Source organism: Beta vulgaris, chromosome 9, assembly GCF_026745355.1.
Source record: "Beta vulgaris subsp. vulgaris cultivar EL10 chromosome 9, EL10.2, whole genome shotgun sequence".
NCBI classification, from domain to species: Eukaryota; Viridiplantae; Streptophyta; class Magnoliopsida; order Caryophyllales; family Amaranthaceae; genus Beta; species Beta vulgaris.
In genome coordinates, this window is record NC_079210.1 from 16,246,889 (window position 1) to 16,387,929 (window position 141,041).

At 38.0% G+C, this 141,041-nt stretch overlaps 9 protein-coding genes, 2 long non-coding RNA genes and 2 pseudogenes across 19 annotated transcripts; 11 read left to right on the forward strand and 2 right to left on the reverse strand.

Annotated features, from left to right (window-relative positions):
* Nucleotides 1–6,217: 6,217 nt before the first annotated feature.
* On the forward strand, nucleotides 6,218–6,772 carry LOC104903164 (uncharacterized). Its single transcript, XM_010691162.1, has one exon. It carries the CDS (start codon nucleotides 6,218–6,220, stop codon nucleotides 6,770–6,772), a length of 555 nt encoding a protein of 184 aa, XP_010689464.1.
* A 1,737-nt stretch (nucleotides 6,773–8,509) lies between these two features.
* LOC104903116 (uncharacterized) lies at nucleotides 8,510–24,848 on the forward strand. Of its 5 annotated transcripts, none has more exons than XM_010691104.3 (8): nucleotides 8,510–8,766; nucleotides 8,914–8,973; nucleotides 12,080–12,250; nucleotides 12,391–12,573; nucleotides 21,615–21,757; nucleotides 23,395–23,563; nucleotides 23,697–23,829; nucleotides 24,110–24,848. In XM_010691104.3, the coding sequence occupies exons 1-8, from the start codon at nucleotides 8,572–8,574 to the stop codon at nucleotides 24,373–24,375; spliced, it is 1,320 nt and encodes a 439-aa protein (XP_010689406.1). In that variant the 5' UTR covers nucleotides 8,510–8,571; the 3' UTR covers nucleotides 24,376–24,848. The 5 variants fall into 5 exon arrangements, with proteins under 5 accessions (XP_010689406.1, XP_010689407.1, XP_010689408.1 ...); XM_010691105.4 differs by having other exon boundaries at nucleotides 23,697–23,826; XM_010691106.4 differs by having other exon boundaries at nucleotides 8,511–8,766; nucleotides 21,615–21,745.
* A 683-nt stretch (nucleotides 24,849–25,531) lies between these two features.
* Nucleotides 25,532–27,937, reverse strand: LOC125493516 (uncharacterized). Its single transcript, XR_007270128.1, has 2 exons — nucleotides 27,659–27,937; nucleotides 25,532–26,570 (listed from the first exon to the last, which is right to left on the reverse strand). It is a non-coding gene; the product is annotated as an uncharacterized LOC125493516 (long non-coding RNA).
* Nucleotides 27,938–33,292: 5,355 nt separating this feature from the next.
* LOC125493517 (uncharacterized) lies at nucleotides 33,293–36,288 on the forward strand. The gene is made up of 2 exons (XR_007270129.2): nucleotides 33,293–35,201; nucleotides 35,797–36,288. It is a non-coding gene; the product is annotated as an uncharacterized LOC125493517 (long non-coding RNA).
* Nucleotides 36,289–48,299: 12,011 nt separating this feature from the next.
* On the reverse strand, nucleotides 48,300–48,414 carry LOC125493892 (small nucleolar RNA R71; annotated as a pseudogene).
* Nucleotides 48,415–55,317: 6,903 nt separating this feature from the next.
* Nucleotides 55,318–59,071, forward strand: LOC104903162 (uncharacterized). Its single transcript, XM_057392178.1, has 11 exons — nucleotides 55,318–55,470; nucleotides 55,582–55,846; nucleotides 55,936–56,020; nucleotides 56,111–56,238; nucleotides 56,438–56,522; nucleotides 57,710–57,830; nucleotides 57,927–58,087; nucleotides 58,177–58,297; nucleotides 58,452–58,625; nucleotides 58,722–58,784; nucleotides 58,913–59,071. Exons 1-11 carry the CDS (start codon nucleotides 55,318–55,320, stop codon nucleotides 59,069–59,071), a joined length of 1,515 nt encoding a protein of 504 aa, XP_057248161.1.
* Nucleotides 59,072–61,954: 2,883 nt separating this feature from the next.
* On the forward strand, nucleotides 61,955–63,016 carry LOC104903161 (uncharacterized). The gene has a single exon (XM_010691159.1). The coding sequence runs from the start codon at nucleotides 61,955–61,957 to the stop codon at nucleotides 63,014–63,016; it is 1,062 nt and encodes a 353-aa protein (XP_010689461.1).
* A 1,018-nt stretch (nucleotides 63,017–64,034) lies between these two features.
* On the forward strand, nucleotides 64,035–65,138 carry LOC104903160 (uncharacterized). The gene is made up of 2 exons (XM_010691158.1): nucleotides 64,035–64,385; nucleotides 64,509–65,138. Exons 1-2 carry the CDS (start codon nucleotides 64,035–64,037, stop codon nucleotides 65,136–65,138), a joined length of 981 nt encoding a protein of 326 aa, XP_010689460.1.
* Nucleotides 65,139–65,159: 21 nt separating this feature from the next.
* Nucleotides 65,160–71,880, forward strand: LOC130590164 (uncharacterized). Its single transcript, XM_057392179.1, has 5 exons — nucleotides 65,160–67,890; nucleotides 70,490–70,624; nucleotides 70,719–70,849; nucleotides 71,069–71,127; nucleotides 71,604–71,880. Exons 1-5 carry the CDS (start codon nucleotides 65,160–65,162, stop codon nucleotides 71,878–71,880), a joined length of 3,333 nt encoding a protein of 1,110 aa, XP_057248162.1.
* Nucleotides 71,881–72,024: 144 nt separating this feature from the next.
* LOC104903158 (uncharacterized) lies at nucleotides 72,025–74,221 on the forward strand. Its single transcript, XM_057392180.1, has 6 exons — nucleotides 72,025–72,121; nucleotides 72,217–72,334; nucleotides 72,893–73,372; nucleotides 73,510–73,699; nucleotides 73,793–73,856; nucleotides 73,953–74,221. Exons 1-6 carry the CDS (start codon nucleotides 72,025–72,027, stop codon nucleotides 74,219–74,221), a joined length of 1,218 nt encoding a protein of 405 aa, XP_057248163.1.
* Nucleotides 74,222–74,431: 210 nt separating this feature from the next.
* LOC125493513 (uncharacterized) lies at nucleotides 74,432–75,616 on the forward strand (annotated as a pseudogene).
* Nucleotides 75,617–77,225: 1,609 nt separating this feature from the next.
* Nucleotides 77,226–110,866, forward strand: LOC104903114 (6-phosphofructo-2-kinase/fructose-2,6-bisphosphatase). Of its 5 annotated transcripts, XM_010691103.4 has the most exons (23): nucleotides 77,229–77,622; nucleotides 77,712–77,775; nucleotides 78,360–78,655; nucleotides 79,317–79,517; nucleotides 86,677–86,883; nucleotides 86,974–87,069; nucleotides 87,208–87,306; nucleotides 87,401–87,430; nucleotides 87,646–87,699; nucleotides 88,822–88,875; nucleotides 88,991–89,068; nucleotides 91,396–91,487; nucleotides 91,565–91,622; nucleotides 91,702–91,776; nucleotides 98,032–98,079; nucleotides 98,804–98,901; nucleotides 100,907–100,982; nucleotides 104,142–104,204; nucleotides 104,327–104,418; nucleotides 106,122–106,190; nucleotides 106,360–106,423; nucleotides 106,513–106,578; nucleotides 110,534–110,866. In XM_010691103.4, the coding sequence occupies exons 1-23, from the start codon at nucleotides 77,428–77,430 to the stop codon at nucleotides 110,609–110,611; spliced, it is 2,253 nt and encodes a 750-aa protein (XP_010689405.1). In that variant the 5' UTR covers nucleotides 77,229–77,427; the 3' UTR covers nucleotides 110,612–110,866. The 5 variants fall into 5 exon arrangements, 2 of the variants coding, with proteins under 2 accessions (XP_048492894.1, XP_010689405.1); XR_007270119.2 differs by lacking the exons at nucleotides 106,513–106,578; nucleotides 110,534–110,866 and adding an exon at nucleotides 105,833–105,983 and having other exon boundaries at nucleotides 77,226–77,622; nucleotides 106,360–106,424; XR_007270121.2 differs by lacking the exons at nucleotides 106,513–106,578; nucleotides 110,534–110,866 and adding an exon at nucleotides 105,833–105,940 and having other exon boundaries at nucleotides 77,226–77,622; nucleotides 106,360–106,424.
* Nucleotides 110,867–113,757: 2,891 nt separating this feature from the next.
* On the forward strand, nucleotides 113,758–114,210 carry LOC104903156 (RING-H2 finger protein ATL2). Its single transcript, XM_010691155.1, has one exon. It carries the CDS (start codon nucleotides 113,758–113,760, stop codon nucleotides 114,208–114,210), a length of 453 nt encoding a protein of 150 aa, XP_010689457.1.
* Nucleotides 114,211–141,041: the final 26,831 nt, after the last annotated feature.

Sequence of the window (141,041 nt, forward strand, 5' to 3'; positions counted from 1 at the left end):
TCAAATTGCCATGGTCTCCCTAGTAAAACATGACAAGCACTCATAGGAAGTACATCACACCATAATTCATCTTTGTAGCTTCCAAATGAGAAAGAAAGTAGTGCTTGTTTCTTCACCTTTATCCCTGTGTCATCAATCCAACTTAGTTTGTAAGGGTGTGGGTGTTCCCTCACATTAAGGCTCAATTTCTTCACCACATCTGCTGCCACTACATTGGTGCAAGAACCACTATTAATGATCATATGTCAAGTGTGTTCTCCCACTTTGCAATGTGTATGAAACAAGTTCTCCCTTTGTTCTTTGCTTGGAAGGCAATCAGCATGTAAAACCCTCCTAACAACGTAACACCAATGAGCTTGCCATCATCTTCGGCATAGGCATCCTCCTCAACATACTGACCATCTTCTTATTCTTGGGGCACGAATTCATACATCTCCTCTTCTTCATTCAAGGTCATATATTGCCTCATGGTGAGAGCTAATTTCTTGGTTGGACAATTACTAGCAATATGTCCTCTTCCTTGGCACTTGAAACACTTTCTATTTTCTTCAAATTTTTCTTTAGGCACGAACACCTTTTGTTTTTCCACCCTTTTATCATCTTTAGGTGTGTTATTTTTTTTAAAACCCTCATAATTCTTATTATAAGATGAATAAGAATGATAAGATGAAGAAGGTTTAAAAGAATTACCAGTTTTTGCATAGGAAACTCTCGGCCTTTCCTCCTTCTCATGAGCTTCAAACTTGAGAGCCAATCTACATACATCCTCGAAAGTGTGATAGCTAGACACCTCTATTTTCCTTGCTATTGCACGGTTCAACCCCTTGATGTAACGAGCAATCTTGAGAGCTTCCTTTTCGTCCAAGTCACAAACAAGACATAACTTATCAAACTCCATAGTGTACTCATGCACACTCAACGTGTCTTGGCACAAAGCTGTCAATTTGATGTATTGCTTTTGCTCGAAATCACTAGGTAAGAACTTCTCCTTGAGTTTCTCTTTTAGCTTAGTCCAACTACTAAGCTTCTCCTGTCCTCTTCTAGCACGTTTAGCTTTCAAGTTTTCAAGCCAAATTCCAGCATACTAGGTTAACCTAACTGAAGCAATCTTGAATCTCCTTTGATCATCAAATCCCCTATAGTCACATACCTTCTCCAATTGTCTAATCCATTCAAGTAAATCTTCTGGATTAGTATCACTCGTAAAATCCTCTAATTTCAACCCTCTATCATCATTGAAATTAGGTTTTACAACCTTTACTTCCTCTACATCTTCATCATCCGAGTTCCCTATGTATCCAATGCTATTTTTATCTAACTTCTTTGTGATTATAGAAGCTATAGCATCCATTCTAGTTTCAAGTCTACTAACATTACTAGAATCCGCATTATACTTAATTTGAAAATCAAATTATTGCTTAGTTAAATCAGCAAGAGCTTTTGTGATTTTCTCCAACTCACGTTCCATATCAATACAGTGCTACCAACAGTACGCCACACAAGAAGAACAACAACCCTAACCCTACGTAAGATTGAAACTTTAAAGAGTGAAAGTATCAACTTACTTGGATCTTGAGAGAGTAGAAACCCTTCTATCCTCACCCTCCTGGAAGCTCTGATACCACTTGATATGAATGCACAACTAGGATAGTTAACACTCAAGGACTTCGAACAAACACAAAGAATTTCGGATATGAAAACTAAAATAAACACTCCTGAATATTTTAGTTAACTCTTAATCTCACTCAAACCACTCCTGGACTTAAGTAGATTAAACACTACTTAATTAACAATCCTGAGAATTAAGTAGTGGTCGAAAATAATTGCAAGGCACAATTAAAATTAATAACAAAGTTTTTGTCTAAATCATTCATGCTCTTGTAGTGTAGCATGACATGTTTATTTGTAATGACAAGAATCAACTTGCCCTCCAATCAACCTAGCGATTCGGCCACCATAGAGTAATTTAGGAAAGTATTCTCCCTTAATTCTAGCCTAGAATCTAGCTAGAACTTAAGGAAACAAAAGCTTAAAGAAAGATAGCAAATCTTTCCTTAATTACATGGATATCACACGCCTAACTAGTCATCTAAGTTAAGGCAACTCTTTCCTAAAATACAACCATGATATTAAAACTAAATGATCCGAAATCATCCTAGTATTTTCGGACTTATTGAAGTTTCAAACAACTCAACTACTTTAACTAACATTTTAACTAATAATAAGCTAAAATGTTAACTAGCTTCTTCTTCGAGCCAAGTAACACATGACACAAATGCATTGTTGTAGGTCTTTAAATGAACCCCATGTGTTCCATAAGAAGTGAGATTGGCTCTACTTGACTTGATGCCTTTGGATCCACATCACATTTTTAAGCTTCTCCACTACCCTGTACATGGGGCATCCTCCTACAGTCTTACTCCATTCCAGTTGCATAACCACCAATAGTGCTGGATAGGAACACCATGCATTACAAAATCTGAACGGTTTCTTTCGTTGTATATCAGAGTAAACACACAACAGAATGGGAGTGTGATTAAAGTTGCCTTCTGGCAAGAAAGCAGCAGCCAGTTCAAACTTATCCACCTAATTGTTGTTGACTAGGACTCGGTCAATTCTGGAAAATACTCGAGCATCACCCTCCTGTTTATTTGTCGAGGTATAATATCTTCCACTTGCCTTGATATCCACCAACTTACAAGCATTCATACATTCTAATATAGGCCCTATTTCGGCCAATCTCACAGGACTCCCTAGTCTGTCTTTAACACAAGAAATAGCATTAAAATCTCCAAGAACAACCCAAGGCCCTTGACACGTACTAGCAATGTCTTCAAGTCCTGTCCAAAGGTCATTCCTACTATGACAATCATTGTATCCATATAAAAATGTACACCAAAATTCAGTTATGCGTTGACTTGGCTTAACAATACAATGAATATACTGACGTATCATACCAACTATATTCACCTGAAAAGCCCCAGGCCACCATCCAACCATGATTCTTCCATTTTCATGATGAGCATTGTTGTGAGTGAAACACCACCCTGGACATAAGTTTAAGTAAACTTTCCCCATGTTGTGAGTCTTCACTCTTGTTTCAAAAAGGCTGAATAGGTTAATATTATGAGAGAGAATAAACTTTCTCACTTCTTGCTGCTTCAAATGGCTATTCAACCCTCTTGTGCTCCATGTTAGTATATTATCCATTTGGCAAAGGGGTTGCCACCCCCTGCCCATCCCATGTGTCATTCACCATCACATTATCATCCTTCTCCCTTCCACTGGAATCATCAAGCTCTATAACTTCTGCCACCTGTATCTCCCTTTCCTTACTAGTATCTTATTCTACTTCCAGTAAGGCATTAAAAGGATTATGCACTGGTACTACATTATCCTCAGTTTGTTGTACCATTATCCTATTTCCAACTTGATGAAACCCCTCTTGATCTACAACCCTTCTTTGTTTTAGCACCCACACCTTCCTCCCTTCACCTCGCCTACATTCCACCTCACTATGCCCAATCCCAGAACACTTCCTACACACTATTGGCCTCCACTCATAATCAATTCTTTGCTCCACCTCAGCCTCATGTTCATTACAGAACTTGATCGTCTCAGGCAACTCCTATTTCATCTGAACCTCTACCATTACCCTAGCATAATTCAACTTGTCACAACCTTTTATAGCTCAATCCACCTTCACAGGTTTACCCATAATACTAGCAATCTTAAAAAGACTCCTCCCCCCCCCCCAATATTTGATTGCTAAACCAGGCAATTTAATCCAAATAGGCACTGTCTCAACTTTCGTTTTCTCCATGGGCATATCAGGGTCCCAAATTCCAGTGATAAGCGGCTTTTGATCAAAAAACTGCATTCCCTCATTAGTTACCTTTAAACTCGCTTCTACATTGTCAATTCTAACCAAAAAAATACCTCCCCCAACCATTCTTATTTTGTCAATTCCCAATTTTCCCCAAATTCTTCTAAAATATCCATCCATGACATTCAATGGTGGGTTGGCTCCTAATACATAACAAATGATTGTCGAAGACCAATATTCTACTTCCTCATGTATGTCATCAGTGTCAATTGTAATTACAGAGGATGTTTTGGTTACCTGCACATTTTCGACCTCATCAGCCCACAACATCCTTCTTGTTGTAGCCGGCTCCTTTGAACCACTCTTCATGACATTCAACGATTTTGAAAAGATTGCCTTCTCCGCTGTTTGCTGCACCCTCTCCTCCAATGTCGAGGATTGTGGAACCATAATCATCTCATCGATTACTTCCTTCATAAGTCCTCCTGCGCTCTAGGATCTTCTATTGGCGCTACTCCTGTAACTTCATCGACCGATTTCATTTTCTTCCCCGGAGAAGATAACGGACCATTGTTCTTGCCTTTACCTTTCTAAGCACTCTTCCTTGCTCTCCCTCTTACCATGGCGTCAGCGCAAGATCCAAACTTATCGTGCGCCGAGAGAGAAAACAAAAAAACGTGGCTCATTTTTCTCTATATTTTCGATATTGTCACTTTTGGATAGTGTAAATTTTCACTAGCTTTATGAACTTCAAGTTCCTTAGGAGAAGTGTTCATAGTATACTTAATTAGATTTACTTAGGAATCATGTGCATACTTTATAGAGAAGATGAGCAATATCACCACTAAACATACAATTAATGTACTTCACAAGTAGTAATGTAATCCATTAGTGTGATATGGACAATTGAAGTTTTAATTTTCTAACCATCCAAGTCTTAGGGACTTGATTATGATGAGAACTGCGCAAACCAAACTTTTCCTTGAAGTTTAAGTTCCTATGACAACAATTAAGAAAACGATGCTTAGTAGTAAATTTTACGTTTTTCTTTTTGTAAGTTACCCAATTCCACATGATCTCAGTGTTTGTTTGCCATGATTTTAACCCCCTGTACTTATTATTGGAGTTGCCTCTTCATTATATGGTTTCTTACACCGATAATTGGAGCCTTAAGTAGTAGATATATCTCTTGGCCAATATTATCTTCTATCCTTTAATTTGGCTAATAATATATTCTATCCTTGCTACAAAACCAGAGAGGAGCAAGTTCAATATTATGTAAGTTTTGACTTTCAGATGATATGTACTTGATGATTTAGCTCTTGAGTTTTGTGTGGTAGTACTCCATTAGTCAAAAGTGGTATATGAGTTCATTATTTACGAGCACTTACACATCTTTCTATGTTTTTTCCCCTCCTCTCTCTTGCTCTTTTTTGTTGGTTTTCATTTGGCACTAGAAGAATATCAAGCTAACATACTATTATTTAAAAGTAACACTAATGCAGATTCATATTTCATGATATTATTTTGATTTCCTAAAATATTTACTTTCTTTGTTTATGAAGAGATAATATCATTGTTGAAAATTTCATCTTTAATATTTTTTATTATAGGATCAAGAAAATTAAAATGACAAATTGGAGTAGCAACTTATGATATGGAAGTCGTTAGGAAAACGGCATGCATATGGCGAGATGACTGAAGATGCAGAAGAGATATATGACTATTAGGTCTAGTTTTAGATTATCATACCATTATATTTCTTGTTGGATGATTTTGATTTTATATTGAACATTATACGGTCACTTATGATTTTATTAGCACTAATATGTGTATAAAATTGTACTTATTATAATGTAATTCGATGTCAAAAAAAATATTATAATGTAATTGCCAATTTATATGTCAATTTCGTATATATATGTATGTGTGTATACACACACACACACACACACACACACACACACACACACACACACACACACACACACACACACACACATACACGCGCGCGCGCATGTGCAATGAATTATGTTTCACCAGCTATATATATTTATCCCACTGAAGAGCTTAAATTCTCAAACCAAAACACCTACAAAGTCTCTTACACTTAAAAAAAACGAGAATGTCAAACTCCAACCCCCTACCACATTTAATGGTTTGTACAATCAAATGTGTGATTCATCTATGGAGGGTGACACTTCCACGGATGGAGTAGATAATATCCTAAATGATATCATTCAAGATACTTCACCTTAAAATAATATAAAAGTAAGAAAGAAGCGATGTTACACGGAAAGAAAACGGGAAGAAGGGCACGAGCGCATATGTAATGATTATTTCTCAAGCAACCCAGTATACAACGCACGACAATTTCGCGAAAGGTTCAGGATGAGAAAAGAGTTATTTATTCGCATCGTCAATGCTCTAGAAAATCATTATGACTATTTTACACAAAGAGTTGATGCGCTTGGTAGAAGCTCTCTCACTCCACTTCAAAAATGTGTTGCTATCATTCGATTGTTGGCTTATGGAGTGGCTAGTGACGCTGTGGATGAATATGTGCGCATTGGTGGAAATACAACGATACAATGCTTAAAGAAATTTTGTAAGTGTGTCATCGAGATATTTGAACCTGAATACTTGAGAAGGCCAACTGTGGATGACATCCAACATTTGCTTCAAATAGAGGAAGCTCGTGGATTCCGAGGTATGCTAGGTAGTATTGATTGTATGCATTGGCGATGGGATAAATGTCCTACAACATGGCAAGGTCAATACATTAGAGGTCATCAAGGTGTACCAACTATGGTATTGGAAGCTGTTGCTTCATCTGATTTATGGATTTGGCATGCATATTTTGGTGTTGCATGTTCTAAAAATGACATTAATGTACTAGATCGATCCTCGATATTCGATGAGTTACTTGAAGGTCGAGGCCCATAAATCCAATACACTGTAAATGGAAGCATGTATAATATAGGATATTATTTTGCAGATGGTATATATCCTGAGTGGCCAGTTTTCGTCAATTCCATCCCTCGAGCGAATATGCTATCCGAGAAAAGGAAACTATTTTCTCAATATCAAGAAGGTGCAAGGAAGGATATAGAACGGACATTTGGGGTGCTCCAAAAGAGATTCGCAATTGTTTGCAATCTGGTACGTTTATGGGATAAAAGTGAAGTTGTGGATACCATGAAAGCATGTATAGAGGGATAGGAGTTAGCTCAAGTGGGTAGAGCACTCCCCCTTGGCCCCTGAGGTCAGGGGTTCGATCCTTACCCCCAGCATTATGCTGGGGTATTTCCTTAGCATGCTATGCATGCCTTACCAGCCAATGTGTTGGTGTTTCCTACATGCTAGTTGCCTTGTAGGGGTTATCCCTTGGGTTGACTTAAATTCCTAATCAAAAAATAAAATAAAATGAAAACATGTATAATATTTCATAATATGATTATTGAGGATGAAAGAGATGATAATAGAATCACCCGTACTGTTGAATATACGGTATCAAGAAATCAAAATGAGAGCCTGCAACTTTGTACTGGTCTGCTTAGAAGTTATTATACAAATCGAAGCATATACTTTGAAAATCATACGCGAATAACCGAACTCGATGTCACCAATTGCAACATGACTTTTTTTTTTTGAAGGGAACATGACTTGATGGAACACATTTGGTCACGTTTTGGAGAAAACGCTAACTAAATTTCATGTGTATGTCTAAATTTCGTGTGTATCTTTTGTCATATGTTGTAGAAATTATTATGCATTTAGTTATGTTTTTAAATGATTTTTAAATTGCTCATCATGTACTCCATTAGTGTTATGTAAATTTTATAATATTAACGTCAATTTAAAATCATAAATAATTAATTAATTTTTTTCATTTAACTAATCGTTTATTGGTAATTATTCTAATTTATTATATTTTTATAATATAATGGTATTCAAAATAAAAAAATAATGATAATGCATTAAATAAACTGAAGTGAGCCTGAAGATAATATCAAGAATAGAGTATAAAATTAAAATGAGTCTTACAGTGTGTTTGGTTCATTTTTAGTAACAGTTTGTTTGGTAGAAGGAATTTGGAAGGAAAGGAAAGGAAATGGAAGGAAATTTATTACTTTCCAATGTTTGGTTCATTAAAAAAAAATTAAGTGAAAGGAAATGGGAGGAATTGGAAGGAAAGACTCTTTGATAAAATTTCACTTTCCTTTCCTCCCAAAAGCGGGGGAATTCGGAAAGAAAGAGAAAATTTATACCAAACATGGGAAATTAAGGTTTTTTTCCTTTCTCTTCCATTCTTTTCCTTTCTCTTCCCTTCCTTTCTCTTCCCTTTCTTTCCTTTACTAAAAATGAACCAAACACACTGTAAAGGAAATAAAGGGAAGAGAAAGGAAGGAAAGAGAAAAGAAAAGAATGGAAGAGAAAGGAAAAAAACCTTAATTTACCATGTTTGGTATAAATTTTCTCTTTCCTTCCAATTCCTCTCATTTCCTTTCACTTGATTTCTTTTTTATGAACCAAACATTGGAAAGTAATAAATTTCCTTTCAATTCCTTTCTTTTCCTTTCAAATTCTTTCTATCCAACAAACTGTTAAGTGAGTCTGTAAAATTAAAAAATAGTGAAAAATTAATATATCACACTACAACGTTTAGAGTTGAGTGTTGAAAAGTGAAAACGGTCGTCCAACCAAGTGCTATCAATATCAGAATATCATAGTTTAAAGAGTAAATGGCGGAGGAGCTAGAAGTGGTGAAATTCGTAAGAGAACAAGTTCCAGATTGGGACGATGATGTCAAGTCTACTGCTCGATTTAAGGCTTTTAGCGGCCAAAAGTCTGATTGGGAGCCTCAATTTCATTTCTGGAGAGAATTGATTATCAAAATTGCTCGTCAATTCAACCTTATTTTTCTCTCCCCTTCTCAGGTTTATTATGTTCTTCCTTTTTTTTTTCCCAATTTTTATGTTTTTCGGTTTTCTTTTTGTTAATCATTCCCTTTAATTGCTTTATATTACTACAATTGCGTTCATGATACTAACATCTTCTCTCTTTTTAAAAATATGGTGTGGAAGATGAAAAATTGCTGGTTTAATAGGGGAGGCCTGTCACCGTTATGCCTAGATGATGTTCTGGTGAGTTTCATAGAAGCCTTTATGCGGTAATTTCTTGAGTTATATCATGATATTTTTATTATAATGTTCTGGATTAGTTTTTGGGTCGTTTAGTGTAATTTCTTGTAATGGAATGGAACATGGTACTAAGATGGAATGGATTGAGAAACCCTTACTTGCCTAAGCAAATAAGTACATGCACCCAAGTGCATGTAGAGCATGGTACACCCTTTTCTAAACTATGTCGTTTTATCATATTTAGAGTCTATAGTTTAAAAAATTATTGTTATTTTTTTCCTTAAATTTTGCAACTAAAGATTCTTTTTTCAAATTTAAATTTAAAAGGTATATGTTCTTTTACCTTAAGTGTAGATGTTCATTTACTATATGTTCTTTTCATTACAACCTTTGTTCTTTTATAAATATAAAGTTACATGTTCTTTAATTTTAAGTCGGTCTTCTTTTTTAAAGTAGAAAAATTATTGAAAAAAGTTCATGTTCTTTTATATAAATGGTATGTTCTTTGCTCATTGTGCACCCTAGTGCATAATTCACGCTTTGCCTTACTATCTGAGACATAGGGTTCACGTGAAAATAGCGTAAGCAAATTAAATGTCCCCATAAACATTGAGACGGCTCATTAGATAATATGCTGGATATGTTTGGTTATTTTAGTTGATCCTTGAAATGGATTCCATGCCCATTTTTACTTAGTTATAGTTACACCTTATATTGTATTTATTTATTTTTATATAAAAATATTCGAGTAACAAGTAAGAGAAAACATGCAATAGAAGTAACATAATAATGAAAGAGAGCTACCAAACCCGAAATAAAAATATCCTTGTACTGGATGTCTTTATTGAAATTCTTATTGGGACAAAAGAGATAGAGATCACTTGGATTAGGTGGCTGCCTTTTGAAGCTAATATTGCTTCGAATCTTGTCATCCCTTTATTTTGAGGACTTCATGTATCAAAGTCTTCTTGATCCTCAACTTTTTGTTCACGAGCCATGATGTTTGTTCATGTTGTTACGTAGTAGACAAGGTACTTGCACTTTGTTAACATATGAGTGATCACTTATTGAATTAGATGAGTTAGAAGACCTTGTTTCTATAATAAATTAAATCCACAACCTTTGATAACATCCTCTTGTCTTTTCCTTTCTCAGTTGTTAAACACCGCCCTTGATTTTTCTAGGTAACGCCCTAAATACATTAAGACCCCACCAATGTATGCACCTCATTCCCCCTCTCATTTCCAGTCCCATTCCTTTCACTCTGTCTTCTCTCATTTCATTCATCTTACCACCAACCTCCCTTCTACCACCATTATGGTTGCCGTCAACACTCGCCTATTATCGGAGCTCGCTAGAATTTAGAATTCGCCGGAAAAAGGTGTGAACTTTTTTTAATCATTTCAAAACACCCCAGTAGCCCGAAATTTCCGCTCTCACCTACTGTGGGGAGGAAAATTAAGACGCCTGACCATAGGTTAGAGGTCCTGAAATTTCTGCCCGAACCTGTGGTTGGCCGAAAATCGCAGACATCCTAACCTATGGTCAGGGGTCGTAATTTATCGCCCAACCGTGGCTGAGAGCGGAAATTTTAGGCGCCTATGGTTTTTAGTCGAATTAGGCCATCATATCTTGCTAAAAATCTTGAAGATGTGCTGTGGTGAAATTTTCTGGTTTGAATTGCTTTTATTCAAGTTGGTTTTTTGGTTTTTGAAGTTTTCAATTCTGGAGTATATGGGTGTTCTTGAAAATGTGCTCTTGTGAAGTTTTCAAGTTGTTTTTTCCTTGTTTTTGGCGGTGTTCGGTGGCGGCTGTGCTGGCAGTGGAGCGCGGTGATGCTGGTTTTTGTGTTTGGTGGTATTGAAGGATGCAAGTGAAGGGTCATAGTGTGGGCGGGGTAGGAGGGATAGAGTGAAGAAAGGAAAAGGAAAGGGGGGAATGGAGGAAAGAGATGGTGTATAATGTAAAAAATACAGGGCGTAACTAGGAAAAAAATAGGGTGTTATTTAGCAAAACCCTTTCCAGTTGGAGTCGTCTTCTTTGTTTCTTTATAGAAGGTTTGTTCCGAGTTCAATTGATTTACTGACTCATTATCTGCAATACCACCAGCTTTATCACATTCTCATCCCTATCTAAGTAACTCGCCTCCTTTTGCTGATTATCCAGAGCTTGTATGTATGAGTGTCGAATTCCATTTCACTCCATGAGTCCCGACGAAACACCCCTCCCCCCTTTATAATATTGTACTTGTAAAAGATGCCTTGAATTGTTGTGCTTAGAAGGTGTTCGTCAAAATGCACAAGAGAAAAGTTGTGAGAGTGCAGCTCGAAAACCCGCGGGCGCAGGCTTGACCCCGCGGGCAAAGGTTTCGTAGGATATGCACAGCAGCCCGAAATCCCGTGGGCGCAGGCTCGACCCCATGGGCGGGCAGAACTTTCGTGTGAATGGGGATGGCTGGCTGCGGGCGCGGGTCGGGCGAACGGGAAATAACGCGGAAACGCGTTTTCTGTTGTGGGTATAAATAGGTTATTTAGATCTTAGGGTTTTAGACTACGGATTAGCCTATTTTCTCTCTGTAATCTGGTTTTTCTCACATAATAAAATATTCTCCCTCTCTCTGCTGTGGATGTAGCCAAATTGGTGAACCACGTAAATCTGTTGTCTGTTTTTTATCGTTTTTGCATTCATAATTTGTTTCTCTCTCACGTCCGTTATAACAGTACTGTTGATTGTCAAAGGAGTTCAAGGATTGACTAAAATCAACAAGAACAATTACTAACTAAATGCCACCATTGGCAATATAATATCATGATGAATTGACTGTGGTGGAATCTTCAAAGGTTACTTTTTCGTATACTTAGAAATTGAAACTACACTAATGGCATTTCATCATGTACAATGTTTATACAATTACAACATTTTATTACATCAAATGATGCAAACTGTTTGTATGACTGTGGCAGACTCCCACCTCAAGGCTAGACCAAGACTATTCTCCCATATGCTAGATGTTTTCCGAAACTTCTATTATCTACTGCAATCATTTCATTGCAACTTTTTTCTTTCATTTCTGGCCTTACATCAATTTTATTGTTTGAATGTTTTTCAGCTTGAAATGTACAAAGCTGGTTATTTTTTACGGATGAGTGATCTTGCAGATCCAACTAGTGGAAGATTTTCTCAGCTTCTCAAGAAAATTATACATTTCCCCATTACCTTTAGATCATCAGCTTCAAATGATATTCTCAAAGATCGTCTCATTCTTCTAGTGATGCTGGAGGTTCATAAGTTTATTGGTCTTCTTTTACTTCTATTTACATTTCCATGAGTACTTACAACCAATTCAAATGCATATACTCTCTTTGTTTTATTAGGAGTGGGAAATTGTTTTCTGGAATCTTTCTGGGTTTTACTTGTTAGGATAAAATTGCCGATATCGTTAAAGCATTAGCAGAAACCCACTGGACATCGTCATGTATCATAACAGTGAGGAAGTTTGAAAGTCTATTCAGGGAGCGCAATGAAGCATATGCAGTGTTGAGTTACCTGTCAGGACAAGGGAGAGCAAGATACCTTTCACTTAAAAGAAAAGAACTGATAGAGGTATGTTTCTCACAGGTGCCTCAAAGTTTGCAGATTACATCTGAATCTCATATGTTGCATTTCCTTATATATTGATATTTGACAAAATTGGTAATCCTTATTAATTGATAATGCCACGAGAAATGATATGCTTGATTGGTAACTATAAAATTCTTAACGACTTTTTGGCAAGCAGTGATTGATGATGATATTGTGAATGAATCTATGTGTTATTTTAGAAAATTCTCATGCACATGGTAATTGAAACCATCTTCAAACATGTGTTTTTCTTGACATTTTCCATTACTACTAAATGCCTGATCTGATTAGTGGAGGATGGAGAAGCATTAACATGGACAGTACGATGAGACTTACAAAATTACCTATAACTTCATTATTTATACCATAATTTATTATTGTCTATTTGACAGCCCGTAAAAGAAAAGTTTCAGCAAGTAGTGCAGGGTTCTATATTCTAGATGAGGTATGGTCTAGCTGGCAGGTCTCATGTCATTCTTTATACTATTTCAGAAATATGGAAATGTATTACCGCCATATTGTCCTTTATTGCTCCCCCCTCTTCCCAGAAAAGGTCTGCAATCAGCATTCCCTCTTTGTTTCTCTCAGTCTAACCGAAGGGGGCGTTTGGTTGGCATGGGGTATAAGGAATGGAATCAAGAAAGGGGTAGAGAGGGAAATGAAAGCAAAACCCTTAGATTTTAATTGTTGTTTGGTTGGTTTATTGTCAATCTCCTTCTTCCTCTTTTTTCCATTCTTCCACCCTAGCACCACCATTTCCTCCCTCCCTTGGGTGGGCACGTGGTCGTGGTTGGATAGGCACGTGGTGGTTGAGTGGGAGGGCTGGTAGTTGAGTGGTTTGGTTAAGTGGTGTTTGAGTCGTTAAGGAGATGCCTAATGTGAGTAAAAGAAAGGGTAAGTGAGACCTTAGGGGAGGGGGGGTGGGGTATGAGAGTAAAGGACTTTGGGGGTAAGGAGGGGGTGAAGGGGTTCATTAAATGGAGCAAACAAACAAGTAAGGAAATCAAGTTACTTAATTCCCTTACCTTTTCCAGATTACCCCCAGCCAAATGCCCCCTATGTCCTAAGTCCTATCAGCTCTCCCTCTTCCCCCCTCGCAAAAGGAATACTCATCATTGTGCAATTGTTGTGTAGTTGTAGGCAGAATTTTCAAGTTGTGATGTGGATTTAGATCCGGAGAAGAGTTCTTTTGTAAATTTATGTTTTTTGCTCGAATATTCACTAAAGAAACGATGGATAGGTCTTTGAGGGTTTTTTACGAGTCACAGCTCCAGGAGCTCGCACTAGTCTTCGCTTGTGCATGTTAGAATACTCTAAATACATAAGCAAAAAGCTCATTGTTTACTCAAAACAATCTGATTTTATCAATGAGATTAGAAACATATCAATAGAAGTACATTCCTAAAGGCTAAAGCAAATAGAAAATTGAACATATTAAAACTCTAATTAACACACTCCTAACCGGGCTAACCCTATTCCTAATAGAAATAGGAAATTAGAAATTAATCTCCTAATCCAACTAAAATTTAACTAAAAGTATCTTAATAAGCTTAATTTAAGTAAAACCTTTCCTAAGTAGGAAAGTAAAACATGCAAGCAAAAGACATAACAAAACAGAACATTAGAATCCTAACACCATAGGACTTTTAACACCATTAGAGTTCTAACAAGGTTAGACTTCTAACATGGTTAGATTCTAATATAATTACTTTTCATAAGATTAGAATGCTAACAAGATTAGTGTATTAATCATACTAGACTTCTATGACTAAGAGTTCCATTATAACTTGGACTCTTTACAAAAGATATAATTTATATAAAAATTCTAGGATATGTAGAATCCTAACAGAATTAGGATACTATTAGGAGTCCTAACATAATTAAAACTCGGCAAAAAGGTTGAGTCATGCTTGATTCACATCAAGTAGAAATCACTAAACAAGTGCTGTAATAAGGAATTATTTAAATTCTTAAAATTCTTTACTTTCTAATGCAAGCAACTAAAAGAGTGAAGCAATCTCCTTTCTGAAGTTTTCCCTTTCAACTTTTTCACTTCCCGAATTTCCTTGCTTATGTCACCTTTTGTTCTCTTCTAAGGTCTCATATCCGCCTTATGGCGTCTGCCCAATTTCTATACCAATCATGGTCCCTTATCTCCTCTTTCTCTTATTCATATCCTCACTTTCTTGCTCTCCTTGTCCCTCAATTTCCCTCTACTTTGGCTAGTTTAAATCAATGATCTCTTGGCCTTTGTTATTTTGGCTTGATTTAGATAACATTATTGGAGTAATGGTTATAATTTTGGTTACTGAGAAAAATTATGTGCATTAACTAATGGTTATAATTGAGGGACTCACGTGAGTATGTAGTGATGTGGAAGATGATAGTTAATTGTAGTGGTGATGATGGTTAATTTTAGTCAAGATGCCATCGCTGTTTGCTTTGCTTTGCTTTGCAGTACGTCTAATTTATACAAAAAACAAATCAATAAAATTAGGTATAAGAGTGTCATCGCTTGTAAGTTGTAAGTAGTTAACATAAGGTTTTTTTTTGGCTGGTCTCACATGATAGGGATATGTGCAAGTGACTTGTAAAGTCAACTATTTTGGAATATTTTGCATGCCAGATATGGTAAGCAGAGGAGGTTTAGATCATGTGTTCTCTTGCATGGTAGTTATAAGTGCATAACACTATGAGCGTAGATAAAGAAATGGTGGTAAAGGGAGAGAATAATGATATGAGAAGGGAAGTATGATAAGAAATCTATGGGTTGGATTAGACGATAAGAAATCTTTGAGTTGGATTAGATCATAATTGCAAAACCCTATAGCATTTATTATTTTTTTGAATCTAATCCAATACAGATCCAATCACTTCACTTATTAAGCTTTTTTCATGAATTCTTTTCCCATGAAAAGCAAATGTTGCTTTGAAGTAATGTGGTAGAAACCAAGAAGATCCAGCAAGAATAATATAGAGAAAATCAAATAGGATGAAGGGGGGATATTTGTTGTATTGATAAACACCAAATTAGCAAATATCAATTACAACCCTCACTCTTCAAGAGGCAAGGACTCTCTAACTTTCTCTTACTTTCTATTACAAATTTCAGATAAAAATCTCATTTGTCAGCTCAGCTCTTATTTATAGCTCTCAGCTCAGAGATATGTACAATCATTAATCTGCCAGTGGTGACAGAAATTCACCGCACTACCCAGTAGGATATTCCTGACCCATAACTAATTGTGATGTTGCAATAGGTGAGGTGGCTGAGCCTTGACCTTTTTACCCCTTCTTACGTAGGTGATTAACGGCTTAGTGGAGATTCCATTTTGATTGCTTGCACTACCCCGCTCCCAAAGAGCCACCTTGTCCTCAAGGTGGAAGGAAGGAAATATGAAATTAACGGTGGCGAAATTCTCCCAGGTGGCTTCATATGCTGGTAAATGCTGCCACTTAATGAGCACTTGAGGGACTAGTGTATTGGGGTCACGTGCAGTCCTGAAATCCAAGAGAGATTCAGGTTGTACTTCCAACAACAGGTCTGGAGTGAGCTGTGGAAGAATAATAGGCGAACTAGGAAGTGGACCAACAGACTGTTTGAGTTGGGAGACATGAAAGACCGGGTGGATCCGCAACTCTGGAGGCAATTGAAGTTTATAAGCCACTGACCTGACTCCTTGTATGATCTCGAAAGGCCCATAATAGCGGGGAGAGAGTTTCCCATTGCTGTGCTGAGATAAAGAGCGCTATCTATAAGGCTGGAGCTTAAGGTAGACATGATCCCCTACTATAAACTCCAATTCACGCCGTTTACCATCTGCATACACCTTCATTTTGTGTTAGCTCGAAGTAAGTGAGTTTTGAGATCATCTAACATGACATCTCTTTCGATCATTTGCTCTTCCAGGGTTGAAATTGCTGTTGCACAAATCTGATGATGGAGGGAGGGTCCCGACCATATAAAGCCTTGAAGGGTGTGCATTGTGTGGAGGAATGGAAGCTCGTATTATATCAATACTCGGCCCAATGGAGCCATTGTGACCAATAGCTAGGTCGGCCGTTCACATAGCATCGCAAGTAAGACTCCACACTCTTGTTCACTACTTCGGTTTGACCATCCGATTCTGGATGATAGGCTGTGCTACGCTGTAGTGATGTAACCTGAATATTTCTTTCCAAAAGGAACTCATGTCTCATTGAGGTGGGCATACCATGTAGTCTGACTATCTCTTTGACAAAGAGAGCTGCCACAGATGGAGCCGAGAACGGGTGCTTGAGGCATAAGAAGTGGCCATATGTTGTGAGACGGTCAACCAAGATGGTATCATATCCTCCAAACAGCCCTGCACGAAGTCAAGGCTGATATCTTCCCCCACCTTGTCGGGAATGGGTAGGGGTTGGGGCAAGCCCATGGGTTGGGTTCAGTGAAGAATGCTTGTTTTGTTGGCATGTGTGGCAAGCTAAAACATATCGGACTACATCACATCTCATCTCAAGCCAATACCATTCACTAGCAAGTCTCTGATATGTTTTTAATTCCAATGGCCTCCTACTAGGGAGTTATGGTATTCCTGCAGCAATGCATTAACCAGGGAGGATCCTTTGGGGTTCACGAGCCTTCCCTTATAGAAAAGAGTCCCGCGGAGGAGAGTATACCCCTTAGGAACCGATTTTCCATCTTATATGTCCTGGTTTTGGCTTGGCAATAAATGGGTCTTGCTTAATTTGTGATTGAAGCTTATCCCAAGGAACATGGCAAGTAGTAAGGAGGGCTCCCAATTCTGCAGCAGAGTGGTCCTGCCTTGATAAGGTGTCGGCCACTATGTTAGTAGACCCCGACCTCTAGATAATATCGAAGGTGAATCCCATAAGCTTGCGCACCCATCTTTGGTACTCCGGTCCAATTTCGCGTTGCTTCATCAAAAATTTCAAGCTTTGTTGGTCGGTTTTAATTAGAAACCGTCGCCCAAGGAGGTAGTGCCTCCATTTCAACACCGCTAGCACAATTGCCAGTAACTCCTTTTCATAAATTGACTTGAGCTTAGCCCGTTGCCCCAAAGTTTGGCTAAAGAACGCCACACGATGATTGTTTTGGGAAAGGACAACCCCTATCCCAAAACTCGAAGCATCCTTTTCCACAGTGAATATCTTTGTGAAATCCGGAAGCACCAAGGTGGGGACTGTAGTCATGGCAAGCTTGAGTGCTTCAAAGGCAGCAATCGCCTTGTCGCTCCACAAGAAATTATCCTTCTTCAATTGTTGAGTAAGAGGGGCAGCTATTTTTGGCATAGCTTGCAACAAATTATCGGTAATACCCGGTAAGCCCCAAAAAGTCCCTAAGAGACTTGAGATTCCGTGGAACCGGCCATGATAACATGGCCTTGACTTTGTCTTGGCCTACTGAGACCCCGACTGCTGTTATAACGTGACCTAAGTAGGCGATCTCTGTCTTGCCAAATTCGCACTTACTCGGGTTAGCAAAGAGGTGGTGTTGGTTGAGTTGGTTATGAACTAGGGAAAGTTGTTTTTTGTGGAGGTTAGTGTTTGGGCTGTAGATTAGAATATCGTAAAAAAACACCAATACGAATTTGCGGCGGAATGGCTTGAAAACTTCATTCCTCAAGGATTGGAAGGTAGCGGGGGCATTAGTAAGCCCGAAAGGCATTACTAAGAACCGGTAATGACCTTGATGTGTACGAAAAGTCGTCTTAGGCTCATCCCCGACCCTCATTCCAATTTGATGGTAACCGGACTTGAGGTCTAGTTTAGTGAAAACCAAGGCACCCCTGAGTTCATCAAGTAGTTCATCGATTATGGGGATTGGGTATTTATCGGGGATGGTGGCTTTCTTCAAGGCTCGGTAATCGACGCACAAGTGCCACGAACCATCCTTTTTTTTCACTAACAACACAGGGCTTGAGAATGAGCTAGTGGATGGCCTAATTATACCGGCTTGGAGCATATCATCAATTAGGCGTTCAATCTCATCCTTTTGTATCTGGGGTTAACGGTAAGGGCGGACACTTACGGGATCAATACCCTCTTTGAAGATTATAGGATGTTCGTGGCCACGGATAGGAGGTAAACCGGTGGGTAGTGAGAAAAGGTGGTGGTAATTTGAGAGGGTGGTCTGAAGGTAATGAGGGGCGTGGGAGCGAGGTTCTGGGTTTTTTTGTGGGTGAAAATTTTCCATTCGATTCAACTCGACCAAAATGCCTCCACCTTCCTTTGACTAGAGTTCGCATCATAGCTTTCAAAGAGATTAAGACCTGCCTAGAGATAGGTCAACCTTCAAGGTGGCTGACTCACTGCCAACAATGAATTTTAACACTTGTGTTTTCCAGTTAGGAGACATGGTACCTAGTTTAGCCAGCAATTCAATACGAAGTATGAGATCAGAGTTATCTAAACTGAGTGGCAAGTAATCCTCGATGACATCGAGACCTCGCAACCGAAGGAGCACTGATATACACTCTCCCTAGCCCATGACAACCTCACCTGTCCGGAGAGTTACACCAAACCCCTGGGTGGGAGTGATCCGAATCTCCAACTTTTGTATTGTAGAGAGGGAGATGGAGTTATGGGTGGCCCCCGAGTCTACCATAACCACCACATCCTGGTTGTGAACTCGCCCCCAAGCTTCAAAGTTTGTGGAGTGTCGAAGCCTATAACCGAATTAAGAGAGATCTCCGTTTAGAGATGAGCCGGCGGGGCCTCCTTTACTTCGTGAGCTGGATAAGCGTCGCCTTAGCTTTCCCCTCCTCGGGACACACTGAGCTCCTTCTTCCGGCAACGATAACAGGGATGCCACTTGTCAGGCCACTGGAAGCACAGGCCTTTTTCATTCTTATGTTGGAGTTTGGTCTCATTGAGCCGCCTTAGTTCCCCTGCTATGGGAAGTGTTTGAGATACTGGGTTTGGGTACTACGAGGTGGGAAAGTGTTTCAAGGTTGGGCCGTGGAATTGGGTAGAGGAGAGAGATGGGTGGGTGTTTTTTGTGTTTTGGTTAGTGAGAGGGCTGTTTTGGAGTAGTAACGGGTGTGATGGGTTTTTTTTGGGTAGGGTAAGTGTTTGGGTTATTGGGTTTGAAGGGACTAAAAATTGGCCCAAGGGCTCTAAGTTGACCCATCTTTTCTTCGGCGCTAAGGGATATTTCCATTGCAGCCATGTAAGCAGTCCTCAGCTTGTAATTCTTCCTTAAGCCAATTAGAATTTACGACCTTGCAATTTCTTCTAGAATGCTCATTAGTGGCGCCATCAACTAGATGAAGTTTCTACGAAAATCCACCATGCTATCATTCCCTTGTTTGAGAGCGAGCCATCGTTCATGGGGGTGCCATGACCTGACAACCGGAATTGGTGGAGGAGCAACCCTTTCAACTCCTCCCACCGCGCACTGGTCTTCGCCCATGTTTCAACAATTCTCGTTCTTTACAGCAAGGCATCTCCATCAAAAGCCACCACCGCCGCCTCTAACTTCTCGGCAGCCTCCAACCGATAAAACGCAAAGAAGTGTTCCGCCCTCAAGATCCAACCATCTGGGTTGGTACCATCAAAAGTCGGTAAGTCAAGCCTTTTGTGCCGCCACTTAACGGTGGTTCTTCCTCCCCTTAGAGAGTCGTCCTCCGTCTCCTCGCCGTGTATTTCCGCATCTCCGTTCCTTCTCGGAATTCCTGAATGGATTGGTGACGAGCTGCAAGTATTTTTCAAAATGCAAGCAGGGTCTCTCTCATCTCCGCCTGGAATGTCCGTTGATCCTCCCTTATTTGGGCGATCAATGCATCCTGGGACTCACGCGCACGGTTCACCCTTCCTTCGAGCCTTTGAGAGGCCTCCTCCAAGTTGGTGGTCAACTTCTCCACCAAAACCTGTTGGGATAACTTCAGCTCATTCACCGAAGTTTGGATTCCGGCAAGTCCTTCTTCCAAGTATTCTATGTGTTGCTGGTGAGTAGGTGCCATTCCCTTTTCTTGCTGTCCTTAACCTTGCTCTGATACCAAGTTGGTAGAAACCAAGAAGATCCAGCCAGAATAATACAGAAAATCAAATAGGATGAAGGGGGGATATTAGTTGTATTGATGAACACCAAATTAGCAAATAGCAATTACAACCCTCACTCTTCGAGAGGCAAGCACTCTCCAACTTTCTCTCACTTCCTATTACAAATTTCAGATAAAAATCTCATTTCTCACCTCAGCTCTTATTTATAGCTCTCAGCTCAGAGATGTACAATCATTAATCTGCCAGTGGTGACAGAAATTCACCGCACTACACAGCAGGATGTTCCTGACCCATAACTAATTGTGACGTTGCAATAGGTGAGGTGGCTGATTGCTGTGCCTTGACCTTTTTACCCCTTCTTCCGTAGGTAATTAACGGCTTAGTGGAGATTCTATTTTGATTCCTTGCATAATGAGATATGAAAGAGGAGAAGAGAAAAAGAAATTATGGAAACGGGATTGTTGGTCACAAGGTTGTAATGATGGACGTTTAAGTAGAGAGGTGGACCGTTGATCCTTAGTGGTTGGCATATCAATAGTTTGTCCTTGCTTTAATCAGTAGGCCCCTAGCAACAATTGAGCCATTGCCTTAGGAAAAGGGGATGAGGAGACAAGGGGAGGGATGTATTGGTAGCTTGGACTTCCCTATTGTTTTTTTCACCCGGGATTTGTCCTTGAGACAATCAAGTTATATATGTTGGGATATTGACCTTTTTTAATGTGTAAATTTGAATTTTTATATTCAGTTACCCAGAAAATTGGTATACCTTAATTGTCATTAATGGAATAGTCAGTTTAGGTCTCTGTAATTTTAACACACCTAATGTATATTTCACCTAAGGGTTACGATTTCTTGTTGAAAGTTTTCTTTTAAATGCACTATATGCTCTTACATCAAGGATCATGAACCTGCTGTTCTGACGTTTATTCTGCATTGATAATTTTTTTTCCTTGTTTGCTGTTGAACAAGTTGGTTTATGTCATGGAGATTGAAACTTGAGGCTCTCGTACCTATTACAGGGTGTAAAATTGTCTCTCTTGCCTGCTGCCGTGTCTAGTACTCCAAGTATAGATTCTGTTAAATTGCAATTGGTTTGGACTCTAGAGGAGCTTCAGCAGCAGCTTGTTGTTGTCGACGAACAATATAAAAGGTGTTATTTCAGGTTCTGATTTACTATATATACATGAAGTTGATGAATATCAGTTTGTTTCATGCTAGCCTCTTGTGAGTGTTGGTGATAATCTGTGAACGTGACTTGAATGGATCATTACATAGTTATCTCATCACTTTGTTTGGCATATTTCTCATTTCTGTGATGTTAATTGTCTTCATTTGTAACAAGTGATTGATTCTAATTCCTGTGCTTGCTTAGTGTTCCTGATTGTATCCTGTGGATGTAATTCTTATTCAATGCCTTTTGAAATTGTAAATAGTTACAAAGGTTAATTCTCTATTCTTGTTTTGCTTCATTCTTTGCTAATATTTTTATCTGGATGTTTTGAAGTGATTAGCCAATATTCTCTCTGGTTCAAAATGATAGGCTGTTCCGTTGTGGCATCTTCCTGGAAAATATATTACTCTGCAAGTTTATGCTATCTAAGTATCTATACTAATATATTAGAAGGCGTGCATAAATCCCAGGAACGGTGCCACGTGGCGCTCTCCCTAAGGAGTTTTTAGTTTATGTAATCCATGTACAATAAAAAAAATTAAAAATTGCATAGTATAGGTTTCGATCCCGTGACCTCAAGTTCATGTACTAAAGTTTTAACCACTAGACCAAGTTGTATTTAGTGTTATCATATCAAAGTACAATATTAATAAATGAAATTTTTTCTTACCCGGGGCATGGCCCGAGCCTAATAACTAGTTTCTACTAAAAAACTGTATAGGTTTATCTAGTCATGACATTCCCTTCACACATTTGTTTGTTATAACTTATATGTTGGTCTTGCTCATTATTGTTTTTTAGTGAGTTACTTTCATGAGAACATTTTAGGGGATGTTGGGTAACATTTAAGGGCAGAAAATGAAACAAGGCAGATAAGGGAAAAGGAACATTTCAAGGGAACTTTTTTTTTATATCTTTATGTATAATTCGAAGGTTTTTAAGATGCTAGTCTTTGTTAGGGCATACTTGGATGGGGTAATGTATTAAGGGGGTAATGAAAAAAAAATTAAAGAGAATCTAGGTTGCACAAAGATGGATACGGGAACGGGTTCGGATTCGGGTTTGGGGATGGAAAACGACAAGATTTTGAAATTTTAAGAATGGGCACCCGTACACGTAGAGGATACGTATATCGTATCAAGGCACGGGTAGGGGTACGAGTACGTGACCTAAAAGAAGTACCCGTGCTACACGTAAGAGAATAAAGGTGGATTGATGTTGGTAGATGGAAAGATGTATCGATTGTGTCTAGAGGGGAATTATTACCCTCGTTTTGGGGAAAATTGTTAAACCATCCCCCCCCCCGGCGGTAATACTTTACCCTGTGCTTATGTTAACTCCCCTTAATCTCTTTGGTTGTCGAATTAGATTGGACGAATTTAGCTTGGATGAGCTACAATTGCAAATTATGCAGAAATGAATGATATAAGCATGTGCAAACAATATGTAATTAGAAATAATAATTTAGTTTGCAAAACATTGAAGCCAAAAGGGTCGTGTCTTTATCTTTTTGGATTGGAGAGAGGGTCGTTTTCACTTTGTTCTGGATATTCTCTTGCCTTTATCAAATGCGTTTGTTATTCAGGCCACACTTCCAATTTCAACCATAAAATGTTAATCTTTCACAGATCAAGAATATCTGCTTTAGCTGCATTACAATCTGGAGACAAGAAATTAGCTCTAAGGAACGCAAGGCAGTTGAAGTTAGCTTCAGAGAGTAGAGAGAAACTAACATCACTCTTCAACCGAGTGGATGAAGTACTTCGTGTTATTACAGAAGCAGAATCAGCAAAGAAGGTCTGCAATCTTTTTCTACTTCTTTCTGGGTAACTGAAGCTTGGAACCTATTTTGACAATATAAGTAAATTGACTGCTAAAATTCCTGTATGTTAGAGGATGTCGAAGATGACAATACCTAATGTGCTTTCAGGTGTCTGAAGCTATCCAGCTTGGTGCTCGGGCTATCAAGGAAAATCACATGAATGTCAAAGAAGTTGAATTGTGTCTGCAAGAGCTTGATGAGTTTATGGATTCCCAGAAAATCATCCACAATGCCTTAGGTGGTTTGTATTACTTGCTGACTGCACTTTATTCGGATAGCAATAGTGTTTATTAAAGAGGGAGGGAAAACGGACCCTTCCCTCTGCATCCCCTTCCTTCCCCAAATCCCTTATCCAAATAAGGGAACTTCTTCCCTTCCCCTCCCTTTCCTTTCCTTCAATTTCTCTACATTTCCTCCTACATAAACAAAGTGTAAATGATAATGGTCTTTATGTGTAACTAATTGCGAAGTTATCAGTAATCTCTTTGACTTGACTTCTAAAGTTGATGTCCTCTTTTCAGAATCAGCATCGTATACAACTGTGGATGATGAAGATGTGGAGGAGGAGCTAAAGAACCTAGAATCACAAATTAGAGATGAAAATCTCGTGGTTTTAACGCCCAAAAATGAGGAAGATGTGACAAGAAATGCAAAGGCTTCGGTTAATTTGGATCCTCTTTGCGCTGCCATCACAGATCTTAAGCTTGAAAGCAAGACTGAAGACCCCTGTATTCAAGGTTCAAGCACTTCAAGAAGGAACACAAGTCTTAAGCTTGAAGCTGCATAGCTGGAGTTGGTTTCAGCTTATTTAAGCTGTTGTTGTCTGTTGATGTGACTTACTTCAAGTTGTATATACATTGTGTATACAACTCTGGATTAGTCACTCTCCACCATCAGAAACAGGATGCATCCCCCTGTCACCGAGTATCTGAACTCGTCTGGTAGGACTAACAAGACTGCCTCAGCTGATCTTATCATGGAACAATTTAGCAACTCATCGACATGAGAGTGGGGATACACTTGACTACCTGAGAACCTTTGCATGTAAGCTGAACAACACTCTTTAACAGGTCTCTGTATATTATATTTTCTTACATAGCATGCACGAGGATTATATGATAAATCCCCATATGGCCTAGAACTTTGTTGAGCTATAGTGTTTCTATCTTTGTTACTGGTTAGTGCAGTATGAGATAGACATTCAGAAGTTAAGATTGTAAAATGACTAATGATATAAGACATTTGGTTTTCATTGCTGTATGAATTTTGGTCCTAACTTAGGTGCATTATCTTCAATTTTCACCAAGAAAAACTTTGACAAGTCCCAATCAGTCACAAAAATAACTTATGATACATTCAGTTCGGATAGATTTAGCAAAATTCAAGTGAGGAGAATGTATCCTTTCCTTTTCTTTTTCTGGTAAAAAGGGACTTTCATTGCAAGCCACGTCAAGTTGGTTTATACAATAACTAGGGAGGGACACGGGATCTTAGTTCTGTTTCTACTAATATCTGAAGTCCTACAAACATTGGACAATGCATTAGCAGGTTTGTTCAATGACATGTTGCAATGCTTAATCATCGACATTGGGAGCTTTGCACACATTTGCATGTAAGCATTTAATATATCTGAATATCTATTTGAGTTATTTATAATGTTGGCAGGAAGGTTTTTCGCAATTGGGTAGTATGAATAGATGACTGAGTACTTGAAATAGGTGGAGCTTGCTATGTAAAGACCTTCAAGAATACTCAACATTTTAGATGCAAGCAGTTACATGGTATAACTATGTTAATCAAACTCGAGATCCATTCCACTAGATGTTTTTTAACTATACCACCTAAGCTTACAAGACCTAGAACTTGTATGGAAAGAGGGCTTATTGACAAGTATTATAAGGGAATTAGGGGGAAGCTGGTTTAGTGATGCTAGGCTGTGAGAGTTTTTTTTTTTTTTTTTTTTTTTTACTTTTCAGTGGCTTTAGCAAACTCTCTTACAATAACGATCGTTTTAAGGACTGGACAGGAGAGAGTAAGGGGGTTCAATTAGCAGGCTATACGTCTTACAACAGGAGTCAGAATCACCACCAACCCTTGAACAGTGTATCCACAATTCAAGAGATTCAAGAGGCTTAGTTTATGTCATTTTAATGCACCACGCTTAACTTAGGTTGAGTCGAAAACTCCTTACCCTAGCCATCTATGTCATTTTTTGTCGGGTCTATATTACTCTAAGACTTTCATTTATTATAGCCTCAACATTTATAAATTTCATTTGCTTTTTCTTTTTAATTTCATTAATCTTTAGCATCATTCATGCTTCACATTCAATGATGAAACTCAAATCAATCTGTTTATAGTGACCTCTGATTAAATTAAAAAAAAATTAAAAAATAAATAATAAATAAATAGACATACTTTCTGTTAAGGAATTCCTTCCCTTTCCATCCATCATTTCAAAATGTCATCACATCCATGAACCATCTTCAAACAACAACAACAAAAAAAAAAATCATCTCAACTCAAAACTCCACAAAAAATCTTTCAAACATGTCAATACTCTAAACCACAAATACTATGTGCAATCCTCGATACATAAAAAGGTCAATGCCTGGCAAAATAAAATTCAAAAGCAAAAGCGAGAGCGAAAAAAATCAATGCAAAAGTAAAGAGCCAAAAGCAAAAAGTAAAAGTCAAGCTAAGCTAAGCTAGGGGGCTTGCAATATGTCCCTCATTTCAAACCCTTCAATTCATTAAACCTTTAAAACACATAAAACACATAAACTTTACCTTGGTATCCAGATAAAGAGAAGACATATAACCCCTTACCTGGTCCCGTATAATCCAAAGCCATAATCCTTATCTGGGCCAATCCAATGAAACACTCATCCAAATACCTAAGCCTCAAACCTTTCATATCAATTCTAATTCATTCTCCAAGGTATGTCCAAGCCCACTAGGTTGAAAATTGAAAAGGGCAGCCTAGGAAAAAGTTGGGGAACAAAAGAAAATCATATCAAAAACTATGATCAATCTCAATTCACAAGGATACATAGAAATCTTCATCTTGTGGTACGACCGCTTAAGCAAAACAAATTAATCAATGTCACATGATTTGACTTCCTAGAATTCAAAACCATCTTTCTAGATCCTAACATAGACTTGAGTTTCACTAGTGGAAAAAAGCCTATCGGATGCGGTCAAAATCGGGTTTATTGGTGCAGTTTTGGTCCGCATCAGATAGACCCGCAGCAGATTAGAAAATTAATCTGATGTGGTCCATGACCGCATCAGATTATAACATTTATATATTAAAAAAAAAAGGTCTGCAACTCTACACCGAGTTGCAAGCCTATGCGATGTACCAACATCACACAAGGTACACATCTTTAATTTTCGTATAATACAAGCATCTAATGTACTAGGATTTGCAACTCAGTGTACACTCAGTACAAAGCAAATCTATTACAGCGCATAGGCTTGTACAATACTCAGTGTACAAGGATTTTCGTATAATACAAGCATCTAGTACAAAACCCAACAAAATCTAAAAAAACAGAAGTAAAACCAACATATTTTCGTATTATTTACAGCATCAATTATATAATAAACTGAAAAAAAAAACTAGTATAGTACATTGAATTCATGCATTAATTATAAAATTAAAAATGATGAATATTCACAAGTTACAATATCTGAATGATGAAATAATAAAATTAGATAACCTGAAATGAAAAAATTGAAACTAATTATAGCATAAAAAAATGAAACTAATTACATTGAAAATTAACGAAAACAAAACAAAAACAAACCTAGATCTAAAAATTGAAAAAAAGGAAAAAAAAAAAACTGAAATGAAAATTAACGAAAACAAACTTAGATCTAACAAAAATGGAAAAAAAAGGGAAAAAATGTGGATGTAATCGTGAAATCAAATAAAAAGCGAAAATAAAAAAAAAGTGGATGTAATCGTGAAATCAATTAACAAAAACAAAACAAAAACAAACCTAGATCTAAAAAATGAAAAAATGGGAAAAAAAAAACCAATTTCTTCGATTCTTCGTCTCTACCTTTCTTCGTTTCACTCTTAATTCCCCAATTTCGCTTTTCGTTCTTTGTGTAGGTTTCTTCGATTTTCGTTCTTCATTTTCATTTCTTTGTGTGGGATCCTTCGATTATTCAGTGCATGAGGGAGGATTAGGGAGGAGAAGGGAGGAGAGAAAGAGGGGAAGTGAGGGAGTTAGGGTTTGAGAGGCGTTGAGAGGAGAGAGAGAGGCGTGAGGCGTTGAGAGGAGAGTGAGATGAGGGAGTTAAGGTTTGGGTGGGAGTGGAGGACAGGTAGAGCAATTGAGTGGGCTGCGTGTTATTAATATGGAGCTGATGGGCCGCATCATATTAGGGCCTAAAAAGATAGAAAATCTGATGCGGTCCTAGAAACCGCATCAGATTTTTTAAAAATCGCATCTGTTTTCTAATCTGATGTGGTTCACAAGAGGACCGCATCAGATTTTCCTCCTAGCTTTTGTTCTCATTTTTTTAATTAATTTTATGATGCGGTTTTGTAAAAACCGCATCTGTTACTAAGTGACAAATAAGGTTTTTTCCACTAGTGTTTGAACCTAGCTACATCGAAGACTTTTCCCACTTAAATTTATACGGTCTAGTCTATCCGGTCTGGTCGATATATTCGATTCATTTTTTCGGATATCCTATCCGATTGTTTAGTTTTCGGATCGGATATCCATAAAAATTCTGGATCAGATACGGATAAGAAATTTTCATTTTCAGATATCCAATCCGAAATAGACGAAAATATCTATTTTCAAGGTCGAATATCCGAAATATCCAATTCTCTGATCCAATCAAAATTTTATAAACTTTTCATTCGGAAAATTCAATTTTTTAGTTTTTTGATATCCAATTCGAAATTTCAGATATCCGATTTTTTCGGATCGGATTCGGATCACATTAAAATTTCGAATCGGGTTATCCGAAATGAACACCCCTAATCCAAACTATCCTTTTTCCTAAAGTACTGTCTGATACTTCCATGGTCTCTACGCGATATTTGCCTTTGCTTACGTTAAGTCGCCACTGAAGAAACTCTGAATGCTCCTGAGTGTCAATATAGTTGATAATTTTGAATGTTCGAATCAAGTCCAGTTTCTTTTAATCTACACTCAGAGTGTAAAATTAAAGTTATATTTTTCCAAAGTGAGGGCTTCCTATATTTGTGGTGGTTCTACAAAAAATCAAACTCATGAAGAGTTGTAATCTACAGATCTCACTTGTAATTTGCGGATCTCACTTGTAGACCACAATGATTATCAAAACAGATTTTGAAAATCAAACTATGTACTAACACCTTAATTTCTAAGCATCGTTATTAGGTCAATTAATCGTTCATAAGCAGCGGATCGGAAGACCTAGCATAGTTGGAATGTCACTATCGTACCTCCCATCTGGAAGGTATAAGGAAACTTACTTTCATAATACTAAACATACTATATTAATAATATATAATCTTGGAACATATGAATAAGTTAAACAAAACTAAAGTTTCATAATTTAGTGTGAATGAACTTATAATACATAACCGTCATAGTTGCAAAATTTATAGTTAACTACTCTTCATTACTACGTCATTCCGTATTTCTTGTCCATACCTAAAATAAATAACAAAATGTCATGAGTCGAAACTCAATAACATATTACTCTAACATCGTAAATTTCTTTAATATCTTAAAACATTCATAAAACTTATGTGTAAACATAATATTATCAATATAGCATCATCATGTATATCTTGTAATATCAATTATTAGCATTATTATTATTCTGTAACTTAGCAACTGGCATATATAGTTTTGTGGGACACCTCCCACCAATGTGGTACCCCTTTCGGGTGTATGAGGTTTTAGGTACTCTTAAGCAAAATAAGGCCATTGTTTGTGCCACTAGTCATTTGTTTGATTGTGTTTCGTGTTGTTTAGGCAAGTCTCATCGCTTAACTTTCAAGGATGTAATACACTCTTTTGATAAACCATTGGCATTAGTTCATTCTGATTTATGGCACTCAAATATTTTATCTAATCTTGGTTTCAAATATTATGTCTGTTTTGTTGATGATTTATCCCGCTATACTTGGTTGTATCCTTTAAAACGCAAATCTGAAGCGCCTGATCGTTTTTTAGATTTTCAAGCTTTGGTTGAAAATTTATTTGACTGCAAAAACAAATATTTTCAAAGTGATGGGGGCCGGGAATTTGATAACCAACCTTTACTTGCTCATTTTCGAAAATGTGGTATTGCTTTTCGCAAGTCGATCTTGCCCTAAGAATCAACAATAAAATGGGGTTGCTGAACGCAAACATCGACATGTAATTGAGCTAGCCCGCACGATGCTCATTGAACCATCGCTTCTTGGCCAATGATGGGTTGATGCTGCTTACACTGCCGCTTTCCTCATAAATCATTTGCCCAATCCCGTTTTGCATGGTTTGTCTCCTTTTGAAATTTTTTTCGAAGTCGCCTGATTACTCGTTATACGTGTTTTTGGTAGTGCGTGTTTTCTCAATTTTTCTGCAAAACCGTCAAACAAGTTGATTACCCGGTCCGTCCAATGTGTTTTCCTTGGTTATGCTCCGTGTTACAAGAGATATCGTTGTATGTTATGAGCCCAGGTCAGGTCGTGTCTATGTGAGTCGTCCTGTGAAATTTATTGAATCGATGTTTCCCTATCGTGAGTTAGTGTCGTGTCGACTCTCGTCTACTCTTACCTCTAGCGATACGGATCCATCCCTTCTCCAATTACCTTTAGTGGTCCACGCCTCCCCTTGCGACTCTGTCGCATCTGTCCAGCTCCTAGGGTCCCCCTCCCTTGCTCGGTCTTCCTCGCAACCCTCTAGCCGCCTTCTGGTTCGCACGCTAGGCAACCGTTGGCCAATGGGTCGCCCATTTCCTCGCCACTGGCTCCTAGTCCAATCGCTGGCCAGCCAGCGCCAGATGCCCCCCCCCCCCCGCGTCGAGTGTTGCTGGTCCAGTCGCTGACCAGCCACCGCCCAACCCTTTACCTGCCCTGCGTCGCGTGCTGCTGGTCCAGTCGCTGGCCAGCCACCGTCCAATGCCTTTACCTCCCCTGCGCGTGTGCTGCTGGTCCAGTTGTTGGCTAGCCAGCACCCTACGAGCTGGCCCCATCCCCCGCGCGTGCTGCCCCTTTGTCGTATTGTGGCCTTCTCGCATCCGTCCACTCTTCCTCTCATCCTTTGTCTTCCAAGTCCTTGCCTATATCTCCTCCGCATGGTGTTTTTGTTGTTCCGTCGTCACACAATAGTCATGACATGAAAACTTTTGCTAAAGACGACATTTTTAAACCCAAAACAATAATAAGTTTGATAACTCTTGAACAAGAACAAGCTTCGACTAGTTTCTCTAAGGCAAATAAAATTCCAAAATAGCGTCAAGCCATGCCGGAAAAGATTAATGCTATGTTGGTCAACAAAGCATGGGATTTGGTACCGTTTGATGCTACAAAGAATTTGGTTAGTACTAAATGGATTTGTACGATAAAAACTGATGAAGAGGGTCATGTGATTAGGCCTAAGGCTCGTCTGGTTGCTCGCTGGTTTGGTCTGCAAGAAGGTATTGATTATTCTGAGACTTATAGCCCTGTTGTTAGATTCACTATTGTTCGATTGGTTTTGTCTTTCGCTATTTCCTATTAGTGGGTCATTAGTCAAGATGTTAAAAATGCATTCTTACATTGTGATCTTATTGAGGAGGTTCACATGAAATAACCTGTATGTTTTATTGATCCTGATTTTCCTGATCACATTTGTCGCCTCTGGAAAGCCATCTATGGTTTAAAACAAGCTCCTCGCGCTTGGTATCTTTGCTTTAGTAGTTTTTTGCTTCATCAGGGCTTCTTTTGTTCTCAATATGATACTTCTATGTTTCTCTTTCGTCGTGGCAAATATATTCTATATCTTCTTCTATATGTTGACAATATCATTGTCACTGGCAACTCTGCTCCTTTGATCACCAAATTCATCTCTCTTTTGTCTGCGGAGTTTGCTATGAAAGATTTGGGTGATCTTCACTATTTCTTAGGTGTTCAGACTATCCGCTCTCCCAAAGCTTTAATTCTGTGTCAAAAGAAGTATGTTCATGATCTTCTTCTAAAATTTAATTTGCACACTGTCAAACCTGTTCGCACCCCTCTACCTAGTCGGACTACTCTCTCGCTTACAGATGGTTATCTCTTATCCCATCCTACTGAATATCACAGTATGGCTGGGGCTTTACAGTACTTGTCTATGACTAGACCTGATATTACATATGATGTACATTTAGTTTCCCAATTTATGCATGCCCCCCGCACTCCTCATTTGTTGGTTGTTAAGCGTATTTACAGGTATTTGCAGGGTACATCTAACTATGGTCTCTTGCTTTTCCCCTCTAAGACCATGTCCATCATGATTGCATATTTTGATGCTGATTGGGCAGGTTGTCCGGATAGTTGTCGTTCTACCACTGGTTATGCCATCTTTCTAGGTGGTAACCTTATCTCCTGACGCTCGAAAAAGCAACACACTGTTTCCAAATCCTCCACTGAGGCTGAATATCGTGATGTTGCTTATACGGTTCAGGACACCCTCTCGCTTCGTTCTTTACTCGTTGAGTTGGGCATCATCATCTGTGCTCCCATAAAACTATTTTGTGATAATGCTCTGCTTCTTATCTTGTTGTAAATCTGGTTCATCATGATAGTAGCAAGCATATTAAAATTGATTATCATTTTGTTCGGGAGCGTGTTGCTCATGGTGACTTAGTTGCTCGTTACGTACCTACTGAGTTACAAATTGCCGTCATTTTCACCAAAGGTTTGTCTGGTCAGCATTTTGAGTTCTTAAGGTCCGACACTCTTCACACTTTCCCCACTCTCTCTATCCTCTCTCGCGAATCATTTGTAATCCCTTGAAAATTTATGAAATTTATAAATGCATTTTTATGTATATTATATATATTTTAATGTTTAAATGATTTATCTCTTAAAAGGTTGACGATTTGAAAGTCAAAAGAATTATATAATGACTTTAGGTAATCAAATATTTTATTTAGTCATACTTTAAAAATTATTTAAATATTTTTGGGTTTAGTGAAAATGATTATAAATTGGATTAGAGGAACCCAACTATGCGCCAGTACTCAATCATTAAATATATTAAAGCCCAAACACAATTTTCTAAGCCCAAAAAGGGTTAACTATATAAACCCCAACACCCCCCAAAATCCCCCCACACTTATTTTATCTCTCTTCCTTCTCCCTCTCTTTTTCGGCCTCCTCCTTTTTCTTTCTCTCGGTTCCTCCTCCGTCCGACAGCCAGCCCGACCGTTGTTGCCGACCACCATCCGCAGTAGCCCGACGACAACCGCCTCCCTTATGTCGTCGTCCTCCCTCCCTCCTTCCTCTCTTTGTTTTATTTATTCCTCCTCTATTTTTATTTAATGTTAAAGTTTATGTTTTTAAGGATTGGTTTAATATTTTTATGATTAAAGTTTATCGTTTGAGGATTTAAATATAAATTTCACATTATGTAATTTATATAGTGAAGTAATTAAATTTTAGATTTATTTATTATGTTTAAATTGAGATTTTAAGTTCAAAGCATGAATTTTTAGGATTTCATGAGCTGGAAAATCATAATATTATATTATAGTTTATGGAATTGAGTAGTCTTATGATTAGGGTTATGTTTAAGTATGTTTTATAGGGTTTTAAATACATCATAAGTTGCTAAAAATTTATTAGTACGCTTATGATGGAGTTTTAATTATCAAAGTATGAGTTTTTGAGGGTTTTAATGACTAGCATAGTAGTACTATAGTAGGAAGTATTAATGATTGAAGTTTTAGTGATGAGAAAGGTTTTTTAACACTTTTAAGGAGGTTTTAAAGTATTTTAAAGTTGTTAAAAATTTATTAGAGGATTGATTTGTGGTTATGTTGATATTTGGTAGGCAAAGAATTCTCTTTTAGGCGACATTTAAGCTTGTTAAGGTGGCCTCACATTTTTTTCTTACGCAAGGTTCGTACATACCTATGTGTGGGTTGGATTAGTATCGTGTCCTAAGGATGAGATTTATGTAGTATATTGTATAGGGAACTATTTATAGTTCATATGTGATTTATATTCAAGTGAAATTGCATGTTTTATGTCATTGTGTGAAGCATGTTGATTATGATAATTATATTATGTTTGTATCAATGATTGATGCAAGCATATAGGATTGGAAACTTTATTTTATTAATTCACATGAGGGATTAATAATTATGTTGGTATTGGATTATGAATTGTATCATGTTGTTCCTTTGGATTGTTTAATACTTTATGAGGACCGAGAGCCTTATTTGGTAGGTTGGTTATTCACCGATGAAAAGTTGGTTGGTTGTGACTTGGATCGAAAAATCAAATAATGGTTATGGAATTAGTATTAGAATTATTCTTGTATTGTTAAGTTGATGATCACCTTATCTAATCCTAAGACAAAAATGGAAGTTTATGTATCTTTGATGATTATATTGTTTGTCTTACTTTGTGAGTCATAACAAGTAAATAATTTATCAATCACTTAAAGTGGAAAATGAATATCAATAGCTTTAGACTTGTGCACTTCTGAAGTGTTGGACTAGTATGAGTTCGAGTACATGGTGGTAGCCTATGACTTTTCTTGGGACCAAATTCCAAATTCATCATTGTGTCCTATTTTTATTTAAAAGGTTCCTCGATATCGTAGGGCAGGAGAGTACGAAGTCGCGCTCGTACTTTTTCTTTTGACTTGAAGACATGGTTTGGTTTGGACAACTCTTTTCATTTCCTATTCCAACTAAATTAATTAACTATTAGTTGTGGAGTCAAGCTCAGTAAAAGTAGTTTGCTATGTTATTATATTATTACTTATCCTTGCATAATGTTTGTTAGTATCATATTATGTTCTATATTTATTTATCATATAGGACTCAGCTTTACTGATTCCGTGCTTTGTATGTATGTGTTGATCATGACTATGTATGTCTTATTGATCCTGTGATGACCCATTTAGTGAGCAGTCTCTCGGATCAGAGTATCGTCCATTTCAGGTTTGAGATGATGCACCATGGAGAGCTTGTGCAGACTTTATTATATTATAGTTGACTTTTACTTTTATGGTTAAATTTTGACTTTGTGTTTCTTTGACTTTGGTTTGACCTTTGGAGTTCACTTATGATTGACTTATTTTTTATTTGCAAATTTATTTATTATTATTATTTACGCTGCAAAATTCTGAATAAGTCGATACATTATTACACGACCGATAATGCTTTGATGATTCTCTAAGTTTTATATTGAAAAGGTATTTCTGAAAAATAGAGAATTGTCGGGGTGTAACATCATCACGCACCACCACCACCACGTCTGCACTGTCGTTCCATCACTACCCTCAGTCGGCCGTAAATTGTTGCCTCGTTGCCAACCCTGCCGCCGAATGCTAGTTTGCCACCCCAGTTTAATTTCCTCCTCCATCCTTTCCTGCGCGTGCCGATGAAGACTGGTGTTGAGCTTTCTTTGCTTGGGTAAGTTTTACAATTTTAAAATGTGAGGTTATAACTTATAATCTATTACTCGTGACTTATAATATTATATGGTTTTGGTTACTAAACTTTCCTACATCCCAATAATTAGGTTTATGACATACTCCTAAATTAATAAATGTTTATAGCTAGTTTATAATAATAACATATGCTATCAAGATTCAAATTATTTAAGTTAAAACATGTTTAACATATATTCCTAAACTAATTCATAAGTTATAACTATTAATAATCTTAGAAACTAGCTCATTTATTATAAACTAAATTATGGTTTCATTGATGATTCTAAGCTATAATATGATAATATCACTAAATTATGGTTAGTACTTGTAATTTGATTTCTAAGTAATATCTATGAATTTTCAAGAGATAAGTATTAAAAGGTGTTGTATAAACTATTATAGTATTAAAATGTTAAATATAAACTATTTGCCACATAAATGCTGATTAATTCAAACTTTATTCCAACTTAATACTTTCTTAAAGTATTTTATAACTAAAAACGTACTTTGGAAAGGGATTAAGATACTTTTCTAATTATTCACGTACTAATTTAATACTATATGCTTGTGTTAAGATAATACTCTCCGAGCCCTTGGACAAAAGGAGAAGTGAAGACTCGGCGTTTGAAGCCAAGGAATGAAGAAACGGAGTCTCGCCCAATCCCATCGGGCTGCCATATTGTCACAAGTGAGATTTGCTGCGGGCCCGATGGGGTAGGTCGGCCCGATTCCATCGGGAGTGCTTGTGTGTGCTGATGTGCGCGCTGATGAAAGAAATTGCTCGCCCGATGTACTGGCCCGATACCACTGGGCGTGTTGCATTCTTGGGCTGAGATAAATTGTTTAATCTGATTCCATCGGGCATGTGTGGCCGATCGGGCGGTTGGCTCGACACGCTTGTTTTATTGATTTTCGAGCTATTTTCGTATTAGTTTTCCTTTATGTTTTAGGTTTAGTATAAATAGAAGAATTAGAACATTACTAAGACATCTTTATTCATCTTTTGTTTAGCTCTTTCTTTTCACAGTTTTCTCTATAGAGTAATTCAAGAACCCTAGTTTATTGCTTTTCGCTTTGGATTCAAGATCAAATCTTTGGATTATTTGCAAGTTCAATATAGTTCTTCAGTTTGGCAATCTTATTTATTGCTTCATCGATTATTGATTAGATTCATCTTTTAGTTATTTGCAACTATTCCAAGTATGAATTATTATATTGATTTTATTATTGTTTTCATAACCATTAGTGAGTAGTTGTATTTCTAAGATTATGGGTATCTGTGTATGCAATGAGGGATTGATGGATTAGTCTAAATACTTTATATTTCAATTGTTTCCTTTGGCTGAATCGTTCATGCTAGATTTATGATTAGGCCTGATTTGTATTTCTACTATCGCAATACTAAATCTGCTTCGAGAGGAGAGATTTCATATAGGCTCTTAATCGTTAGGCAGAGTGGTCCTTGACCATGCAAGAGCGTCTAGGTGATTTTTGAGGGAGGTGATGTTCGAGAGAAATCACATGTGCCCTAGATAAATTGACTTATCAGGTAGTTGTATTCGTCCCTTATTTCCCGAATTGTATGCATAGTGATCCATAGTCCTAGTTCTTTATTAATTGATCCATTCCCTCATATTTAATTCGGATATTCGCTTACTTCAATAAATCTACCATTTTCATCTGATTTAGTTAGTATAATATTAGAGTTCAGATACATTAGTATAAGTTTCTCCCTATGGATTCGATCCTGACTTCCCTGATTACTAGTTAGTGGACTTTAGGTTATCCTTCATTAGGTGATACGACTTTAGCCTGTCAAATTTTATACGTGATTGTCGGGGAGATGGTTTATTTTCATTTTATCTGAATTATAGTATTACATTAACACCTATTTTACTCTAAAGAACAACTGTTCTTTGGAGTATCTCACGTTTGCTTTAGTGTTTTTGGTGTATGAGCAAGGACACCTTCCCAAAAGGCACATTCTCCACCATCCTCACCGTAACAACAATTCTCCATCACACCTATTTCTCTTAAAATGGGTGAGAAACTTACACGAACCTTCAGAGACTATGCACAACCATCTCCTGATAATGTACCCACTAGGGCATGGATGCCTACTATTGCTGCTATGAATTTTGAAATCAAGTCTCATGTTTTGAATATAGTTCAAAATAATCAGTTCGCTGAGTTACCATCTAAAGACCCAAATCAGCACCTACAACGGTTTTTACAATGTTGTGCTACTCAGAAACAAGCTAGTGTTACTACAGATGAGATGAAATTGATTTTGTTTGGCTTTTCTTTGCGAGACAAAGCTCTGTTTAGTGTTATAAGTTACCTTCCACCATCACCACTTATGCAGAACTATCAAAGATCTTTCTCATCAAGTGGTATCCTTACCAAAAGACTACAGATATGTGTCATGCGATAGTGACCTTCACCCAAGATCCTGGCGAATCATTGTATGAAGCTTGGGAAAGATTGAAGGATCTATAATGCCTTTGTCCTCGTCATTGTTAGACCAGTGGTATTTGTGTCAGATTTTCTACTATAGAGTTAATGTAGATACACGACGGGTAATTGATGGACCCTCCGATGGGTTTTCATGGATAAAGCCATTGATGAAGGGTATGAAGTTTTAGAGAAACTAGCCTCTAACCAAGCCTCCACTGCTCATTCTTCTCTGAAAAAAGGAGGCAAACATGAGGTTGAGGCTTATTCTTTACTGTCCGGGCAACTAGCTGCTTTAAACCAGAAGATTGATTCTTTGAAGCTAGGTAATGATACGTCCTCCCATAGGAGTGTTAATGTGATGGTTAATGCTTCTAGTTACAATGCTCTCAATTATGATGCTTGTCGGATACTCGGACACCAATCTCAAGAGTTCCTTGGTCTCTCCTATCTTCTAATGTAGGGGGAAACTATGAGACAGTTAATGCTTTTCAGTCACAACCCATGAGTCAGTTCAATCCCTATTCTAACACTTATTATAACCGAGGGTTTCGAAATCATCAAAACCTCTCGTATAGGAGCAACAATGTGTTAAATCCTCAACCTCAACAACAATATGTGCCCCTAAATCAAGTTCAACAATATCAACCTCAACAACAAGCTCCTCCTGGCTCTCAGAGAAACCAAGCTCCACAATAACCTACCTCCTGCTGACCCAGCCATGATAGAGTTAAAAAATATGATGTTTCAAATGCAAAAAGGTATTAATTCTTTTCAAGCAGATACAAAAGCTCAGCTGGAAAATTTAGGAACACATAACAAGATATTGGAGACTCAACTAGCTCAGCTGGCTAGTTCTTCTACTAGTAAGCCACCCGGTTCATTACCTTCACAACCATTGTAACTAAGAGACACTGCCTATGCCATCACTTTTAGGAGTGGAATGCAGTATGATGGTCCAGATCTGCCTAATAATGTTCAGGTTAAACCGAAAAAGGATGAAGTTGTCCCTGAAAATTCAATAACTCCTAAGGAGGCCAGCAATGCAAAGAAGCAGACAATAGTTGAAAATGTTCCACCTACCACTCTTATGATCAAGGTACTGTTCCCCAATTGCCTATTGAAGAATAAGCTTGATCATGTACTGATAAATTTTTGGAGGTAGTAAAGAATCTTCAGGTAAACGTCCCTTTTACTGAACTTATTACTCAAGTTCCTGCATATACTAAATTTTTGAAGGGAATTATGACTAGAAAGAGACCTTTAATGAAGTTGAGATTGTTGCCTTCACTGAAGAATGTAGTGCTCTTTTGCAAAATCAGTCCCCACCTAAATTGAAATACTCGTGGAGTTTCTTTATTCCTTTTAACATTGACACCATTTTTATCGATAAGGCCTTATGTGATTTAGGTGCTAGTGTTAGTGTCATACCCCTTGTTGTTTGCAAAAAGTTTGACATGGGTGATTTAAAATGTACCAATATTAGTCTGTAAATTGTTGATCGTTCTGTCAAATACCCCTATCTTAGAGGACGTTCTTGTGAGAGTTGGTAATTTTTTATTCCTGTGGATTTTGGTGTACTTGACATAGAAGAGGATACTTAAATCTCAATCATTTTAGGGTGACCATTCCTTCATATTGTTGGAGCTATTATAAATGTTAAGAATGACAAGTTAACTTTGATTGTGAGAGATGATAAGGTGACTTTTAGTTTGACCAATGCTTTGAAAAGTTCCATGCTAGAAGAAAGATGTTACAAGATTCATGTTATTGATGTGCTGGTTAATGATGATATGCCTCAATCCCTTCTACGAGATCCTTTGGAGGCTTTGATTTGTTTTTGCGTCTTCTACAGGTGATGTTAGCTCCGTGAGTGGTGAAGTGGATGACTTGGAAGTACCTCTTATAGGTGCAGTGCTTGATAGTATCACCAGTCACGAGAGGGAATGGTTAGTACATGATATTTAATCGGTAGAGGTAAAGAAACCTGAACTAAAACCGCTTCCCCCTTCTCTCAGATATGCTTTTCTGGATGAATCTGAATATTATCATGTGATTGTTAGTGCTTCACTGAATGATGGTCAAATGTCTCAACTTCTGTCTGTTTAGAGAAAACATAAAAAGGATATTGGAAATAGTATTGATGATTTGAAAGGTATAAGCCTTGAATTTTGCATGCGTAAAATTCACTTAGAGGATGATCATCGTCCTAGTATACAAGGTCAACGTCGTTGATCCCCAATATACAGGAAGTGGTCAAGAAAGAGGTTATGAAGTTCCTTGATGCTAAATCATCTATCCATCTCTGATTCTAAGTGGGTGAGTCTAGTTCAAGTGGCCTGGTTCCTGAAAAAGGAGGTGCTACTGTGGTAAAAAATGAGAAAAATGAATTTATTGCTACAAGAGTAGTAACTGGTTAGCGTATGTGTATTGGCTATAGGAAAATAAATGTTACCATCGAGAAAGATCACTTTTCCCTCCCCTTCATTGATCAAATGTTGGAAAGACAAGCTTGTCACTCTTACTTCTGTTATTTAGATGGCTATTCAGGTTTCTTCCAAATACCTAGCCATCTATAAGACCAGGACAAAACCACCTTTACATACCCTCATGGTACATTTTCCTATCGAAGGATGGCATTTGGACTATGCAATGCCCCCGCCACCTTACAACGTTGTATGATGGCCATCTTTTTTGAATTCATTGAGTCCATTATGGAAGTGTTTATGGATGACTTTAGCGTGTATGGATTTGATTTTAATGCATGTTTGATTAATTTGGCTAAAGTTTTGAAAATATGTGCAGATGTTAATCTTGTTCTGAACTAGGAGAAGTGCCACTTCATGGTTACTAACGGAGTGGTACTTGGTCATATTATTTACGAACAAGGCATCCAGGTGAATAAAGCAAAAATTCAAGTGATTGAACAATTATTCCCTCTTGTGAATGTCAAAGGAGTGTGAAGCTTTCTTGGTCATGCGGGGTTTTATCGCCGCTTTATCAAAGATTTTCCTAAAATTTCTAAACCACTTACTCAGTTTCTCCTTAAGGATGCCCCGTTCATATTTACTGATGAGTGTCTTGCGTCTTTCAATAGGATTAAGCAAGCTTTGATTACTGCTCTTATCACTCGATCCCCAGATTGGACCCTTCCGTTCGAGATCATTTGTATGCTAGTGACTATGTTGTGGGAATTGTGCTTGGTCAGAGGAAGGACAATGTCCTGCATGCAAAATACTATATTAACAAGACACTGGATGAAGCTCAAGTTAACTATGCCACCATTGAGAAAGAGCTTCTAGCTGTGGTTTATACATTGGAAAAATTCATGACATATCTACTAGGGTCGAAAGTAATTGTTTATACAAACCATGATGCACTAAAGTACCTCCTAGCCAAAAAGGAGACAAAACCTAGACTCATTCGGTGGATTTTGCTGCTCCAAGAATTCGACTTTGAGATTAGAGATAAAATGGGAGCAGAAAATGTAGTAGATGATCACTTGTCCAGATTGCAGTATGAGGATATGGATGAGGGTCTGCCCATTGATGACTCGTTTCCTGATGATAAGCTCCTTGCAGTCACTTCAGCCACCCCGTGGTATGCAGACGTTGCCAACTTCTGTGTGAGTGGGCAGACTCCCCCGGAGTTGAGTTACCAACAGAGGAAGAAGTTCCTTCACAATGCTAAAAATTACATTTGGGATGACCCTCTACCTTACAAGCTTTGCGCTGACATCGTCTACAGGCTTTGTATCCCAGAATGGGTAGTGTGTGGCACTCTAAAGCACTGCCACTCCCTTTTGTGTGGAGGCCATGTTGGGCCTTCCAAAACAGTCGCTAAGGTACTTTAGTCTGGTTTTTACTGGCCTAGTACCTTTGTTAAGTCTTGTGATGCATGCTAACGAACGGAAAATATTTCCCCTAGACATGAGATGCCGCAAACCCCCATTTTGAAAGTTGAATTATTCGATGTATTGGGTAATGATTTTATGGGTCATTTTCCCTCTTCCTCAAGCAATAATTCATACTTGTTGATGTTGATTATGTGTTTAAGTGGGTAGAAGCCATTGCATCACCAACTAAGGACTCTAAAGTTGTTATGAAAATGTTCAAAAAGATTATCTTCCCAAGGTTTGGGGTACCAAGAGTTGTCATTAGTGATGGTGGATCTCATATTCATAAAAGGACTTTTGAGGCACTACTTAAAAGATATGGTATCTACCATAGGACTAGCCTAGCATATCACCCTTGGACAAGTGGGCAACTAGAAGTGTCTAATCGTGAGATAAAGACTATCTTAGAGAAGGTGGTAGCCAAATCTAGGAAGGCTTGGAGTGACAAGTTAGATGACACCTTATGGGCTTACAAAATTGCTTTTGAGACCCCTATTGGCACCACCCCTTATAGATTAGTCTATGGAAAAGCTTGCCACTTACCTGTTGAGCTCGAATATAAGGCTTTTTGGGTTGTTAAGGAGCTAAACCTTGATACTAAATTAGCTGGAGAAACACGCCTATTGAAGATTAATGCATGAGCTTGATGAACTCCGTTTGAATGCTTATGATAGTTCACGTCTCTACAAAGAGCGCACTAAGAGATGGCATGACAAGAAAATTTTGAGGAGAGAGTTCTCTATTGCTGACAAGGTTTTATTGTACAACTCTAACTAAAACTTTTTCCTGGTATGTTGAGGTCTTGGTGGTCTGGTCCCTTTTTTGTCACTGATGTTAACAAGTCTGGTCCTATTGAGGTGATGAATGCAACAAGTGAAAAGTTCAAAGTTAATGGTCAATGTTTAAAGTTGTATCATACAGTGGCTCCTATTGGATCTGTGGAGGATTTATACCTCCAACCCCGTTCTTCTTCTGCTTGAGGGATGAGGCATTATGGTCGTGCGGGACCTTTATAAACCAGCGTTGATTGGGAGGCAACACGATTTCCCTTTTCCTTTCCTTTTTTTAATTTTTAGATTTGCTAATTATTTGTAGTTTTGGTGAGAGAGTACTAATCATCATTATGAGGCCATATGTGTGTAAGAATTTTAGGCATAACACATTAGGTGGTTGTCCAGTTGCACATATCGCAAAGAAAAAAACCAAGGAATTAACCTGTTTGGGCAGTCGCCCGATCCTGTTGGAGAACCCCGCCCGATCGGGCCTGCAACAAACCCAGGGATACATGAAAAAATCAACCGCCCGATTCCATCGGGCCATTTCGCCCGATCGGGCGTGCCTTCCGTCAAATTTCAGAACGACAAAAAAAAAACAGGCCGCCCGATCTGGACCGCGACCATAAATGGCGTTCAAAACAATGAAAAACTACACCCGATCGAGTGGTCGCCCAGTGGGCTACTTTAAACCACCCGATCCTCTCTTTCCCTCATTTCTCCACAATCCCTCTCTCTCTCCTTCAAACCCTAACCCCAAATTCTTTCATCTTCTTCCCCAACTTCCACCTCCACCATTGAAGACCTCCATTGAAGCTCCTTCAATCTTCACAAAAAAAAACCTCCTCTAATCATCTTCTACAAATTTCTTACTCTATCCTCTTCACTTACTTTCACTCCATCTCTTCCATCTATCTTCTTCCTCCTTCTGTCCACCATAAAGTAAGTGAAAAACCTTGGAATTCTCATACACTTCCTTCCACCATTCAAGTGAGTTAGTAAACTTGATATTATCATATTCTTATCCCCACCATGAAGTTGAGGAGGCATACTCGCGAATCTAGCTCCGGGTCTCAACCAAAACAAGCACCACCACCACCGGCCATCTCCCGAGACGATACATTTTCGGATGTCATCTTCAAGTTAGAAGAATAGAGCAAAAAATTTTAGCGCCTAAAAGGGTGCGAGGTAACTCCTACCCATTTTCTTGATATTGAATTTCTTAATAAGTTAGGTATAACATCTGAGAATCAACACTTCATTAAAATCATAGGGATGTAAACGTTCTTTTCTATGCATTTTAATACCTACCTTGTGATTATTTACGAATTCTACAGTAGTCTAAAGATCACTAAATCCCACATTGGACCCGTCTCCTATGTGTCTTATCGATTACTTAATCAAAACTTTTGCCTATCCCTCTCGGAATTTGCTAGCATCCTTCGAGTCTAGTGCCGAAGGTAGATTGGGCATCCTCCTAACTACTACCATCATGAGGCATACTATGCCATCACGGGTGATGATAACGACTTCACCCTACAACACTGTAATGCCAAATTCATCCACCAACCCATCTTCAAACTTTGGGTACGGTTTATGTCCCAGACATTGTTTATCCGAGTGGAAGGGTGATTGATCTAGGGGGCGAATTGTACTTGATAGGGAGTTATATGCTCTGAGGGACCCATCACCAGTTTCAATATAATATCCCTCACCATGTTGCGCTCTAAGTGGAGCATATTGCGACCACATTTCCTAGGAGGCGAGTCGACGGTTCGCTGACCTCTCATGCCATTGTGAATGAGGGGTTGTGGCTCTTTTTACTCGGCAAGTCCCAGGTTTTGATGAGACCCATTACCAACTGACCATAGGACCTACCCTCATGGACTATGCGTACCTTGATCGCCTCCACTAGTTAGAGAGGGCTGGGCATAAATACCAGTGGCGCATAAAAGGTTTGCGCTCTATTGAGTTGCCTAACCCTTTAGCTAAAATTCGACTTGGCAAACCAAACTTTGACCTCCCTATTGCCGGCACTGATTTTCCCACCCCTACCCTTGAGATACCCCAGTGCACCGTTCACCGCTGTCCACACCATTCTGATGATATTGGTGCCTCTACTTCTGATGCTCTCTCTCCTATATATTCTGCTCCTCCTTGTTTTGATTTTCAGGCAATGATGAGCATGCTTCAGCAGATGGAGTCTGGCATTACTGCCAACACCGCAACTATCCAGAGTATTAGCCAACGTGTTGATTCATTGGCCACCAATCAATATATGGCTATGTACCGCATGTACGACGACTACTGCAGACTTCATCGGATTGCTGAAACAGATCTGCACCTATGTTGGTACACTTGGAACCCGAGTTACAGCCAGTCGGGATCTAGTAGTGGGGTGGCATGGAAGAGAAGGATGATGATGGTGATGACACTCACATGGATGACTGATATCCATTCCTCTCTTCTCCCTTGTTGCAATGAGGCCATTGCCACGTTCGGCTTGGGGGAGGATTTTTGTAAGTAATGCTCTCTATTTTATTGCTTTTTAGGTTAGTTAAGTTGGTTTAATTACTTTCAAAAAAAATGAAATATTGCTGGAAAAAACACCAAAAATATGAGTTGAATATGAATGGATTAGTTGCTTCCTTGTGGCCCGAATTGTGCTTTGGAAAATGATTTAACTCATTATATTGGATAGTTGGGCATTTGTGATTGTGATGTTGTAATGTGATCTCTGATTGCCTTGATCTTGAGTGGATTTTAATGATGAAGCGCCTACTTTGACTGCATGGTTGAACTGGTTAGACTGTAAGGATTCATTCTAGCCTTTGAATTCATATCTATATATAGTCTATTCTTGTGTGCTAGTTCCTCGTAGCATTGTACTTGTTGATTTATGATGACTTTGGACATGTGCTGTGATAGAGGTGTTCATTTGTTTAATTTTTAAGCCTCAAAGTTGTTAAATGAATTATTTTCCGCCCTAGCCTCGCTGAGCCTAATGACTTTTTGTCTCAAAATTAAGCCACATTGCACACCTTGAGCCTTTACAATGATTATTGTCACAAGCCTAGCTTGGGGAAGCATTTGTTAGGTTGTTAATATATTGTGGTTGATTTCGTGAGTTGGTTGAAAAATAATATCATGTTGGTACAAAGAAAAGAGTAAAAGTAGAGTGAAAAAGAAAGAAAAAAAAGTAATAATACATGAAAATAAAGTCTCCATGACCTTCAATCATTAAGTTTCAAGAAAAATTTTACAGAGATGATTATTAGTTGGTTCGTGAAATTTCAAAGATGGATGTTATCTTGGGCATGTTGTTGAGGTCATTGGAGTTGTTTCGACCACATCTAGTCTTACTAGTATTTTTGCTCCCCTTTTCTTGGCTTTCCACCACATTCCTTATAAAATTTCCTTACCTTTACCCCGCCCCATAACAACCCTGATAAAGACCTCTTGAACACGTGTCTGATTATTTATTGGAATAATATTGAGTCAATATGCCAATGTTGAAGATTAAAATTGTTATCTGAGTCAACCTACTTAGGATGACCGATATTATACCTTTCTAAACACATGAGAGTGTGAGCAGGAAGGGATATTATGGTTAGGTTGATGAGCAATCGGACACATATTTTGCTCGCCATAAAATTAAAAAGAGTAACACCCCGGTGAGCAGCTTTGCATGTTATGTAGGGCAGCTGCATTTGATGATTTGCTTAGGTGATTGGTGGTTAGGGTGATATGAGCAACTGAACTTGAATTCTGCTTGCTTGAACGATTTTGACTTTGAAAATGTTTGAGCTTGAATTTCTAATCTGAGGGGTGATGCAATTATATTCATTTTCATGTTGCGCTTTACTTAGGGACAAGCAAAGGTTTGGTTTTATATAGAGTTTTCCCCCCTAAGTATAAAAACATGTGTGTCAATGGTGCTCTTAGGATCCCTATTTTCTACTGCTTTACGTTTACCACAATTGAATGCAAAGGTTTGGAGGCATACATGATGAGTTCTAGGGTCTTGAGAATACTCTCCGAGGCCTTGGACAAAAGGAGAAGTGAAGATTTGGCATCTAAAGCCAAGGAATGAAGAAACAACGTTCGCCCAATCTCATCGGGTGCCTCAAGCCCGATCGGGTGCCCATATTGTCAAAAGTGAGATTTGATGCGGGCACGATCGGGCCCCCTTCGCCCGTTCGTAATTCGTTGTTCAAGCCCGATCGGGCGAGTCGGCCCGATTCCATCGGGTGTGGTTGTGTACCGTCGGGCGTGTTGTATTATTGAGCTGAGATTAGTTGTATACCCCGATTCCATCGGCATGTGTGGCCCGATCAGGCGGTTGACCCGACACGCGTGTTTTAATGAATTTTGAGCTATTTTCGTATTACTTTTCCTTTGTGTTTTAGGTTTAATATTATTAGGAGAATTAGAACATTACTAAGACATCTTTTGTTCATCTTTTGTTTAGCCCTTGCTTTTCATAGTTTTCTCTATAGAGTAATTCAAGAACCCTAGTTCATTGCTTTTTGCTTTGGATTCAAGATCAAACCTTTGGATTATTCGCAAGTTCAATATAATTCTTCAGTTTGGTAATCTTCTTTATTGTTTCCTCTATTATTGGTTATATTCATCTCTTAGTTTTTTGCAACTATTCTAATTATGAATTATTATATAGATTTTATTATTTTTTTCATAAACATGAGTGAGTAGTTCTATTTTTAGGATTGTAGGGATCTGTGTATGCAATGAGGGACTGCTGGATTAGTCTAATTACTTATATTTCAATTGTTTCCTGTGGTTGAATCGTTCATGCTAGATTTATAAATTAGGCCTGATTTGTATTTCTACTATCGCAATATTGAATCTGCTTCGAGAGGAGAGATTTCATATAGGCTCTTAATCGTTAGGCAGAGTGATCCTTGACCATGCGAGAGCGGCTAGGTGATCTTTAAGGGAGGTAATGTTCGAGAAAAATCACATGTGCCCTAGATAAATTGACTTATCAGGTAGTTGTCAGTCATCCCTGATTTCCTGAATTGTATGTATAGTGATCCATAATCCTAGTTCTTTATTAATTGATTTATTCCCTCGTATTTAATTCTATCATTCGCTTAGTTCAATAAATCAAGTGTTTTCATGTGATTTAGTTAGTATAATATTAGAGTTAAGATATAATAATATAAGTTTCTCCATGTGGATTCGATCCTGACCTCCCTGACTAATAGTTAGTGGACTTTACGTTATTTTTGATTAAGTGATATGATTTTAGCCTGTCAAATTTAGGCGTCGTTGCTGGGGAGAGGGTTTAATTTATTTTATCTGAATTATAGTATTACATTAACTTACTCTGAAGAACCTATGTTCTTTGGAGCATCTCACGTTTGCTTTAGTGTTTTAGTGTATAAGCAGGAAATGAAAATCCCCAAATCTCATTCCATTTGATCCGGAGATTGAAAAGACCGCTCGTAGACTCGGAAAGAAAAGTAAGCAAGCGAAGTTGTGAGCAAGGACACCTTCCCAAAAGGCACATTCTCCACCATCCTCACCGCAACAACAATTCTCCATCACACCTATTTCTCTTAAAATGGGTGAGAAACTTACACGAACCTTCAGAGACTATGCACAACCATCTCCTGATAATGTACCCACTAGGGCATGGATGCCTACTATTGCTGCTATGGATTTTGAAATCAAGTCTTATGTTCTGAATATGGTTCAAAATAATCAGTTCGCTAAGTTACCATCTAAAGACCCAAATCAGCACCTACAACGGTTTTTACAATGTTGTACTATCCAGAAACAAGTTAGTGTTACTACCGATGAGATGAAATTGATTTTGTTTGGCTTTTCTTTGCGAGACAAAGCTCTGTTTAGTGTTATAAGTTACCTTTTACCATCACCACTTATGCAGAACTATCAAAGATCTTTCTCATCAAGTGGTATCCTTACCAAAAGACTACAGATATGTGTCATGCGATAGTGACCTTCACCCAAGATCCTGGCGAATCATTCTATGAAGCTTGGGAAGGATTCAAGGATCTACATCGCCTTTGTCCTCATCATGGTTTATACATGATCTATTTGTGTCAGATTTTCTACTCTAGAGTTGATGCAGATACATAGCGGGTAATTGATAGAGCCTCCGGTGGGTTTTTCATGGATAAAGCCATTGATGAAGGGTATGAGCAATAGTGAAAAAAAAGCCCATCTAATGCGGTCAAAATTGGGCTTGTTGATGCGGTTTTGGTCCGCATCAGATGGGCTCGCAACATTATTGAGATAAATACGGATCCGGTCCAAAACCGCATCAGATTCGTTAAAATCTGATGCGGTTTTCAATAGGACTGCATTAGAAAGTGGTGTGGAAGGGTCTTAAACCTAGCAACATGTACAACTGTACAACGTCATGAGTTCATGATAGAATTTCAGTTTGAGAGTTGAGTCTCAATATTTCAGTGACACAATTTTATAAAAAAAATTTCATTTATAATATTTTCAACAATTTTACATATACAAAATACAACAAAAAAAAACTAATCCGGCCATAAAACTGAAAAATAAAATATTATACTAAAAAATAATAAAAACTGAAAAACATATACATAAAATTTAAAAAATACAAAATGAAACTTATATCTTCACATTCATTCAACCAAAACATTCAGTGAAATATTTCACAACAAAAGAATCCCTAAATTTTTATACTAACAAATCTAAAATACAGAAAATTAAACAAAAAAAACTGAAAAAAAGAACAAATCTAAAATATAGAAAGAAAAGAAACTAAAATACTGAAAAATAATAAAACAAACAAATCTTAGAATAAAAGACTTCAGATCCCTAAATTAATTCCTAAAAATAAAACGAACAAATTAATCACGAGTTTCTTCATACGAACAAATCAGGGTTCCTCATACGAGTGTTCTTCACTTTGTTTCTTCGTTTCTTTGTTTTTTCTTTGTTTAGGGTTTTCATTCTTCACACGAAGGGCTGCGTTTTAGGCCCAAATATTGGAAGGGCTGCGGTTTTGGGCCTAAAACGCAACCCTTCTTTGTACAAAGGGCTGCGGTTTTGACCATAACCGTAGTCCTTTTGACCCAAAAAAAATTGGCAATTTTTTACTCCTGATTATATCAAGAAATTTACAACAGGAAAAATCAAAAAACGAATCAACAAACAAACAAAACGAAATTATTTATCAACAATCAACAAGAACATCAAATTATAATTTACTATTAAAAAAAAAAGAACAATTAAAGGCACTAAGAAAAATTATCACGAAGAGGAAGAGATGAGCGGAGTTCGACCGACGGCAAGGAAACCCCATCGAAGTAGTAGCATCCACGAAGCACCGGTGGTAGCAGGAGCACGATAAAGTCGTCGGTAACAGAAAAAAAACGGCAGTACCTGAAAATCAATATGATTGGCTGTTGAAATGAAATTCAACTTAAGATTGTGATGTATGGTGAAAAATTCATAGAAATATGAATTAGAGAAGAAGAAGTTAGAGAGTACCTGAAGAAGAAGGGCGGACAATTTCGACGACGTTTCGGTGAAGCGGCTGAAGTAGAAGAGAGAGAATGAAGAATGAAGAACAGCCGACAAACCACCAGAAACAGAATCCTGACAACAATTCCTAAAGACTCAGGTCTGCAAATCAAGAGCATTAACACTTTGATGTTTCCCTGAGGAGTTGCGACGAATTGTGTAACGACAAGCGACGAGAATAAATCTTAGGGCTAGGAAAAAGTCGGCGAAGCTAAGTGAATGGCTGGGCTGCTGGTGAGGCGGTCAGGAGGTGGCAGGCGTGGCGAATGGTGGTTGCTGCACAGCTGTAGTGTCGGCGGCGTGGTGTTGTAGTAGTGGACAAGGGATGGTGAGAGAGAAGGGAGGATGGTGAGAGAGAAGAGGGAGAACGTGAGATTGAGTTTTTTGTGAGAAACCCTTAAAGCCCTAGCAATTTCTTTTAAATTAAAGTTATTTTAAAAAAAAACCATAAAGGGCTGCGTTTTTAAAAAACCACAGCCCTTTATTACTTATAGGGCCGCGGTTTTTGGCTAACCGCAACCCTTCAGTAAAAGGACTGCGGTTTTTGCATTGACCGCAACCCTTCGTAAACAAAGGGCTGCGGTTTTTGGGCTAACGCAACCTTTCACTATTAAAGGCTGCATTTTTGAAAAAATGCAGCCCTTGCCCCGCAGCCCTTGCACCGCAGCCCTTGCATTTTTATCCACTAGTGGTAGTCAAATACGCGCTCACACCACGGTAGGTGGAAATAAAATCACCGCTACACCTTATTATCCCCATATTCTAAGTGCAACTTATATAATTGCCAAAACTTTTAAGACCCAATTTACTGACCTTTATTTTTAACAACTCCATACTAAAAAATATATCAATTCCTTAATTTTCAAATCCTACTCAAGTCTTTAAGCTTATAATTCAAAGGCAATTCATATATTCTTTAACTCTTAACTAACCCTACTAACCTATCCTAAACTCAAGAGCACAAGAGCGTTTGACATATCATACATAAATATTAACAGTCACCTGTAAACGATAATCAGCTGCCCCGACACTAGTGGAAAAAAGCGCATCTGATCTGATCAAAATTGAACTTACAGATTCGATTTTGGTCCGAATCGGGTGGATATGCAGCTGTCAGGCAAACTCGACTTATTCGGTTCAAAATCGGGTCAGTTAAGAATTAATTGGGTCTTACGTATTGGTGTGGGCTATTACATATTGGGTCACATACAACATTATTGAATTAAGCAAAAGTCAATCATGATAAGAGGATCAAGGTTAGATGTCGAAAGATAGCATTTGAAATGGCCAACGGTGCAAACCCATTCAACCCACCCAACCAGCCTGTCTCATGGACCTTGTAGGGCGAGTATGTGAAAAGTCCAGTCCAGATCATCAAAACCATAAAGATAATGGGTGGGTCACATGCCGACTTTTTTGAGCCAAACCCATGAAAGTCCCTTGAGAAATAAAAACTAAACTTGTTAAAATTAAAGAACACCATTCTATTATATGGTGGAGAAGTTAAACAAACCATTTTTGGATTATAAATGTCAACCTTAATCTGAACAGTTTGTTCAAAAATTTAATTTTATCAAGCCAATCATATATAATATTAAAGCAAGAAAACTTCCACCTACGTGGCAAGACATGAAGCTTCCTCTGCTCTCCTTCATTCTAATTCTTCCGGCCACCTCTTTGCTTATGCCACATGTCATCTTAAAATTGCCACATGTCATCTTCTAATTTCAACCAATGCTTTGTGTAGAAATTGACGTCCTTATTATGTAAATGTAAGAACAGTATTTAAGGAAAGAATATGATGATTGAATGACTTTAGGAAAAAATATCATTTCGGCTATACACTATGTAGAATATAATATAATACAAGTAAAAACTAGAATCTTTACTTTAGTAAAGAATATGATGATGATGCAATATTTTGTGCAAGCAAATCCCGTGAGGTTTTCTTACATATAATCTTTACTTTAGCATAATCGTTTTTTTACATATAATATTATAATATAATACAAGCAAATCGGTTTTTTTAATATTATTCTAAAAAACACACAATCGATTATAGGTCCTATATAATACCGATATCAATTTTTTAACGGTCACTACAATACAATACATAAATCATCTCATTACTTAATAAGATACACGTGGACTATGGAAGCAACTATCAAATTCACAAAGCTATGCAAACTCCAAACACTTCAAGCAACTGACAACATTGAAATAGGTATTTATTGACATGGTCCAATACAATATATATTATTATTTTTAAATCATACAACCTGAATATTCAACCAATTGTTTTTGTAGGTGTATTAGCAATAGTTATATATTTAGGTGCCGTGGAATTAGATACTACTCAAAACATCAATAAGCAACATATTATCATTATAGATAAAAGGTAAATTTAAAGTTTTTGTCATCACATTTTATATGTTGACCATGATACCATATATATCCTTTTGATTCTAATTTACTTATTTTATTAATATGATTAGTTGTACTGCAACTATATTGTGCCTTTTGAGCAATTACATTCATGGAACTATACAAAAGAATAGTTGGGATATTGTCTCACAACACATCACACTTTTCGCAAAAGGTTTGATCATTCACAATTATCAAAATGGTAAACGTTTTAATCCAAACATTTATTTTAAAGAGATATATAATTATCAAAATGGTAAACGTTTTAATCCAAACATTTATTTTAAAGAGATATATGATCTACGTGGGTTATTCTTTTCTAATTGAACAATATATCATGATTTTGTAGGTTTGTTTTTACAATCACAAAGTACTACAATAATGATGGTCAACCCTAAAATGAAGCGTGCATACAAATTACGAAAATGGTGAGACATTTATTATAATAAAAAATAATTAAATTCAATTATGTACTAACTTGAAATACGTATTTGTAATGTTGTCAATTTAATAGGTTCATCAATGATAAATTTGTTCAACAAAAGGTTCGAAAGATACACAGTAGTTCCCTTCCACTAAGTAGATTGTTGCTCATATCAAATGTAAAACGGTTGACGATACGCGAATTTCTAAAATACAAAAGGGTATGAAAGATCTTCATGCTAACCTATTGACAAAATTGCATTTAAAATTTTACGCCATTGGACGGTTGTTTATTTTTATGTCTTATTCATTGCAGGAAAAGTATTGTAGAATTATTGGCAGAGTTACCAACATCAATGTTGATCAATATAGGCTATCCGTAACTATTCAAATAAAAGACATGAGTGGAACAATGAATGTTACATTGCGTGACAACCAAATTGCATATATATTACAAACATCAAAGTATCATTTACGAAATGAACTTAATGAGGTACGTATTTATATATAAGAAGTGTATGTAGTTGAATTCATATATGTTATATTGTTTACGCATATAATTCATTGTCACTAACATATTTTTTGGTTTAGGTCAACTACAAGAACATTTTACGCACTAAACTTTACGCACATATAGGAGATGCCTATATTTTTCTACTAAAATCAACACTCCAGAATTCACTTTATCCTTCTTTTGACGTCGTTGACTTGACATGCGTGGATTGGGCTGAAGAGTGTGCTTATCTCTTTAAGTATTATATCTTAATTTCATACTTCCTTTTTCAAAAAAAAAAAAAAAACATATTTTATATTCATTTTTTTGGTTTAAAACCACTACTATTAATTTTTACAGGATTCGCATGGAGGAGAAACAGAAGATGCTTGCATTACTAGAAGACGTTTGATGGGATATCGAATTTAATGTCTTACACATTCTTCATGTATGAGATTAATAAGAGTGTACTTTGTCTTAGAATACAATTGATAATAGACTTTGTTAATTTCTTGCAATTTTACAGGTGTTTTAATATGAAAGCTTATGAATAAAAGTCAATTTGTACTATTATTTGTTTTAGAAATGTATTTTATATATGATTTGATTTAATGATATGCACTACTTTATGATAACAATATATAGTTTTTGCTATAAAAAATATTCCTAACCACTTATGATCAATCTTATCATGATATTATTTGCAATCTTATGAATACTAAAAGATGACAATTTATAATATGATTTATATATATACATCATGATTCAGCTGCCCAACCAAAAAGAAGGAAAAAAAATCAGTAACTTAAACGCAAATATGTTCCTGCATGATATACAAGCACTATTCTAAGAAATTAAATTGATGACTTAGCACATGTTATCAATTCTAAGTAATAAATATATAAAACTTAGCATATTTTATGTTGATGATATAAAAAAATAAATTCCCTCCCTTCAAAAAAATAAAAATAAATTCCCATGTTCTCAATCTATGGGATTAATAGCATTGAAAATCAAATTTGGAAAAAAGGGGAATCTTATGCCTATTATTTAGATTTTTAAAAAATAAAAGAATGCCATCAAGGCTATTTGACGAAACATGTGAGCATATAACAATTTTATTCCTATAAATTAGCCTCAATTCTAGGTCGAATTGCTTAAAATACCAATTTTATCAATTAACTTGAACATCACCAATTAATATATTTTTGATTTATAACATTAACAAATTTACACTTTTCCTACAGTTTAGCCGTAAGTTTTGGTAACATCAATATTTTAAAATATTTTGCACGCTAACATTAAATATTTTATTTAAAAAAAATACCCAAGTAATTTCCTCTTTTTCCTTTACTATTTTCCCTATTTTGTTATTCTTCACAAAATGATCTTTTATACTATGGAAACACAAATTGTAAATTTTTTAAACTTAGATTTATTAGTAAATCTTTTTATTCGGTAGAATATAAATCAATCAAGTCATTCAATCAAGATATCAAACAATAACCTAATTTATTTCAAAGATTATTTCCTACTTTAAGTGATTAAAGTAGCAAAAATTTATACCATACAAAAAATCAATTAATTCACCATAAAATTGAAGAATGAATAATTGAACGACATGTGACATTCTAATATTACAATGACAAGTAGCATCACCAATCTTCTTAATTCAAGTAATAAAATCAACAAATTAACATGTACATAATTCTTCACACACAAATTTGAGAGGACTATATATACATCCATATATCAATTAACTGTTGTACTTACCTCCATGCACATGATACCTATATCCTTTAAATATTGAGATTGAGATAATCTAAGATTGTGATTGCAATATTTGAGGGTAAATTTCCTAATAATACGTGGCAATTAAAAACTTCCTCTTCTTATCAAGATAGTGATTGTCATATTCTGTGAAGTCTTGCCTAATAATACGTTTAGGTTATTACCCCCTTTTCTTATCTTCCATTATAAATACCAAGTTACTGTTGACAATAAAAGACCACAACACCATTTCGCATTAGAAGAGATTAAGTTAGCAATCTCTACTTTTCAAATGAGATCATGTGATTTAGTTATGATAAAAGATCTGACTAAAGGTTCAAAATATGTTTTCGTCAAGGGTCGAATCATTCGCACTTGGGTTAAACCAGAGCACAAAAAGAAAAAAGATGAAAATAACAAAGAGGAAAAAATTAGTAGCATAGAACTAATTTTGATGGACGAACAGGTTTGTAACTATAGTCATTTTTTTCATCTTTAATATTGTCTTAATCTATCCTATATTACAATTGTTCATTTATAATAATTGTTTTCTTCAATTTTTGTATGGTTAAATAAGGGAGACAAGATTGAAATATCTTGCCGAAAGAATCTAATTGATACATTCAAAAATCTCATAAAGCAAGGCGCGTTTAAAGAGTTCCACACTTTTGGCGTGAATGAGAATTCAGGATCGGCAAGACTTCAAAATGACTTCATAATTACACTTAACTACTGTTCTCAAATTAGTGACTCCGATGAGTCGGCTATACCTGAGCACGGACTGAATTTGGTTTCATTTGATGATATTTTATCAAAAAAGATTCCAATTGTCTACTACATTGGTATTTTACACTTAACTTTTCTTCAACTACTAAACGGTTATTCTAAATATGTGTGTTAATTAACTATTTCAATAATCTTTTTTTTGCAGATTTTATTGGAGAAGTAACAAGTTACAATCCTTTTACTATAAATGATAATTCGAGATTTATGACTTTGGAATTGATTGATTTAGAGTAAGAACTAACAAATTTGTTTTCTTCAACATTTCTTTAACCATGCAAAAAGGAGGATTTCAACCCGCATTTTGTTTCAAATTTTGACAGGCATAGGACTATAACGTGTGTAATATGGGACATGTATGCGGATCACTTTCCAGCTTATGCATCTATTAATGGAGAAAAGGGTCCAATCATAATTGTGGTTCAGTTAGGACAAAGAATTAGTTATCAAGGTATGTTATTCCTCTACTCTAAGTAAACCCTTTTTTTCTAGAATGATTAACAAATATTCCGTGGAACTTTCCTTTTTTAAATTAATTTCGATTTACATTAAAAACAAAAAAAAATAGATGAGTCCATTAATCTAAATATACATATATACATATATATTACATATCAATACACACAATTAAATTATATGATGTGGTGCAGGGGTGGTTCGAGTTTCTATCTCTCGATATGCAACAAGACTATTCATTAATGAGGATATTCCAGAGATAAAATACTTCAAGCAAAGGTACTTCCAGATAAACCGTGTTAGTATGTTATTTTTTTCAAAAAATAAAGGGATCGCTAAGATATTAGTAAAGAAAACGGTGAATCTCATAGGATAATGTTAAGCTTTTACCATAAAAAAATTTATCTCATATGGTACAGTATAATATAATGTGATGTATAGTGGATTTTGGGTTCCTTTTAAACAATATATGTATAGTCAACCATATATATTTGAACATAATTTTTTGCAATAAAAAAAATTCCTAACAACTTATGATCAATCTTATCATGATATTATTTGCAATCTTATGAATACTAAAAGATGACAATTTATAATATGATTTATATATACACCATCATTCAGCTGTCCAGCCAAAAAGAAGAAAAAAAAAGTAACTTAAAGGCAAATATGTTACTGCACTATATACAAGCACTATTCTAAGAAATTAAATTGATGACTTAGCACATGTTCTCAATTCTAACTAATAAATATACAAAACTTAGCACATTTTATGTTGATGATATAAAAAAAAATTCCCTCCCTTCAAAAAAATAAAAATAAATTCCCATGTTCTCAATTTATGGGAGTAATAGCACTGAAAATCAAATTTGATAAAAAGAGGAATCTTATGCCTATTATTTAGATTTTTAAAAAATAAAAAATGTCATCAAGGCTATTTGACGAAACATTTGAGTACTATAACAATTTTATTCCTATAAGTTAGCCTCAATTCTAGGTCTAATTGCTTAAGATACCAATTTTATCAATTAACTTGAACATCGCCAATTAATATATTTTTTAATTTATAACATTAATAAATTTACACTTAGCCGTAAGTTTTGGTAACATCAATATTTTAAAATATTTTGCACGCTAACATTAAACATTTAAAAAAAACACACCCAAGTAATTTCCTCTTTTTCCTTTACTGTTTTTCCTATTTTGTTATTCTCTACAAAATGATCTTTTATACTATGGAAACACAAATTGAAAATTTCTTAAACTTAGATTTATTAGTAAATAGGCTCAACACAACAATTCGGTCAACTATAAGTTAACAAAATGCAAGTGCTTTGTTTTGTTTATGCATATGCAAACATGATATGTAATCATGCAAACATGATATTATAAGTCCAAAATTTACACGTCTATGTTGTATATTCGATTGCGCTTAGATAACGATTAATTTTTTATTTAACAAACAGGAGGGCTGCTTTAGGAGAACCATCACTTTCTAAAAAGTTGTCAAATGTCTCAACAGAGACAAATGAATTTCTCAAGGAAGAGTATATTATTGACATGTGTGATCTTGTGGAGTCTAGGAAGGTATGACACTATGACAAATGTTCATTAGATTAATTATGATAATAGACACTCAAATTCTAACTTTCTATCAATCTTAAATTTATATTCTTGGTGTAGCCTGGTCTTTATGTTTGCTATGGCACAATCGAAGATATAGATGTTGAATTAGGATGGTACTACGAGACATGTAAGATATGCTTTAGTGGAATTAATAAAAAGCAAGATGGTGGTATGAGGTGCAAGAAGGAAAATCATATTGTCAAATATCCTGTCCCAAGGTACATTTTACTAGTGTACATAATTATAGAATATACTACGCTCAACAAAAAATCCTAAATTATTATTTCTATTAATTTTATGGTCATAGGTATAGAGTTAAGATAATTGTGACAGATGGTACGGGAGATGCAACTTTCGTTCTTTTTGACAAGGAAGTTCGAAAATTTGTTGATAAATCTGCTACAGAACTATTAAAGTTGCATAAAAAGGTACTTATCATTTAGTTATTTTTTGCTTTGTCAAATAAGAACCTCTCTGTTTTGAACATATATAAATCGTTAAAAATCTAAGAAAAATTATTACATTAAAAATCTTATGAATATTGATTGCGTGTTATAAAATAATATTGTCTACTATGTAAAGGACGATGAAAGCTTCCCAGAGGAATTTTTGGTATTCTTGGGAAAAAAGTTGCTTTTTAAAGTTGATCTTCAGTACTACTATAACTACAATCAAAGCCTTACATTTACTGTCGTCAACACAACTGATGATCAAGATGTCATTGGCAAGTGGATGGGAATGTATATCAGAATGGAGGTCAGTGTCGGTTTTTTTTTTTTCAAAGTACTTCAAATTTGTTAATTTATATGATGATAAAATATTAATATTGTGTTAATGAATTTTCTATACAAGGATGATCGGACAGTGAAAAAACAAATCGAGGCTGAAAGTGTCAAGGAAATAGATGGGGCTCAAGTAAGATAATTCAAAAGATTTTTTACTTCTTACATAATACAGCTAAAATGTTTTAGAACTTTTCTTATATAAATATAATTATATTATGTGATAAATAACACAAACGACTTTTATTATTACTCATGTAGGCCACAAGTACGCGTGATAATGAATCTACCCCAACATCTAAAACACCCTTGAAGCGTGGTTTAGAAGACCCGAATTTGCTTGACTTAAGTTGTGAAGACTCAAAGGTGGATGCACAATGTTCAACCTCCAAAAAGCTAAAGGAAGTGGAGACGAACTAACTATTCGAGGAATGTTTAGTTTAGTTAACATATTGTTGTTATGAACAACCAATAATGTGTCAACAATTTTTTTAGTATTTTGAGATACTCTTGGCTTTATGATTTTTGAAATAATGTAACTGTTCAGATTTGTTTGGCCAGAATTTTTACTTTATCTATTATGAGGAATTTTGTTTCAAGTTTTTAAATGTTCAACATGAACGTCATAGTCATTTTGATATGATCCTTTTATTTTACATATTTTCCATTAATGGTACATTTTGAACCACTTAAAAAATAAAAACTTAGCACATTTTATATTGATGACATAAGAAATTAAATTCCCATGTTCTCAATTTAACTGATTAATAGTCACATGTATATGTTGCTAATTTTATAAAAAAAATTGAAAATGAAGTTTTTATATATGATTATCGCGAAATGGAAGTTTTAGAATTTACCATCATTCATTTGTAACATAATAGTTATAATAGTTTAAAGTATGGTCAAACCCATTATTTAACTCTCACATATTTTAATAAAAAATAATGAAAATAACATATTTGTTATCTAGATTTTCAAAGAAAATCAAATTTGACCCGTGAAGCATCTTAGATTTTTAAAATATTAAAAAAAAAATGCCATCCAAACTATTTGACGAACCGAGTGAGCATTATTTTAGTCTTATTCCTATAAGTTAGCCTCAATTGTAGGTCTAATTTCTTAACATACCAATTTTATTAATTAATTAACTTAAAGCACCACCAATTAATATATTTTTTAATTTATAATATTATCAAATTTAAACTTTTCCTATAGTTTAGCCGTAAGTTAAGGTAACATCAACATTTTAAAATATTTTGCACGCTAACATTAAATTTTTTTTAAAAAAATCACATCCAAATAAAAACCTCTTTTTCCTTTACTGTTTTCTCTCTTTTGTTATTCTCTTTTTCAATCTTTTTATATATGGAGACACAATTTGTAAATTCCATAAAATTAGATTTATTAGTAAATCTTTTTATTCGGAGAAAAAAAAATCTATCAAGTCATTCAATCAACATATCAAACAATAACATAATTGATTACAAAGATTATTTCCTACTTTAAATGATTAAATCACTCAAACATATACCATATATAAAAACGAATCAATTAATTCACCACAACCTAATTCATTACACCAGAATTTTAAAGTATCGAAATATATAAGGCAATTGCCATAAACATATTATTAGCAAACATTATATATAGTGCATATTCAATAAATCATCTGTTTCGCCATTCATTACATAAATACTAACCATATAAACAAAACTATAGAGATTACTTTGTTTATTGAAACTCAAAAAGATGGATGATCAAGATGGCGCACAAGATAAGAGGAAATTTAATACGCGACTTAAAGATAATAAGAAACAAGTATGTATTATCTAAAATATTTACATCGAACTATACAATTACTATGCAAGGAAGTCGAATCGAATAATAGTAATAAAGAAACAATTGAATTCCCAAATTATTTTACATATTGAGTTTGCTTACTTTTTGCAAAAAGTTAAAATAATCATGATATTAGCAAATTTGACTACTTGAAATATGCATTGCTTTCTAAAAAATCATATTTTACTTAATCGGATTTATTTTTATGAAGATTATGTAACAATTACCAATAACTTTAAAATAAAAGTAAGATTCTTTGATTTGTGAAGTATATGCATGCAAGTTATTTACAGTATTTTTTATATTGTTTATTTAAGTGCACGACCACAATTAAAATAAAATTAAAATTTTGATCCTAAGAAAATATGATTTTTTGGATGAAAAAAGCAATAAAATCCTATACTCATAATTAATACAATCTGATTTCACGAATGCATGTATCTCCAAAATTAAAATTATATACAATCCTAAAAAATAGCCTTTTATTAAACTTACTTGCATTAGGGTTAGAATTCACGAATGCATGTAGCATCTAGTATGTATCTCCAAAATTGATAATTTTTCTCATCAAAACAAGTAAAAGAATAAATTGGAATATATAGATACGAAAATGCAAACAATAATAAAATCATCAATTATATTAGTTTATAAGATTTTTTTTCGTTGTTTTATTTAATTTTTTATCATTAACTATTACTTTAAAACAAAACTAATCTTTTTTAATTTGTCAATTATGCACATCATACTACATTTCATCCCCAAATTAAAGTTTTGATCTTAGGAAAAAATAACAAAATTAATCAAGATGGATATATAAACATGCAATCAAATATTATGGTTCTTTTCAAAAAGTAACAATTATTTTCAAAAAGACTCATAATAAACAAAATCAGATTTATTTTTATAGTGTTTACCAATCATTTCGGAAAATAAGTATACTTACTTGCATTATCATATACACGATTGCATGACGAATTCTTTCCCAAGACTTATACTTTTGATCCTCGAAATAAAAAAACGAAAATAATCATCAGTTTGGAGACACATTAATTCAATCGAACTTTAGAAAACATGACCACTAACCTTTCTTTTTTTTTGTTGGATGAATTTGTTAGTAGCTTGCATGCATTTCATTTTCCCACAATTTTAACTTTGATATAACCCATGATGAGCAATTCCAATTCTTCATGTCAAAAAAACGTCTTCAATATATTCGGCCATATGTCCGAAATTTTTGCATTTTGTTGTGAGATTATGTGAATTGCTTGTGATTGAATTTTACTTTTATTGGAGAGAAGAAAGAGAAGAGACAAAAATGATGAGATAGAAAATGGTGAGATCGAAACTAAGGAGATAGAAAATGATGAGATAGAAAATGAGGAGATAGAAAATAAGGAGGTTATTTACCACCATGATAGAAGGAGTTCAATGATAATGTTATAACAAAAAGTGGAATAAAAAATGATCTCTCTCGAAAGCGAGAGCGAAAGACCGGTAGTGCGAACGAGTGAGGAGAATGATATTCTTCAACGATCAAAGAAAAAATTTAAACGAGCGCTCTCTCCATCTCAGTTGGAGGGGGGTTCTGATGTGAGTATGAGTCCAAGTCGTGTTGAGTCCAATGAAGGGAACATTCCCCAGAGATCCTACAGTCAGGCTACCAGAGGTTTCGAACAAACTCGAAACCCATTATTTGAAGGGCTCAATGAAGGCGGCGACTTTAGTTCCGATGAAGAAGTGGTGTCCGATGAAGAAGAAGAGGATTCTAACTGTCCAACAATTCATCTAACACGTGAGGAAAAACGACGAATCCGGTCCCCGTGGAGAAATGCTCTAATTATAAAATTGTTTGATAAACGATTGGGATACGAAGTCTTGATGCGTAGACTGAACCAAAAATGGAGCCTAAAGGGACAAATTGCGCTAACAGATGTTGGCTATGCGTATTATGTGGTTAGGTTTTCCAACAATGAAGACTACAATTTTGTACTGACTCAAGGGCCTTGGATGATAGGAGATAGCTATCTCACTATTCGAAAATGGACACCTAATTTTGTTTCAGATGAAGCTCCTATTAAAACCCTGACTGCGTGGGTTCGGATTCCACATCTTTCAGTGGAATACTTTGACAAACATGTGCTGCATAAAATTGGGTCAAAAATAGGCAGAGTCATAAAAATTGATAGGAATACGGAATCAATGGATAGGGGCCAATATGTGAGGTTCTGCGTCGAGGTAGATCTCACTAAACCTCTTTTGTCCAAATTTAAACTGAATAAGAGAGTGTGGATGATTCAGTACGAGGGGTTGAAAATGATCTGTTTTAAGTGTGGCCATTTAGGTCATAAAGAAGATGGTTGTCCAGTATTTAGAGAACCTCAGTCGGAAGAGCGTGTGGTTCAGGATACAGCAGGGCGGTCAAATTTGGGAGCTTATGAGACACAGGACTCAGGTTGGCAATCCGAGGTGCAAGACAAATCTTATGGAGCATGGATGATTGTCCAACGTCAAGTAAGGCGATAGCCTCCCAGAGGGAAGGGTAGTTTAGTTCAGAATCAAGATGGACAAGTTAGAACTCAGGAAGCTCCCCAGAAACAGATACGCATTCAAAATAAAGCATCCACTAGTGCAAGAACGACGTCGGGATCGAGGTTTGAAACACTCGCCCAAGTAGAAAATGGAGGAGACGACAAAAGGGAAGAGATTATTGAATCAGGGAGTGGGATAGATCAAACCGTGACGGACAAATTCAAGAAAATGGAGGTGGATCAAGTGATGGAAGCTCAGCAGGAGTCCGAGAAAGACCATTCGGGTCTGGGTTGTCAGCTGGAGTCAAATCAGGCGGGAAATACTGTTGCAAAAGAGGGGGGGGATTCTAGTAATCCGGTAATTTTGAATCGAATTTGGAATGTGGAGGAAAAATCTCTACCGGATCCGAGTTTTAAGGAAGGCGAAGTTAGGCTCCCGAAAAGTAAGGAAAATATCTTGGGAAAAGATAAGTTTCTTTATTTTGAAAAACCGAATCCTAATTTGCGTCCAAAATTAATGTTGACTAAGGAACGTATCCCGCTTTCTTCGAATGCTAAAATTACGAACTTGCGAAATTCTAAATTCAAAAAAGAATTTCAGAAGAAAATCTCTCGTGCACCACCCAGTGGTAAAGAGAACAGTGAGAGACAAAAGGCTCTTTCGAGTAAAGGCACTGTGAAGGATGTCCCTAATGAACCCATCGCAAATTCCGATATCATTAGAGATGACGATCCCGCCGGCGGTCGAAGTTTTTGTGGAGGACCCAATGGAAGGTCCTTATGTGATAGTGGTTCATCCCTTAGCGAATCGAGCGTCGCTCGAGTTCACTTCGTTGCTACCACCGGGCAACCCGAACCCTCTGTTGATGATGAGGGCGGCAATCCCATATGTCACGGACGGGCTAATGAGGGCGTTGAGAGAACTCTACCTGTCAATGCTCCCCAGAATACGATCTTGAGTATAACCGTTACCCCGTATGCCAGCAGTTTAATATGTCGATAAAAATCTTAGTATGGAATGTGCAAGGGGGGGAAACAAGGTTCCTGTAATTCGTGAATTGATCAGAATAAACAGACCTAATATTGTTGTGTTAGTAGAGACTCACTTGAGTGGTGCTCAGGCGGATAAAGTCTGTGAAAGGATTGGTTTCAAGGACCGAATGCGAGTTGAAGCCCAAGGATTTTCGGGTGGCATCTGGCTCTTGTGGAATTCAAATGAGGTGGGAGTTACGTCGTTTGGCAACCACTCTCAGCATTTGAGTGTCGAGATTAGGAAAATTGGAGACAACCCATGGTTATTCTCCGCCATCTATGCAAGCCCGGATAGTGCGGTTCGCAAAGAGTTATGGAAGGAGCTTGAAAAAGTAAAGACGAATTACAATGGACCTTGGCTACTAGCGGGGGGACTTTAACGAGACATACTTGGTTTGGGATGCTCGGGGCCGGCACATACTTGGTTTAGAGGGAATTCAAGTGAAACTTTCAAGTCGGCTAGACTCGATAGAGGTTTAGCAAATGGGGATTGGAGGCTCCTTTTCGCTGAAGGAGCTGTGCGGAATCTTCCTAAGGCTAGCTCAGATCATTGTCCCATTCTTATCAGTACTACGGGTTTCGCCCCAGTCACGAAGGCTATAAGACCATTTAGATTCCAGGCCGCTTGGTTAAATCATGGGTCATTTAGCGAGTACGTCCATAGCAAGTGGAAGTCTTCTGCTCCAATTGTGCCTTTCTTGCGAGAATTTGCGGATAACCTCCAAGCGTGGAATAAATCCCAGTTCTACAATATTTTCCGTAAAAAATCAGAATTATGGGCTCGGCTTGAAGGGATCCAAAAACTTCTGGCCGAAGGTCGTCAACAGCATCTCATTAAACTTGAATCGAAGTTGAGAAGAGAAATGGATGAGGTGCTGAATGCTGAGGAATTACTATGGTTTCAAAAATCTCGGATGGAAGCCATATGCAATGGAGATAGGAACACCAAGTATTTTCACTTGGCTACGGTCATCAGAAGACGTAGAAATAGTGTGAATGCTTTGATGGATAATAATGACAATTGGGTGACGCAGACCGATCAAGTCAAGGACTTGGTTTTCCAATATTGGAGCTCTCTATTCTGAGAGGAAAACTCGTCGCGCAGCATGGGTGAAATGCTGAGGGATTATTTCCCCGAAATCAGTGCCTCTGACAGAGAAGTTTTAGCTCGAGAGGTGGCTGATTGTGAAATATGGGCAACTGTTAAGGAGATGAAACCATACAAGGCCCCCGACCCGGATGGATTTCAACCTCTCTTCTTTCAAAATTTTTGGAGCCTTGTGAAACCTAATGTTTCCCAGTTGGTTCGAGATGTGCTTGGAGGTCGGGACTTTCCAGATGGGTTAAATGATGCATTCTTAGTCCTCATTCCAAAGGTAGAGTTCCCCATGAAAGCTAATCAATTCAGGCCAATTGGACTTTGTAACATAGTTTACAAGATTGTCACAAAGATTATTGTGAATAGATTGAAGCCAATCCTTCCTTCTATTATCTCCCCCACACAATGTTCCTTTGTGCCGCAAAGGCAAATCACTGATAATATCATTATTGTGCAAGAAATGTTGCATACGATGCGCAATAAACAAGGAAAAATGGGCTATATGGCGGTGAAAATAGATTTTGAAAAAGCTTATGACCGCTTGAGTTGGGCGTTTATTCGCGACACTCTTCTGGAACTTTCTCTCCCTCAGCTGATGATTGATATTATCATGAATTGCCTATCATCTGCAAAATTGCAAATTCTGTGGAATGGTGAACCAATGCCCGCCTTCCAACCTTCTCGTGGTATAAGGCAGGGGGACCCATTATCCCCCTACTTATACGTCATTTGTATGGAGCGGTTGACTCATCTAATTGAACGAGAAGTGAAATTAGGAGCGTGGAAACCGGTCAGGGCTAGTCGGAATGGACCGCCTCTGTCATATCTCGCCTTTGCCGACGACCTAATATTGTTCGGGGAAGCCTCCGAGTCTCAAGCTGAGTTGATGGGGCAGTGCCTACGTAAGTTTTGTGACGCTTCTGGTAGCAAGGTAAGTTTCGCGAAATCTCGGGTTTACTTCTCTCCAAATACCCACCTAGACATTAGAGATGCAGTATGTTCAAAGCTGGGGATGGAAGCCACAGAGGACTTTGGTAAATATCTTGGAGTTCCCACAATCAATGGTAGATCATCGAAAAAGGATTACCAATATCTGATTGAGCAGATTAATGGAAAAATTGCAGGTTGGAAAACTAAGACCCTTTCTATGGCGGGCCGAGCTACTCTTTTGCAATCGACATTAAGCTCTATTCCAATGTACACTATGCAGTCCACAAAGATACCCAGAATTACGTGTGATGAGTTGGATAGGAAGTCGCGACACTTCCTATGGGGAGCAGGTGATGGTGAGCGTAAGGTTCACATGGTTTCTTGGGCTAATATCTCGAAAACAAGGAAGGAGGGAGGGCTCGGTATTTGCGCTATGAGGCAGACTAATACAGCATTCTTAGCCAAATTGGGTTGGAGGCTATTGACTGAGCCTATGTCCCTGTGGTCTCGGGTCGTGCGTGCAAAATATTGCGAAAATAAATGCGACTTGGAAATGTTTAAGGAGAAAAAGAATGCGTCGAATGCGTGGAGGGGCATTATGAGTAGTGTGGATATAATTAGGAAAGGGGTGAATATGGCGGTTGGGAATGGTCAGAAAACTTTATTTTGGCAACACAATTGGGTAAATAATAAGCCACTTTTGGAGACGGCGTTAGTCGAACCACCTCTACAGCTTCAAAGCATGTCAGTTAATGAGATGTGGGATAACCAGGGAGGGTGGAAGTGGGATATTTTCGCAAACTTCTTATCTCGGGAAGATCTAGGGAAAATAGCTGCTCATGAATTAGTAGAAGATGATGATTGTGTGGATGAGTTATATTGGAATGGTTCACCTTTTGGTGGGTTTACTTTGGCTTCAGCTTTAAAGATTATTCGCAACGAAGCGGAACCTGATATTGAGGAAGTGACGGGGTGGAAGATTATGTGGCGGGTGGAGGTCCCTCAGAGGATTAAATTTTTCTTATGGCTGGCTATCCAAGATCGTCTCATGACGAACAGCAATAGGTTTATTCGAAGAATCACTAGTGACCCCCGTTGCTTGGTTTGCGGAGAAGTTGAGGAGAATACTTTACATATCCTTCGCGATTGTCCGGCTGCCAGAGTAGTATGGAGGAAAATGGGAATGGCTTCGATGAATCCGAGCTGGAATAGCGGTCTGAAAGATTGGATGATGTATAATATTGAGGCTGGGAATCATGGTAATATCGAGGGATGGCCCCAGGTATTTAGTGTTGCGGTATGGTGGTTGTGGAAGTGGCGCAACGAGCGCATTTTTAATGAGAGTCCTCGTATTCCGCTAGACCAGGTATGCTTCATTATGGCCCGTGTTCACCAAGTGAAATTCGCTTTAACGTCGAGAATGATAGGTGGTGTTCATATAAATAATGCGCGCGAGGAAAGGCATATTCGTTGGTGCTACCCATGCTTAGGGTGGGTGAGATTGAATACAGACGGGGCTTCGAAAGGGAACCCGGGAAGAGCTGGAGCAGGAGGCCTAATCAGAGGGCATAGAGGTGAATTATTTGAGGTTTTCGCGATAAATTGCGGTGTGTGTTCTTCCACGAAAGTGGAACTTCTAGGCGTGTTACGTGGCTTATGTGTGGCTTGGAATGGTGGCCATCGGCAAGTAGTGGTGTCGGTTGACTCTGAGATCGTTGTTAATATGTTGGGTGGAAGCTCCATCCAACTCTCCATATATTCATTTAATCCGAAAGTGTCAAGCTCTGCTCAAGGAGAGAGATTGGAAGGTGACTTTGGAGCATTCATATCGAGAAGCCAATAGAGCTGCTGATTGGCTAGCTAATTTCGGTGTGGACATGGAGGAAAGATTCAAATTCATTGAGGCGGTCCCAGGGGATCTTCGAACCATTTTATGGAGGATTTGAGCGGAGTTGCGTGGCCAAGAATGGTGCCTTCTACTAGAGCAGGCTGAAGCTTAGTGAAGGGTTATCGTAGTTGGGTTCTGTAGCTGTTATTTTTCTTTGTTTCTTTGCATTTTAATTTCTTTGTAGTACAAGCTTTGTAGTTTGTTTTGGCTTCTAGCCTCTTTCAACATCAAAAAAAAAATGATAGAAGGAGTTCATTTTAGTGTGAGAAGATGAAAGAAATAAAAAGATGAAAAGATGAAAAGATGAGGAGTCAACTGTTATAAATGGTGAGTAGTAATGAGGAGATAGAAATGTTATTATTTAAATTTTTTTGTAAGAACAATGTTGTATTGTTTTATTTTGTAAACACAACACTTTATTGCCATGTGTGGTTGCTTAGAAGATTGTTTAAGTGAATAACATAATAAACTATGATTATAAAATATCTTTACAAATAAGGCATGTTTTCTTCGGCATAACACAATTAAACTGATTTGAACTGAACTGAATTGAACTGAACTGAATTAAATTAAAACTAATTAATAGTAACGATTATCATTTAGGAACTGAACTGAACTGCAAAAAAAAGTTGTGGAGAACAAGCCTAACATATGCATAATGCACGGGTGTTTAATGTCTTACCAGGTGGAAGTATGTCTAACATACTACTAAGTTGCAAAAGCCCTTTAATGGATATATCCAACGGTCAGTTCATTAAACAACCTCTCCTTAGATAATGTCTATAAATTTTTCTATTAAGATTTACATATTTTTAAAATTAATTCTCTTGCTGACGATGTTTACTATCTATGTGAGTTAACTAGGTAAACAAGCTGCAGAAATTGTACGTCGGAAAAGAAAATGTTTGTTGGAAGACAAACCTGATAGATATATGTATTCTGAAACAAGTAACAAAGAGAATGAGCCACACATCGTACCTTCAGTTTCGATTAGTGACCGATGTAAAACGTCTTTTTTATAATTTTTTTACATTTTATGAAAGCATAAAATGAATAAAATTATCAAATGATATGAAATATTTACTAATTGATATATATTTATGTAGCCATGTTAGGTGGACAATATTTGAAATTGCAACAAACTATACAACCATCACAATATTCATCGATTCTATCCAACGATAGAAGCCCATTAGTGGAAGTATTTCATGGTAAAGCATTCATGTTTAGGTTTATATTATGATTTATACTATTTATTTGACAACTTATATAAACATTGCTTTAAAAACATGATTTCATAGAACTGATCAAATGAGAAAAAAAGCTTCCCAAATTCAAAGACATAAAAGAAAGTGTATATCGAAAGATAAACGTGAAATACGCTATTGTAAGCGAGGAGGTAACAAAGAAAATGAAGGTCATGTTGGCTATTCATCATCTACACTCACATATATATCTTTCAAATGGTAATCAATGGTCGTTGTTTAATTTCTTTTAGTATTGATTAAGATATTAATAAATGTGCACTAATTGAATGATTTCATTGGTAGCGTCTACACCAACTACAACGATTAATAATTCTGGACTTACTAATATAGCTACGGATTTATTTACAACCCCAACTATGTATGGTAAGACTTTAGTTTGTTAGAACATGTACGTTTTCTAAAATATTCATTTGACTACAATTACTAATTATTTTTGGTTATATAGTTGGAACTAATACATTCAATCTTCAAAATTACACTTATACAACACTCCGGATCATTTACACACAGATGTAACACCATTGAGTAACAATTCTATTGGTCAATCTATTTCAAATTGCACCAATAAGTTTTTACAAATTTTATTTAATCCACCTATTGATATTGAAATTTGATATATTTATTTTTAGAACGTACCATTGTTGAAGATAAGCACTCAACTACGAAGCACAATCGCCATAAACGGAGAGTATTACTTACAAAGAAACGTCTAAAAAAAGGTTAGTTTGCATGAGAACCAATAGTGTTATATATATATATATATATATATATATATATATATATATATATATATATGATTATGAAGTATTTTTACATCGATTATCTTATAAAGTGACTTTTTTGTGTTTACAGACACTACACGTGATGTTCAACTGCCATATATGTCTACAATTACTACAAACAGAATCCTTAATTTGTGCAATAGTGATGCTCCAAATAGTAAGGAAATTTGTCTTCAAGATACTAATTAAAATTTCACGGCATTTCCGTGATAATCATATCAATATTTTTGTTTCCACATTGTAATATACATGAGATTGAATAATACTTAAAATTTAATATTTTTCTTTTAAAGCAAGCTAAACAGCATGATGCGAAGTTAGCAAGGCAGAAAAGAAGGCTTATATTAGCTATAAAACGTAATTGCGGTACATATTATTGCCCAATCATTTTCTACTACCTTGCAAAAGCATATTTAAGAAAAGGTAGTAATGTCTACGATGCCATAAATAAGCTTTTTGTATCTTCTAGTGAATCTTGAAGCTGTTACAGTTCAACGAAGAGAGCTCCTTGAGTTACAACAAAGGAGTTCTGCACTTAGGTGCAATAAGCAACTCATACAAAGTAAACGGATTTTGAATGAAGTGACCAGAAGATTTGAGCTAGGTATTTTATCTACATAAGTTTATACTTCATATATATAATATATGACCAACTAAGTCTATAGATAAATTTATGTTTTACTTTTGAAACGATTCAGGAAATAGTAGTGGGTTACTTGAAGAGGGTAATTCAACAATTGCGTTTGAGGTAGACCAACGAAATCCAATAGAATCTGATGGCAATCATGGAGAGTGCAGTAGTTATGCACGTATGTTGGATATTAAAGAGGTAAATCACATGAGTTACCAACGCTTTGTGTTGAATACATTATACAAATATTTATACAATATAGTATTGCATTATGAACTTTGTTATGATATTGAATTTTCAAAGTTAAAATTTGATAAAAAATAATATGAAGTAAGAATTAGCGTAATCATTTTCATTTTGTAGACATATTTCATATCTGTTGTTAACAACAACAATTAACATGTGCTTCTCTGTCAGGAGATTATTGGGATATTGGTGATCCAATATGGGAGTGCAGTATGTGGGGCCATGATGTGGTTCGAGGAAAGAACAAAAAAGCATATAAACACGACAAAGCCAAAGTTCTCACAATGTTGCATGCAAGGGAAAGTGCAACTTCCTTTATTGCGTCCTCCGCCGAAACTCCTTTCAGATCTCCTAGAAGGAAAACATCCTAGAAGCAAACACTTCTTTGAAAATATAAGGCCATACAATATGATGCATTCTTTTACATCAATGGGAGGGAAAGTTATACATCCATCTACCTAAGGACGAGGACCATACAATTTTAAGATAGGTGGTCAGAATCATCATTTGATAGGGAGTTTGTTGCCAAATGAAGGCTCACGTCCTAAATTTTCCCAACTTTACATCTACGACACTGAGCATGAGATTAACAACAGAAAAGGTAATAAATACGATTAAGTTACCTATTTATGATTAGTAATTTATTAATCCACATGCTACATGTATAATTCACTGTACTTATTACATTTTCCCCAAATGAACGCAGTTCTAAAAATCCTGAAAAGTTCGAAGACCCTTTGATTGTTGAATTACAAAATATGATTGATGAACACAATCCTCTAGCAAAGATTTTTAGAATGGCAAGAGATCGCTTTAAAAATGATGCATGTCAGAATGTCAAATTGAAACTAATTGGTAGGAGGGAATCAGATGGAAGGACATATAACTTGCCCACAACCAATGAGGTTGCTGCCCTCATCGTTGGAGATATTGATAGTGCGGATAAAAGAGATATAATGTGGAGACAAAGGGTGGAAAATTGAAACAAATTTCTGAACTCCATCCTTCATACCTTGCTCTTCAATATCCACTACTATTTCCGTAGGTGAAGATGGTATAGGGTTGATGTTTCACATAGGGATGGAGATTTATCAAACCCTAATTCTAATAAAAGGGACAAACTGACTATGAGGGAGTTCTTTGCATATCGCATACATGATCGTCGTGGAGAAGCTGAGACAATATTACTTTCTGGAAGATTATTGCAACAATTAAGTGTTGATGGTTACACCATGATGGAAGCACAAAGATTGTCGTTCGTTAGACATAATCAAAAAAGTTTCAGAGCTGTTATGTTAAGAATTTAAGAGGTGCAGCAGATAGAGGAGATACAGAAGGAGCATCAACTGGTAGTCGGGTAGTTATCAGCATCATCATCACTGGAGGACACAGCTATATGAGGGAGAACTATCAAGATGCAATGGCAATATGCAGATGGTATGGCTATCCGGATTTGTTTATTACTTTATTTCACATGTAATCCAAAATGGCCGAGATTACAAGATTTGTTTCCAAGAAGGGATTACGACCTGAAGATAGACCAGACATTATTGTTCGAGTGTTTAAGATGAAGCTCGACCAATTGGTTAAGGATTTGAAGGACCGAAATATTTTCGGCAGAGTAAGAGCTGGTAATCAAATACTCATACATAGACTATATTTACATTTTAATTTCATAAACATAATTAGTTTTTTAAGTTAGGCGTGAAAATTTTACTAATTAATTAGCTGACATTTGACATGCAGTTGTCTATACAATAGAATTCCAAAAGCTGGCTTCCGCATGCACATATACCGTTATTCTTACATCGAGATGACAAGTTCCCAAACGCAGAAGCAGTCGACAAAATTATATGTGCTGAGTTATCGAACAAAGATGAAAATCCAGATTTGTATGAGTTAGTTGCAACACACATGATGCATGGCCCATGTGGTGCTTCTAATCTTGACTCCCCGTGTATGGTGGATAAATGTGCACAAAACATTTCCAAAAAGGTTTAATGAGAGAACAACAGTGGACGAAGATGGTTATCCGGTATACAGAAGAAGAGATAATGGAGCAACTGTTGAAAAAAATGGTGTCATGCTTGATAATAGATTCGTTGTTCCATACAACTCTCAATTACTCTGTAAGTATCGTGCACATATCAATGTTGAATGGTGTAATCAATCACGCTCAATCAAGTATCTATTTAAATATATAAACAAGAGATACGATAGAGTCACTGCGACTGCATACCATAATCGTCAAAATCCTGAAGATCCTGAAAAAATTGATGAAATCAAAATGTATTATGATTGTCGATACATATCGCCATGTGAAGCTATGTGGAGAATATATGGGTTCCCCATACATTTTAGAATCCCTGCTGTCAAACGATTAAGTTTTCATCTACCTGACGAACAGACCGTCCTTTTCACTGACGATGCCGATGTTGAGGAAGTGCTTGAAAGACCACACATTGAGAAAACAAAGTTCCTATCCTGGAGGAGTGCAACAAAGAACATGCTGAAGCAAGAGAATTAAGCTATGTTGAGTTTCCTACAAAATTTGTGTGGCAAGCACGCACAAGAGAATGGACTTCACGGAAAAAAGGATTTGCAATTGGCAGAATTTATCATGTCACGCCTGGAGCTGGTGAAAAATTCTACTTGAGGACTCTGTTGAATTATGTGAAAGGTGTAACTTGCTATGAAGACATACGCGTTGTTGATGGTGTAGTACATCCCACCTTCAAAGAAGCATGTTATGCTAGAGGTTTGTTAGATGATGACAAGGAGTATGTTGATGCGATAGTGGAGGCAAGCTTCAGAGAATCTGGACATTATCTACGTAACCTTTTCTGTATGATGCTATTATCATGAAGTCTATCGAAACCTGAAAATATATGGCAGAAAACTTGGCATCTTCTTTCGGAAGATATCCTACATAGACAACGCACTATTCTACGAGACCAAGGTATTTGAACATTTATAGCCTCCTTACTATGTTATGACATGATTATTCTTTGACATTGTTTTAACCTTTTCTCTTATAAATGCTTTTGCTGTGAAGCGTTGCACCTGAGCGATGAACAATTGCAGAATTATGCATTAGCTGAGATTGAAGCTAAGCTACAAAGTAACGGTAGCACCCTTCGTAGATTTAGCGAGATGCCATATCCAGATGACCTAATCGTGTTAGAAGGTCAAAATAAGCTCATAATGGATGAGCTATCTTATGACAGAGGAAAACAAAATGAAGAGTTTCAGCAACTTTTCCAAGGATTAACTATTGAGCAAACTGGAATTTTCCAAGAAATTATGGACGCTGTCTCGCAATGAAGAGGAGGTGTTTTTTTTGTCTATGGTTATGGAGGAACATGTAAGACTTACCTTTGGAGAACATTGTGTGCTGCGTTAAGACGTAATGGAGATATTATTTTACCAGTCGCTTCAAGTGGAATTGCCTCCTTATTGCTCCCACGTGGAAGAACTGCTCATTCGAGGTTCGGACTTCCTATAAACGTCACTGAGGACTTGACGTGTGTAGGTATGAAGGCAGGATCAGACCTAGCATGTCTGCTTATCAAGACAAAACTTATTGTTTGGGATGAAGCACCAATGATGCATAAATACTGCTTTGAAGCTCTGGATAGGAGTCTAAAGGATGTTATGCAATCTATGAATCCCATAAACAAACATTTGCCGTTTGGTGGCAAGGTAATGGTTTTGGCTGGTGATGTTAGACAAATATTACCTGTTGTCCCAGGAGGAAACAGACAAGACATTGTCTTCTCTGCAATCAATAGCTCCTACTTGTGGGATTTTCGCCGAGTGCTCAGACTAACAAAAACTATGCGTCTGAGGCCAGGGTCCAACAACAGAGATGTTGTTGAAATTCGAAATTTCTCAGAGTGGATATTAAATATTGGGGATGGGGAGGCGGGAGAGCCTAATGATGGGGAGGGTTGTGTAGAAATACCTGACGATATACTGATTGATGGAGGAGATGACCCTATCGCGGCCGTAGTCGACAACACATATCCTGACCTTGAAGCTCATTTATGGGAAGCAACTTATTTCCAAGAGAGAGCCATACTTGCGCCAACACATGACATTGTTGAGACGGTTAACGATCATGTGTTGTCCCAATTGCCTGGTGAAGAAAGAACTTACCTTAGTTCTGATGCAATTTCAAAAGAAGAGGCAAACTTTGGAGTACATGAAATGTATTCAACCGAATTCCTTAATACAATCAAATGCTCTGGGTTACCAAATCATAATATGAGACTAAAGGTTGGTGCACCGGTAATGCTTCTCCGGAATATTGACCAAACTTATGGGTTATGTAATGGTACGCGTTTGGTTGTCAAACACCTTGGTAATCGCATCGTTGAAGCTGTAGTCATATCTGGAAGTAACGTAGGCGACAAGGTGTTTATTCCTCGAATGACACTAACCCCATCTGATGGAACAAAATTTCCTATCAAGTTTCAAAGGAGACAATTTCCTTTGGTTGTTTGCTTTGCAATGACAATTAATAAAAGCCAAGGGTAATCTCTATCTCATATTGGTTTATATCTTCCTAGGCCGATTTTCAGCCATGGACAATTTTATGTGGCGATTTCAAGAGTTACGAGCAAAAAAGGATTGAAAATTCTAATTTGTGATCAAGATCGAGCGAAGTCGAATATTACCACTAACGTCGTGTACAAAGAAGTGTTTCAACATGTTTAGTTACTAACTAATGAAGATACTTGCCTAATTTCTTGATGTCAATTATTTTAATGATATTTATGGAGATTGTTATTTATTAATTCTAAATTCATCACTTAAGTATATAATGTTCACCTTATTAACTTTATTTCGAATAAAATAGCTATTAAATCTGTTACTAAATTGATGATACCTTTTTATGTATCCTAATATTATCACGTCTATGTTGTATATTAATTTATTTTGTTCAATGACTTTAGCGAAAAAAAATTACTTAAAAGTTCCAGTGCAGTTTGCACGGGTCCAATAACTAGTTATTATCTCAAATTAGTTTCAGATCAAATTCTCAAATAGAGTCAACTTTTTCCGACCCTACTAAAAATTACGACAAGAACTAATATTTTCAAGAAACCCCTTAAATATGTTTCTTCAACTTAGTTTTTATCGAATCTGGATGTTTCTAAAATTTTATAAACTTAACTCATTCTAGACTTTTCTACCATCTTCAATTAATTTTCTCAAAAACGTTATTCGAGCCAAACCAATCAACCATACAATCTTCTTCTGTTCATCTCAGCCTCACTTCCAGGTGTTTTGTTTGTGGCGAGGTGGAAGAGAACACAGAGCACATAATCCGACGATGCCCAGCAGCGCGAGTGGTTTGGCGGAAGCTTACTTCCCAGGAGGGCGAGTTGGGAGCTAATTTAAATTTTCAGGACTGGTTTTTAGCTAACCTTAGCCTTGCCCAGTCGAGGAAATCTGAGGAGTGGAGTGTAATTTTTGCGGTAACTGCGTGGTGGCTATGGCGGTGGCGAAATGAAAGGTGCTTTAATAGTGAGCCGAAAATTCCGCTAGATCAATGTGCTTTTATCTCAGCTCGGGTGGGGGAGATTGTCAAAGCGATGTCCTCTGATTTGATGGAGGTTGTTGATCATAAGAGGAAGCGCGTGGAACGGTATGTTAGATGGCCATACCCTCGAGAAGGATGGGTAAGGTTAAATACTGATGGGGCTGCAAAGGGTAATCCAGGAATTGCTGGAGCAGGGGGGCTGATTCGTGGGCATAGAGGTGAGTTGTTCGAAATGTTTGCTAGCAATTGTGGAGTCTGTTCGTGTACTAAAGCTGAATTATTGGCGGTGCTCCGTGGGTTAGCTATTGCGTGGAATGGGGGCCATAGGAGAGTGCAGTTGACTGTGGATTCGGAGGTGGTAGTGCGTTTGTTGTTGGAAGCTTTTCCAGCAAATTCCCCGTATATTCATATCATTCGGAAGTGCAAAGCGCTTATTTGCAGACCCGAGTGGAAAGTTACAGTAAGTCACTGTTATCGTGAAGCAAACAGAGCGGCAGATTGGTTGGCCAATTTTGGGGTATCTTTGGATCAACGTTTGCTGGTGCTTGAGGCGGTCCCAGGGGATCTTCAGACCGTTTTATTGGAGGACCTGCGGGGTTTAGCTCATGCTCGGATGGTTCCTGATCCGACGGAGTAGATTTAGTGCTGTTTTAGTTATGTTTTGTTAGGTTTGTTTTGTTTGTTTTTCTTGTTTACTTTGCTGTTGGTTTTTGTCTCTTCCTTAGGGGCTTTGCCCCTCTTGTTCACCAAAAAAAAAATCTCAGCCTCACTTCCAAGCCTTATCAATCAATCCCTCTTTTTAATCTCCCAAGCAAATCCATACCCACACATGACACAAGGGAACAACTCAAAAATTCTAGTGACGCGGAAGATCTCACCCGTCTTTATTACTTGAAAAGCAAAACAAAATAAGAAAAAAAAATAAGGAGCGAACGAAGCACACAGAAAGAAAAATAAATCAGACTCTGAGAGAAAAAAAAATATGGGGGCAGTGACCTCGAAAAGCTCGGATAGCACCTCCCATGGCGGTGATGAGAGAGATGAAGACGAAGCAGGAGGAGGAGGAGGACAACTGTATGTTTCACTTAGGATGGAGAATTACACGCTTAAAGGCGATCTTCTTCCTCACGTTTTTGGTTCTGCTCCTATAGTTGGCTCTTGGGATTCTTCTCGGGCTGTATGTATTCATTTTCTCTCTCTTCTTTTCTTAATTTATTTGTCGTTTGATTATAGTTTCGTAATGGTTAATTTAATTTGTTTTATTAGCTGCCATTGGAGCGCGAATCGACTTCAATATGGGCATTGAGTTTTGTTGTTCCTCCTAATCATGGTATTTTATCACTCTTTTTTTTTTTTAGTTTATGTAAGACGATGTTAGCTTTATTCCATAAAGGTAACCCCTTTAACTTATAATGTGATCTTTATAGGGCAAATAGCGGAGGTAGTCTTACCATAATTTTATTGTAAGACAATCTTAAATAAAACTTACGATTAGTTCATTATCTTTTGTGGTGCGCAATTTGATTTAAGGAAGAGATTAGAGAAGGTAAACAGTGAAATTAATTAAAATAACTTAATCACGAGTAGGAGGGATGCCTTGAGTTATTAAGATTAAAGTGATCTTAATTTAATCTGTTTACCCTCTCTAATCTCTTTGTTGAACTACGTGCTCAGTCCACATGACGCGAGTAACAAGTTAATTAATGTCAAGTATGTGTGTTTTTTTTTCTATCAATTGAGCTTTAATAAAGTGATATTTTGGTTTGGTTTAACCAGTTCAAAATTCAGGTCAAATTGGAATCTTACAATTTTTCATGATATATAATTTATAATCAATAGAGTACATTATATAATTCAATTTTAGTTATAAAGGTTTGTGCTGAGAGAGATGATTGTGTTTTGCTGGCCATGTAGAAACACTAGACTTCAAGTTCTTACTGAGGCCGAAAGATAATAATAATCCGTGCATAATCGAGGAAGGTCCGAACAGGATATTATCTGGTGGTAGGTTGCAAGGAGATGCAAGGGCAGCACTGTTTAGGTTGAATGTTGATGCTGTTTTGGAGTATCGAGTTTGTATTAAAGCTGATAGAGTTTCGCCCTTCGATCTCGCTTCTAGTTGGAGAGCTTACCAGGATAACCTTCAGCATTCAGCTGTCCGTAAAATTCCTGATGTCAGCATTGATTCAGTGCCTGAGACAGGCATTGAGGTACAACTTAATTTAAGGTCTTTTGTGATTTCCTTACAGTTCTTATAACTTCTAAATCTTGTCATGTTCGACATGTGTTCTATATCTGAATTTACTCTATATTGAAAATGTAAACTTCGCATTTCTCTTATTTGATTTATCTAGCAGTTGGGAACTTCTATCATTGTGCATTTGTGCTTAAGACAATTATTATGTATATAGTTTCATTTTCCTTTTTTGATTCTAATTCCGAGTTTCCTTCTCAAACTAAGCAAAATGATTATATAGTAGGTACCTCAGCAATTTAATTTTCAACTGATGAATTTAATTATTTTATCTGTTTTACTTTGTTATAATTTTATTTTGGTGTGAAGATGAGGGTAATTTCCATTGCATAGAGATCATAATATGTGGCACTGTAATGCCATCTGCTGGAAGTTGTATACTTCTGTCTTAAGTTCTGCCTATTGCATAATTTGCATGCCACTTTTGCGGAAGAATTGTTTCATTTTAACATTGTTTAAATATATGAGAATGTTTGTACTGAAATGGCAGAGAATTGTTTCATTTTAACATTGTTTAAATATCGCTCTTAATTGGGGAAGAAAACATCCAATAATTGCAGATTTGCAAGTTTATGTTGCTTTTTTTTGGGGTTTCATCTCCTTTTTGCAAATTGCAGAGTGGATCCTCTGCTAGTTTGGAGCTTGATCTTGAACGTTATGTTGTCCCATCTCCTGCAACATCTGCAACTTCAGGACTGGTTTATCAAGCTAACATGGCCGAAACTCCCAGGTACCTGTCTGCCAGAAAAAAAATTTCGGGCACTGCTTCGGATCTCCCTGACGGTGGTGACACGTGCAGCCGGCGTACTGTCGCTAAGGTTTGCTATTCGTATCTGAATGTTCAATGTAATCACCAACTCTTAATGTCTAAACATAAAAGCTTTATCTCACTTGCCAAAACGGGGAAAAGCAAAAATAGAACGTAAGAGAGTAACTGTTATATGGAGGATATACCTGTCCCTTACATGATGTGGTAGGAAACCAGATGAATGATCTGTCATGTGTATATATCTCTCCATCTTACTCAACAAGGTTATCTCCTGGCAGGTATTTGAAGTGAAAACACAACTTCATTGTCAGTGATGATGCCATTGTTCACAAATCTTAAACTATGCTCAGTCTCTCACTCTCTTGGTGTGTTTTGAATGTCAACTCAGAGTACCATGTTTGAGCTAGTATTCACTTTCGTAGGTAGCAAACCCCATAGTTTGTAAAATTTTCTTTGTTATGTTTCAATCTCTCATTTTGTTGTTTACTCGTTGCTTCCTAGATGATATGAAGTAGACCACTCAGTTCAGTTCTAAGTGTGAAGCACACGAGTCTTTATGCAATTGTGTAGGTAAGGGTAAGGTTTTGTATCTCTCCCCCTATTATGTAGCCTAGGTTAAAGCCTCTTTGGAGGCATTGGGCTATGGTATGAAAATGGCTGAACACCCGATGTGAAAATAACCACAAAAGTCCCAAAGAGCCACCTTGTCCTCAAGGTGGAGAGCAGGGAATCTGAGAGCCATGGCAGCAATATCTTCCGAGGTTGCTTCATATTCAGGTAAGTTTTTCCATTTTATCGAGGCTTGGGTTGGGTGTTGCGACTGTGGGGAAACTGATCTGACCTTTAGGATTGACTCAGGTTCTGCCTCCAAGACTATGTCAGCGTTGATTTGGGCAGGGTAGGGTGGGGTTAGCAGGTAAGAGGCCAATGGCAGGTTTCAGTTGTGAGGTGTGGAAGACAGGGTCGATTTTTGAGTGTGAAGGTAGTTTAAGTTTATAGGCCACTGGTCCAGTCTTCTCAATGATCTCAAATGGGCCATAAAATCAAGGTGAAAGTTTTTCATTGGCTCTCTTGGCTAGAGATCTTTGTCTGTATGGTTGTAATTTCAAGTAGACAACATCACCCACCTGAAAATGCACTTCCCTTCTACCATCTTCATAGAACTTCATTTGTTGTTGTGCTTGGACTAGATGACCCTTCAAGTCATCGAGCATAGCATCCATCTCAAGCAGCTGTTCTTCCACAGAAGACATAGGTGAGTGTCCCTGGGCATACCTGGTGAGGTGTGGAGGGTCCCTCTCGTATAGGGCACTGAAGGGGGTACATTTTGTAGCTAAATGTAGGCTGGTGTTGTACCACAATTCGGCCCATATACCCACTTAGCCTAGGTCTTGGGTTTGCCGTTAGTGAAGCACGGGAGGTAGGCTTCCAAACTCTTGTTTACCACTTCAGTCTGCCCATCAGATTGAGGATGATAGGCTATACTGTAGTGTAATGCCGTGCCTTGCAGCCTGTGGACTTTCTTCCAGAACAAACTCAAAAATACTATGTCCTTATTTGAGACAATAGACACAGGTATGCCATGTAGTTTCACCACTTCTCGGGTGAATATTTCAGCCACCATGGGAGCAGAAAAAGGGTGTTTGAGTGAGAAAGTGTGCTTATTTGGTAAGTCTATCCTCCACCACCAAGAGTGTGTCCTTACCTTGTGAAGTAGGCAGTCCTTCAATGAAATCTAGATTGATATCTTCCCACACTTGCAAAGGAATGGGTAAAGGTAAAGGCTGGAGCAGCCGGCTAGGTTTCAGAGTGGATTGCTTGTTTTGCAGGCATACTTGGCACGCTTGCACATATCTTTGAACCTCCCTTCTCATTCCTGGCCAATACTATTCATTAGCCAACCTTTGATACGTCTTCAAATCTCCCGGTTACCACCTTGTGGTCCATCATGATACTCTTGGAGCACGAGTTTGACCAGGGCACAGTTGTTAGGTAACACAATTCTTCCTTTGTACTTCAATATGTTATGCTGTACAACTACGTTACTCCGACACCCTATTCAACCTCGCGTGTCGCGTGTCGACTCGACACGACGCGCGATATGACGCGCGACACGCCTGGAAATGGGCGTCGATACCCGTATCGGAAAAGTCTCGCATACCGGATACCATTTGACAAAAGTAAGAAGAAAATGCAGAGAAAAGGGTGAAAATATACCTATTTTGTTGAATTCTCTTCAAAATTTGAAATGATCTGCTAATTGAGGTCGAATTACACGAAATTTTTTCATACTTTGTTAGGGCTTTTACTCAGGAGGTTAATCCGCACAGAATGGTATGCTTGAGAAGAGATGAAGAGAGAAGAGAGAGCGATGGCGCCGGCTGCCGGCGATAGAAAACGCAGAGAAAACGCTCATTTGACAGGCTTGAAGATGAAGAGACGTGTTTTTTTTCTTTCTAATGAGGAACGCTCAATATATTTTTGTTATGGGCCTCTGTGCCACATCTTGATAAACTTTGTATGGCACATTGACACCTCAGGTGGCTTTTCTTTATAAATTTATAATACTAGTTCGGCCCAGGTGGCTTTTCTTTATAAATTTATAATCTTTGTATGTCTTATGACTTCTATATGGCACAAAGACCAAGTAAACACATTATAAATTTATAATACTAGTTCTTTTCTTTATAATTTTCTAAATATATTAGTATTGATTTTATTTTTATTAAAATAAAGTGTAGGAATTTTTTTCCGACACTTTCAATCATTGACGTGTCTAGAATATTGGTCAAGACACTCTATTGACCGTGTCGGAGTATCGGCCTAATTGTCGGAGTAGGGTGTCGGATCCTCCGATCCCTACTTGGATACGACACCCGTATCCGTGTCGGAGTAACATAGCTGCACAATATATCCCAATGGGTGCTAACTTCCCTCGTGTACCGCGTGTGTTAATTGCTGAATAAAAGGGTCTTGCTGGGGTAACCACTCGGCCCACGCAAAGGTGCTGGTTGCGGTGACCACGTTTAGCTCAGTTTCATCTTTCCCTTGCCTAGATAGAGCATTACCAACTACGTTGCTTACCCCATATCTGTAATTGATGTCAAAGGTATAGCCCAACAATTTGCTCACCCACCTCTGGTACTCCGGACCCACTTCTCTTTGTTCCATAAGGAACTTGAAGCTTTGGTGATCTGTTTTAATGGTGAATTTCCTCCCTAAGAGGTAGTGTCTCCACTTGAGGACAGAGAGAACAATTGCCATTAATTCCTTTTCATAGACAGATTTATGCTTAGCTCTAGGGCCTAAATTTTGATTGAAAAAAGCTATTGGGTGGTTGTCTTGGGAGAGGACAGCCCCTAGCTCTGCGTGGGAGGCATTCGCTTCAACCATAGAAATCTTGGTGAAACCAAGTAAGGCGAGGGTGGGTATGGCTGTCATAGCTTTTTTGAGAGCTGCAAAAGCAAGGGTGGCCTCCTCATTCCAACGAAACCCATGCTTCTTCAATAATTGGGTCAAGGGATGGGAAACCTTCGCATAACCTGCCACAAACTTTCTATAGTACCCCGTCAAACCTAGAAATCCCCTAAAAGCTTTCAAAGTCTTAGGCATAGGCCACTGGATCATGGCCTGAATTTTATCCTGGTAAACGAAACCCCCTGGGCAGAGATAATATGGCCAAGATAAGCTACTTTAACCCTCCCGAAATCACACTTCTGCAGATTTGCAAACAATTTGTGGTGGAGAAGGGTTTAAAGGGCTAAGGGGAGGTGTAATTTGTGGAGTTCAAGGGTGGGGCTATAGATGAGTATGTCATAAAAAAACCATGATGAATTTGCGGAGGTAGGGTTTAAAGATTTGGTTCATGAGGGCTTGGAAGGTGGATGGGGCGTTGGTTAAGCCAAAAGTCATAACCATGAACGCATAATGTCCTTGGCGAGTCCTAAAGGCTGTTTTTGGCTCATCCCCAAGCTTCATTCTAATTTGGTGATATCTGGATTTCAGATCCAATTTGCTGAAAATTATGGCTCCCTTGAGTTCATCCAGAAGTTCATGTATCATGGGTATGGGATGTTTATCGGGGAATGTGGATTTGTTTAGAGCTCGGTAATCTCCACAAAACCGCCAACTTCCATCTTTCTTCATAAGTAGAAGGACAAGGCTAGAGAAAGGGCTTGTAGAGGGCCTGATGATTTCAGCTTGGAGCATATCATCAATTAGTTTTTTGATTTCATCTTTTTTGTATCTGAGGGTACCAGTATGGGTGCACGCTAACGGGGTCACTACCCTCTTTCAACAGTAGTGCTCATGGACCCTAAGAGGAAGGAGTTCCTTAGGTAACGAAAAAACATGAGAGTGTTTGTTGATAATGGGCTTTAGGGAGGAGGGTATAGCTGGTGTTGGTATGCTAGACTCCACCCCTTCTAATTTGTTCATCTCCACTAATATTCCTCCCCCTTTTTTCCTTATCGCTCTCACCATTGCCTTTAAGGAAATGAGGGTCCTTCCCAGTGAAGGGTCCTCCTGAAGTGTCACCTTTTTAGTGCCTAGATTGAAAGGCAGCACCTGCGTTTTCCAATTGCTCGTCATAGTACCCAGTTTAGCTAACCATTGTATTCCAAGGATAAGGTCAGAATTTCCCACCTCTAAGGGTAAATAATCTTCAATTATCTCTATACCTTGCAGATGCAAAATAACAGATTTACACCACCTTGTCCTTGAACTTCCTCGCCGGTGCCTAGCATGACCTCCAAGGACTTGGTGGCACTGACAGGTAGGTTGAGTTTTTGAATGGCTTTGGTGGAGATGAAGTTATGGGTGGCCCCGAGATCCACCATAACTACTACCTCTTCCACCTGTATCATCCCCTTCAACTTCACAGTACGAGGAGTGGTGATCCCAAGTACGAGTTTAGGGAACTCTCCGGTTGTACAGTGGTGGACAACTCTCCTTGGGCTCCCTCGCCGTTATCTTCTAGTTCAATCTCCTCTATCTCCTCCTTATTGTCGCAAGCATCGATGATCACGCCCAACTCTCTTCGCCGGCATCGAAACCCAGGCTCCACTTGTCATCACATTTGAAGCACAATCCTCTCTCTCTCCTGTATTGCACTTCCTCCTCTGCCTTCTCATGTTTGTAGGTATTTTTTTGGTATTTTGGGTGTAAGAGTCATTGGGTTTTGTTGGTTGGGCCACTGATGACGTGGAACCACCGTGGGAATAAGTTGGCGAGAAACGGGTTTGAGTGTGGGTGGTATTCAGGCTTCGGGTTTGGCTTGGGCTAGGGTAGGGATTCTTGTAGGGAGCCAAGCATTTAATTTTGTCTTTAGCCCTAACAGCTATGGCCAGATCCAAAGACCTAGGGCTCAATAACCGCACTTTGGCCCGCACGTCATCTTTAAGCCCGCTAATAAACTGGCCTTTGGCCACTTCCTATTGCACATTTCCTAATGACGCTAAAAGCTGAATAAACCTTCTTCTACACTCCGTTACCCCCATCTTCTCTGTTTGGCGGTGGTTCAGCCACTCATTGTTCATGGAGCGTGCCTCCTCTTATTGGCCTCATTATCCATCCATCGGGGTTCTCTCCGCTAAAAAGAGGAAGATCCAACTCTTTAAATCTCCAGTTCCCAAGTACCGCAGTTCCTTGGGGGTTCCATCCAACCTCCTCTTCTTCTCCCTCGTGGACGGGGTTCCCAATGGGTCTTGGGGATGGGGTCCCTCGCCATAGCCTCGACGTGGCCTAATTCTCTGGCTGGGGGTTTGAGAGAACTGAGGTTCTCATTTCTTCTTGAAAGGCCCTCTGTTCATCGCGAATCTGGGAAATCGACACCTCCTGGGTTTCTCGAGCGCGGTTAACTCGACCTCCCAACCTTTCTTCCATGGTTATCTGATGGGCTCTTATGTCGGTGAGGGTGGTGTTTATGGAGGTAAGGTTCTGTTCTAGCTGATTTAAACGTTGCTGGCTGTTGTCTTCCATTTCTGAGCCCCTTCGCAACCTTGCTCTGATACCAAGTTGCTAGAAACCAGAAAATATTTTAGGCAAGCTCAAGGATATGGATGTATTAATGAAGGTGAATCAACTAATACACACTAACTCACTTTCGAGAGGTGAGAGTCTCTCCCAAAGGCACTCTATTACAGTATAATTTTCATGATAAAACTCCTCTCCTATCAAACTGTCATTTATACTACTAGCTACTGCTATCTACAGTGCACACGTCACTTTCTTTCTCCCCACTACTCTGGTACTGTTCTCCAGTTCAATTCTCTCCACTACTCTGGTGCCTCATCATTAGTGCTAGGGAATAATCTGTTATCCTGCTGAGTCACCACTGGCTGCTGATGTGCATTACCTCTTTTGCCCGTTCTAGAATAGGTGATGAGGATCCTTCCAGGTTGATTCCTTGCAGAATTCTTGTGCAATTAGATGATTTTGTATTTCTTATATAGTGCACGAATGAATGAAATTGAATTAAGTGTTTTGATTTTATTGAATTTATGAGTTAAGCTTATTTTGATTCTTTAAGTTACGGAATCATTAATTCAATTCAGAGTTAGATAAGTGGATCTTTGGAGATTCAGAGTTGAATTTTTGGATCTTGCACAAGATGTAGAGTGACAATTTGTCACCTAACCACTTAAATTAGTTTATCCCATATACTAGTTTTAAGGTTTTTTCTTAAGTTCGAAGACCTTGAACGATAGCTTTGTTTGGTGTGACTTAACAACGTGGGATCATCTAGGCTTTTCCTAAGTGATTTCACACCAACACCAGATTGTTTTACAACACTAGAAAGCGGAAGGGCATTTGGATGATTGTGTTTGTGTTGGCCCCACTTCCCTCCTTCTCTCTTGTTTGATAACAAACAATTTGGTGTTTAGCCATACTCTTATGGTATAGTATATCTGAAATATTCTGAATAGTTGATGGTCTCGTGGGAATAACCTCTCTTGTAACTGTTGTGTTCTTACAAGACCACTTTTGCTTGCCTTAGGTAGGAACCTTGTTGGAAACACATGTTAATCATATGGTAAGGTACACAAGGGATGGTCTTGCCATTTGTTTGCAGCTTGGGTTGTTTGCGTTGTTCGTTCCATCTCATGTATCTCTCAAACAGGGACTTACTGTTTCTCTAACGGAGCTGACTATGATGTTGCTATATCTATGTTTTAAGGTCTGATGCACTTTTGGGTATTTTAATGCAGGATTTGGAGGTAGTAATACCAGACCCTGCTAAAGTGTATACAGCTGGTATGGTGGAAGCGAAACCAGTGACAACTTCGTCACCTTCACAGCAGCAGGAGTCTCATAAGGGACTTTTTGTGGACAGAGGTGTGGGGTCTCCCAGAGTAGTCAAATCAGCTAGCGTTGAAACTTTTGCAGCTGATGTAAAACATGGTTCGGAAAACAAGGTTTTTGCAACTTTTCTTCAAATGAAGCTGTGCGAGGTGCTTTTTTTCTCCTGAATGGAGATTTTATGTCTCTTCCTTTGTTAACTTCAGACCGCAATGCCGGCAGCCGCTGGAGCAGTAGCTGCTGCAGCTGTTGCTGATCAAATGCTTGGACCGAAGGAAGACAGACATCTAGCAATTGTTCTGGTAAGCGTGGCATGTACTATTGAGTTCTAGTCTTTCGTTTGGCCTCAAGTAAAGATATGTATTTTAGCATAGTATATTTCTATCCCTCACTTTAATCTCTCTCCCCTTGTATGTTTCACTATTTTTGCTTTTATAAAGGTTGGTTTGCCTGCTCGAGGTAAGACCTTCACTGCTGCTAAATTGACAAGATATCTCCGATGGTTGGGCCATGATACCAAGCACTTTAACGTGGGGAAGGTGACTATTGTTCTTTTCCACTGCTCCTATCTTTGTTCTCCGTGGTTTATATGGACAATGGTAGGAAGACTCATTGTTTTTCTTTTCTGAACAGTATAGGCGCTTGAAGCTAGGAACTAATCAGGTAAACTTTGGTTCTTGAGGAATTTTGATTAATTAATTCAATTCCTCCATGAGAAGATAGTCCCACACACATCTGCAGGAGACTCTTCTTTCTTTCCGTTTCTCCCCGGGGGGGGGGGGGATATGTTTATATACATTATTTTCATTATGGATATTTATGCCACAGTACCTCACTTTCTGTATATTACTTTATGGATTTCACATGTTCTATTGCAGTCTGCCGACTTTTTCAGAGGTGACAATCCTGAGGGAATAGAGGCACGCAATGAGGTGAGATTTTTTTTCGGAATCTTACTGTGGTGTATAGACAATGACTGTTATTCCGGCTCTGCTAAACTATAAATTCTCTTTGTGACTTACACTTATGGTTGAAACTGAACAAGAGAATAGTTTGTTTTGTTGTTCAAGAGTAATAGCTATAAAACTTCTCCTAATCTTAATTTAAATTGGTTACGAATTCTTAATGAATGATAAGATAAAGGGCTGTATGTAATCTATGCTACTTGGGAAATTAGAAAATATACACGTGTCCTAACATAATTAACACTTTACATTGCTAATAAGAATATAATTTCCCCTCTCTCTAGGAATAAAAGTCATTGTCACATATTAGGATGCCCATAAAAGATGGTTTTATTCTTTAAACTATCAACTATATGTCTAATAATACCCATGCTGCATAGATAATGTGTAACACTCAGGGGAAGATGATAAGAGGGAGGTTTGGGACTTGGTCCTTCCCAACATTCAAGTAAAACAATTTATATTCAAATTAGTAATTGTTTTGATGAAGGCAAAGGAAGTCTTGAATCTTATTACTTTGGACTGAGGTATATGGGTCGAGTCCTTTCACCAGCAATAAGGCTTATTATTCTTTTCTTTAAGGCTCAGGCTAGAACTTTCAGAAAATGTTTTTAGCACCAGAGAAAGTTGTTCGAAGATAACAAAAGGGAAATATTGAACGCAAATTTAGGCTCTAATTAGAAAAATTGGTCGTTGGGGATGGATAGGGCTATCAACTAAATGATTGGCATGGCACACAATTGATGTGCTGTTGAAAAAAGATTGATATGGCCCATCAAAGAAGTTGAGGTTAATTGGCCGTTGGGGTTGGTTATCATATGCAATTGATGGTTAATTGAATTATATTAGGAGTATTAAATCCAATGTTTTGCTAAAGGTATGTGGTTTTTTTCCTTACCTTTTCACGAACTTCATTATTGATTTATTTCCCTACGTTTAGTTTAGGGATGCCTAACAATTGCAACCTTCTTGCGAAACGTTGTCATTTCATTACCCTGTCAGACCTTTTGTGCGCTTGATTGCTGCATATCTGAGTTAGAAGATTGTATCTGAATTACTTCTAATTTTATCTTTTGCCTCTACTAATAGGTAGCTGCACTTGCGATGGAAGATATGATATCCTGGATGCAAGAAGGCGGCCAAGTGCGTGTCTAAGTTAGATCGTTTTTTTATTGGTAGCTCTGTTTTTATGTATTTTGTTTTATTAATGAATATTTTGTTTAAGTAGGTATGTTTTATTAATGAATATTTTGTTTAGGTAGGTATAATTGATGCTACAAACAGCACCAGAGAAAGAAGAAATTTTTTAATGAAACTGGCCGAAGGAAAATGCAAGGTATATGTATCAATCGTTACTGGAAAAGATATGAAATTTCTTAATTCTTCCATGGTGGCAAACTGGAAATTGATGTTTCCGAATTCTGTTTGCATAGAAAGGTTTTGTTATATGTTGTACTCCTATATAGGGGTGCTTATCACACGTCAGCTCGTTTATCGTTTAGCTCGGCTCGTCTCGTGAGCTCGACGAGTTCGATAAGTGGAGCTCGGCTCGAGTTCAATTTGAGACAAATTAAGAATAAAAAAACAACATTAAACCTAACATAATTTTTATATTCGACATTTAAAAAAAATTGTTGACTTGTAGAATTATAGACTAAATTTAAAAAATACCACGAATAAACATATTTTATTTCATCTTTACATGCTAACCAAATAAATTACTTAGTAATATATATTAAAAAATCGACAAACTAGATCTAAAAGATTACAGAAAGAAAAAACATGAATTTTAAAAAAATGTATAAATGAATACGTATAATAACTTTTTAAAGTGTTTTAGCATATAATAACTTTTTAAAGGCTTTAAGTTATATTTTTTTTATATAAAATAATAATCGAGCATGTTCACGAGCTTTTTGAGTCGAGCTTGGCCTACTTCGGCTTGGCTCGTTAAAGTCTCGAGCCGAGCCCGAATCCAAGTTGAGCTACCACCGGCAAAGCTTTAACCGATCTTTGATCGAGCCGAGCCTGAATTGTTTGCGAACAGGCTGAGCTCATTATTACCCCTTGTCCTATACCAAGTAGTACTAGGTGAAGTGGTAAAGGATGCTCCTCAATTTCCTCATGAGCTTGAAGTCATGGGATCAAAGTTCACTATGGGCTCTTTAGCGGTGGAATTTCCTTTGCCTTCCCCAAAGGGTTTGACTTGCTTTAAGTGGTTGACCTACAAGTGTTGTCTCTTCGATAGGGTATTTAGAGTTTTTTTTATGTGATAATCATCAAAATCATAAATATTACACCATCCGCTCATTATTACTCATTACTAATATATGATAAGAAATTTAATCATGTAAAATGTTATTGAACTTGTCTCAAGACTCAATGTATATCTCTATTATATATGAAAAAATAGAAACAGGAAAAAAATGAAAATACAAAAGGATGTAACTACCTAATTAATTTTTAAAATTAAAAAGATAAAAAAGGCACACAAAAACAAAACACTGAAAATTTACAACACAGTTAGTCTCTCAACTAAATTTTTGAAAAAAAATTTAAAACCCCTGATTTAGTGGGATAAACTGATTAAAAATCCCTGATTTATGAGATGTAATTAGCAATCAATTTAATTTTCTACATGTTTTCACACGCAAAGCGTGCATATAAGGCTAGTATTTAAGATATCAACTATGTATAATTTTTAGTAATCGATCAATGTAGATAGTAATGTTCAAAGTTGTGCATTAGCAAAGCTGTTAAGTCAAATGGTAGAAATAAAAAAAGAATGCAGGAAGTATTCTTTATGTCATTAATAGTACTATTTATGATAATGATACTCCCTGTTATTTTCGTTCTCCTCTCATTTCTTTGCATGATCTCTAATGCACAACTTTAACCATGAATATCTCTAATTATACATTATTAAGAATTATTAAAAATCAATAATTTGAAAATGTACATTGAGACGAGTCTAACAAGTTCATATGACCACAAAAGTAAAATATGAGTGAACAGAAAAATAAAAAATACGGAGGGAGGAATATTAATATTATTATTGTTATTGTTATTGTTATTGTTGTCGTTATCTTGTGGGTGTGGTTGTGGTGGTAGTCGTTAACGATAAGAAAAATTTGACAATTATCACTTAGAAGTGTTGACTAGGTTGAATATGATACAATAATAAGGGGGTTAACTCAAGGCATTAGGATGAAAATGTGTAGGAATTTTGACCTGGATTTCTTTTTGGCAAAACAGTGATAATTTTCTGTGGTGGTGAGTGAATGAATAATGGATTTTTTATATATTTTCTGACAAGTAATAGAGAAATGTAGTGACTAGTGAAATACACCAAAGGGGTGTCAGTGTCACCCTTGTGCAAAAGGAGGCTAAGGACATAAAGCTCAGCTGCTTGACCTATCATGAAATCAAGAAATCTTACTATCCTATACAAAAACTTCAAAATTGAACTTGAAACCTTGACGAGGGGGAGCTAAACTCTCATAAATTCATTGATCTTTTCCCCCCTTCCCTGCGGGACGACCAGTTATTTCCACACAACTAATGAAGCGCATAACCAATATTGACTGCTAAGTAATTCGGAAGATTGCCTTACATCTCTTGATTATTTTGTTATTGATTTATTAATAAGTATCCTCTTAACAGATTATATTCTTGGAGACCTTGTGTAATGACAAAAGCATTATCGAGAGAAACATACGTCTCAAAGTCCAACAGAGCCCAGATTATGCAGAGCAGTATGTCTCTGTTCTCTTCTCTAATCGATGCCATCTTCTTCGATTTGTTTATATTCTAATTATGGTGAGATAATCAGGCCAGATTTTGAAGCTGGATATAGAGACTTCAAAAGCCGACTAGATAATTATGAAAAGGTAACTAAGTGCATTGTGATTCTGATAACTCTGCAGACATTCTTGGATGTAAGTAACACCATTATGTGTATTTTACTAGGTTTATGAGCCAGTGGAAGAAGGGTCTTATATAAAAATGATAGATACGGTCAGTGGAAATGGTGGCCAAATACAGGTAACTTTTTGTTTAGGAATTTCTTTCTTTTTATATTTTTCTATTGTCCTATTCTTCTATGTTGACCAATATTGCCCAACCAGTCTATCAAAATTTTGTAAAAGTCACAAGGTTATTTTCACTGACTGTTGTCCTTATAATACCTTATTTGCTGGTATTGTTACTCTGTTCGTCACAGTTACTCCTGAATATTTTATCAGAGTAGCAGAAAATTATGTGAAAGAGGATACAGCTTCTGCTACCTACAGCCCAAGTTTTCATGATCTTTTAGTTGAAAAGAATACTAGGAGAAGAACTGTTGAATTGAGCAAACAAAGCATATACATAACATAGTATAACAATCACACTGAAAAACAAGTAATGACTGATGGGAAGCTATCCAATCATATATCAGTTCTTAAATTAAAGAATGTGATGCACTAAGTCTTTAACTTCCCGTGACAGAGTTACTGCTTCATCTTGCATTCTATACCATTGGGTCCCTCTGAGAAAAAACTCTATCACGAGTTGTAGAGAAATGAAGAGTCAGTGGCTTTGGAACTATGAATAGATGGAAATAAGGACAAAGGGTATCCAACATGTATGGTGCAAACCAGAAGCTTTTGGTAGAAAAGATGCTTCCTGATTGAAAGATTGAGTAAATGGATAGAAAACCCTGGCTAGCTACACCCTTGACCATAGGTGCGCCTTGATGACAGATGCGTTAACTTCAAAAGCGTTGTGCAGCAGATTAGGTTGTAGCACTTTCTCAAAACGGTTTGGTGCGGTTTGGTCTGCGGTTTAATCATTTTTTTCCTCCGCAACATTAATTTTGTAATCTAAGAGTAAAAAAATGTTATTAAATATAAAGAGTCCAAATAAATATAAAGTTGACTTCGTAATTGAACATAAATAATATCAAAAGTTTTCGAGTTCTTTACCTCAAACTTCTTTTTTCAGTTGTATACTTGGATACCACGTTGTCAAGTGTATTTAAAAAAAAATAAAAAAATCATACTTCCTCAGTCGTGTTTTAAATGAAACATTGGGTGAAATGACACTATTCATTGATCAATTTTGACTCCAATTTATCGCCAAGGTATAAAGAAAAACATAGTCAAGTGGGATCTTGTTAGATTCGTCTCGATGCATATTATCAAATTATAACTTTTTTGTATTTTTTGTGTGCACAACTAAAGATATTAATGACCAATGAAGTGTGTTGAGTTGTGTGAAAAAAACAAACGTTTCATTTAAAACAGAATGGATGAAGTATAAAATTGCGGTTTACGGTGCGGTTTTGGTTTACATAAATTAAAACCCAACCCAAACCGCAAACCGTGGTTTACTTGAAATCATAACCCAAACCGTAAACCAACCCAAACTGCAAAAAAACAGTTTGCGTTGTGGTTTGGTGCGGTTCAGACCGCACTCTGAACAAACCTAATTGCATTTGTGATTCTTCGTCATATTGATTATAATTTTAACCCCATAACTTGAAAATTAGGTGAGTGATGTTTTAGAAAGCAACTCAATAGTATAGTGGGTTAGGTCTCATATGAACACATGAGAGTGCTAAGAACCAAGATAACTCTAAGCTATAACAGCAGATTTAGAGGAATTAAGAAGAATTTCTAATGGATATTGGAAGAAAAACTACTAAGATATGATTGTATTGATGATAAACACGGATTACAACCTAACCAACATTCGAGAGGTTGGAGCTCTCCCAAGTAACCATTTCCCTCACTCAACTTATCAATTTTCAAGATGCCTTTTCCCTTCTAACTCCTCTATATTTATACTACTCCCCTTAGCAAACTACCCCACTTATTCCCCAAGTAAACTAAAGAGATAATATCTAAAATACCCTCCCCCTACAATATTAGTTCTTAGCATTACCGGCCCCCTAAACTTCCACCTTGTCCTCAAGGTGGGTCATAGTCATCACTAAATTCTTGGCCTCTACTCGTATATTTAGTGTCTTGCAGCCCTTCAGCCCCAAGCCTAGGTTATGCTTCAGCTCATGTTGCAGCTCCTCATATAGTTCTCTGGCTGGAGTGATTGCCTCAACTATAATGAAAAAGTCCTGGAAGTGATGAAGGAAGGAGTGTCTGAAGTGGTCTGGTGTGTTGGTGTTATGGGCTTGTGGCTTGAAAAGTTCGGGTTCAAAAATATGGAGTGGAGAAGTGAATGGAGCTGTGAAAGGAGGAATTAAAAATTTTGGAACTGGTGGGTTGAAGATGTTGGTGGGAAGAATTGTTTTTAAAATATGTAGTGTAAGGGCCAAAAAATGGGTGGAGTAAGTATGGTTTTTGGCTGTGAGCAGGCCCATTTTTTGAGTCAATTCCCTAAAAGCTGGCAGTACAGCGCTCTTAATTGCATTGTTGTGGGCCATCGGGCTCCAAACATATATTCCCAGGAGCCTGACTTCCTTGCTGATGTCATTAGCTTGGCCCATTGCACACTTTCCCTTAACAGCCTCAAGATCTTTTCCCACTTTTGTACCCCAAGCACGTGGCTTCACCATCCTTTCCTTCTTGCTTTTGTCACTTTTCTGGCAATTTACCAGTTTGTCCTTACTACCCTCATCTTCTAACGTTGGCTTCCTCACCAAGCTAACAGTTATCTGATGCACTCTTTTTCCCTCCTGCTTAATTTCTGGAATTTTCTCCACCAAATCCCACCACCCAACGTTACCACCATACCTATCTACACCGGCCAAGAAGCCCGGTCCTCCACTAACATTTTCGCCAGAGACAAAGCCTGAACAACTATCCGTTCTCTCACCGGAGAATTTCCCAGGTCCACCACCTGACCACTAGCTGCTGATCCACCCTTCACAAATCCCCCTCTTCTGTTCAGGCCACCACAAGTGGTGGTTCCTCCGTCATACTCATATTTCTCGTCCAAGAGCACTGGACTACCATCGGACCCACTTCCACCGGCACCACCAGGTTCAAATGACTCTTCTCTTTTCTTTCCAAACAACCTAATTCGACTGGAACCACCAAAACCACCGCGATTGTAGCCTCTGCCGGATTCGTAGCCTAGTGCACCTAACGTGCTTCCAGCTGCAACACAACCAGATTTATTTACGGCACCACCCGATCCACCAGTATAACCCCCCGAAAAATCACCACGCCTTCTACTAGCCTTGTAATCTGCTCCCTCCGAGAAGTTTCTTCCACAAGTGGTGGTCCCTGGACCTCCATCTCCGTCGTCCCTGAAAACTTTTCCATGACAACCACTCGACTTTACCTTTTCCAGATCTGTGACCACCTCTTCTTCGTCCACCTCTGAAGTTTTGTGGTCGTCTTCCTCCTCAAGCTCTTCTCGAAGTAACTTTAACTTTCGTTGGATTGGAGAGAACGCTTCATTGATTATCTTCACCAGATCTTCTTGAAGTTTCTCAAAACTTCTTCGCACGTTTTCCTCCACCTCTTTTGCGATTTCCTTTCCAATCTCCTTCATTTTCAGACCAGGAGCTCTGGCAACTTCCATGGCAGATTATTTTTTATTTTATTTTTATTGTTTTAAAAAAAATCCGAAAATCAGGCGCTTAATCTCCCAGAATAGTGCTGCTCTGATACCATTTGCTAAGAACCAAGATAACTCTAAGCTATAACAGCAGATTTAGAGGAATTAAGAAGAATTTCTAATGGATATTGGAAGATAAAACTACTAAGATATGATTGTATTGATGATAAACACCGATTACAGCCTAACCAACATTCGAGAGGTTGGAGCTCTCCCAAGTAACCATTTCCCTCACTCAACTTATCAATTTTCAAGATGCCTTTTCCCTTCTAACTCCTCTATATTTATACTACTCCCTTAGCAAACTACCCCACTTATTCCCCAAGTAAACTAAAGAGATAATATCTAAAATACCCTCCCCCTACAATATTAGTTCTTAGCAGAGAGGATCAACTTCGAAGTAAGTTGGTAGGATGTAGGATTGTACACAAATAGTTCCATGTTTAGTTGATGACTCCAATTAATCTGTTAAGCGATAAACTATCGAATCCACAATGCCATCAGGTTGTAAATTTAGTACAAATATTCAAAGACATCTCATAGGAAATTTGATTCAATGAAATTCGACATGTTTGTAATACGCTTTCTTGAGCATAGTTTTTCATCTTATAGAATAGTGTGTACTTATGTACTTCACCAGAAAAGGGTTCAAGTACTTATTTCTCAGCAAACAATTTGGAGAGGGTGGGTGTTGGGGGGGGGGGAGAGTTGCTGTTGAGCTTCCTTTTTCATTTAATGCTTAAAATGCTAGATCCAAGTTCTTGTTGATCCAAAACCTAAGATTGATGTCTGCCAGATTAGCATATGAGTAAAAGCAAGGAACTAAGGTGTTTTTTTTTCTTCTGGAGTTTGTTTGAAACATGCTGGCAGCTCGGTAATAACACTCTTTGTATTGGCCTGGGGTTGGCAGCAGCGGTGAAGATCTAGACTCTAGAGGATTTTGTATATCTGAAGAAAAACAAAGTTATGGATTGTGTAGGGAAGAAACGACTAGGTAATGTCAATAAAGTGAATAGAATAGAAAAAAACCATCCAAAAGGATGGCCTTGATTTGGTATACAACCTAATCTGATGCTAAACTCATGGATGCTATCAAGAATTTTGAACTTTGATTCGTTCAAATTATGTCTACATAAGAAAGCATGTGAGGGAATGTTTATAACTAGACATTTCATTGGGAATAAGAAAACATTTTAATCTCCTAATATAACATGAAATGCCAACTATGGTAGATTGATATCTTAAAGAGTTACTAACCTAATAAAATACCTCTAAACAATATTGATAGTAGTGTCATGATAATATTGACAGTTCTTGAACTTCTAATTACTGAGTTTCCATGCACTAAATGAGTAGATGGTCCTGCAGAATGTCCAACAGACATGGCAAATCATCAGCCAATAAGATTACTCTATCCCCAACAAGAATATTATAACTTATAAGTGTTCTGACATCTTAGAAGTTATGCTATACCTCCAATTTTTGGTAGATGCATCACATTGACTTTTATACTACTTCGAAACTAACTTTGACCATAATCCCTCTGTTTTTTTTTTGTTTCTTTTTCACTTGGAATCTTGACACTATTCATACTTGGAGAGAATCTTCTCACTTTATAAGAAATAATATAGTCATGTGGGTCTTGTTTGATTCGTCTCAACTAGTACTTTATTAATATTCAATGGTTATAATTTTTAATAATATATAATGAAAGATATTTAAGCTTAAAAACGTGCATCTGGAGACGCACACATGAAAGTGAGAATGATAAAAAACATATGGAGTTTTTAAGTGCTAATATATAAAGATAAATGTCACTATAATACTTGTTGATGGGTTAATCTCAATGTATATTTCCAGAATATTATTTTTATTTAATAATTTTTAATGATATATAATTATACATATTAATGGTCAAAGTTGTGCATTGACGAGTCTGCCGAATCAATATCTATGTATAAGTTGAAAACCAGGTTAGCACAGGTGTGATATAACAATAGAAAAGTCAGATGATAGCAACTAACAATGGGCACATATATATGAATGAGGACATAGCAGAAAATCGTTAGGCATTGTTCTTGTCTCCATAACATTTTCTTAAGGAAAAATCAATTTAGATAAGGGGATAATAAGGATTTTGAAGTCCACATTAAATAATAAAAAGGATTATAAGGTTAGATAAAGCTTATCAATTTTTTTCATTAGAAAAAATCAGATAAGTTGAAGTTTGTCTTTGCTACATCACCGCATTGTAACACGTATTGTAAAGGTTCTTGAGCTTATTATGGCCGTGATATTTGGTGCGAAAGTTGATTACCATCTGATGAAGCTCATGTAACCCTTGATATTGGTTCCATGATCTGTATCATAATCTCAAATGAGATTTAAAAAGTTATCTTCAATTAAGTTCAAATAAGCTTAGATAAGGTAAATCAAAGACCAGTGTGTTCATAAAAGTCGTGAGAAGTTGAAATAAGTTGAGATAAGGACTCAAGAAGTTTGAAAGAGAGAGAATGCCTTGATAATTTCCATACTCCATCAGTCTTTCTCTCAATTTTGCCATATGTGATCATTTATTTGCTTATTAGCTTGTTGATTTTGGCTCGATTCTTTTTGTTTTCTTCCTGTGGAACATTTCTTGCCAGAAGTCTGAACTTTTGCTGCAGTAATGCTGAATAGCGTCTTTGCTTGTTTTAACCCGTACATTTTGTGTTGAGAGACCTTTTCTTGGTGCAGGTGAATAACATAAGTGGGTACCTTCCAGGGCGGATTGTTTTTTTCTTGGTATGTCTCTATGTAATTTATTATTGCATTTATTATTCTATAAGTAGATACATTAACTTATTCTTATAAATTGGTTAGTTTTTGAAGACACCTTTCATTTTGGGGGTTCTTTAGGTACTAAGGGTGCTTTTGGTTGCTATGGGGTAAAGAGAATGGAATCAAGAAAGGGTAGAGGGAAAAGGAAAGCAAAACCCTTAGATTTAAAGTGTTGTTTGGTTAGTACAATATCATTCCTCTTTCTTCCTCCTTTTACCATTCTTCCACCATAGCACCTGTGTTGTTGTACCCCTGTGGCCTCTCCCCACCTTAGCAACGCCGCCTCGTTGTCGCCCCTTCCCATCGTTCCTGCCGTCGCCTTCTCGCAGCGGTTCTCCCCCTCCCCTTCCATGCGGCCGTCGCCTTCTCCCCCGTACCTCCCCTTCCCTGCGTCATCTCCCTCCCTTTCCCTCCGGTTTGTAGTTCTCTTGCTGCGTCGTTCTTGTTTTTTATTTCTAGGGTCGGTGCCTTGTGAGTGAGTTGTTTAGGTGGTGGCTGGTGGCTTGATTGGGCTGGAGGGGTCGGGTTGCGGTGGTTGGGTTGGGGTTGTGGTGGTCTGATTCAACAACTTGCTCAATCTAATCATGAGTTCTTGAGCGTATTTGATGCATTGGATTATACAGGGCTGTTCATCTATCGAAACTCGAACATGAATTGGTGTTAACATAAGTTATTCATTGTAATGCAGGTGAATACCCATCTTACCCCCCGTCCAATATTACTTACTAGGCATGGTGAAAGTCGAGATAATGTCAAAGCCAGAATTGGTGGTGATTCTTTTCTAAGGTGCACTCTATGTGAAATGCTAAATTTGCTTTATTATGATGTAGTCTTCTTTCTCAGCCTATTAGTTCTCTGTGTATATCTTAGTATCACAAACAGCTACTCTCTGGTATTATTTATTCTTTACTTCTATGGTTGAAAGTTGAAATTTCTAGATGCATGCTAAATATCAACAATTGAATAATGACTACACATATCCAATGAGCAATGTGTAGTAGTTTGATGCTATGTTACTCAGACACGGATTGAGTGTCTACTCGGATACGGGTGTCCAAGTGTCCGACTCGGCTATTTTGTAGAAAAAAGTCAAGTTTTTAGTTTAAAATGAAGTATCCAAGTAAAGTGTCGTGTCGGACGCGACACGACACCCCGTTTTTGAGGTAAATGAAGGTGTCGGAGTAACACTGGTTTGATGCATCTAGACTATCTTTAACCTATGAGTAATATATTTGCCTTCACATCATCAGTTGCCGTGCAATGCCCATTTATTCTGTCTTTCTCATTAAAGGTCTTATTGTGGAGATGACTGAATTCATGGCCAGTAGACTTAACTGATGAGATGGAAAATAAATTTGCTTGATGCCAATTCAGCTTTGGATAAGAAAATCAGATGGCAGTGTGCTGCTTAACACCTCAATTATATGGACTTATTGTGTGTGCCTGTACATGGTATATTGCTACCATCAAGTTAACAGCTTCACGAGAAACATTTGTCTCCTCTTGTGTTTGGTTGGATATCCTAGAAACCAGTTTGGTATCTATACAACAATGACAAAAGACTTCATGTTCACAGATTGAACTACAGGAACGGTTTTAAAAAATCATATGGTATTTATTAAAATATGCAAGTGCCTAAGATGTCATCCCTGTGAAAATACTGAAGAATCGTATCAAGTTGAAAGTTTTTTCAGCAGCTTAATATAAGATCATTGAACTTTCTCACTGTGGCTTTTTTCATTCACATAGCTAGGCTGTCTGGGCCTATTTTTTGGTCCTTTTATTTATGCTGATGTGTTTGCCATGCTGGTTGACTGGTCAGTTTGATGCTGTCCACTTTACCCAGGAAAATATATCAAAATTATGATTAGGATTTTTTGTTCAAAACCACCTCAACTTTTCACGTTTTTAGAAACTCCCACCTTAATGAATTTTTTTTATAAATTTCCACCTACCATTTCCAATTTTATTAAAAACTCCCACCACTTAACGATTTTTGTTAAATTTCGTTAACAAAACCGTTAAGTAGACCTCACATATGCATTTTATTATTAATTTATGCTGAAATCGAAGTCAATTTCATCAATTTAAGGGCAAAATCTCAACAATTTTGGAGCAAGTTTGGAACGAATTATAACTATTTGGAAAGACTTGCAACTATTTCAAGTTCAATTTTGTTAACAAAATGTATATGAGGGACCCACTAAACGGTTTTGTTAATGAAATTTAACAAAAATCGTTAAGTGGTGGGAGTTTTTAATAAAACCGAAAATGGTAGGTGGAAATTTATAAAAAAAAATCATTAAGGTGGGAGTTTCTAAAAACATGAAAAGTCTAGGTGGTAAGATGCAATTTATCCTTATCATTATTGGGAAAAAAAGCAATAGTACTTTTTGAAGTTATAAATTCAAAAGCTTTCTTTTATAACTTACATGTTAATACATTACCGTGGGGAATGATGGATGATTATTACTTGAGGAAGTTGAGGTGACTTGATTTGAGTGTAAGAGCCATACAGTGACGGTTATATTAGTTTATAGGAGGCAGATGAGCTCACTGGAAGGGTTATATGTCGTCATGAAGTGAGGAGTGTTTATCTTACTTCAACAATAAAAAAAGACGAGTGTACATTGTCACCTCTTTTCTTTGTGTGCAATAAAAAGTAATAATGCTTTACTCTTACTTATATTTATCTTTTTCTTGTACTACTTCTTTCGTCATATCTTTAGTTCTCTGTTATAGTGATGACTGATCTCTAATAAAGCTGGATGTATGCATTTCACATGTGTAGTGATTCTGGGGAGTTGTATGCTAAGAAGCTTGCCAACTTTGTTGAAAAGCGGCTAAAATCAGAACGTGCTGCTTCAGTAAGTATAATAATTCTGGTTGTTTACGATTTGAACTAGCTACTAGGAATTTGAATTTCAGGCAATAAGGTCTCTGTACCACAGGTACTTAAATAAAACACAGCCAGGAATTCATGCTTTGAAGTGTAATCACAGTGGTGCTTGTTGTCATTAAACTGAAAAGTGATGGGGGCTTTGCATTCTTCCTAATTGATCTCTAATGGCTATTTAAGGTTAAGTACTTAATACTATACCAAGCAAAGGTTGGCTAACTTGATAAGACTGTTATCTATTAGGGATTTGGATCTTGCCCAAGTGACGGTGCTTGGGGGCGGGATCCCCTAACCCTTCCCCTACTCTCAACTGCCTAACTCGTATATACTATACTAAGAAATTGTGAGGGTTGAGGTCTGGTCACGGTCCTTCTCTTTAACCCCCTTTCATATAAAAAAAGTACTGAATATTATATTTGGTATAGGTAAGGTACGCTATCTAGTGTTTTCTCTGCTGCTCTTTTGATGATGGAAAAGTGTCTTCTCTGCTGCTCTTTTATTTGTACGCTGATATAGGAAGGCAGAGATGTAAAATGGGGTGAGCATGTCCCTGAGATGGATGGTATGTTAAAAGCTTACAGATAATGTGTGGGAAATAAGTGGAACTACAAATTTATACGTGGGCAGTAAAGATCGAACTGTTATTATTTGAAAAGTAAAGCATGCAAGATGATTAGGAAAACCTTTTCTGAAGGCTAAATCCTTGGTGTGTAAGGTAAGAAGATGCAATAGCTGCTTCTTCAAAGGACACCTTTTTATTAATGTGAAACCCAAGTGAGACAAGTCCATGAAACGACCTCGTTTGCATATGGTTAGACAAATCATGAAACTTTCGAGGATGTAGTAACTTATTCTTTTCAATGATTCAATCTGATTTGTTCATTTAACCCAATTGGATGGCAAATTGCAATCTATTACCCAAAGCAACCACTTGCAATTAAGGATCTAGCAGAAACCATATCGTTAGTAAACTATGCATCAAAAGTGGATTTTATGTTTCCATGGGGGACTGCTGAAAAACAAAAGTAGCTCTCAAAATATGCTTATTGAAATTTAATCCGGATTGGAAGAATCTAGCCATTTGGAAATACTTATTGTTGGATGAGCAGGGGCAAGGGAGTCACATGTTTGAAGCCTAACCCTTGAATTCAAAGATGCTCAAATGTTGTGAGTGAACAACTAATGTACAGCGAAGGAAATCAAGGAAACAATTTGTGTGCCTCTATTTTGAGTGGTAATAAGGATGCTGGGTTATTGCCAATGGAAGTTGAGGCGAAGCAACAGGATAAAACCTCTTCTTTTGGAGACCGTCAAACTAATGGATGTGAGACAACTCCTCTAAACAACTCAGGAAGGAACTTGATTGTTCAATTTTATTCCAGCTAGGTCTGTTATTTATACGTATTATGGATGGTAATGGAGTAAGTTGCTGCTCGCTGGAGAATTTATGGATGTGGAACCGATTAGGTTGGCCTTTGGCTGAAAAGTGATTTGTTGATGGCATTTGACTTCCGTTGCCGTCCGTCGTTTTTTCTTTCTTTGTTATTAGAGTTTGTGCTCCTTTTTGTTTCTTTTCTTTTTTATCTTAGAAATATCAAAAAGTAAGTGAATTGGATTCCATTGATAGGTCTGCATGAGATGGGATGAGATGGGACGGAGGTTGCTGATAATGGTTCTTAGTTCTTACTATTATATCAATCATCCATTTTGAAACATCATGTAAGCTCTTTGGCAGTTTGATGATCTGGAGTAACATATGGATAAGTGTAGACCCCTATATCAGAACCCCTGCAATCCATTGCTAGTCATGGAGAAAGGAATAGTCTCCTCTAAGAAAGGCTTCTGAGTTCTGACTCCTCAGGTATGGAAGCTGGAGCGAGATAACTGATGTGACCCTATCAAATATAGTGTCTTATTATAGAAGCAATGGCGAGAACCGAGTAGGAGAAACTTCTCTTATACGATAGGATTGGCACTTGGAGAGATTATGCATTCTTGAAGGGTAAGTTCATTAATGATGTGCTGGAAATAAGGAAAAACAAGATAATCTAGGGAATAAATTAACTGATATTTCACTCAAAATGAGGAAGAAACTCCTGGTTAAATACAAAAGCTCACTTTCGAGAGGTGAGTAGCTCTCCAAAACAGAAATAAAATGCTCAAAATTCTTCTATGCCTTAACTTATTTCCCTTCTCCTATTTATACTCCCTGCTTACATCATAGTATTCTTACCCTACTGTAGCTTCTAGAGGAATTCTAATCCCAACACTCCAAATTGTACTGACCAGGAGAATAATCAGAGTGAATCACCCAATGACAGCTATCCATTCTCCCCCTTGTCCTGTTGTGTCATGATTCCCTTTTTACCCCTCCTTGCATATGTTAATAATTTACCCCTTGCGCCACCCCTATTAACTTGGTTTTCAGCATTATGCTGCCTGAATAACAATCACAGTTTTGACTGTGATGGTCTCTGCACCTAAGCCAATGCAGCTGCATTCTCACTGATTATCATGTGACCTATCGGGCTAGAAAATGTGTACATAGGATTTGCCGTCTTTTTTTTTTTTTTTTGTCATTGTGTTTATGTTTATATTTATGTTGTTGCCTTTTTTACAAGTAGTACTTGGTCTAGTGGAAAGGATTGTATCTCAAGGTTGTGGGATGAATCCCCACTAGTGGCACTTTGAGGGTAGGGATTCCCCTGACCTCCCCCCCTACGCCCATAAGGTGTTGCCTGCTAAGCTACACTAGGTCGACTTTTGGAAGGTTCCGGGTTAGTAGGGCACTTCTTCTTACTATATAAAAGAAAAGGTATAGTTGCCTTTGTTTCCCTTCCATCACTGCGTCCTTTTATTGATCATCTTTTCTCTTCTGTTTGTTTCTTGTCCTGAATGATTATTCATTATTGAAGGGTATATGTTGCCTGAATAACAAATTTCAGTTTTTGTTGTGATGGTCTCTGCACCTAAGCCAATGCGGCTGCGTTCTCACTGGTTATTATGTGACTTATCTGGGATAGAAAATGTGTACATAGGATTTGCCACCAATTTTTTTATAGTCTTTTGCCAATTAAGTGATAACTAAAATCCCCTGCCTTCCTTCCCCTCCTCAAACTTTGTGCAGATATGGACCAGCACCTTGCACAGATCAATTTCAACTGCGAATCATCTTGTTGGATTCCCCAAGGTATGCGGTTGAGAACTGCAATATATGTCTCAGTATATGATTTTTACTTTGTTCTTTTTTTTAACATGAATGCAAATAACAACTTATTATCGTGAGTCTTCATTTTTTTGTGAATTCCACAGGTGCAATGGCGTGCACTTGACGAGATTAATGCTGGGTCATGTGATGGAATGACTTATATGGAGATCAAAATGAATATGCCTGAAGAATACGAGTATGTAGTCCATTCATTCTACATTTATGGGACGTTAGGTTAGGGGGTTACAAGAAAGAGAAAGGGAGTTTGTTCCCTGATTAAGCTTTTATGTTGTTTGGTTAAGGGCTTTAGCTCCTCCAAGGTCATCTAAGCTGATTCCTCACCCTCCGGCCCGCCCAGAGATTTGAATCTACCCCAAACTCCTCTACAAAAACTCTTAACACCACAACACTCAAGCACCATACTCAAGCCACCATCTACTTCATGGCATTCCAGCGACCCATCTCAGGCAACCCATTACAAGGTCCCGTGCATCTCAGGTAGGGATGGCAATTGGGCGGGGCAGGTGCGGAGGATGGTACCCCCACACCCGCGCTCGCATTAAATTCTCATCCCCGCCCCACCACCCAATGCGGGGAAAGATTCCATCCCCATCCCCGCCCCACCACCCATTGCGGGGGGGGGGGGAGGGGGAATTCTAGACCCACCCCCGCCCCACCCCCGCACCCACGTCGTACCCGCGTCATACTCACTTCATCCCCAATTCATCCCTGCAAAAAATCCACCAAAAAAATCTGCCATAAGCCCATTATAGTTGTCTACTTCATAAAATCACAATATAATATAGTAAAAGAAAAGTTAAAATACATTAACAAAGGCAAATGTTTTATTACATTTCAAAAGTGTCTTCAAATACGTTAGTAATATATGTATATAAATAGAATTTTAATAATTAATATGCGGGGTGGGGCAGGCGGGGGCGGGGCGGGGCGCGCGGGGATGGGGCGGGTATAACATAAAATCCACACCTGCTCCACCACCCATTGCGGTACAATTTTAATCCCCATCCCCGCCCCATCCCCGCCAAACCTAGACCCATCCCCGCCCCAATTGTGCGGGGATGGGGCGGGTCTCCTACTTGACCCGCCCCACTGCCATCCCGAAATTCTCAGGCAACCTTATGCAGATACTTTTTCTCTTTGGTGGGCTTTTACTCTTCTATGTTAGGTCTCTATGCATTTTTGGAGAATTTATGAAGAGAGTGAGTCTAGATCTAGGGGGTATTTTGTTCCAAAGCCTGTACCTGACATCACAAAATTCCACTCATGGCTAAATACCAAACCAACTTCCAGTGGCTCGCTCAAATTTCAATTCTACAAATCAATTCACACGTGTTCAGTTCACCAAACACCATTTATGGAAATTGTGTTCCTTTCCCATTTCAACAAACTGTTTTTATAAAATACTCTTTTTTGTTTCCTTTCCCCTTATTTCCCTTTCTTAATTTCTCACCCTTTCTCTTGTGCAGAGTGCAGACCATGCAGCCCTTAGCTTTAGCTGCTGTATATACATTTTATGGAACTTCCGCATTTGAGAATGGAGATTTTTATTCTTATCTATAAACATTTTGTTTTTGATTTTCTCGTGCTAGCTTTACCAGCTTATTCTTTTACACACAATGCCTGATGGGCTTGGAAGTTGGAAGTACTATCCTACCCTAAGACAGCTTTTAATGCATGACACAGTTTGTATTCTCAATGTACCAACTCCAAATACGTACATTACTTATTATGTCTATAATGGTAATTTATTTTAATGAAATAGGACCTTTATTGCTGTTGTTACAGATATGTTTGCATCACGGAAATCTGCATCTGAAAAATGGCAATCATAAAGTATGAAATATTTTTTTTTAAAGTTTACTTTTCTTTAAATTCCAGATCACGTGAAAAAGATAAGCTTCGTTATCGCTACCCTCGAGGAGAGTCGTACTTGGATGTCATCCAGAGGTTCGTAGCTATTTCTGTTAAATCATGAGATGTTGATTACTCGTTAACTTTTTTCCTTGTCCTCTTGTAATAATATGGTTTAAGCAATCTATGTTGACTTATTATTATTTTTTTTTCATTGAGAAATATGTTATCTTTAATTATTCAGCTTATATTTTTTTTAATGCAGGCTGGAGCCTGTGATCATTGAGCTTGAGCGCCAAAGAGCACCTGTTGTAGTAATTTCTCATCAGGTAATGTAATTTTATGCTCTTGAAGTATTTCCTAAAGCATCCATTGACAGTTATTAACTGGTGCTCTTATCCTGTATTCCTTTTCGCAGGCCGTTCTGAGAGCATTGTATGCTTATTTTGCGGATAGGCCTTTGAGTGAAATACCACATATTGAGGTACTTTTTTGTGTCAAAGGTCGCTGACTGTACTATTGTTTGGTCTTTGATAAACCTTTGTGGGTAATATATGTATAATGGAAGCGTATAGTATGTTATGATTACTTATCTTGTAAACAAGCACTTGTTTGTTCTGCTCACATCTCCTACTCTTACTTTACAACTAAAAGAAACTAATCGATAGACTTGTCCTGTTCATGTCCATTTGCGAACAAACTTCTGGAATTGCTTTTCACCAGGTGCAGAGGTCAAAATAATACTGTCTAGTACCTTGCTCCAAACACTTTCTTTGCTAGAAAGCTTTCTTAATTCCGCATACATCTTTTCTATGATAATTCTCTCCTCTCTTTGAATCAATCAAGCAAGTCGAAAAGAGATTGCTCATTGCGGTATTTGGTCCCTTTAGTAAAGAGTCGCAGCTGCTAGTTCATATTAGTCTAGTGTTAAATTGACTCGGATTGTCATTGGCGAATTCGGATGGTGAGCCAACTACCATTTTAAATGTGATTATGGAAGAAAATTAGGTAGTGGAATTTCCAGTAGCTGATCATATTTGTAGGTTTTAGCCCTAGTTTTTTTTTCTGGTAGCTGTGTGTATGCCATTGTAAGATGTCCCTGATTTAATTATGATTCTCAAAAGTGTCTTCGTGCCTACTAAGATAAACACAACGTAAAACCTATAAGGATCAAGAAAAAGCTACTTCCATGGAGGTTTATTAAATATTAAAGTATTCTAAATGGATTTCTAGTTAGATGTTGTTGCTGCCTTGATAATGTGGATACCATGATATATCATTTAGCCTTATCCTAGTGCTTACTATGGGGCTTTGACGTTTTTGTATAGGGTGAAATAGGGAGGGTCAAATATGTGCAACTTAGTTCTAGAAATTGTTGGGAAAGGGGGGAGGGGGTGCAAATTATTTTTTTCTAGACCCTTGTTTGCCAATCTAGAATGTTTTTTCTTTGTAACAAACAATCATGAGATATCTATTCCCATGATATCAAGGTGAAGCTTTCCTCTGGAAGGGGCTTTCTCGGTCATACAACGAAATGCTAGAAGATGTATTTAATATTCAACATTTAAAATTGAGGGCCTTAGGTGTGGGATTATGAACGTTATTCGTATATCTCTAAGTTGTATTCTTCCTGGTAATCTTTGTGAGTTAGATATCGATATTTCCACCCTAAATCTTTCATTTATTTGTTCCATTATCTTTTTTTTTTCCTCATAATAGTTTATATATCATTTCTTATGTTGACAAGGTAACACTGAGATCCACATAGGTGTCTGTTATGGAATAGAAATTGATCTCTTGTCATTACCATGAGAACCTTCTTTTTGTGTTACTAATTGTGCTTTGCCCTTTTTACGGTAGGAGAATCTTCAGCCACGCATGTGGATTGCAGAACTAAGAGGGTGTTTGGTTCAAAAGGGGAAGGGAAAGGGTTTAGAAAGGATATAAAGGAGCAGAAAACTAAATCCTTAGATTTATTAGTTTCTATCATATTATCTAAAGGAAACCTTAATGTTTTACCACCAGAACCTTCACCTCTACAAACCTAAACTCTTGCGAGGTTTCGTGGTGTGGGGTGGTTTCTGGGCGGGTTATGGTGGGTTTTTGGTGGTGGTGGTAGGTTTTCGGGTGTGCATGGTTTGAAAATTACGGCTAAATTAATTCAGTTTATCCATATAAAAACAGTATTCAACTTTCGCGAACCAACGTTTCAAACCGGTGGATTTAATTAGCTGACATATTTTACCGAACCGTGAGTCCGTAACAAGGGCACACGGCAATTTCACCCGCATTTTTACGTATCAAGATGCTGCTTTTCAGATATTTTTTAGTCAAACAACAAGGTGTCATAAATTCTAGCTGAGTGCCATCATGCTCAATGTTATAAACTATTTGGTAACAGAGCGTTATATATGTTACTATGAAGTATGAACCAAGCTAAGAAAACTAAACAACTACTAACAATCTCTCAATACAACTATTAAGAAATTAAAAAAGTTATGAGTAATCTCTCAAGAGAACCCTCTGGCCTCTACTATCAAGTGATCAAGGTCTCTGCCACTCAAGAAGTCTGTAGTTCACTTTTTGAATATTTTTCAGCAATTACATCAGCTACTTTTTCATATAATCAACTCTAGTTTCTCTTTCTTACTTTTACTTCTCACAGTGGATTATGCTCTAACTTCTCATGTGTGTTTGAATATTTCTTCAGCTTTGAGCAGCTCACTGTCTCAGTGAATTACTTCAGTACCCCGGCTAGCAGGCTGATACTGCTTTCTTCTTGCAGTGTGTAGAATTGGAGGAGTGGGTAGGGTCTTAGCAATTCCCTCTTTCTTGTCTAAGCCATCCCGCTAACCTTTTTAGTCATATCAGGCCCATTGCCACCTTTAGACTACAAACAACTCTCACTGCAGCTAAAAGAAAGAAAAACAAACCAGAGGTTTATGCCGCCTTTGTGACAAACCCTATGGAAGGGCTCATAGGTGTCAGCTGACTGTTTACAATTGAGATTGATAAGAATGATTCAGAGGATGCAGATGACTGTGAAATGTCAATAGTCGTGTCATGTATATCAAATCCCCGAGTTTCAAGCACAATTTCCAGACAATGAGAGTCGCTGGAGTTTATAACTCCAGACATTTATGCATCCTGTGATTCAGGAAGCAGACATAATTTCCTAGATTTTGGTATAGCTAGGACCAAAGTGGGAAGCTATAGCACCACAAGCTGACAGTATGGCAGATGGTAACCATCTAGCTTGTCAGTTCATAGAAGAAACTTCAGTTGGAAACTAAATAATACTGAATTTCAATGTGTTTCCTTGTCATCTCTCCTGGAGCGTGTGATATGGTCCTAGGAAATCAATGGTTGGGTCTTTTTGGGACAGTCTACTAAAACTAGTTATTTTACTTATGTACTTGTGGAAGGCAAAAAGGTGTTGTCCTTTGACTTGGGCTATTGTATATTATGCAGGATTATTTCTGATGTACATCATGTACTTGAGTAAGAATAAGAGTTTCAAGATTTAGTCCTTTGCCTAGGATTTTTTCCGTATCAAGCAATTATTTCTTTTGTATTAGTGAAGTAGAAAGAATAGTTTTCATGATATAGTGCGGGGAAATGATGACTCCCTAAAAGTGAGCAGCTTTCACTGCCTACCATTTCACATGAACCTTAGAACTGCTATTAACTCGCTTAACTGCTAAATTGTTCATTGTGTTGGAGTTATTTACCTATTTATCCTTCAAAAAGAAAGAATTAGTTACTTATTTGTTGTGGGGAGGGGAGGAATGATGAATCCCTACCAGTGAGCAGCTCTCACTGCTTAGTAGGTTTCACATGAACCTGAAAACTGCTAATAACTCACGTAGCGGCTAAATTGTTCAGTGTTGGGGTTATTTACTTAATAGTCCCTCAAAAAAAGAATTGTTTACTTTTTTTTGTTGAGGGGCAGGGGGGTTTGCGGAGAGGAGAAATGATACAGCCCTAACAGTGAGCGGCTCTCACCTTCCCAGTAGCATTTCTCCTGAACCCCAAAACCAACAAGTCGCTTAGCGGCTAAATTGTTCATATGAGATGGTATTAGGCAGGATGCCGAATAACTATTGGTAGTTTATCATCACTCAGCAGAGGGGTTCCATGTGTTATTTAGGCTATGTTCTCTTGAATCTGTGTAGGCTACTGAAAGTTCACTTGATCTGGTATGATTTTTGTTACTTGATGTTTTTTCTAGTGTGATTTGATGTATTCTGTTTTGCTATTATGGACTAAGATTTTATTCTTTTTTATATTCTGATATGATTACGTGTTTTATTTTTCTCCTATTTTCTGATTTGGTGGGAAATTTAATTTATTGGAGTTAAGTTGTGTAGATTATCTTGGACAGAGATAATTGTTGTTTTTGTAAATTCGTGTTGCTTATGTCGGTAATGGATGTGTAGGTACCTCTTCACACTATCATAGAGATTCAAATGGGAGTAACTGGTGTGCAAGAGAAACGATACAAGCTTATGGATTGATAATGCGGGGGAGCCTGGGTCTTTTGTTGCTTGGTAATATGAAAATGTTCATTTGATTTCCGTATGTTTCTATTGTTTTCACTCGTCAATGAAATTGTATCATCATCTTCATTTCAAATATTATTTAAACGTTGCGGTCATGGATTTGTTAATTGACCATCATTTATTTCTTGAAATATAAAATGGGTGAAAAATAATGTCGTTCGACTATCTTTTGATGAGTTCTACTGTAATATATTTGTACATATTCTATAATGTTATGATCTCATTTAAAAATATTAACAATGTGTAATTGTTAGGATTTAAACTCATGGTTTTTTAAATGAAGAGTGAGATTTTGAGCACCAATTTACTATAATTTTAATGTTTAATATTTCAAAGTAAAACATAATAAAGTCTTATAATTATATGTAACTATTAAGAAATAAACAAGCTTTTTGGTCTCCAACAATTTGATTAAGGAATAATATTCTCTTAGCCCAATTTCATTAATATTGTTATTTTTTATCTCCAATTTATTAGTTCTTTTTTGAAAGAAAGTAATTACCATATCGTAATGTTTGTTTTTCAATTTTGTACTAGACAAAAAATTTAAAGAAAAGGTAATAATTTCAATATTGAAATTTAAGAATTATATTATATTTAATAATCGTAATTAATACGGATTCATCCCGAACAAAATACTAGTTTATGTATTAAAAAGTAGCTTATGTTCCTAGGTGCGTAACTAATTTGCAAATGTGGTTAACAAATAACATTAGGTTGACTACGTGAGGATTCTTGGTATGCTTAAATGATTATTTTATGTGTGTACAAGCATTTTTTTGTTAGCTCTGAATTCGTTGTATAACTTGTTTATTTGTCTAGTGTGATCTCATGCATATTTGTGTACATGTCAAGTGATCCCTTGAAGATTCAAAAATAGGTCTTTTAGGGTCTTGAAGGTTGAGAACAAATACGATTGAGAGAGCAGAATCAGAAGTCAGAGACAAAGAAAGACGGGTTTTAAAAGATATCAGTGTTTATACATATTTTTATGGTGTTTTATGCGTTTTTAAGCTCTAGCCGCATCAAAAGGTGCATTATTTTAATTTTTTAAGGTGAGATGAAGGGACTCACTTGGGGGAATAAAAGAAATCCTCTAATGAGTCTGACGAGGTTTGATTCTTAAACCTCATGGATATGACGTAGGAAGCGATTTCACTACTCCGTCACCTTAACCTCAAAAGAATATGTAGAAATTTTGAAACATTCTAGATGTGCTTGACAAAAAACTCGAGCATAATGTTTGCAACAAATTATTGTGTGGAAATTGAACGGACGATGGCTAGAAGTTAGAAGCTCTTGCTCATGTGAAAAAAAGTCTAAGCGCTGACCTAACAACTCTTGCATACTTAGAATTTCCCTTCCCCTTGATAAATACTTCCTCTATTCACAATAAGTGAAAAACTTTTCTTATTTGGAATAATCACAATAAGTGAAACTAAGCTTCAAATGGTAAAAAAAAGTTCACTCTTATTACAAATATACCACCAAAAAGTATGAGGGGACTACAATTTCAATAATTCTTCACTCTACTTTATTGTGGTCCCAACTTTCTCTCTCTAAATTCCTTGGTAACTCCCCACTTTCTCTATGTTTTACTTATTGTGAAACAGAGGAAGCATATGACATTGGCTCTTTCTTTTGAATTTGACGAAATATTAGGTTGTTTTTCACTCATGATGAAATCGATTCTCCTCTACTTGGTCGTAATTACGACCTCATAGGCAATTGTTTATCATACGTCCGAGAGTATCATGTACCATGGTACCTTAAAGACTAATTTTTACTCATTTGCTCATTTGAAACTCTACTTTTTAGTATATTTTGTTAATTTGAATAATCTCAAATAAGCAATGAGCAGAAAAATAATCTTGCGTGTATCTGCTCGCGATATAATTGAATATGATAAAAAATTTACAGCCAAAGTCCCCCTTGAATATTGTAAATATTTTTAGTTCTTGAGTTAAAATAAAAAGTTGATTAAGGACCACTGAGATTGAATAAAACAGGAATTAAATAAACGGCTATTTTCCATTAAGAATGCCATACAATTCGATCATATATTCTCGTGCACATGGAGATTGGGATCCTCAATTTCTCAAGAAATATTTTCCATCTTTCAATGTACTAAATTCATGAAAGTTGTCAATCACCCCATATATTAGTGTTCTGCCGTCAACTTCACGAGTCCTTCATCTACTCCCGGACCATTCTCCTTAGATACACCGTACACGTAATCTTCCTTTTGACTTACTCACATAGTCACCTTCATTTAACTTTCATTTTATAGCCAGATAAAAAGATAGGCATAAATTAAGTGGCACCCTCTTGAATCTAACATCGACAACTTAGCCTCTACGCAACTTAGTCTCCAAAATTTTCTTAAAATCTCCATAAGTTATTAGTATCCTACGATAATAACAGAATTTTTGTTTTTTATCTCACTTATTTGCACCAATTCGTGTGTCATTTCATATTATTGGTTGATGTTAATTATCCTTGTCTTATTTATATTTTTAAAGTAAAAAATTTATATAAATCTAATGATGTGAACCAATAATATTGAGTGACGCATATAATGATATAAAAAAATGCGATATTTAGACTTAATAATAACCTTAGTTCTTCCTTTTCTCTCTCCTCCCCAACTTCACTCTATAAACAATATTTTCTTGCAAGCTGAAAGAATACAATCACTAAACAAATTACAAAGTGAGTTTTGGTGTAAAAGTGTAGCACAACCAACCAACATGCTTACAGTTGTAGGGAGCACCGTCTCATACGAGAATAACTTAATGCTTGCTGCCATCCTTTGCCTCCTCTTAGTCATCCTTTTTGTTCTACTGCTTCACATTTACGCCCGGTGGCTCCTGGCCGAGGGCCACCTTTGTCGTACATCGATAGCGGGTGTTTTCGGGCGCACGGCCCACCTCCAAAGGTCCCATACAACATCCACAACCTACACATATGATCTGACTTCGCTTTCTTCGTGTTTGAGCCAAACCAAGGGACTCGACGTGACGGTGATCGATTCGATCCCATCGTTTATCTACGGACCGTCAGAGAGCCCTGCTGGAGAAGGGCAAGGGTATAAGGAAGTCATGACTTTGGAATGTGCCATATGCTTGAGTGTGTTTGAGGAACGAGAAGTAGGTAAGAGCTTGCCGAGGTGCTCACATGCGTTTCACCTCGAGTGCATTGATATGTGGCTCTTCAGTCATTCTACGTGCCCTATTTGTCGTGCTCAAGTTGTGGTAGAAGTTGATAATGTTAATCAGAGAAGCGCGGCGGTCGTTGGTGGTGATGGTGTCGTGGAAAATGAGGTGGTGGTGGAGGAGACTTCTCTCAATCTTGGTACTATCGATGATGCTAATCAGATCGCTGTCAGGTTGAGTGATCAAGTTATCATGGAAATTGAGGAAATTAGTGCAGATTCTGATGATCAGCAAGTGGTAACTTGTGAATGTAGAATAATGGTTGATTGCTCTTTAACAAGGATTTTGAGTAGGAATAGATTAGAGCAAAGGGTTCATCCTTCAGCTGACGCTACATGACTGGTTGTTTGAGTCCCGGAATAAATTTGCTAAGTGCTCGTTTGGTATACATGGGAATTTAATTCCTGTAGGAAGTTTCCTTTCCTAGGAAATTACTTACCTTGTGTAATTCTTACGAAATGTCCTAAATTTATTTGGTTGACATCAAGAAATGTGCAATGCCCATGAATTCTAATTGACTAAGGGGATGGGTAATTAAATTCCCAGGTTTTGTGGGAATTTCAATTTCGCAACGAATTCTCATTGCACCCGTTTTCTCAACTTCCTGTCAACCAAACAACTTTTCAAATGAGAAAATCATGAGGATTTTCATTGCATACATAAATTCCTGTCAACCAAACGAGTAGGGGTGTTCGCGGTTTGGATTGGTGCGGTTTGGGATGTAACCCAACCCAAACCGCAAATATACGGTTTGAAAATTTTCCAACCCAAACCGCACCGCAATTTTTCCCAAACCAACCCAACCCAAACCGCGCAAAACGGTTTGGTGCGGTTTGGGTTGCGGTTTAACCATTTTTTTCCTCCGCGACATTACTTTTGTAATCTAAGATAAAAAAAATTGTTAATAAGAGTCCAAATAGATATGAAGTTGAATTCATAATTAAACATATATAATGATTTATCAAAAGTGTTAAAGTTTTTTACCTCAAACTTCTTTTTTCAATTTTATACTTGTATGTCACCTTCATAAGTGTATTTAATTTTATCTTTTTTAAAATATGTAACATTGCGGTTTGCGGTGCGGTTTTGGTTTACAAAAATTAAAACCCAACCCAAACCGCAAACCGCGGTTTGCTTGAAATCATAACCCAAACCGCAATTTTAAAACCGCAAACCAACCCAAACCGCAAAAAAACGGTTTGGGTTGCGGTTTGGTGCGGTCCAGACCGCACTTTGAACAGCCCTACAAACGAGCACTAAGTAGAGGAAGAATTATTTCTCTTTTGTATAGCATGTCATGTAAGATAATCATTGAGGTTAATTCTACAATTTTTAGTTTGTACTTTGTCCCTTTAGAAATAACAATAATCTTGCATCCAAAATAATTAGCTAAATAAAGTTTGTGGTATCACCGAGTTTTAGTATGACCCGATAAGTTCTTTTATTAGGAGATATAATTGGCATGAAGACCAACCTCTTTCCTGGAATTCGAGTTGGTACTCCACTCAGCTATCGTCTCTTATTATTAATTGTTAGCTGTAGGCGTGAATTTTTAATTCCTTTAATGCCTACACGCGATGTTAGCGCGTTTGTTTGACTATCCTATTATTAAGGTTTTATTTGAAATTCATTTTGAACTCGCTAACAATTCTTCAAAAGAAGAATCATAAACCTAATTGGATATTAAAACAGAAGGGACATCTTAGGGACTTATCCAATGTAGATTTCCCTATCATGACTCCATAGATGGTCACAAACCAAAAATTGAGTTCGAGGGTGAGGATACAATACACTCAGGAACTATATATATTGCTCATTGTTGGCCTCTACTAAATATCGATTCATTACATATTTTATGCAAAAGAATAATCAAATAACGTTTTAAGCATCATTTAGTTATTAATCTAGGTTGGTTCTGGAACCACTTAAAAGACTACTTATTTAGCGACAAGTCATTATGCAATCACATTACAAGGTACCTAGCAGGTTGTCCAAATTATCTAAATTAATTAGAACAATTCTTTAGGTCTTGTTTAACAATAATAACATGTGGGTGATAAATATCATGCACGGAACAAATAAGGTAATCAAGATTATTATATACAGGAATAATAAAAGGGTTGAAATTTACAAGAAAACGCGACAAAAAATTAAAGATATGCATCATAAAAGAAGCAATTAGTAACTTCAATATAATAACATATAATTATTCAAGGATCATCAGGATTATACCAATGCGGTTTAGATCGAAGAGCGTAACGACTTTCAGGCGGAGCAATCGTGTAACCAGGAACATAGTATGATCAGTAGTTGGAATTAATTTGAAAGGTGGAAGAATTATGAATTTCGTAATAGTATTCGAAAGTATTCGTAAGGATTTTGTGTTCGTAGAAAAATAATGTTTGAGCGGTCTTTGATTCGGGAAATCAGCTCGTATTTATAGGTACAAAGGAACCTGTGCTGCACGCGTGTCTAGCGCTAGGCGCAGGCCTACATGGCAGGAGCAATGACACGCATCTGGCGCATATTGGCACACCTGACGTGATTTGTCCACTTAAACGTGTAACATGGAAACACGTTTTTGAAAAGATAAAAAAGTAGCTTGCGTGTTACACAGGACTTGCGTCAAACGCAGGACTCTTGTGAGTCACAAACACACGTGTTAGGCGCTCATTGGCGCGCCTGACGCGATCTGGCCAATATGCTGGACGCACATGACGCGCGGAGTGCATCCACCGCGTTTGGTGCTATTCCAATATATTCATTTTTTATTCTACGCGTGCTTTTTGAGTTGCTATTTTAATCCATAAAAATTTGGAGATTACATTTTACAGCGGATGAAAAATCTGATTTATGCTTTAAAGATAATAATAAAAGCATTTATGAAAATAGTTATTAAAACAATAAATGTTCAATTGGGGTTTTTAATTGGACTTAAAATATTTTACGAGTTTATTTTACAATTAATCATCATGGATAATTGATTGGGCTTTTGTAATATTATCCAAACACATATGCTCTGGTTTATTTTGATTGCTCCTCCATTAGGTCGTGCCAACTGATACCGCGACATATTTCATCATTGTACTCGTAAATGGGGAGACACGATTATGTGTCTACAAAAACCCGCACTTTGACTGAGGTTTGCAAAATCGATAGTCAAAGTACACTTGTCAGGACCGAAAGACAAAGTACACGTGTCAAAGCCGAAAGTAAAACTACATGTGTCAAGAGCTATTGGTTGTCTCGCTACATAAGGCTGAGCTCTTGGTTGTCCCGCTCCAAGACAAATTATGTAGATTTGTTGGTTGTCCCACTCCACACGGCTGAGTTATTGGCTGTCCCGCTCCAAGAGAAATTGTGTAGAGTTATTGGATGTCCCGCTCCATAGGACTGAGCTTTTGGCTGTCCTGCTCTAAGACAAATTGTGAAGAGCTATTGGCTTTCCCGCTCCATAGGGCCGAGTTGTGGCTGTCCCGCTCCAAAGCAAAGTATGTAGAGCTATTGACAGTCCCGCTCCACAGTGCTAAGTTGTTGGCTGTCCACTCCGAAATAAATTATGTAGAGCTATTGGTTGTCCTGCTCAGCAAGGATGAGCTGTTGGCTTTCCCGTTCCAAGACAAATTGTGTAGAGCTATTGGCTGTCTAGCTCTACAAGGCTGAGCTGTTGGCTGTCCTGCTCCAAGACAAATTATGGAGAGCTATTGGGTGTCCCGCTCCACATGGTTGAGTTGTATGCTATGACGCTCGAAGACAAATTGTGTAGAGCTATTGGTTGTCCCGCTCCACACGGATGAGCTGTTGGTTGTCCCGCTCCAAGACCTATTGTGTAGAGGTATTGGCTGTCCTGCTCCACAGGGCTGAGCTGTTGGCTGTGCCGCTCCAAGAGAAATTGTGTATAGCTATTGACCGTCCCGCTCCACAGGGCTGAGCTTTTGGCTGTCCCGCTCCAAGACAAATTGTGTAGAGCTATTAGCTTTCTCGCTCCACATGGTTGAGCTGTTGGTTGTCCCGCTCCAAAGTAAATTATGAAGAGCTATTGGCTGTCCCGCTTCACAGTGCTAAGTTGTTGGCTGTCCCACTCCTAAAAAAATTATGTAGAGTTATTAGCTAACCCGCTACACAGTTCTGAGCTATTGGTTGTCCGGCTCGAAGATAAATTGTGTAGAGCTATTGGCTGTCCCGCTTCACAGGGTTGAGCTGTTGGCTGTCTCGCTCCAAGATAAATTGTGTAGTTGATTGAAAGTGGGTTACAAACCTAACGGTTTGTTTCGTGTCATTGACAGGTTGTGTCCCATCATCGATTTTCATGAGTATTCATTGTTTCTTGAATGATAGGTGTTTAAAATTAGGAACTTCGTTGAATTATCCCGCGTAATGTCGTAAAGAACATTTGAAATCATTCTGAATTGATCGTGGGGGTGTCACATGGCTAAGAAGCCCCCAAGCGTGCTATACTGGAATGTGCGCCAGACGCACAGGCCTGCACTTGGCACGGGATACTACGCTGGACGCAGATGTGTGCATCAGACGCAAGGGGTTACCGGTGCACCTGGCACACGTGGCGCGTGGAGCGCAGGTCTTTGAATGACCTAAAAAACACGGTAGCTTTTCTTTCTCTGCCTTTTTCTCTTCTTTCTTTCCTCTCAAACTTTGAAACTCCATTTTTGCATTTCGAGGCTTCAAACTTCTTAGATTCTTTAGATCTAAGCTAGAGGAGTAATTATTTGCAGTTGGTTGTTACTTTTGTGAGGTTTTTGGGAGATTTTGGACGGTCTCTAATTTTTAAGGGTTTGGGGTTCGATTTTTTCGACTCATTTCGAGCCATTTTCCAGCTACACCAGGTTATTCTTCCCCTCTCTTTTTCGATTTACGTTTTTATTCGTTGTTTCTTTTTTTTCGATTTTCTTCTTCTCTTTCGTATTTTTTGTGTGGAAATGTTAAACAATGTTGGTGATTTTTGGCTTAGGATCCCACGCGCGTATTCTGGTGAGTTCCGACGTATTTTCCAGCGAACCTTTCGGTGAAACTCCGGTGTTTTATTCTTCACGAGTCTGATTCTCGTTTCATGCGAGTTTAAATTTGTGGTTTAATAATTCAAGATCATGAACCTAGAATAATATTATGTAGTTTCTAAATTTGGAATTTAGAATTATGTTTAGGTGAACTTTGAATTCAATGGCTATGCCTAGATTATTAATCTTAGGTTTAGGATTAGCATAATTTCTGAAATGGAACGTAGAAACATGCTTAGGTCAACTTTTAATGTGTGGATTTGTTGCTGGTAGGAATCATGCTTTAGGTGATGATTTATTCTTCTTATATAGTCTACATGTATAATTGAAATGGACTATGGGAATCTCATGAATTCTGATTATATTCATGTTAGAGTCGGGAACTCTTTGATTATAGTCTTATTTGTGATTTTCGATCAGATTAGCATGTCGTCGGAAGATTCGGCTAGAGAGGACAATGATAGGGGTGCTTCACGTACTAGGAAGGCGTGGAAAGCTGAGGGGTAGACTCCTGATAAGCTGCATTTTAATCTGGAGCACCATGTTTCACACCGAGCGCTCTCGGGGATGTAAGTATCTTTTTTATGTCATCGTCGTTTTAGGTTAAATTCTAGGCATTTTCATTAATTGTACCTACATTTGCAAGACAAGGGTAGGTCTCTTCATTTTTGCACTTTTGACTTTGATTGGCTCAAGAAGGTTCGAAAGCGCCAGATCGAGCTGTTCTGATTGAGTAGATCGGTCTATCCTCTTTCCTAGATGTTTATGAGAGCATGGGAGACATTCATTCCTCGCAGATCGTAGTCCGCGACCTATTGCAGTGGTGGTGGGATACCACCAACTCCTTTCACAACATCGGGGAGAGTTGATCATCACCCCGTTGGATTTCTCTTTGATTTCCGGCTTATCCTTCCCCGAGGACCGGGTGCCATTGGGTTAGTAGTTGTCGTTTAACACGAAAATAATCAGAAATTTAATCGGCCTAGTTGCCGACACTCTTCCTCTAGGCACGTCTTATGCTTCGCGGTCATTGGTGGTCGGGGGACTTATTACTACACTGGGCACTTATGAGGAGCATAAGGTGTGTATCATGCTATGGATGGCTATCATTGCCCCACTACGTACTAATAAGGGATCGCGTGTTTCGACAAAATACGTGATGTCTCTGGAGAACCTGTCTGAGGTGTGGACCTTTGATTGGGCCGAGTTAGGCTATTGTAGCCTTTTGTCTTGTCTGCGCACTGCTTACACGCAAATGAGTAAAAGGATACCCAATATCCCTCTTCGGTACGTGGAGAATTTTAGAGGTACGATATGGTACACTGCCTGTCTTTCATTTTGCTAATCTGGTTGGATCTGACGTGATTTTTTATTGTAGATTTAGTTTAATGAGTACTTTTCGAGATTGGCGTCGGAAAGGGTTTTTGATCAATCTTTTTTTGCCGGCCTTTTGTGGGCGCAGTGTAGGAGGATGTGATATGGTGTCGTGGAGAGTGTTTGGAAGGCCATATGGCGAGTCAAGGACGACAAGGTAATCATAATGAATCACCCTCACACTTCCGTGCACGTAGCAAATGTAGCAAGTGGAGATAGTGCACAAGTCATAAGCAAATGAATTCATATTATTAAAATCGGAAATCATATAGTTGCAAAATGATTCAGCTGAATTTGAAGACTCAACTTGGACACTAGAATCAACAGGATTAGACATAGTCCCAACCAGGACACTAGACTCAACAGACTCGGACTAAAACTCATACTCTGACACTGACTCGGACATGTCAAACATCAGTCCCTCCATGATGGTGAAGATCATCTTATTTCCGTCTAGCGTGGTCAGCTAAATGGTATTCCTCCATCCTTGTAAGGTGCCACATGCGGGAGTGATTAGCATAGCAGGGTCAAAGTCCTCATTCTGCAGTACAACCTAGATATGAGCAGTGTTATTTGGGCATTCGAGTCATTGTTGACCGAATATAAGTCTCAATGCCTTGCAGTCTAAACAGTCTTTTTTCAACTGTTTAATTTTGGGATCAATCCCTTCTTCCAGAAAGTGATAGTCCAGAAATATTTCAAATTCGGGGTAGATCACTCCTTCATGAGCCTGATAAAATGTTTAGGGAATTCATTGCAAGGTCTTGTACAATATGAGCACTATAAGAGTGGGGGTAAACTATAGTGAGAGAATAAGCGTAACTTTTTGCAAAATTAAAAGCTAGCTAGGGAACACACAATGGAAACATAAGAGATTTTAGGAAAAACTTCCTAGGCCCAATAGGAAGAAACAACCTTGACCACAAGGGATTTTAACTCAAAGTTTCTACTATAATAGGCCAACAGCTCTGTTACAAACCTATTAATTCTCTCGAGCCACAACTTGAGTTCCTAAACTCAAGTTCCCAACAACAGTTCCCACTAACTATTGTTCCTCTCAAACTTTACTCGCAGTTCCTTTCTTTTTCCCTTTCTCTTGCTTCACTCAATGCTTTCTCACACTTACATGAGTTCACTCAAACCCCTTAACCAAATAAATACAATTTCTGATAACAATGGAAGAGTAAAAACCAAAGATAGTAAGTATGAATTCTCTTGGGAACAAGGCACCGACACTTTAGACAACTTAGGATTTTAAGCTCTGTCAGACATAAATTAATCTTGGGATTAGGCGCCTGATTATAGAGTAAGTAGCCATGAATTAATTTACCATTAATTAACCGACTAACACCATGATCTCCACTAATTAACTTTACTTGGGAACTAAGAAGCTAACCCACTAACTTACTTAGAACGTGTAGCAGAGCAAATTACGTGATAAGTGGTTACTTGGAAAATAATTAAACAATTAAAAAATAATTCAATTCAAGAAAAATATATTTTACATTTATTTTAAATCTACCCAAAAAATCAGATTTTATTTAAAAAATAAAATCGTTTTATTTAAAATAGTAAAGATAAGATTTTGAAAATAAAAAAAATCTTTTTCGAATAAAAGAAACTAATTAAAATATTTTCCTAACTAATTCCCTAAAATAGTGGATCTAGGTATAATTAAAATAGGACTCCTAAACATTAATTAGGCGCTTAACATTAATTCGTTTTAGGTGTTCCTAATTTCGTTTCTAAGTCAGCTCCTAACTGAAGTTCCTAAGTTGTGCCAATGTCTGTTCCTATCATGGGAACAAACTAAGTTCCTTTGAGAATTCAACACCAAACATCTTTCACATTTACTCGGCTTAACATGAAGAATGTAATATACTCTAATGCATTCTAATCTTTTATTCCCAGCTTGATTCTTCATCTTATGAACATCTTCACTTCGATCTTGATTAATTCTCCTTTCTTTAATCTTCGATCATGCATTCTCTTTGTTCTTCAATGAATAACCTAGCAACATCATACATGAAATATACAAGTATGTCTTTTGTGGTTAAGTCATCTTCAAAACTTAAGATCAACAATTCCCCCCTATTTGAAGATGGCAAAAAAAGGCATACATCATAAAATATATAATATATATAATTAAATTAGTCATATAAAACAAACTTAACCAAGTTAAATTAAATTTTATTCGAGCGTTATTTTATTTTAAACTTAGGCAAAAGTTTTACCTTACTCTTACTGCCTTTCGTAATTAGAAAGTGGAAACATGAAACAAGTCAAAATTTTAGTTTACTCTTATTACGACATTTCTCTTCCCCCCTTTGGCATCTTCAGAAAACAATATCCCATGATTTCGAAAAGAAGAATTTCATTTATACAAACTCATCACACCACCGAATTTGTTAGGATCAATTGGTTAGTTAAATAACACATTCAACTCTCTAAACTGCAATCCAAGAATATTAACCATTCAAAAGACGCACACATGCACATAAGGTTTAGAGTCAAGATTATCAAATTAACATAGTTCCTTAATAGCACGGAAAGAAAAGAAAGAGAAGAAATGACAAAATAAAAGAGTAATGTTCCCAAAAAAATAAGAAAGAGTAGTGTTTAAGGCTTAGGAGAGGAGGGTAGTTCAACAACTTCTTCCACAACATCTTCCGATTTTTCATCACCTTCGAGTGGTTGCTCATTACTTTGGCGAGAAGTTTTGACACGATAGATTCCAAATTCGTAAAATTCATGTTAAGCTTTGCGATAGCCGCGGTCATAACATTTAGTTGGACAAAGATAGCTTCATGACCCTTCAAAGCAACATCCACTTTGTCTTGATAACCCTTTAACCATACCATTTACATACTTACATTCACCCGCAAACTCCATCATAGCCTCGGATTGTCCCATAACTAGGGTGAACAATGGTCCAACCTTTTAGCATGTTCAAGTGTATAGGTAGGAGGAGGGAAAATCTGGGTTAGGAACAGCAGGTTGTTCCTCTGGGATGGGAACAACAACTGGTTCCTTTTACTTGGGATCAAGGGAGGCAAATTTTGTGGAGCTAGGAGGAGATTGTGATTTTTGTGGAGACAGAAAAGTAGGGGAGGCAGTTTGTGGGGTTGTCTCCATGGGAACAGGATAGTGTTCTCTCGAGGGAGAAACATAAGCCTTGAAATCTTCCTCCGCAACCAAAACAGGCTCATCATCATCATTCTCATTATCACCAAACACAAAGATAGGAGAACTTAATACCTTCATATTTCAAACCCTTTTACTTGTGCGACCCTTAAGAGGCGGTGGTTTCTTTTTCTCCATCTATTCCGATGAAACCTCCATGTTCCATTTTCCTTTTTTCTTTTCCTTTTCTTTTTCTTTTTCAATTTTTTCTTTTTCAAGTTTTTCTTGTACAATTTTTTCAATTTTTTTTGGGCAACTTCAAATCTTAATGAAATTATTTCTTGTCAAAAACAATCTTGATCGATATTCTGACTTTGACTCGCCGAAAACCAACCTTGACTGTATTCAAATGGTCATGTGCTCCTCACATAATTTCTTTCATCCCTAATTTTCCCTATTTCCCTCTGTTTTTCCTCCCTTAATCACCCTCCCATCTTCGCTTTCCTCCTTTCTACATTTTCACTCTCAACCCGAATTTCTCATCTTTTCTCCCCATGAAGCTTAATAATTGTAGCCCTAAATCCATCATGGAATTCAACACCCTTAAATTCAAACTCCACAAATTCGTTGTTACCACATGTTTCTCTGTCCTCTACTCATTATTGTTGTCGTAGCCACCAATTGTGTTGTTGGTGGTGTTGAAAATTAGGGAGAAAAAAAAAACCATGTGAGGGGCACATGACTACTTTAGTAAGGCCAACACCAGTTTTCGGTGAGTCAATGTCGGAATGTTGGCCAAGGTTATTTTTGATAAAAAGATTCATTAAGGTTTGAAGTTGCCCAAATAATTTTAAAAGGTCGTGTTTCGCAAAAAAGTGTATACAAAAGGTTGTCTCTGACAAAAAACTCTTTAAATTACTAAGTCTTTCCTAATAAACTCTTTGGGCTCAACTATAGGTTTAACTTGGAGAATTTATGAATTCACAAAATCTTCGAAAAATCTAGTTAATCACAACACAAGAATTATTAGTTGCAATCTGCAATCTATATGCATATATCAATATATGTAGTATACCCCTCCATTTTTTGAAAATCTACTCACTTTGATTTTTCGTCTGTTTTTTTAAGATTTATTCACTATGCTTATTCCTCATCTAGCAAAACATACACTTCATCTGTTTTGAAATAAATGAAATATTTCCATCTTTTATGTAAGCGCTTTTTAGGTTAACCTTTATTTCATAACGGATCAAGTACAATAGCTTAATCATCCTTGGCCCACACTATCTCTCTCTTCCATGCTGTTTTTCTTTCTTAAAATATTATAAACCCAAATCCTCCCAACTCATAAAAAAAATTAAGAATCAAGCGTACCCACATTTTAACACTCTCTCCATATTGCCAAGTGCATATCTACTGGAGATCAAGATTCAAATCTTGATGGAAGGAAAGAATTTCAATGTTGTTTTGTGTGTGTGTTGGGGGGGGGGGGTTCGGGGTTTGTTGGGCATTTGGGTGAGTGACCCTGTACAAGGACATCACAAAGTAAATTCATCATACTTCCTGAAAGAGAACCAAAAAAAATATCCGCGGTAACCGAGTAGATTTTCAAACAACGGAGGGAGTACAGAGTTAATGTTATATACTTAGGAGAGAAAGTGTCATATTATGGAAACTTTTGGATCACGTAAAAAATTAAAATTATTATAATCTTATCAAATATAAAATTCAAGCAGCTGTAGTTATTTTAATTTCATGTGAGAAGCGGTCAAAGGAAGAAATTAGTGAAACATGTTGGAGCTTATAATAAACATACCTATTTATGCATGATTTGAGGACTAAGGATCGTGGTGGATGTTGAGCTGCAGAATCAAACTGATATACGGTGTTGTTTGAAGGAGAAATCACAAGAAGCGACCAATGGGCACTAAAATCACAAATTAAAGTTACGAAGCAATCATGTGAGTACATACTTGTATTGTATAATAATTATTAAGTGCTAAAAATGGATAAGGTTAAGAACTATACTCTTCAAAACAAGGGGCAAAATAGAACTTATGTTGTGAACGTTAGAGCTGTTTGGAGACATAGCCTAATATACTCCTTAACCTCAGTTGGGTTTTGCAAACAGTTGTCAGCTCGGACGAAATCTGGACATAACCACCCAAACTGACCGCGTCCACAAGGAGACTCTTGGAGCAATCTTCAATTCAAAGCACAATCATATACATAACATAGATATATTATTAGATATTGCAAAGAAAGTTCATACATTTCATAAGTACCAATGTTATACCTCATGAATGCTTGAATTAACAAAACACTCAACATATCTCCGCAAAGGAACTCTTTCATATCATCCTTGGACACCCATGTAGACGCTTCCTCGTGGTAGTTGAATTTTGTGGCACCCAACTTAACCTCCAAAGGTGTATCATCCGGCATATCACGCATATCTACATGTAGCCACGAGCATGCCTTACTGAGACCTTGAAGCGTTGATGACTCGATCCAAGTAGGTTTAGGAGGGTTTTGTTTGGGACTTGAACCTTTGGAGACTTGCGTTCCTTCCCCCGAAATCGCCTTCTTTGGCTTGCTTGAACCCTCCTTTTCCTTCACCTTTTGTAGAGGAGGTGATTCCGCCTTGCTTTCGTTGGGCTTCTTTAATCTCTCCAAAACCTATTGATTGAAACCGAGAAAGAGTCAACCTACTTAGTTAATAATTAATATATATGAATTAAATAGATCAATATATATGATTGAATACTTTAGTTGCTTCATTTTACCTCATCTGGAAACCTCAACCATGCTGATGGCCAGAGCACATAACCACCAGGAGCGTCGGTCAAGACATTTGTATCCGTCGACAGGTTAGGTTATGGGAGAGCAAAGTCTTCGTAGCCAGGAGTGATCAAGACTACACTAACCGCCAAGTGATCATTGTACACCGATTGATGATGGACTACTGTTGCTCATTCACTTCGTGGTTGTGCATTTCCTTCAGCCACCACAATCAAACCCGCATCTTTTACATCTAGTAAAAGCTGGCAAGGCGTTTCTTCCTTCAAAAGTATATGAATTGAGGTTGTTTTATATAATGACTTTGTTTTTGAAGTTATAAGAAGACTAGTAGTTACCTCTAACTCAAGTATAGACGGTGCTGATTTTTGTGTGTTAGGATGACGAGTTTTGTCCTCCAAAGGACGATCTAGTGTAATGCCGGTAAACCATACTCTGTAAGGACCGCGTTGAAACTTGCCGTGAGTTTCTCCGTCACCTTCTCTGTAATTTCCTCCGTAAGCTTCTCCTGAAGAGCTTGTGCCATGACTTCCATATCATGTGGGGCGGAAGCATTAGAGCGCGACTTTGTGATTGTGGAAGATTATTTACAGTAGGCTTTGCTTAGCCGAATCCCACTAAAAACCCTCAAACGTCCATTATGGTCCTTTCCCAAAGTCTCGTAAAGAGCATCTTTGTTGGCTTCCGGAGTGAACTTGCCGCTAATCTCTTTTTGTTTGATCCCCATCTACATAGATTATAAAAAAACAATTATAAGTTTTACATGAGAGTGAGTGAATGAAAGTGTGTGCAATGGGAGGGGGGGATTGTGCAAGCAAGGGGAGTGGGGCAGCAAGGGGAAGAGGGCAGTGGGTGGGTGAGGGCAGGGGTGGGAAGGGCAGGGTGGGGCAGTGTGCACAAGGGATGGGGGAGGGCTGCAGGAGTGGGTGCAGGGAGGGGCTGGGTGCACAGGGGGTGGGGGCAGGGGGCAGTGGGCACAGGGGGTGGGGGAGGGCTGCAGGGGTGGGGGGCCAGTGCAGGGGTGGTGGTGGCAGTGTGCACAACGGTTTTCGAGACGCCTCGGCCATGTACTCAAAGATACGAGGCCGTTTCCCAGCATGATCATCCACCCCCTCCATCATCTCCTCGATATGGTCCCCATCATCACGACCATCATCCTCAATATTCTCATATTTGTCCTCGATGTTCTTGTCATTCTCAATGACATCAAATTCACCTCTTTCATGCACATCGTTAACAACAACATTCCCACCATCATATATACCCTCCTCACAGTGCCAAACCTATACATGGTAGTCTTGCCTAAACCCACGACGAAAGATACGCCCCTCAGCGACCTAATGTTACTAACCATCCCCACATTTCCACAATCAACACAAGGACAATAAAACTCCTCAGTACCCGTTGTAGCCTAATGACTTAATGCAGCATCACAAAATTCAAATACCCCATCCACGAATTCACTCGTGTCATGACTACCATACATCCATTCACGATTAATTTCAATCAGACCTCTAATTACACACAAGCAACAAGTACCTCACGTCAATAACGAACTGAACTACATGATTAGAGTTTATATATGAACGATATACATTCAATGAAATTATGCATGCTTTCCAAGGGTCCTTATCACTCCAACCTAACCCATTCTTAGATGTCTAATCTCACTAGTGAATGTATGTCTTCTTTTCGATTCTACGGAAAATCCGGCAGCATTTCCCTACAGTTCTTTAAGTACACGATGTAGATATATAACTACTTATATCTACATATGTATCCAGAGAACAAAAGTAAGGAAACAACGAGCCAAGATTTTTCTTTATAGAATCGAAATGAAGACACACATTCACCACCCAAGTGAGATTAAACATCTAAGAACAGTCCCGAACCGGGGACTATTCAAGACTTACTCCTAATGAGTAAGTCTCTAGCGAGTATCTACGCATATGATATGATGATGTATACATAGGTTTTTGAACAACAAAGCATTTTACATCTAATCTTAATTCAACGATACATATATACATATTTGCACATATAAACCAATTTACACATATAAACCAATTTACTAATATGAAATGAAAGAAAGTTAAGTATGAGCGATAACATACCAATATCAAGGTTGTAAATAGAGAAATGGAACTCAACACTCCGTCACTAGCACTCCGTCACTAGCTAGCTTCAATAATCAACAACAAAGTTTAACGTTCAAATTAGTATAAATTACCAAACTAAACTAAACTAAACTAAACTAAACTAACTAAACTAAACTAAACTAAACTAAACTAAACTAAACTAAACTAAACTAAACTAAACTAACTAAACTAAACTAAACTAAACTAAACTAAAGTAAACTAAACTAAACTAACCTAACTATGTTACAAAAATAACAATCATACTCATTTTACCACAAAGACCTAGTTTTTTTTACCTGTAAGTCAAACTAACTACTCCAATTAAAATTAAATTAACTCAAATGAATAAAATTTAAACCCTTAAACTATTATACAACATAATTCCACTAACAATTATTCATCAAATTACAATGAATTACAATAAAGGTTACGAAATTTTAGTTACCTATAGCTAGGAAAAGGTGGTAATGTAGTTGTTTAGGGAGGAGAGGAGGAGGAACGAAGCTAGGGAGAAGCAGCGGTGGCGCGAAAAGGTAGGGAAGCAGTGATGAAAACCCACCAGGTGCAAGTCGTCGACGTTGGTGGTGGTGCGCAAGACTGAGGTGTGAAGCTGGGGCAGTCGCCGGTGTTGGTGGTGGTGCACAAGTCGCCGGCGTGGGCAGTGGTGGGGCAGTCGCAGTGGTAGTGGGAGTCACAGTTGGGTGAGTCTTGTTTGAGGGAAGGATTTTGTGTTTGGAAGTGTTTTGGACGCGGGATTTTTATTGGGAGGGAAGGGATTCATTAAATAGATTTTCGGATGCGGTCCTATGAACCGCATCAGGTAAAAAAAAAAACCGCATCCCCTAATTAATCTTATGCGGTTTTTTTGGGAACGCATCCGCTTATCTGTGCCAAATTTACCACCCATTTTTGGGTTCATTTTCGGATGCGGTTTTACAAAACCGCATCTGATACAAAGTGACATACAAGGTTTTTTTCACTAGTGCCAAAAGGTAAACAGGACAAGCCAAATAGGAAAAAACAATACGCGTCAGTATAAAAATGAGTACGAAATGTACTAGATAAGTAACACATTTGTTAGTTCGTAACAATTTTACTTCAAAAACTCCATCACTAATAAATCAAGAATAACTCTCTAAGAATAAACTCTTTTCAAACACTAACTAATAATTCAAGAATAATCTTTAAGAATAAACTCTTTCCTAATAACTTGGATTAAAAATAATCTTGAAAACAATTTTTCTTTTTATATCCCCTTCCTTTTTCTAAGTGCATCCCCCCCCCCTAAGCTAGTCATCCCATCACAGATCTATATCAAGGGGTAACAATAACTGGAATTTAAAGCGTGAACCCTTATTGATGTTAATCAAGCGGTAATAATAATATTTTGACGTATAAGTCATGAATAAACCCTTCTTGATGTTAATCAACCGATAATAATCATAATATGACTTGTAAGTAATGAATAAATCTCCTTTTCTCATAAACAACTTTTGAACATTCAAATTTCATGAAAACTAATCAAACCTGTTATGTAGCGTTAAACTCGTAAATCAATACTACAATCCCCAACAGTAGGTTCTAAACTAGGAGGCTTGTGCAACAACGCCTAGACTCGAATCCCAAACCTGAGCTCTGCCTTGAAACCTGCAAAAAGGGACCCACCCTGGAGGTTTTGGTGGTATTTACTCCTCCAAATCTTAAGTCAAGTATCAGGGATATGAAGGAACTTTTATAGAGAGAAAGTAGAGAGAGAGAATTTATGGCAGAATAACAGTACTATGCTCTGAAAAACATACCTTTCCCTTGATTTCAAGGACTATATATAGTGTTTGAAATGACTGCTGTACCTTGATGTCACCCTAATTTGGGAGCATATAATTGGCTAAGCAATAATGTTGTGACACGTGTGAATGGCTCATTGGAGGGTACACCTCACCTTTTTACACAGAAATGTGTTTTACCTCTACTGGGCCTAAGTACAATTTTGGGCCATAAGGGGGGTTTTAGTACACCTTTTTCTCAGAAAAGTGTACTTTATTCCATACAAGTTTATGACCCATGTACCTTACCAGAATAGGAGAGTGCCACTTGTAGGGCTGTGATGGAGCCACGTGTCACATTTATAGCCATTGATTTTTAGGCTACAACATTTGCCCATTAAAAGAGTATTTTACCATTTAGTCACAAAGACGGTTGGTTTCCTCTTTTAACCGACCAGAATTGCCCTTCCTTTTCAAGATGGAAAAGGGCGCCATTTAGCCGGTCTCACCTGGTCAACCTTCAAGGGCTTTTGGCATGCAACGATGATTTATACCGGAAGAGGAGGTCAATTTCACCTCTCTATAAATATGTCCCTTTGTCGTTTCTGAAATCACTTTTACATCTTGGAGAGATTTTCTAGAGAGAGAGAGACTCTGCCCTTTTTTTACTGAGTTTTAGAGAGAGAAAAACTCTTCGTCCAAGTTGTTGCTAAGTGCTGTCAATCCTCCAAGGTTTCGTCCAGCTCGTCCTTACCGTTCGTCCAAGCACCTTCAACAGGTATCCTTCCCTCTTTACTTTCCTTGTGTTTTCACACATTTTTTAAGAAAAATGGACTCGTCTTCTTCAATGAATATCCCTAGCCGCTCAAGGGTTGGTCTTGACCCTAGAAAAGAGAGTCTTTCTTTTTCGGCATGTTCTAGAGTTGGAGCTATCTCGGCCGGCCATGCATTCTTTTATTTTGGACATGGACGACAAAGTCAAACGACCCAGTCTTTACCTGTGCAGGGTAATCTGGCGCGCGTCAAGCAAACACATCGCATTAGACGAGGGGTAAACCTCCCGGCCTCTAGCTCAGAGATGGAGGCGTCGACCGGACGAATTCCTGCTAACGGGGAGCGCGAAGTTCAAAGCGCCCGGCCAACAAATCAAAACACTTCTCCTGGAAGCCTCCAGGTGGAAAGCATTCCCAACCCAGCCCGTCCGGACATGATATGGCTACGGACGAGGCCAACGAGGTGGAGGCCTCCTCTAGTCCTTCTAGCGACTCAGAAGAGCCGTCCACTACCTCTTCTGAAATAAGGCGCCGGCTAGGCCCCTTATCTGACCCTAGATTCATTCTAGCCGACAACAGTTGGCTAGGACAAGTAGGTCCTGACCTCAAACACTTCTCCTCGGCTATGCCAATGCTGAGTTATCGCTTTGTTCTTCCTGGCCGGGAAGACACTGTACTGAGTGCTCCTTCCGGCGATTTTGCTATTTATCGGCTGGCCTTGGATGTCGGGTTGCGATTTTCCTTGCATCCCTTCATCAGCCGCCTCCTTCATTATTATAACGTCGGCCATAACCAACTGGCCCAAAACTCTTGGAAAAAAATCCTAACCTTTTTAGCCGTCTGTGAGCTAAAAGGTGTCGATCCCTCGCTGGCCGCCTTCTCCCAAATCCACTACGTCTCTAAGGTTCCAAGAACAGTTTCTGAAATCACTATAAATATGTCCCTTTGTCGTTTCTGAAAACACTTTTACATATTGGAGAGATTTTCTAGAGAGAGAAACTCTGCCCTATTTTTACTGAGTTTTAGAGAGAGAAAACTCTTCGTCCAAGCTGTTGCTAAGTGCTGTCAATTCGTCCAAGGTTTCATCCAGCTCGTCCTTACCGTTCGTCCAAGCACCTTCAATAGGTATCCTTTCCCTCTTTACTTTCCTTGTATTTTCGCACATTTTTTAAGAAAAATGGACTCGTCTTCTTCAACGAATATCCCTGGCCGCTGCGATTTCCCTTACATCCCTTCATCAGCCGCCTTCTTCATCATATAATGTTGGCCATAACCAACTGGCCCCAAACTTTTGGCAAAACATCCTAACCTTTTTAGCCGTGTGTGAGCTAAAAGGTGTCGATCCCTCGCTGGCCGCCTTCTCCCAAATCCACTACGTCTCTAAGGTTCCAAGAACAGTGGACGGAGCCTGGTTCAGCGTGTGCAATCGTCAGGGCTACCAGACGTCTTGGGACAAAACGTCCAAGATGCATGTCTAGAAGGCCGAATTCCTGTTCGTCCAGGCGCCCAATGAAGCCGTGGCAAGACGGTACTGGTACTTTAGCCGGGCTACTACTAACACTGGACGAACAATGTCCTACTTAGAGCTGGAGAGCACTTCAGCCGAGGAGATGATGGAATACTTCAGACTATTGGAGTATTCCATCAATAATTCCTCCTTTCAGGGTCCGTCCAATTGGATCACCTTCAAGAAGATGTTTTACAGTAATATCTTGGTCGCCACCGACTTGTGGTAGGCCGAGGATAAAGGTATAACTTGCTATTTTTTCTATGAAATACTTTCGTCTAATGACTATCATCCATCTAATCAGACTTTTCCTTCTTATGTAGATTCGGCCAGAGCAGCGCTCAAAAAGTCTTGGACGGGTGATATAAGCATGTCCAAGTTTACCGACAACATCTGGAAGGAGTATAGCAATTCCGGCTCTGAAAAGAGGACGGACAACTTAGTAAACACTTAGCAATATTTTGATGAATTTCTTTTTTTTTATATATGTTTTTTTGGACGAACCCTTTCTTTAAGAAGTAAATCGTCCTAGGGTAGCTTGGTCGTCTTCCTTCAATCCACGAGACTTGTCCAATAGTGAACATGATGATCTCTTAGACGAGCGCTATCGTCTTGACGGACCTTGCCCAAGGGGGAACTCGGCCAAGAATCTGCACCCTTCTAAGAGGGAAGTCGTCCAGAATTTATTAGCCGGTTTCCTTCTGTAAAGAATATCCTTTTATGTTGCATTTTAGTCCAATTTTGACGGCCTCCTCATTTAAAAGAGCTCCGTCCTAACTAAAGCTGTACCATTCATGACCGATTTGCCTTTTCCTTTTTCCTGCCGTTGACATTATTACTTGTTTCTTTTTTAGAAAAATGCCCCAACGTCAAACACGTTGGCCGAGAAGGCGGCTACCAAGAAGAGGCCGGCCACATCCGGGGATGCACCTCCTCCCAAAAAACCCAAGGGCTTTACTGCCAAGAATAAAAAACCCTCCCGGCCTGTGCCCAAGGTCGTGATTTCAATACCGGTCGAGGATGATCCTCCTACTACGGAGGAGATGGCCTCTCATTTTTGCAACCGTCCTAACATATCTTCGTCCTTCCTTATTCAGCTCTTTGCTAGCAGCATAATAACTGAAGACTGGGCAAGATTGCTCAGAAAAGAGAACAAACAGATCGTTCGCGATGCTAACAAGGCAGCGGATCAGGCCCAATTTTCCATGGCCGAGCAAGAAGTACTACATCTCCAGTCCAGAAAGGCTTGGGAAAAACGCTCGGGCGAGATGGAGGCCGAAAATAAGAGGTACCTGATCGGGCTGACAGAGCTGCTGGACGAGAAGGCAACCCTTGAGCTGGCTCTCAAGGACGAGAGAAATGCAGCCCTTCTGGTGGCCGCGGAGCTCCGAAGAGAAAATCGTTATCTTCGAGCTAAAAATGACGAGCTAAAGGAAGAGGCCACTGCAATTTTTGTGTCGGCCAAGGAGGCTCTGAACGAAGTGATTGATACTTCGATGTCCTGGGCCGTGAAGGCCTTCGAAATGCTAGCCGAAGAGGACGACATTCCACGATATGTTCGTCGGCTTGACTTTTAGGAGAGCCTTCATAAAGCCAATGTGGCCGAGGAAGAACCTCCAATGTTTCAAGAATCCTCGGATGACGAGGAAGAAGAAGAGGTTGACCCCGCAGCCCAGGCCGACGATACCAATGCTACTCCAGAGGCTTAGCTTCTCTTCTAGTTTTCTTTTCTCAATCTTAGCCGCAGGCCTTTTGTACTTTGTAGCTTTTTTACTTTTTTGTATTTTTAGACTAGGTTGTAATTTCCTCTTTTAATCATCTATTAAAGAGTTTCTTTTTTCTTACATATTTGCCTATACATATGACGTCTATCATTTAATCCAATCATTCTGAATAAAAATGCTAAGTATGAAAATTGTTCGGCCTTTATGATCAGCTTACTTTGTCCGAAAACACCATTATTTTATAACTTAGTCCATTTATCAGTTATGCCAAGTTTAAAAATTGTTCGGCCTGAAACTCGAATTTTGTTCGTCAGAACATATTACACCAAACTTCTTTGTACAAGGGCTTTGTAATCTGCAGTTGTATATTTAGCCCATATGCCCCCCCTTTTTTGGACGAAGAGGTTTCAGCAACCTTTCTTTGATCCAAGAAGGAGAATGACCATGATATACTTATGTAAGATAACTTAACGCTTTATGAAGGTTGTGGCAATTCGCCCATCCTTGTTAAAATTTGAAATAACTTTTTCCTTTACAAAGGTTGTTATCTCAGTGACTGGCCTTTGGACGGAAAGTATGACACTTTTACTAAAGTGTCCTAATTCCAACCGCCCTCGTTTAGGAGATGTTAACTCTTTAAGTTGACCAATTGTAGGCCTTTGTCATGTGCTATCCTTTATAGGATTTTAACATGTTGGCCGGTCTCCTAATAGAAGGTGTTTTTATTTGCTGTTCTGCTTTGAATATCGGCTTGGCCGATGGTATGTACCTTTGAACAAATAAACAAGGCATACATATCAAACAAAGAGACAGTCATAGGAGGGAAGTAGATTTGTATTATATGAATTTTGCTTGGCTGGGAGCCAAGATACATGTGTACATCTTTACTTTTTCATTAATGTGTACTTAAGTTAGCAAAAGATTACACTTTCTTCAGCTATCTCAGACAAAATATTTCTTCAAAGTGTCTGAGTTCCACGTCTTAGGAACATAACGACCGTCCATACGCTCTAGACAAAGGTGCCCTCTGAACTTCTTGGACTATCTTGTAAGGTCCTTCCCAGTTTGGAGTGAGCTTACCCATTTCTTTGCCCGGCCGACTGCTTCCATTTTTCTTAGGATGAGATCTCCCTTCTTCAGTGGCCGCCTAGTCACTCTTTTGTGAAATTCTCGAGCCATTCTTATTTTATAGAGTTGCATTCTCAACAGAGCATTGCCCCTTACTTCAGGAACCTGATCTAATGCCGTCCAAAGAGCAACCCAATTGGCATATTCTGAATAAAGCATGACTCGAGAGTTGGTTCTTCAATTTCAATGGGGAGGACGACTTCTAAGCCATAGACAGCATAAAGGAGTTTCTCCAGTTGAGTTCTTGGCCGTTGTTCTGATTGACCAAAGAACCAACTGTAACTCTTCTACCTACAACCCTTTTGCATTGTCTAGCTTCTTCTTAATTCCTGCTGATAAAATCTTATTAAAGGCTTCAACTTGTCCATTTGCCTGGGGATGGCTAACAGCAGCAAAGTGGGCTTTAGTTCCATGATCGGCCAGCCATTCACGGAGCTTGGGTGTTTCAAACTGTGGTCCATTGTCAAAAACAATAGACTAAGGCATCCCAAACCTTGTAATGAGGTTCTTCCAGACGAACCCCTTCACATCATTGGTGTTGATCCCCCTTATTGCTTCAGCCTCCACCCATTTCGTGAAGTAGTCGAATGCTACTATCACAAATTTTTTCTGGCCGGCTGCTACAAGAAATGGCCCAAGGATATCCATTCCCTATTTGGCAAAGGGAAGAGGAAAAAGAACTAGAGTCAAGTAGTTGGACGGCTTCAGATAAATGTTGTCGTGTCTTTGACAATTATCACACTTCTTTGCATAAAGCAGAGCGTCCTCCTTTAAAGTAGGCCAATAATACCCAGTACTTAAAGCCTTTTCCCCTAGTGGCTTTCCCCCAATATGGGAAGCACACGCTCCTTCATGCAGCTCCTTCAAGACATCCAACCCGTCCTCTCTAGCAATGCACTTGAGGAGTGGCCAGTTAAAGGCTTTTTTTGTAGAGAGTTCCATCCCAAAGCTTAAACCATTTGTCCCTAGCCTTTACATACTTGGCTTCCAAGGGATCAGTGGGTACGTGTCCTGTTTCTTTATATTCTATGATGGGGTTCATCCAAACATTTCCCCGGCTTAGAAATAGAACTTCCTTTTGATCAATACTCTTTGCCAGCTTTACCTCCCAAAACACAGTTCTCGGCACATCTCCTTCGGCCGAACTTGCTAATTTTGAGAGAGCATCGGCTTGATGATTCTCCGACCTTGGAACTTGGTCGAGGACAAATCGTTTCAATGTTTTTATTTCCTCCTGAATCAGCTTCATGTACTTACTCATAGATGCCTCCTTGCATTCAAAGTCTCCATTGATTTGACTAACCACCAGCAGAGAGTCCGTCTTTGCTTCAATTTCCAGAGCTCCGGCCGCTTTGCACATTTTGATGCCGGCTAAAAGAGCTTCATACTCTGCTCCATTGTTTGAAGCCTAGAATTGAAATCTTATTGCATATTCAAACTTGTCCCCTTCTGGTGATTGAAAGATGATGCCAGCTTCACAACCATTGGCAGTGGATGAATCCACCATAAGGGTCCAATGCCGCTTTCCTTCTGCTGGGTCTTGGACGAACTCTACTGCAGGCTGAGTAAGCTCCAGAATGAAATCTGCTAGGGCTTGCCCCTTAATCGCCTTTTTTGGGCTCAAATTCTAAGTCAAACATATTTAGCTCCAATGCCCACTTTGGCATTCGTCCAGAGGCATCCATCTTATGCAGGACTTGCTTCAAAGGCTGGTCATTATTGACAAGGATACTATGGGCAAGAAAATATGGTCTCGGCTTTCGGGTGGCCATAAGCAGTGTTAGGCCGAACTTCTCTACTACCATTGAATACCTGCCCTCAACATCTTTTAGCGCATGGCTAACAAAGTAGACTGGCATTTGTACCGAGTCCTTTTCAGCTAGCAGAACAACACTAATTGCGTGCGGAGATACGGCCAGGTATACATATAGTTTCTCTCCGTCAGCCTAGCTGATTAATCTAGACAATTGCCGAATGTGCTCTTTTACCTGCTGAAGAGCCTTCTCTGCCTCCTCCATCCACTCGAATTTCGCATTCTTCTTTATTGTTGTGAAGAAATGATGACACTTATCTCCAGATTTAGAAAGAAAACGTCCAAGGCTAGCCAGACACCCTGTCAAATGTTGGACTTCATTAATTTTGGACGGAGAAGTCATGTCCAAGATCGCTTGAATCTTGTCAGTATTCGCCTCAATTCCATGCTGGTCGATTAGGAATCCCAAAAACTTCCCGGCCACCACGCGAAATACACACTTCTGCGGGTTGAGTTTTAACTTGTATTTTATGAGAGTTAAGAATGTTTCTTGTAAATCCTTCAAATGATCCATCTCCCTGCGGCTTTTTACGATCATATCATCAATCTAAGCCTCCATATTCCTTCCCAACTGTGACTGAAAGGTTGTGTTTATAAGCCTCTGAAAGGTAGCTGGCGCATTTTCGAGGCCGAAAGGCATCCTCAGCCAGCCATAGAGACCTTTCTCAGTGATGAACGAGGTCTTGTCTTGGTCCTCAGGCCACATAGGAATCTGGTGAAAACCTGAATAGGCATCCATAAAGCTAAGAAGCGCATTCCCCGCTGTGGAGTCGACCAACCGATCGATTTTAGGTAGAGGGAAACTGTCATTTGGACAACGCTTGTTCAAATCGGTATTGTCCACGCACATCCTCCAAGTTCCGTTTGGCTTGGGGACCATGACTACGTTGGCAATCCGATCCGGATAATAAGTCTCTCGGATGAACTTTGATTTTAATAGCTTATGGACTTCCTGATCCACGGCGTGATTTCTGGCCGGACCCAAGTGTCTCTTTTTCTACCGGAGGGCTTTTGTCCTGGATCTATGTTTAGCTTATGAACAAAAACCTCGGGATCAATTCCCGGCATCTCCTCTATTGTATATGCAAATACATCCTCAAACTCATTCAATAGCGCGATCAATTCATCTTTGGTCTGAGAACCTAGAACTGATCCAATTTTTAGCATCCTTTCTGGAAGTTCTTCGTTCAGACAGATCTCAACCAGTCTCTCCACCGTTCTGGACGTTCTAGTCCCATGCCCATGATGGCCATCACTTCTTCAGACAAAACCTTATCTTCCTTGATGGTCAGACATTTCCTTTTCTTGCTCGGCAAGAGTATGGACGGCTAGCTTTCTTGAGGGGCCTTCATCTAAGATTTTTCTACTTCATTCTTCAACTCACTTATATGGCCTTTTAGTTTTCCGGCCGGCTCCCCCTCCATGGCCTTTGGCCTCCCTGACTTTTCTCCTCTCCATGATGAAGGTTTTAGAGTGATAAGGTAGCATTCCCTTGCTGCTTGCTGATCTCCGTATAGGGATCCAATCTTCCCTCCATCGCACTCAAACTTCATTAGCATTAGATGGGTAAAAATCACTGCTTTGATGTGGTTCAAGGTGGGTCGTCCGAGAATGACATTATAAGCTGTCAAATCCCGTACCACCAAGAACTTAACACAAAGCGTCCTGGAGGCTTCTTTGTCCCCTACCCTGACAGGTAAGGTGACACTTCCCATCGGATGAATGATTCCTCCTCCGAATCCAATGATGGGATGATTGACTGGGACTATGTTCTCATCAAACTTTAATCTTGACAGACAATCCGCACTGATGATATCGGTAGAACTTCCTGTATCAATCAAGATTTGTCTTACCCTGAGATTCGCTATTTCATCTCTACCACCAATAGGTCGTCATGGGGTGTTCTTATCTTCCCGCGATCCAGCTCGCTAACCATAACTTTAGGGAAAGGATCAGATTCTGCCTGATTGGTGAGCATTACCTCACTGAGTTCCCGTAAATAGTTTTTGTGGCCGCGATTGGTAGGGCCCCCTGCTGCGAATCCTTTAAAAATCACTAGCACTATATCTCCGTCAGTGCTTTCATCATCTTTTCTTCTCCCTTGACGATTATCCTTTTTCTGGAATTTTCTACTTCCTTGAGGCAGATAAGAGTTCATCTTACCCTTGCGAGCTAAGTCTTCTAAAGCTCTTTTTAGATGCTTACATTCGTTCGTCTCGTGACCACAATCTTTGTGGAAATGGCAGTACTTGCTTTTATCTCTATTTCTATAGGGCGTCTTCATTTCTGCCGGAGCCTTTAATTCGTATTGATCTTTGATCTCCATGAGAATGGAGTACTGATCCTTGTTGAACTCTATAGGCTCAGCTGATGTTGCTGGCTCAGTTCTTTTGCTTCATTTGGATGAAGTTGTCATTAAAGTCACCACCCAAGTTTCAGCTTTCTTGGGGATGTTCTTTTTTGGCTAAATGCTTTATTCAGTTTTCTTTATCTCCGGATGTTTTGCTTCCGCACAAACTTTCGTAGCATGGATAAATGCCCCAGCCTCCTGAAGGGCCTCAGTTAAGGTGGAAATTTTCTTCTTTACCAACTCGAACTTAAAACTTCCTGGTCTTAGACCTCTGATGAAGGCATCAAAAGCCACTCCTGCATTCAGATTCTGGATCTGCAATGCTTCCAGGTTAAATCTCTTCACATAACTTCTTAGAGCTTCCTTAGGCCCTTGTACGACCTTACCCAGATGCATGCTGGTCTTCTGCTCCTGCCGATTTGCTACCAAATGGCTTGTAAACAAGATACTAAGCTCCGTAAAATTATTCACCGAGTTAGGTGGAAGATTGTTAAACCATTTTTTAGCTACCCCTTTCAGCGTGGCCGGGAAGTTCTTGCACCATGTAGCATCATCAACTGCCTGAACATACATTTGATGCTTGTATGCTGATAAACAATCATCCGGATCTGTAGTGCCGTCGAAAGGCTCTATCGTCGGAAGCTTAACCTTTGGGAATGGGAGGGACTCCATGATTCTAGCCCAAAAGGGAGTCGGCCAGTTAATCTTGAGTGCCCCGGCATGTTCCTTAGTGGGTATGTGCTCCCGGCAATATTCTTTCAGCAACTGGTTTGAGGAGGTGTTAGCTAAGGCATGACGCCTATACACCATAGGTTGTGAAACCCTTTTTTCTGGATGGAATCCTTAATGGGGAATCCTTCATATAGGGAGTAGATGCTGAGGCCGAACGCTGAAGAGCAGCTGCCCTCTTGTCTTCCAAGTACTCCCTAGCATCCGTCTCCATCTCCATCTTGTGACCACTAGGAGGAATGTTATCTCCAGGAAGGACTACCAACTTCCAGTCCATCTTCCTTCTTGGTTCGCTGACGGCTGGCTGTTTTCCTTTAGACAGTGGCTTTGTCATCTCCTGCCGAGGAGGCTGGCTTGTCCCTGGACGACCTTCTTGGGACTGCCCCCTAAGCGACACCAGAGCGGCCTGTCCTGGATTAACTTGAAAAAATAGCATATTGCTTTTAATTTGTTCCGCCATGACAGCGGCCATCCTAGCCTGGAAGTCATTAAAGACAGTTTCCAGATGACCATCTGTCACTGACGGTCAAGATTCTCTTGGATGACAGGGCCTCTACTCCCCCCAGAGAGACAAACGGCAGCAGAGGGCCTATCTCGTCCTCTGGGTGGCCTCTCATCGCCCATTGTATCTTCCACTTGTATCTCAAAGCTTCTGTTCCTGGCAACATTGGCTGAGTGACATCAGTCATTGTTGCATCTCCCCATAGACGGCGCCAAATGTAACGTAGCGTTAGACTCGTAAATCAATACTACAATCCCCAACAGTAGGTTCTAAACTAGGAGACTTGTGCAACAACGCTTGGACTCGAATCCCAAACCTGAGCTCTGCCTTGAAACCTGCAAAAAGGGACCCACCCTGGAGGTTTGGCTGGTATTTCCCCCTCCGAAGCTTAAGTCAGGTATCAGGGATATGAATAAACTTTTAGAGAGGAAG

Bases quoted from the DNA above. Each gene is read 5' to 3' on its own strand.
- LOC104903156 (XM_010691155.1), top strand. From the start codon at position 113,758: ATGACTTTGGAATGTGCCATATGCTTGAGTGTGTTTGAGGAACGAGAA.
- LOC104903161 (XM_010691159.1), top strand. From the start codon at position 61,955: ATGATCTCTCTCGAAAGCGAGAGCGAAAGACCGGTAGTGCGAACGAGT.
- LOC104903116 (XM_010691104.3), top strand. From the start codon at position 8,572: ATGGCGGAGGAGCTAGAAGTGGTGAAATTCGTAAGAGAACAAGTTCCA. The intron at 8,767-8,913 runs GTTTATTATGTT...ATGGTGTGGAAG, and splicing joins TTTTTCTCTCCCCTTCTCAG to ATGAAAAATTGCTGGTTTAA. The intron at 12,251-12,390 runs GTTCATAAGTTT...TTTACTTGTTAG, and splicing joins TTCTTCTAGTGATGCTGGAG to GATAAAATTGCCGATATCGT.
- LOC130590164 (XM_057392179.1), top strand. From the start codon at position 65,160: ATGGGTGAAATGCTGAGGGATTATTTCCCCGAAATCAGTGCCTCTGAC. The intron at 67,891-70,489 runs GTGACTTTGGAG...TGTATCTTCTAG, and splicing joins TCAAGGAGAGAGATTGGAAG to TGAATCTTGAAGCTGTTACA. The intron at 70,625-70,718 runs GTATTTTATCTA...GAAACGATTCAG, and splicing joins GACCAGAAGATTTGAGCTAG to GAAATAGTAGTGGGTTACTT.
- LOC104903160 (XM_010691158.1), top strand. From the start codon at position 64,035: ATGGAATGTGCAAGGGGGGGAAACAAGGTTCCTGTAATTCGTGAATTG. The intron at 64,386-64,508 runs GTAAAGACGAAT...GAAACTTTCAAG, and splicing joins TATGGAAGGAGCTTGAAAAA to TCGGCTAGACTCGATAGAGG.
- LOC104903114 (XM_010691103.4), top strand. From the start codon at position 77,428: ATGGGGGCAGTGACCTCGAAAAGCTCGGATAGCACCTCCCATGGCGGT. The intron at 91,488-91,564 runs GTATGTCTCTGT...TGAGATAATCAG, and splicing joins AGCCCAGATTATGCAGAGCA to GCCAGATTTTGAAGCTGGAT. The intron at 98,902-100,906 runs GTGCACTCTATG...TCACATGTGTAG, and splicing joins GGTGGTGATTCTTTTCTAAG to TGATTCTGGGGAGTTGTATG.
- LOC104903162 (XM_057392178.1), top strand. From the start codon at position 55,318: ATGATAAAAGATCTGACTAAAGGTTCAAAATATGTTTTCGTCAAGGGT. The intron at 56,239-56,437 runs GTATGTTATTCC...GATGTGGTGCAG, and splicing joins ACAAAGAATTAGTTATCAAG to GGGTGGTTCGAGTTTCTATC. The intron at 58,088-58,176 runs GTACATTTTACT...TTATGGTCATAG, and splicing joins GTCAAATATCCTGTCCCAAG to GTATAGAGTTAAGATAATTG.
- LOC104903158 (XM_057392180.1), top strand. From the start codon at position 72,025: ATGAGGGAGTTCTTTGCATATCGCATACATGATCGTCGTGGAGAAGCT. The intron at 72,122-72,216 runs GTTACACCATGA...GAGGTGCAGCAG, and splicing joins GCAACAATTAAGTGTTGATG to ATAGAGGAGATACAGAAGGA. The intron at 73,700-73,792 runs GCAAGCTTCAGA...AATATATGGCAG, and splicing joins ATGTTGATGCGATAGTGGAG to AAAACTTGGCATCTTCTTTC.
- LOC104903164 (XM_010691162.1), top strand. From the start codon at position 6,218: ATGAGAAAAGAGTTATTTATTCGCATCGTCAATGCTCTAGAAAATCAT.